General features: G+C 42.3%; 2 protein-coding genes across 2 annotated transcripts; both read left to right on the forward strand.

Moving 5' to 3' along the window:
- The first annotated feature begins 315 nt into the window (after positions 1-315).
- On the forward strand, positions 316-79,445 carry LOC132831243 (protein phosphatase 1 regulatory subunit 12C-like). The gene is made up of 22 exons (XM_060849255.1): positions 316-637; positions 7,676-7,806; positions 15,224-15,342; positions 16,599-16,758; positions 19,604-19,748; positions 22,072-22,146; positions 24,247-24,332; positions 35,468-35,637; positions 36,276-36,379; positions 41,755-41,937; positions 49,580-49,677; positions 52,056-52,139; positions 54,039-54,129; positions 55,698-55,838; positions 57,912-58,017; positions 64,946-65,073; positions 72,412-72,458; positions 73,004-73,103; positions 75,341-75,445; positions 76,882-76,932; positions 77,933-77,983; positions 78,723-79,445. The coding sequence occupies exons 1-22, from the start codon at positions 338-340 to the stop codon at positions 78,807-78,809; spliced, it is 2,562 nt and encodes an 853-aa protein (XP_060705238.1). The 5' UTR covers positions 316-337; the 3' UTR covers positions 78,810-79,445.
- A 16,714-nt stretch (positions 79,446-96,159) lies between these two features.
- On the forward strand, positions 96,160-119,832 carry snrnp70 (small nuclear ribonucleoprotein 70 (U1)). The gene is made up of 9 exons (XM_060849655.1): positions 96,160-96,476; positions 99,415-99,477; positions 100,501-100,555; positions 101,076-101,140; positions 101,977-102,039; positions 105,010-105,091; positions 116,048-116,149; positions 117,934-118,021; positions 118,821-119,832. Exons 1-9 carry the CDS (start codon positions 96,330-96,332, stop codon positions 119,551-119,553), a joined length of 1,398 nt encoding a protein of 465 aa, XP_060705638.1. The 5' UTR covers positions 96,160-96,329; the 3' UTR covers positions 119,554-119,832.
- The last annotated feature ends 536 nt before the right edge of the window (positions 119,833-120,368 follow it).

The following is a 120,368-nucleotide window of genomic DNA, read 5'->3' on the forward strand; positions in this document are numbered from 1 at the left end:
AGCTCTATGACTCTACACGATAACCACAACCTTCTAACTTGCTGTGTTGTTTTCAGTAAAGTATAAATCTATTTTAAGTGCAATAAATGACCAAAACTCAAAAAATTGCGCTGTTTCAATGGATGAGTGGAAAACATTTGAGGATGAACTTCAGCCTGGCCAGCTGTTCCTCTTCTGATAGCTGTACGCATGCTCCAAGATTACAGCGCCCACAATCCTTCGCATCGATCGCCCTCGAACTACATTTCCCAGAGGTCCACGTCAACGTACGTCAGACGCTGGAATGTCGTCATGACGCAGAACCCAGCCAGCAGAAAGAGGGCGGCTGCAGTTCAAGATGTCGGAGCGGGCGGGAAGCGGCGCTGCCGCTGCAGCCGCCGTTGCCGCTAAGGAGAAGCGCAGGCAGCAACTGAAGCGCTGGAAGGGTTCTTGCACCGATCTAGAACCGGGCGAGCCGCGGTGGCTGGCGGTGGCGGGAGCGGTCAGCGGTTCGAGCCCGAGGCGGGTGAGGTTCGAAGCGGCTGCGGAGTTCCTGGCGGCCTGCGCCAGTGGGGACGCGAAAGACGCTGAGGAAATGCTGAAGGGAAGCGCCGACGTGAACTGCGCCAACACGGACGGAATCAGTGCCCTCCACCAGGTGGGAGAACAACAGCGCCTGCGCCGGCACGGCAGCCGCGGTGCGCATGCCTAGTAGTGTGGGCGACGCATGTGTGTTGTTGAGCTTTTGTCGTGGGGGACTCTGGGAGATGTAGTTCAGTCTCGATCTTCCTTCACCTGGAAACGGCATTCTAGTCGTGATCAGAACTACATCCCCCACCGTGCACTCGGGTTTCCGCGTCCAGCGACCTGTTGAAGTATTTATAGTGTACATGTTCCCAACTTTGAAAATATTAAAAGTACTACTTCTTTCGCCAGTATATAAAAGGATGGAACATTGTTTTGATTTACAACTTGAAACTTAAGATATTAACAGGCGTTTAAATAGCCATCACAATAGTGCATTAATTCTGATAACAAAATAATCAGATGTCTTGGGTGGGGTGAAGCCAGTGTTGTCCTGAGCCAGGAGCTTGGGTTCAAGTCCCACCTGATGCAGCGGTGTGCAATAAAACCTCAAAACAGGTTCATAAGAAAATATCTCTTTTAAAAACTGAATGGGTCCCCTTCTGATGATGGCGATTTGTAATTTGTTCTGTTTCACTCATGTAGTCTCAAAATTGAAAGAATGCCCCTACAGTTTTTTAATAGCTCACTGATTAATTGTAATGGTTTATGGAAAGGTGAATTAAACAACTTGCTGTTCGTTTGCGAAATATTCTGCAGAGTAGTCAGTATCTGTGAAGATAAAACAAACTCTGCTAAGCTTGGTCCTGTAATTGAGTCGAATGGGCGTGGGTATAGCCTTCACGTAAAAGGCTTTGGTGATGCATAGATTGGTGATGTTGCAACTATCCTCCTTGAAAGACAGAAGATTGAGAAGGTTTGATAGAGATCTTTAAACTCATGGTGAGGAACCTGTCTCAAAGAGAAAGTATTGATGTTGGTAGGGTGTAGAGGCACAGGTTTGAGGTCACTGGCAGTAGAAAGAACAAAGATATGTGTGTGAATTTAATACAGTGAGTGATTTGGAATGTATTCCATACCTTAGTGTTGTGGATTCAGGTTCATTTGAGGTTGGAATTGGATTATCTGTTGTAAAAAAAAAAATACAAGAGTACAAGGAGGAGGAGGGGAATGACATTAAGTGATTTGCTCATTTCTAGAGTTGGGCAAACATAATGGACTGATTGATCCCCATTGTGATATAACAGTTAGGGTTTTGTGAAGCTTCAGCCCTCTTATTCACTCAAGTCTCGATATATTTCAACCTTGTGTTTAACTCCATATTTCTGTAAGCCAACCTCAGTCCTGTGTTTTGAAAACTCTGTTCTGTTCTCGTTCTTGGTCCTAGAGTAACCCAGCACTGACTTCACTCTATTCCAACCAGCTATTCCTTCAGATTTCTAATTTAAGGTTTGGAGTTTCCTTCTTTAAATCACTGTCTTTCTGCTCCCGCTTAAAATTTCTTTACTTCACTAGGGTTTTTGGTTATTTGTCCAAATACCCACTTCCTAAGCTTGGAGTCAGCTTTTATCTCATAGTGTCTGTGGAACATCTTGCTAGCTTAACATTAGATATAAGTGCAAGTTGTTACACGCAAGCAGTTCCACATCAAAAGTACTAAATTGGCTGTGAGGCACTGTGGATAAGATAAGGTGCTAGATTAATACAAGTACTATCTGCCTGTCACTAAATATCGATCAATCTGCATATTTTCAGTAAATTCCATCGACTGTATTCCTTAGTGCTCATTGCTTTTCCTTTTTGGCAGATTTTTTTTCCCACAACTAATCCAGATGAATTAAGACTAATGAAAATGTGTTGTTTGTTTGCTTGATCCAATGCATTGACAACCCACCTCCTCCCCATCTTTGTATTTGGCAATGATCCTTCTCTGCTTTCAACTCTGCAATCTGTTCCAATTCTTGCATTCAAGCAACAATCTTCACTGAAAATCTGCTTCAAGATTTCCTTGACTGCGCATCGAGAAGGCTTTGGTGAGGGTGAGGAGTGTTTTCTCTTGCACCATCCCATTCAAACTCCCTAGTGTAGGTCAACGTGCACAATTGACTTCCAGACCAGCTACAATATCAGAGTCAAGTGTGTGGTGCTGGAAATGCACAGCAGGTCAGGCAGAATCCAAGGAGCAGGAGAATTGGCGTTTCAGGCATGAGCCCTTCTGCTCCTTGGATGCTGTCTGACCTGCTGTGCTTTTCAGCACCACACTCTCTACTCTGATCTGCAGTCTTCACTTTCTCCCAGCTGCATTATTAACTTAATTTCAAAATTTGTGTCCTTGTTTTCAAATTCCTCCATGGCCCTCCCCTGTCTTTTTAATCTCAATCTCTGGCACCTTGATGTTAATTTCTCCATTATCTGTAGCTCTTTAGGAAGGAGAATTTCAAAGATACACAAACCTCATGAATGCAGAAATTTCTCTTCATTTCAGATCCAAATGATTGACCCTTTTACTTTGCGACCATAATTTTAAATGTAGAGCAGTATGTGAAGTAATAATTTTAGGGTAAAGTGTGTCAGTTTTAAAATATAGATTTAAGATTTACTTCTCCTTTTAGAGTTGTGAATCTTTGGAACTCACTACTGCAGACATCGGTGTTTGTAAGAATTATGGTGGACCCTGGGATGTTTAATAAATTTTAGAGATGGTAGATTTTTATTAATAGGTTAAGCGATTTTATATGAATTGGCAGGAAAATGGAGTTGAGGCCAAGATGAGATCAGCTAGAATTGTATTAAGGAGCAAGTAACCTAGAAGATTGAGGGCAGAGTGGTAGACATTGTTTACTTGGACTTTAGTAAAGCCTTTTGAAGGCATTCTATGTGGTAGACTAATTAGTAAAGTTAGATCACATGGGATTCAGTGTAAGCTCGATAATTGAATACAAAATTAGTTTAACAGCAGGAGACAGAGAAAGATGGTGGAGGTTTGTTTTTCACTGGTAACAGACATCCAGTCCAGTATTCCACAGGGTATGGTGCTGGATTCACTTCTGTGTTCTCATGTATATAAATGATTTAGATAAGAATACCGAAAACATGGTGAATAAATTTGCAAATGCCACCAGGTTTGGAGGTATAGTGGATAGTGAAGAATAAGATTATCTGAGATTACAAAGAGATCTTGATAAATTGAGTCAATGGGCTGAGGTGTGGCAGATGGTGTTTAATTTTTATAAATGTGAGGTATTGCATTTTGGTAAAGCAAGCAAGCACAGGAATTGTACAATTAAAAGTAGTTATAGAACAGAGGTCTAGAAGTCAGGTACATAATTCTTTGAAGTTTGCGTCACATATAGACAGGGTGGTTAAGAAGGCGTTTAGTACGTTCGCCTTCAGTGCTGAGACCTTTCTTGAGTTGGGAAGTTATGTTGAGGTTGTAAAAGATGTTGGTGAGGCCTCTTGAGTACATTTCTGGTTGCCCTGTTATAGGAAGGAAATTATTAAGTTGGAGAGAGTTCAGCCAAGATTTACTAGGATGTTGCTAGGAATGGAGGTTTTGAATTATAAGGAGAGGCTGGATAGGCTGGGAGCCTTGTCATCACTGGAGCATAGGAGGTTGAGGGTGACCTTGTAGAGGCTTATAAAATCATGAGGGATGGATAAGGTGAATGGCAAGTATCTTTTCCCTTGGGATGGGGATTTCAAGATCTGGGAGTATTTTTTTAAGATGAGAGGGAAATTGTTTTACATTAGTTTGCATGTGGAATGTGCTTCCAGAGCAACTGGTGGCTGTGGGTACATTTACAAAATTTAACAAACATTTGGATAAGTACATTAATAAGAAATGTTTTAAGGGATATGGGCCAAGCGCAGGCAGGTAGCACTAGTTTAGTTTGGATTATGGTTGGCATGGACTGGTTGGACCTTAGGGTCTGTTTCTGTGCTGTATAGTTTTTGACTCTGTAAATGTGCAGCAGAATCAGAAGTTGAACTTATCTTCTCAATTCTAGACTCCCCAGATGGGGAAATATATCTTCTCAGCACACTTAATCTTATACGATCACTGCTCATTCTGTCAGCTCCTGAGTTTACTGACCCATTCTTCTCAGTCTCTCTTTCATCTAGCCAAAAGAATCAATCTCATGAACCTTTTTTTTGTACCCCTGCTTTAGCAAATATGTCCTTCATTTAGAAACTGTCTTGTAGTCACACCATCACTGTGCCACATCTGGGCCAAAAGTTGATGTCTCACCAGTTCCAAAGGTTATTTAAATTGTCTAAACTGGTTCATTTAAAAGTCTGTGTTCTTCTTTGGATGCCAAAATGGCAGCAATGTTTCCTTACTCTTGTACTCCAGCCTCTGTGCAATTTAAAAATTACCATGCAATTTGACATGCAAATTTGCTGTACCTGCATATTAATTTTAGTATTCATGTGATTGTTCCATTGGAACATCCGAATACCTACAGCTAACTAGTGTCTCACCAATTTTTTAAAGAAAAAACTTCACTTTAGGTGCTTACTCCTTGTAACACTTAACTCCTTAAATTGTACCTCTTTGACCAGTCCTTTTGTTCTTCTCCCTCAATATCAGATTATGTGACTCAACATCAACATTTACTTGATAACGCACATGAAGATTTGAGGCGTTTTACTATGTGAAATGAGTTACATAAATGCAAGTTGTTGTTGGTACTGAGCTTGCCTGTGTCCCAACTGTAGACCGGTTGTTGGCAAAGCATTGCAACATTTCTGCACATTCTGTATGAATGTACTGCAGCAGCCATTGTCAGTTGCTTGCAACATCAGTTTGACTTGCACACTCCAGTCAGCGGAAGTCTTGCAAGAAGAGGAGGGAGTGCATGCAGGAGTGTATTTATGGTTGTGTCACTTTCAATTTAAACAAACATGATTTATGTTCTTCTGTGTGACTGCACTTGATGTTTTCAGTTTGCATTAGACGGAAGAGTTTTGTTTTTTTTTTGCCTTTTGCAATCTTGCTGTTCTTTGACACTGATTAGGGTTTGATTCCTTCTAGCTTACCACATGGCCTTAGTAGGTGGCAAACACTACCCAGTATTAAACTAAGACATTCAGACCATTTAGTTCCACGTGCAATTCCATGATTTCTGCTGAATTGGGGCTGCAATCACTTTTAGAACCTTGGTTAGACTGCATTGAGAACAGTTCTGATCACTGTTTACAAAAAGAATGCTAAGGCATTTGAAAGAGTCTTGAGGTACGGTGGTAGTGTCCCTATCTCCTAGTCTGGAAGGTCTGGGTTCAAATTTCACCTGCCCTGGTGGTGGCTTTAATCTATTCAAACAAATTAATACAAAAATAATGGCAAGTGTTGGAGAAAAGGTAGAAGAAAGAGATTTTATGGAACAATATTGGGAGTTTGCACTTTTTTTTCAGGAAAATGAAACCTGCCTAGGCTTGTTCTTCAGAAAAGTTGGGGCTCAGAGGAAACCTGACAGATATTTCTCAGTTACAAACTGGTTTTGTTGAGAGGGTTCAAGTGAAATCACTGATTCTTTGCAGTGCAGCGGTGTGTTGTTGAACTTTCATGTCTAAGCTGACCTTTTTTGAACAATTAATGCTACCTTCTCCCCTGAAACTGCATGTTCTTAGTTTTTAAATAATTTTGCAGTTCTTTTCTACTACCACTTAATTAAGGCTTTCAGAACAACTGATCAACTGACTAGAGGAGAGAGCTCCACAAGTATCTCCAACTTCAATAATGGGGGTGCCAGAATGTTAGTGAAAAAGATAAGACTGAAGCATTTTCAAGCATCTACAGCTTGAAGTGTTAAGTACGTGATCTGTCTCGGCTTCTTCTGGTGCTCCCAGCCTGACTGACAATCCTTTGTCCATTCTGTCCTTCACTTCATGTGGAGTGAAACAGACCTGGATGCTGCAAAGGCTGTGGACCTTGACAACATTCCAGCAGTAGTACTGAGTATGTTCTAGAATATGCTGCACCCTGAGCCAAGCTGTTCCAGTATAGTTATGACATTTAGCATTTACCCAAGACCGAGAAAACCAGGACAAGCCCAACAAGACTAACTACACCCCATCTGTGGTGTACACATTCACATTGGTAAAGTGATTGAAGGAGACCTCAGTGGTGCTATCAAGCAGCACTGAATTAGCAATAAACTGTTCATTGCCACTCAGTTTGGGTTACGCCGGGGCCACTCAGTGCCTGACTTCATTAGTCTTTAATACAGAAGCAACATACATTTGTACGTGGCAAGACCTGGATAATACTCAGGCCTGGGTGAGAAAGTACCAAGTATTATTTTTGACACACAAATGCCAGGTAATGACCATTTCTAAGAAAAGTGATTGTAGCCATCTCCCCTTGACCTTCAATGGTGCTACTATTGCTGGGTCTCTCACAATTAACATCCTTGAGGTTACCATTGACCAGAAATCGAACCAGCTACACACATACTGTGGATACAAGAGCAGCTCAGGCTGGAAATTCTGATTGTAACTTCCTTGCTGATATTTCAAAGCTTATCCACCATTTGATATTGACATTGAACAGGATTAGAGTGGTGCTGGAAAAGCACGTTGAACAATCAAACTTGTGTTGGAATACCCTTCAATGGCATGGAAATGTCCTGCTCTGGCAATATTTAAGCTCTACATTCCAGGAAAAAGAAACCTACTTGATTAAAGCCCTATCCATCAACTGAAAGATTTGTACACTTCAGTTGTAGCAATAAATGCTATACAAGGTGCATTTAATGGCATCTTACAGGCTCGTGACCATTACCACCCAGAAGAACAAGGGCAGTAGCTACAAGCACGCCTCACTACCTGCTCACTCCCATTCAAGCCTCACACCGTCTTCACTTAAAACAATATCATTATTCCCTTACTGTCACTAGATCAAAATTCTGGATCATACTTTCTAATGGGACTGCAGCAATTAAGTGACCATCTTCTGAAAGGTATTTGGGGATAGATCAACAAATGCTGGCCTTTGCAATTTAAGTTTTGTTTTTATTCTAGCCTGAATTAATACCAACAGGAGAAAATGTTAGGGGAATGAATTAAGTTCCTTGCTTTTAACTAGTTTTATTTTATTCTTTCTTTTCAGGCCTGCATAGATGAAAATTTGGAAATGGTGGAGTTTTTGCTGGCACGTAATGCCAATGTTGACCTGCCGGATAACGAGGGATGGACACCACTGCATGTGGCGGCATCGTGTGGTTATTCTGAAATTGTTGAGTAAGTTTTAACAAACTTTCTTCAGATTTTAAGTTTATCCAAGTGATTTTTTTTTCTCTCTATTTTCTTCAAGTTAACAATTGTGAATGTGTGAAATTTAGTAGGGCTGCTGAGGAGCCTAGTAAATCTCTTGGCCACAAGTGATCCTTTGGAGTTTTGGGACAAAGCCTTGCAATGCACCTGAGCTTTGTGTGGGTAGCTAATGATTCATTGGTAAACTCAAGCTCCCTTTTTGCTCTTTGGTGATGCATTGATGTGGGTGTGAGGAATATGAAATAACTGTGTGGTCTCTCTCTTTTTTTTTTAAGTAGGACGTCAGTTTCATACTAGGTGTGAAAGGTTTCTTTTTCTATATTTGCTCCAAGTGCAAAAATGCTAGTTGGCACAATTTATCAATGCTGCAAACATGGGGCTGTTTGCAGCATCTGCAGTACTGATGGTTGCAGACTGGTAAAAGGTAAAGTCATCCTAATCCTCCCAAACAGAAGGCTGGTCTCTCATTAGAGGGAGAGAGAGTGAGAGATGACTGGTGATGGTTTAACTTGAGGGTCACCACATCTGCGGTGTTGGGAGAAGTTGAGAAGGAGAGTAACCTCAGCTGGTGTGAGAATTGAACCCATGCTACTGGCATCATTGTATCGCGAACTGACTGTGGTGCAAAAAGAACTGATTTTTTTTTATTATCCATATTATTTACATTAAAAAAAATAAGATGTCTGCACCTTTTTTTTTAAACTGGTTGCTGTAATGTTCAGTAATCATATTCAACAATTGACCTGTTTGGCTTTGAAAATATTAATGGGGATGTTAATAATTCATAATTGCAACTATTGACAGAGGAAATGTCACTTTTTCTTTCTTTTTTAAAAACATATTCATGGGATGTTGGTGTGACTAGCAAAGTTATCTTTTTTTTTTGCCCATCCCTAATTGTCCTGGGCTTGCTAGGAAGTGAGTCATGGGGGCTATTGCAGATAAAGGTGGCAGATTTCAATTCTGGTTGTTACATTTGCAGGAAGGATATAATTTTTCTGGATATTGTACAGTGGGAACCTACAAGATCTTACCAGGATTTGAAAATTTTAGCTATTAGGAAAGACAAGGTCTGTGAGAGTGGCTTTCCTTAGAACAGAGTAGGTTGACGGATAACTTGGAAGGGGCTTGGATAGAGTGGGTAGGGAAGACTTGCTTCTCTTTAGTAGAGAGGCAATTTACCAAGAGGCATAATTTTAAGGTAACTGGATGGACTAGAGGGGCATGAGAAAATACTTTTTTTTATTCAAGTGTGGTGGGTATTTGGAAGATGCTACTCAGTTTGATGGTTGATGCAAGAACCCTCCATTAATGAAAAAGAAACCTTACTCAAAACCTTACTCCATGCCTGAAGTGCTGTAATCTGCAATGCTGTGGACGAGGTGCTGGAAAGTGGACTCTGAATGGACAGCTAGTTTATTCAGTCAGCGCAGGCATGAGGGACAGTATGGCTTCTGGCTTCTTGCAATGCCATAACCTATAATCCAATACTCACTTTGCCTTGAAGGCAAATTGCCTGATGTTATGAAACTAGCTTCCATTTGTCTGCATTAGATTTCTTTCATTCATAACGTTTTAAATCTAGCTCAAAAGATTTAAGTTTAGAAAATTGAAATATCATGGTGCATCAGGGAGCATTGAACTTTGTGGATTGGGCCAGTGTGGAAGTGTTTGATGCTGTTAGTGTGTGGAAAGAAGTGGGCAGATATCATGGAAGTGTTTGTCATTTCTTCACTTCGATAGTTGTATCTGTATTTGAGCAAAAATTAGCCAGTTTGCCTTGATTGTAGGTGACCTTATTTTGAAAATGGTCATTTTGTGCACTGTAGGTACGGTTCAACAATCTTGAAGAACCAGCTGAGATTTTATTAGGAAGGGTTTAGAGGGATATAGACCAGCATTTGGCCCACGTGACTAAATCAGTTTAGGATATCTGGTTGAAGGGTCTGTGTCCATGCTGTATTGCTCTGACTGTATTTCCTTTAAATACGGTAATAAACCAGCTGGGTTTTCACAGCAACCTATGGCTGTTTCATGGTCACCGTAACTTAGACTATTTTATAATCAAGATTTGTCATTGAATGCAAATTTCACCAGTCGTGTTACCACTGTGCCACCATCTTTCTTATTATGGCACTGGAAATAAGGATTATGATGCTGCTTAAAACCAATCTCCTTATCCAAGATTTTGGTTAACCTGTCATCTTTGTGGTACCACCGTCACTTTTTTTTTGTTTGATAATGCACCTTAGAATATCTTAAGACGTCAAAACAGAAGTAGGCCATTCAATCTGACTTTTATTTTATTTGATCATGAAATAAGGGCATCACTGGCTGGACCAGCATTTATTGTCCATCCCTAATTACTCAGGCAGTTAAGAGTCAACCACGTTGTGTATCTAAATTGCATGTAGGCCAGACCAGGAAAGGATAGCAGATTTTTTTTCTCTCTAAAGGGTAGTAGTAAATCAGATTAGGTTTTTTCCAAGAATCAACATGATCATAATTAGGCTTTTTAATTCCAGAATTTTTGAGTTCAGATTTCTGCATGTGCCATGGTGATATTTGAAGCCAGGTTTTCAGTGCTCTAGATTAATAGCCCAGTGAATTAATGCTACGAGGCTATTGCCTCTCCCAAAATTGAATCTGCTTCAGCCTTCGATGAGATACAGCTGATCCGATAATCCTCCGCTCCTCTTTCCCGCTTTTTCCCCATAAACCTTGATTCTCTCATTGATTTTTTATTTAATATAGTTACCGGTCTTGAATATAATTAATGGCTCAGCCTTGATAGTTCTCTTTGATAAAGAATCCCAGAGTCACTACCCTCAACGCATTCTTCCACATCTCAGTCTTAAGTGGGCAGCTGCTCTGGTCGAAGACTCTCCCGCAAGGTGAAACAACTTCTCTGCATCTAGCTGGTCAAGCCCCAAAGAGTCTTGAATATTTCAATAAGGCCACCCATCATTTTCTAAACTCCCAATGAGTACAGGCTCAACCGAGTCAACCTCCCTGAATAAGAGTCCCACCATACCATTACCAGTGTAGTGAACTCTCTGAGCTGCCTCCAATGCCTGTGTTTTTTTTCCTAGGTAAGGAGTCCACAACTGTTAAGTTCCAGTCATTTTTTACTGCAGCTTTATGCAATCTGTCATTCATTTGAATAGCTCCTGCTTTCTTCCAGCTGTGATGATACTATGTCTTTAAGAAGTGTATTTTGAGAAAGATATTGAATGAGAGGTGGCAAGGAGTCCATTTTGTTTTTAAAAAAAAAAGTAAACAGCTTGTGAAGCTTAGGATTTTTTTTGAAAAAAAAGTTGGAACATTAGAAGCAGCCTGAATGGGTGGGGTCAACAGGACCAGGAATTTTATTTTGTGCTACTGAGGTTGTGAAAAGCTGACCAATCTCTGGCTACAACTGAAAGCTGGAGTTCTCTGTCTGAGTTGTCTTTTGATGTTCTTTCCTCCTGGATTGGAGTACTACATTTTCTTGCTTTCTCCCTGTAACCTTTCATCCCCTTGGCAATCAAGAGCTTAAGTATGCTCAATGATCTGGCCTCCTTAGCCTTCTGTGGCAGTGATTGTGACTGCAGCACTGGTTCCAGTGGCACTTCACTAATTTACAGGTGATCATCCTGAAAATGTACCCCCTGCTCCTTCCCCCACACCCCAACTCTGTTTTCTATTAATTAGCATATTAGCGTGGATAAAGGATTAGCTATCTCTAACACTAAAGTCTCTTATCACACATCAGGCTGTTTAATAAGGTACCTTATCAGACTTTTTCAGATAATCCAAATATATTGTATCAATTGCTTTTTCTTTATCCATTCTACTTGTTAACCGCCTCTGGAATTCTAATAGCTTTAGAGTCATTGAGATGTACAGCATGGAAACAGACCCTTCAGTCCACCTCGTCCATGCTAACCGGATATCCTATCCTAACCTTGTTCCATGTGCCATCACTTGGTCCATATCGCTGTAAACCCTTCCTATTCATATACCCATTCAGGTGCCTTTTGTCAGATAATACTTCCCCTTTGTGAAGCCATGCTGACTCTTAATATGGTTGAGCAATTATGGGGATGCCCTTATGTGTACATGTATTCTAGAAACACAACGTACCCCTCCAAGACCAAGATTAGTGTTGAGAGTTGCCCACAAGATGGGTCGTTAAAGAAGTTTCAAACTAGATATATCTGAAACATTGGCTGAACAGGCTGTGACCAACTTGCAGAGTTTAATGGACCTTGCACCTCTGACTGTTTGGAATGTGATTCTTGAGGATGTCGTTGAGATACCAGAGCAGGCTGTGACCCCTACAGCTTATAATTGTGGGAAGTGCAGTAGACCCTGTTTATTAGTGGTTTTTGGGTCTATATCTGGTACTAATAATGAGGCTTCAAATGGTAGGACAAAGATGACGCCAACTTCACCCTTCAGAATATCTGCAAGGGTATAATTGAGGGCTGATTAGAACACTACACTAAAGAAACTTCTAAAGAATTATTAAGAACTCGAAGTTAAATTTGGAATTTTTTCCCCAATTCATTATATAAGGAAACTAGCTCACTAACTGAGTCCTCTAATTAAAGTTTCGAAGTCTTTTCTTTAAAAAGAAGTATAAAGAAGTCTCAGTCTGACTTTTCAATTGAATGAGAATTTGATCTGAGCAGTTACTATTTACTTGGCTTTGAAGGTAGAGCAGCAGACTATTACTCACTCAGAAATATCCTGTTCTTTTCAACTTGCTGTGAACATACCATGAGAGACTTTGTATTTTATGTATATTTGTCTTATCAACCACTGAATTCCTAGAGGTAAGTTGGAGAGTACAGGTAAAAGAGTATAGCACACCTCTTAATAGCAGCAGTTTAAAATACTAATTGCTATCTTGCATCTCCACTCCCTCTGTTAAAGGGGGGGAATTCCCATTTTTTCCTTTTTAAAAAAAAATAGAATGTTCCCATCATAAATGTTGGGATAGGCATTGACAATCAAATGCTTTCAGAGGAAGTGATTTTCAGTTTAATGGAGAATAAGGGTGTGTCAGTTTTGAACTCTGCTATCATAACTGAAAAATACCCAGCAGTACAATTATTGATTTAAGGTCCTTCCAAAGTATTTTTTTATATATTTGTACGGAGAGGTTTAAACCACCCTGATGAAACACTGGTTGACATTAGTGGCCTGGTACTAGTGCCTGTAGCAATTTTAATTTGAGTTGAGTAGGAAATAGTGGTACCATTAATTAACTAGTTTCCAGGAACAAGATTTAAATATTGAGTTGTAATTTTCTTTTAAACTTCGCTGGTTACCAGAAACTAAAGCTGTGTGTTCGTGTGTACTTGCTCAGGCCCTTTCCTCCAAACGTTGGCCAAAGGCCAAAGAGCTTGCACCTTGCTTATCTCTCCTAGTTCCCCAGCTATACACTCATTCTGGTTACTACATAACTGACCAGTTTAGATTTGTTACTAGGTGCACCATGAGGAGTGCTGGATATCTTTTTTAATCAAGTAATGGTGTGTCTTTCCCAAACCTAGTTTCCATCAATGTACAAAAGTTTGTGCAATTAACACTGGGTATGTTTGTCTTTGTCATGGTGTTCTTTGTTTATGTTGCTTTTTGTCAACTTTTCTAACTTGATGAGAGCTCCCTAAATAGTAGTTGACATAGCATAACTAAAGGCTTTAGAACTTCTAAAGGAAGAAGGACACCATGTCCTTTGTTAATAGATTCGAGCAACACTGGTCAAACAGAAACTGAAGCATAGATTTTCCTTATTCAGAGAGCTTGTTGGCTATACCATTCTAGAATACTCCTCTTTCCACCCCATCCCACTTGTTTCCCCTCTTATTATATTTATTGATGGTTAACTAATTAACTGAAGTGTTTTCCCTTCTAACCATAATTACTTAAGTTCATATCCATGAAGATGTTCCATAGGTGCGGACAAAATTGGGAACCCTTTGCAGTATAGCAATGACAGCAATGTATGTATAGTGGGTCTTGCATCATAAAACTTCCCAAGGCTTTGTGAAGTAAATTGTCTTCTGTAGTATGGAAGTCTAATGTTAAGGCAGATGGTGAAAAGCTTTGAGCATTTGGACTGTCAAAACAAAAATCACATTTGAAATACTGGCAGAAACATGACAAATACCTGTTGCAATGAACTGGAAGGTAATTAGGAACCCAGATGCTCAGTGTCTGTGCATGTTCCTCTTTCCAAATGCATTGAATTGAAATTCCAGTTCAAATCTCGTCTCCGTTTCTCTCCTTTTGTACCTATTCTACCTCTGCCACTTCCTCCAATCTTGTATTTAGAACATTACAGCGCAGTGACCATATGCTTTTGAATTCCTCCCTGTATCTTCCCACTACTTTGTTCCTCCTGTTTTATTTGAGAACCCTTCTGAAAATAGGGTTTTTTTTTTCATCAAATCTATGATTACCATTCCTGCCCTTCCTCCATGGTTTTATGTCCATCCTTTTATCTGTCTCACTCCCTCTCTACACTTTGGAACCTTTTGTCTTTCTCTATTTTAAACTGCCATATGAATGACGAAATGATGCTTGATGTAGATTAACTCCATGTCACAGGAGATAACTGTGATCCAGGCTTGAACATTTTTGAGCGACTTCGTGTCTCCATCAGTTATTTAGGAATGTCTGCCACCAGAGTGCCAGTATAGGGATAGGGGTGGGACCTTTGATCCTTGAATCCGTTCCACCATTCAATGAAATCTTCGCTGATTTGTGACCTGACTCCATGTACCTGTTGTTAGTTCACATTGCTTCATACATTTTGACTAAAAAATCTCTCCAGTGCCGATTTGCTATTGACACTTGAGCTAGCTTTAACTGCTGTCTGCAGAAGTCGAGGTCTAACCTTTACTATCCTAGTGTTAATTAATTGGTCTACGTAAACCTATGCAGCCTCATGTAAAATTTTATGAATAGACTGTACCCCATCGTCTCGTAATTTCTGTGTCAAAATAGAGTATGTGATGGTGCGTAAAGGCTTTTCCAGGCTTCAAAATTAGACAAGATGATCAGCAAGGAAAGAATAGAAAGATGCTGATTGAGTCAGATGCTGAAGTGTAGGAAAAGGCTCATATGGAGCACGTTTGAAATAACTGGTTGGGCTGAATGGCCTGTTATTGTACTGCAGCATTGAGAAACACCCTGTATCTTTTAACTATGCCTTCTGTGTATACCCTCCTGTAATATTTAAATTGCAATCTTATTGTTGAATTGCTACTTGCTTATCATTTTTCTCCTGTGTTAAATCCTAGTGGGTGTCCTGCACTTGCCTCCCCCTCCAGCTGGGTTTCCTTTTTTTTAAGACTTGAAACCAAACCTGTTCAATTTTTATTTATTACAGGTGTTTAATCAACCATGGTGCCAATATTGCTGCTGTGAATAGTGATGGGCAGTTGCCAATTGACCTTGCAGAGGAGGACTACATGGAGACCCTGCTGCAAGATCACATTAACAAGCAGGGTATGTTCAAGCCTCCTGAAACAATGGGTGTTACAATGGTGTCTTGATGACGAAATCAATTCATGTCAGCTATGGCTTGGTGTATCACTCCACTCACGAGTTAGGAAGCTGTGGATTCAAGTCTTTCTTTTTGTAACTTATCACAAATTTCAAATCAACATTTACAAAGATATTATTACACAGTTGCGGGGTAGGTGGGTCTTGAACCCTGGTGCCTCAGTCCCGGAAGGTAGGGGTGTCACCGCTGCACCAGAACAGAGATTCCAGACATTTGAGCACAGTACAGTACTGAGCGCACTGTTGGAGACACCATCTAACAACTAAAACCTCAAACCAAAATACGATCTTCCTTCTTGGGTGGGTCATAAACGATTCAATACCACAATTTGGAAGAGCAGGAGAGTTCTCCCTGTGTCCTGACCGATGTTTATCCCTCCTCCGATATCTTGACTGAAATAAATTTTCCAGTCATTTTCCATTACTTTTATGGCATCCTACCATGTACAAGCTGATTGTTGCAATTCTATAGCTGTGACTATATTTGGTATAAAATATCCATTAAAATAAAAATATTACAAGTCTGTGCAAAGCAAAAAAGGGCAGATGAATGGATCTAGTAGATAGTTTCTTTCTGTCCTAATCAATTGAATGATTTCAAAAGTAATGGGCAGCAACATACTTTAGGATGCTGTGCAAGGCAGTATATACAAATCTTTCTCTCCTATTCAACTCTCAACATCTCTTGGCGTACTTTGTGCAAGAATCTAGAGTTGCCACTAGTTGTAAATCCTCATTGGAGGTAGCCATCCTTCAAAACTTGCAACATATTGAAATAGTGGAGTTCAGGTCAGTGTTGAGACTGAAAGCAGTGGGAGCTGCTCCCTTCTATTGACCTGGCAATATTGTTGGTCCCTGCTTAGTTTCATGAATACTGTTGCCTATTTTTAACATTTGAAAATGGGATATTTAAAGTGTTGTGAAAAAGTGTAGTTTTACTTGTCAGAACAACATTGTAATAAAAATATCCATTACGTTCACTGATTTACAAGGGCTCCTAGTCCAGCAACATCGGGATTCCTACACCGTTGGGGCTGAGTTGTGAATTGTTTAAAACAAAAGGCAATTTAATTGCGTATGTTGGTTTAATGTGCTTCTCTCAGTTCTTATCAGAGAGTTTCAAAATGTCACTGTGTTGCTGTGCTATATTCAACCTTATTTATGTTTGCAGCCTTAGGTTCCTGTTTTTGTTTCTGTAGGGATTGATGTGGAATCTGCAAGACGTGAAGAGGAGGAATTGATGCTACAACATGCCAGACAGTGGTTAAACAGTGGGAAGATTGAAGAGGTATCTAATCCGAAGTCTGGTGCCAATGCTCTCCATGTTGCTGCTGCCAAAGGCTACATTGAAGTGATGAGGCAAGTATATATCAGTTTTGTCCTGTGTATATAATATGCTCCTACCAGGAAAACAAAAGTTTGAATTATGGTCTTTGCAAGGCAAGCTATTTTCGCAAGGAAGTCTGATAAAAACACTAGCATCCGAGAGATGTACAGCACATAAACAGAACCTTTGGTCCAACTTGTCCATGCTGACCAGATATCCTAACCTAATTTAATCCCATTTGCCAGCACTTGGTGCATAAAGCCTTTCTATTCATATACCCATCCAGATATCTTTTAAATGTTGTAATTATACTAGCCTCCACCACTTCCTCTGGCAGTTTATTCCATCCATGCACCACCCTCTGTGAAAACTTTGCCCTTTAGGTCTCTTTTATATCTTTCCCCTCTCACCCTAAACTTATGCCCTCTAGTTCTGGACTCACCCACCCCAGGGAAAAAGCTTTGTCTATTTATCCTATCCATGCCCCTCATGATTTTACAAACCTCTGTGAGGTCACCCTAGCCTCTGATGCTCCAGAGAAAACAGCCCCAGCCTATTCCGCTCTCCCTATAGCTCAAACATTCCAACCCTGGCAATGCACTTGTAAATGTTTTCTGAACCCTTTTCGGTTTCACAACATCCTTCCAATAGGAAGGAGACCAGAATTGCACGCAATGTTAAGTGGCCTAACCAACGTCCTGTATAGCCACAACATCACCTCCCAATTCCGATGCGCAATGCTCTGACCAATAAAGGAAAGCATACCAAATGCCACCTTCACTATCCTATCAACCTGCGACTCCACTTTCAAGGAGCTATGAATCTGCACTCCAAGGTCTCTGTTCAGCAACACTCCCCAGGACCTTACCATTAAGTGACTAAGTCCTGCTCTGATTTGCTGGACCAAAATGCAGCATCCTGCATTTATCTAAATCAAACTCCATCTGCCGCTCCTCAGCCCATTGGCCTGTTGTACTGCCTCATTATACTTGCCTCATCACTTCACTGTCACTATACCTCCAATTTTGGTGTTATTTGTGACCTTACTAACTCTACCTCCTTTTGTTCACATCCAAATCATTTATATAATTTTGATTGGAGTGACACGGTGGCACAGTGGTTAGCACTGCTGCCTCACAGCGCCAGAGACCTGGGTTCAATTCCCACCTCGGGCAACTGTCTGTGTGGAGTTTGCACATTCTCCCTGTGTCTGCGTGGGTTTCCGCCAGGTGCTCCGGTTTCCTCCCACACTCCAAAGATGTGCAGGTCAGGTGAATTGACCATGCTAAATTGCCCATAGTGTTAGGTGAAGGGGTAAATATAGGGGAATGGGTCTGGGTGGGTTGCTCTTTGGAGGGTTGGTGTGGATTTGTTGGGCCGAAGGGCCTGTTTCCACACTGTAAGTAATCTAATCTAATCTAATCACTGATGCCTCTCAGCACCAGGGTCCCAGGTTCGATTCCAGCCTTGAGTGACTGTCTGTATGTGTGGCGTTTGTACATTTTCCTCTGCGTGGGTTTCTTCTGGATGCTCTGGTTTCCTCCCACAGTCCAAAGATGTGCAGGTCAGGTGAATCGGCCATGTTAAAATTGCCCATAGTGTTCGGTGCATTAGTCAGAGGGAAATGGGTCTGGGTGGGTTACTCTTCAGAGAGTCGGTGTGGACTTGTTGGGCCAAAGGGCCTGTTTCCACACTGTAGGGAATCTAATCATAAATGATTTTGTCCTCTGAGCCTTTCAGCTCCAAAAGAGGAATTGCATATATTCCTATAACATGTCATTAATATGGAAAGTGACCTTGTGAGGAGAGGGCCAAGTTCTGATATGACGTCTGTTGAGTGAGTTGCCATAGCACTGTGTCAGAGGGTTGCGAGTTCATGCCCTGCTCTTGGACTGAGCACAATATGTAAGCTGACCATGTTGCATCCCTAGTAGTATAATCACTGTCCAACATGCAGGGCTTTGAGGTGCAAAGGCATGAAAGGTCATGTGCGCAAAAGGATTTTTGTGGTCACCTACCTAATGGTCATTGCAGTATAAAGTTATTGTGGACTACTTTTGCGGTGATCTGAAAGATGGACACTGATTTGATAAATACAGCTTTTGTATTATTCTACTACTAAGGTAAGATGTATTTTACTTTAGCCAGGGCTGTCAACTTCAACTGACCTGACTGTGTTTCAAATCTATATGGAAGGAAAATCTGATACATCGTTGTATCGTTGCTGTCTTTATTTTAAAATGTGTCTAGCAAGAGAAATTGGGGTTGCCTAATGGTATTATTGCTAGACTAGTAATCTGGAGCTCCAGGTAATGTTCTGGGGACCTGGGTTTGAATCCTGCTTTGGCAAATGGTAGAATTTTGAATTCAATAACGATCTTGAATTTGAGTCTAATGATGACCATAAAGCTGCTGTTGTCAGGAAAAAACCCGCCTCATTCACTAATCCAATTGAAGGGAGGAAACTTCTATCCATACCTGGTCTACCCAACATGTGACTCCAGACCAACAGCAATGGTGTTGACTCTTAACTGCCCTTTGGGCGATTAGGGCTAAGCAATTAATGCTGGCCTAGCCAGTAATGCCCACGTCCTTTTGAATTTAATAAAAACGCTATCTGTAATTCTACATTGTTTGCGACAATTATCCTTCAAAAACCTGGCATGACCAGAGGTCAATGGCTTCCTTCTGCACTTCATTCTATTTCTGAAGAGCTCTTGCTAAACGATCTTTCATCACTTGTTTTCCCTGCTCAGAGTGTTAATCACTTTTTTTTTCTTCTTTACAAGACGTTCTCCGAATGAGTACTTACCATCTATGATGACTCACTTTAACTATGAAATTACCTTCATTTTGACCAGTGCCATTTAATTGCAGGCTGCTCCTTCAGGCAGGGTTCAGTGTCCACGCACAAGACAAAGATGGCTGGACACCATTGCATGCTGCTGCACACTGGGGAATGGAAGAATCCTGCAGGCTTCTTGTGGAACATTTCTGTGACATGGAAGCATTAAATAATGCAGTAAGTTTATGATTTAATGGAAAAAAAAGTTTGATTTTGTAACTTCTGGCACATTGGGACATCTAACCAGAGCCTGTAAGATATTTGAATGCCTTTTCTGTGGAGAACGTTTTTTACACCTCTACTGTTGCAACATGATTTGTGTTTAGTTCAGCTGCTAGCCATTCACCATGGTTATATCAAGAAAGGTTGGATGTGGAATGCTTGCATGCCATGTACTTAACCCATTCAATCTGTTGAAGCTACACTACCTATCTCGCCTCCTGGGAATTGAGAACTCTGACTTTAATGGCTTGGAACTGCATGTGTGAAACCTAAGTGACTAATAAAAAAAGGAAAAAAACCTTGGCCAGTTGAATGTTTTAAAGCTAATGGATATAGAACATAGAAAAATACAGCGCAGTACAGGCCCTTTGGCCCTCGATGTTGCGCCAATCCAAACCCACCTAACCTACACTAGCCCACTATCCTCCATATGCCTATCCAATGCCTGTTTAAATGCCCATAAAGAGGGAGAGTCCACTAGCAGGGACTAGCTACTGGCAGGGCATTCCATGAGTTCACGACTCGCTGAGTAAAGAATCTACCCCTAACATCTGTCCTATACCTACCACCCCTTAATTTAAAGCTATGCCCTCTCGTAATAGCTGACTCCATACGTGGAAAAAGGTTCTCATGGTCAACCCTATCTAAACCCCTAATCATCTTATACACCTCTATCATGTCACCCCTAAACCTTCTTTTCTCCAATGAAAACAGCCCCAAGTGCCTCAGCCTTTCCTTATATGATCTTCCTACCATACCAGGCAACATCCTGGTAAGCCTCCTCTGCACCCATTCCAGTGCCTCCACATCCTTCCTATAGTATGGCGACCAAAACTGCACACAATACTCCAGATGCGGCCGCACCAGAGTCTTATACAACTGCAACATGACCTCAGGACTCCGGAACTCAATTCCTCTACCAATAAAAGCCAGTACGCCATATGCCTTATTCACAGCACTATTTACCTGGGTGGCAACTTTCAGAGATCTGTGTACATGGACATAAAGATCCCTCTGCTCATCCACACTACAAAGTATTCGACCATTAGCCCAGTACCCCATCTTCTTGTTACTCTTACCAAAGTGAATCACTTCACACTTACCTACATTGAACTCCATTTGCCACCTTTCTGCCCAGCTCTGCAGCTTATCTATGTCCCGCTGTAACCTGCTACATCCTTCCTCACTGTCAACAACTCCACCAACTTTGGTATCATCCGCAAACTTGCTATCCCAACCTTCTAGCCCCTCCTCCAGATCATTTATAAAAATGACAAACCGCAATGGTCCCAAAACATATCCTTGTGGAACACTGCTAGTAACTGCAGTCCAAGGTGAGCCTTTACCATCAACTACTACCCTCTGTCTTCTTCCAGCCAGCCAATTCCTAATCCAAACCTCCAACTCGCCCTCAATGCCATACCTCCATATTTTTTTGCAGTAGCCTACCATGGGGAACCTTATCAAACGCCTTACTAAAATCCATATACACTACATCTACATCTACCGCTTTACCCTCGTCCACTTCCTGAGTCACCTTCTCAAAGAATTCAATAAGGTTTGTGAGGCACGACCTGCCTTTCACAAAACCATGCTGACTATCCTTGATCACATTATTCCTATCCAGATGTTCATAAATCCTATCCCTTACAATTCTCTCTAAGACTTTGCCCACAACAGAAGTGAGACTCACCGGCCTATAGTTACTAGGGTTATCCCTACTCCCCTTCTTGAACAAGGGAACCACATTTGCTTTCCTCCAGTCTTAGTCTTCTGGCACTATTCCTGTAGACAACGACGACATAAAAATCAAGGCCAATGGCTCTGCAATCTCCTCCCTTGCTTCCCAGAGAATCCTAGGATAAATGCCATCAGGCCCAGGGGACTTATCTATTTTCACCCTTTCCAGAATTTCCAACACCTCTTTCCGACATACCTCAAAGCCATCCATTCTAATTAATTGTGACTTTCATTCCATGGAAGTTTGTTTGAGGATAGGGTGGATAAAATGTAGAGTTTATTCAAAGGTTACTGTTAAACTAATCACTTTTTCACCTGGCTACATGAGGAGTAAAATTGTTGCCTGTGCGCACAATCAGTTCAGGGTGGCTGATGTTTGTACCAACTCCCGTAGTGTTAGGTGAAGAGAGAAATGTAGGGGAATGGGTCTGGGTGGGTTGCTCTTCGGAGGGTCGGTGTGGACCTGTTGGGCCGAAGGGCCTTCCACACTGTAAGCAATCTAATCTAATCACGAATTGAAGTTTGTTTTTCTTGGTAGGGCCAGACACCATTTGATGTTGCAGATGAGGACATTTTAGGATTACTTGAGGACCTTCAGAAGAAACAAGATGATGTGAGTGTTAAGTTTCAATTTATATATTTTACTAATATCTATATATACTTAAGTTCTGTCTGTTGCACTTCCTTCTATTGAATTTTGCTCTTGAGAGAATTTCTCTTTCCATATCTTTAATTACTTTTGTGTCTCTACGATATGCACAACCTGATCTCCAGGTGCCCTGCTTTGGAAGATCTGTATTCAGTTTTTTGGTGACTGATGTTTCTAATGGCCAAAATAAATAAGGGCTTAAACCAAACTTGTCAAAAATAAAACATTTTTCAAATTACATGTTAAATAATAACACCATTTAGATTTATACATTCTACTGTTCTTACAGTAATAAACATTTTAGGGTTACATCAATTGCTCTCAAAAAAAATCTTTTGGGCTTGAACTTCATGATTTTTTTTGACAAAACTGAGCTGAATTTACATTATATACTTGAGCATGGGTTATTTATGTTGCCATTTAACAGGTTTTGAAAATTGGATGCAAAACTCTCATTTCATACTTTTACATTTAACTTAGAGTGCATCTTGGTGTCAGAAAATGGCAACAGTACAGGGAGTCCCCAACTTATGAACACTTTGTTCTTAAAAAATGCAATCACGTACAGTAATTTCAAAGGTCCAATATACAAACATTTCCTGTACTTTCAAATGTCTCCTTTTTATATAGTCCTGCGTTGTGTTCCAACCTGTGAACGGATTCCAGAACGGAACCTGTTTACGACCCAGCGATTGCCCATATAATGACTTCATACCTGTTACAGCTCTTGTACGTTGGAAATATGATACATAGGACATAAGCAGTTTCCATTATAGATTCTCTTAATCATCCTGTTCAGGTGTGTTGTGACCCTTTGGCAGCAGGTTGGACTTGAATACAGGTCTTATGGCTCGGAGGGATCTACTATTACACCACAAGAACCCCAACATCCCCATTATAATGAGGCCACTAGAATTTATAATAGAATGCATTACCTTAAAATGGAAATTCAAATTCATCTGCATCTTGTCCCCTGCTGCATTTGAAGATTACACTTATTTATGATTTCCGATGGTATGATAGATTGATCAGTGTTTAAAACTAACTTATTTCTGTAAGAATATCAGTACACACTTCCCTAGTGCCATCTCGTTAAGACAATGATTGGTTGAAAATCTTTTTCAATTTGTTAATGGGATGTGAGCATTGCTGGCAATGCCGACATTCATTGTCCATTCCTAAATGACCTTTACAAGGTGATGGTAAGCTGTCTTCATGAACTGCTACAGTTTGTAAGATGCTACATGTTCATTGCTGGTTGGGAGGGAGTTTTAAGAATTAATTTGTGACCGTAAAGGTGATACAGTTGTAAGTCAGGATGGTGTGTGGTTTGTAGAGTAATTGGCAGGAGATTGGTCTGGATGGCAGGCCTCATGGGTATGGAAGCTGATATGAAAGAAGCTTGGCAAATTACTGCATGGTGCATACAGCTGCCACTGTGTATTGATGAAGGTGGAAATAGTTATGTTGGTGGATGTGATGTCTTCACCACACTTCTGACTTCTGCATTTAGCTGGTGGGTCTTTGGGGAATCTGAACATTAGTTACTCTGACTAGCCCTTGTAGCCACATTTTATATGGCTCACTTAGTTCCTGGTTAATGGTGATTCCAAACATGGATTCTGATGGGTAGTTCAGCAATAGTAATACTGCTGACTAGACTAAGTGAGGAATCTCTGGCTTGGGGAGAACATTAGTTCGTAATCCCCCTCCTAATTGCTGCCCGGTTATGGTGGAAGCATGTGCTTCGAGACATGGAACAAAGATAAGGCCTGGATAATGAATCTTGTGCTTCCTGTCTGACTGTCAATGATAGTTCTGAGCAAGTTAGCGGAGACTATCCAGACAATAATGATCAGGAACTGGTGACTTCAGGAGAGTGACAGAAGAGGGGTTTTGAAAGTTAATCACAGATGAAGAAAGAAAACTGTTCACTTTTATTTCCCATCTCGTGTGTTACACTTTCTAATTAACACACATTAAAATTACCAGTGCAGTAAATTGAGAAGTTAGAACATTTATGGCACAATTGAGTATTTGGTATGCATTCTTCTATTAACACAGCTGAAGACCGAAAAAGAAGAAAAGATGAAACGAGCCATTATTGAAACCTCTATACAGCAACAACAGCAGCCGGCTAAACCCAGGAAGTAAGGAATCTCTGCACTAAATACAGTTTAATCTTGTAATTACAAACCCATAGGCAGCAATGTTTACATTTCTGAAGCTATTGTTTTATTGACCTTTTGTGCTCATACTTTAATCTATGAAATTCATGAGGATACAGAATTTCTTTTTCTTTGTCCAGCAGATTATTGACTTGAATACATTACAAAGTCATTGGGCATTGTTGAAATGCAGAGTTTTGACCAACATTGAGACAGGTGCAGTGTTCAATCCAAATAAGATTCACCCTATTAACATGGCAGACTTGAGACAATGAATACTAAATTTGCCATAGGCTGCTGGAGGAAGTGCTGATCTTTTTTCATCAGTTACTCACCGATTTTAATTACGCATATTTACTGCTCGTGTTGAGCTGGATGAGAGCAAAGACTTCACAACAACTAATAATGGTTGACTATAAGGTAGATGATCAGAAGTTGGGCTGAATGATGTACTAGTTTGCTCTGCCATTCAATGAATTGAGAATCCTCGTGTCCACTTGTTTCCTCCCACCCCATGACCCTTGATTCCTTGACTGATTAGGTATATTTAAGGCAGATTTTTAATAACCCAGCCTCAGCAGCCCTCTATAGTAAAGAATTTCACAAATTCATTACCTTCCGGGAAAAAAGTTCCTCCTTTCTGTCTTCACTGAACAAGATTACGCCCTCTGATCTTAGACTCTTTCTCAAGGAGAAACAGCATCTTCACATCTACCCTGTCAAGGCCCTGAATAATCTATCTTCAATAAGGACTTCTTTCTTTCATCTAAACTTCAGTGAGTACAGGCACAGCCAACTCCGTCTCCTTGTAAGGAAATCCTCCCATATCTGGGATAAGCCTCATTAACCATCTCTGGGCTTCATCCAATGCCAGGACCTTTTTTTTTTAAGGCAAGAGGACCAAAACCGTGTTCCATGTGTGGTCTGACTTCAGCCTTGTTTTAGTAAGACCTCCCAATTTTTATTTTCTGGTCTTTTAAGATTACTACCCCTGCATCTGTTATCTCTGTAGCTACTTCCTTTTAATATCCTACAGTACAATCCATCAGGTCCAGAAGATCTGTCAGCCTTTAGCCCAATTAGTTTCTTTATTAAATTTTTCTCTGGTAATAGCTTTTGTTTGTTTCTTCCCCACCTTCTACCCCTCTATTTTTTGGGGGGGAATGCTAGAATCCTCTACAGTGAGGATTGTTGTGAAATATTTATTCAACTCCTTTGTCATTTCTTGGTTCTATGGGGATATTTTCTCAGCCACATTCTCAGTGGGGCTTCTGTTCATTTGAGTCCCTGTGTCTTTCTTTTCTATATGTTTAAAGAAGCTATTACAGTCTTTTTTTTTGTTTTACATGCTAGTTTACCCTCCTTTTCTCCTTTTTGGTCTTGGTCGTCATTTGTTGGCTTTTAAAACTTTTCTAATTTATCAGTAATGTTTGCCACATTGTATTTTTGGTTTTTCTTTTATTTGATACAATTCTTAATTTGATTTATCCGTGGTTGGTTTATCCCCTTCGAATCCTCCTTCACACTGGAATATGCCTTTGCTGTAATTCATGAATGACTGACTGGAGGTGGGTGGGTTGGTGTTCTTTCAGGTCAGCTATACTAACATTGCTTAACTTGTCTGGTGAGTCAGATGGTAAAGGCAGGCTAGAGCTGATGTAGAAAGATCAGATGATTATTATTCACAGATGCCAAGTTGAACTTTTGCTTGGTAGCATAGCATTTGAATATTGCTGACAAAAGAGGTGTGTTGTTGAAGTACTTCATCTTCTACCACTTCTTTATATATCTTTATTGCTCATTATGCTCTCTCCATAACAACAGTTCAACCTGTCAAAGTTGATTTGTCAACCAATTAGCCCCTTTTTCCTTTGCAAAAATCATTGCAATGCTTTGAAATTTGGCATTCCTGCATTTGTCCTGATCAGTGCAAAACAAAATACTTGGGCAATATCTTTCTCCCTGCAGCCAAATAATTGATGTCTATAGGGGCAGGGTTGGTGGATGGGTGGGGGTCCTATGGTGCATTTGTCTCTTCCTGAGCCCAAACTGATTATCTCCCCTCCTATTTCTTGGCTAGAAAAGTATATGTGAACTTTAGTTCCAGAAAGGGATTGAGGACAATAGAAACTAGGATATGAAAGCAAAATTTCATGTTTTTAAAAAGGTGATTGCAAGCGTAAGTGAGTTATTGTTCCCAATGTTTAAAACAAGCAGTCACATTAGATTTTTTTTTTTAATCAGCCTGTTCAGGCATGTATAGCATATATCTGGGAAAAGTGGAACTTGAATCTGGACCTTCTAGCCCAGAGGTAGGAACACTGCCACTGCTCCACAAAAAGAATCCTAAGCAGTCAGTTTATACTGTCCATAAATTCATTCATATTTGCATCATTGGCATGGACTCATTTGGCTGAGTGGATTCCTTCTGTGCTATAATGACAGAGTCATTAACTGGCAACATTTGGTGACGTTATAGTCCTCCTAAGTGCTCAGTTTGATTTTTAGATGGAACCGTCCGTCATTAATCACTAGCTGTTGCTTTGGATGCATTGAATGGGAAAACAATCATGAGTAATTAACGCTTTGTTAATGTTCGTTTATCTTTTGTGTACTTAACTCCTGTGAATTCCTCTAAATGGCATGGGATTACACTTTAATTGAAGTTAGTTGCAGCATACTGTTTTAGTTTATTCAATGCTGGTTCACAACATAAAGCACTTTTTTTTAAACCAATTACTGCAGTAGTGCAACCAATGTTTAGCATCCATTGTGCCGAATAGTGAGAACTCTTTTCATGTGAACCTGTCCACTATAAGAAATGGAAGTTGAACTCGCAAGTATTACGAACAGGAAATCAAAGCGGCTAAAATGAAATGCTAGTGGCCGAGTGAAGTGCAAAGCTGTTAATTCCAGGATCACAGTAAGAAAATCTGTTGGGAGGTTGATGGCTGTTTAAACCAGAAGCTGAACATATTATTGATGTGGATAAGTATCTAGAACAATTCCAGTAGTACATTATGCTTTTTTTTAAAAAGAAAAACTGATTTCAGTTAGTTGAACTGATTAATTTGCTTTGAAATGAACAGAAAAAAAAAGAGTACCGCAACGTACAAGTACAATATTGTTTGCTGGTGAACCTGTTTAAATGTAGTTTGTTCTTTCGCAGGGTTCCCAACTTTTGGGTTAGTTAGGAAGTGAAATTGGCTAACTGGGTTTGTTTTCCTTAGAGCAGAGGGGAAACAGGATTTAATTTGTGTAAAATTATGTGGAGCATATGTTGGGTCGGCAGAAAGGAACTTTGCAATTTTGGAGAAGATTTGTAGCTTAGGTTGCAAGCTTGCTCGCTGAGCTGGTGGATTTGTTCACAGATCATTTTGTCACCATGCTAGGTAACATCATCAGTGAGCCTCTGGTGAAGCACTGATGTTCTGTCCCACGATTTATCTATCTTGGCCTGTTGTGTGACACCACTTCCGAATCTTTCTTTTTTTCTGAATGGGGTAAATGGGGTTCAATTTGATATGTTTGGTAATGGAGTTCTTGTTTGAATGCTGGGCCTCTAAGAGTGTGTGTGTGTGTGTGTGTGTGTGTGTGTGTGTGTGTGTGTGTGTGTGTGTGTGTGTGTGTGTGTGTGTGTGTGTGTGTGTGTGTGTGTGTGTGTGTGTGTGTGTGTGTGTCTTTATTTAGCCTGACCTAGGATGGATGTATTGACCATGTTGAAGTGGTGTCCCTCTTTGTCTGTGTGTATGGATACTAGTGTTAGTTGGTCATGTCTTTTGGTGGCTGGTTGGTGCTCATGTATCCTGATGGATAGTTTCCTGCCCATCTGTCCAATGTAATGTTTGTTGCAGTCCTTAGTGTATTTTTGTACAGGGTGACCCCATCTCCACAGGTCCCGTTTCCGTGGCTTCAGTTACCCACGTTTTACCGCAGCCCAAACATATAACGGAACCTTCCAGAACCAGGGGCCAGTAGGCTGCCAGGAAGGCAAGTTTCCCATTTTAATTGGATGGGTTCACACCTGTGGTTTCAGGCTTCTGCAGTAGATATTGGAACATGTCCCCTGCGGTTATGGGACGACTAATGTATATATGATGTTTGGTCTGCTGGTGGTTGGTATGGGGTCCTTTTAAATTCACCAGGCGATGTTTCAGCATGTTGGTAGGTTTATGGGCTACCATGATGCCTCAGGGTCAGAGTAGTCTAGTCGTCATCTCCAAGATGTCTTTAATGTATCGCAGGGTGGCTAGAGCTTCTGGAAGTGCTCAGTTCCTGCCTCGGGCAGACTGTCCTCGTGTCTGCGTGGGATTTCTCCCCTACAATGAATTGGCCGTGCTAAATTGCCCAAGGTGTTCAGGGATGTGCAGATAAAGTGCATTAGTCAGAGGAAATGCAGAGTAATAGGATAGGGGAATGTGTCTGGGTGGGTTATTCTTCAGAGGGTTGGTGTGGACTTGTTGGGCTGAAGGGCCTGGTTCCATACTGTAGGGAATCTAATAGCAGACCCAAAGCTTGAGCTGGATTGTAGGAAGAGCTGTTCCTCTGCATAAATGCTTTTGCTTAGAGTCCTGATATTGGTGATCCCGTAGACATCCCATTGATTTGTTTGTAAAGCTTGTTGTTGAAGGTGAAGGGGGTTGTGAAGCGTGGTTCTATGAGTTTGAGGATGCTGTCTGTGCTGATGGAGTTGGTGCTGTCAGGTGTTTGTGTCCTTGCTTCATCTAGCAGGGAGGCCAGTGTTTCCTTGGTTAGGCTAATGTTTATTGATGTGAGTAGGGCTGTCATGTCAAAGGGCACAATGACCTCATCGTCCTCTACCTTGGTGTCTCTGTTAAGGAATTCCTGGGTGGAGTGGATGGAGTGGTTTGAGTCTTCTAGGTGTTTCAGTTTGCGTTGCTAGATGTTACGGTAGAACACAAAGCCAAAGTGAATGCAAATCTAAAGTGACAGACAATTATTTACGCACACTGACCAGATACTCAACTACAGGAGCAACCATCCCAACACCCACAAACGGAACTGCATCCGGGCATTATTTAAATGAGCCACAACACCCTGCACCACCCAGGAACTAAGAAGCTGAGGAAATACACCTGTACAACGTGTTCAGGGACAACAGGAACCTGATTAAGCGTAGTCTGCCAATTCCTACACAACAGACCTAAACAAGACGACACATGGCCAGAGACTCTAGCCACCCTGCTATAGAACATAGAACAGTGCAGCACAGAACAGGCCCTTCAGCCCACGATGTTGTGCTGACCACTGATCCTTAAGAATGCACCCTCAAATTTCTGTGACCATATGCATGTCCAGTAGTCTCTTAAATGTCCCCAATGACCTTGCTTCCATAACTGCTGCTAGCAACGCATTCCATGCTCTCTTAACTCTGTGTAAGGAACCCACCTCTGACATCCCCTCTATACTTTCCTCCAACCAGCTTAAAATGTGACCCTTCGTGTTAGCCATTTCTGCTCTGGGAAATAGTCTCTGGCTATCGACTCTACTTATGCCTCTCATTATCTTGTATACCTCAATTAGATCTCCTCTCCTCCTTTTCTCCAATGAAAAATGTCCAAGCTCTGTCAACCTCTCTTCATAAGATGAGCCCTCCAGTCCAGGCAGTATCCTAGTAAACCTCCTCTGTACCCTCTCAAGCATCCACATCTGTCCTATAATAGGGTGACCAGAACTGGACGCAGTATTCCAAGTGCAGTCTAACCAAAGATCTCACTACTCTTTAACAGGGGGATTGAGTTTATGAAAGCCAAAAAACCATTTTCTTAACAACCCTGTCCACTTGGGTGGCCATTTTAAGGGATCTGTGTACCTGCACACCAAAATCCCTCTGTTTCTCCACACTGCCAAGAATTCTATCCTTAATCGTGTACTCAGCTTTCAAATTCGACCTTCCAAAATGCATCACCTCGCATTTATCCAGGTTGAACTCCATCTGCCACCTCTCAGCCCATCTCTGCATCCTGTCAATGTCCCACTGCAGCCTACAACAGCCCTCTATACTGTCGATGACACCTCCAACCTTTGTGTCATCTGCAAACCTGCTGACCCATCCTTCAATCCCCTCGTCCAAGTCATTAATAAAAATTACAAACAGTAGAGGCCCAAGGACAGAGCTCTGTGGAACACCACTCACCACTGACTTCCAGTCAGAATGTTTTCCTTCTACTTCCACTCACTGTCTTCTGTTGGCCAGCTAATTCTGTATCCAGACAGCTGCATTCCCCTGTATCCCATTCCTCCTGACCTTCTGAATGAGCCTACCATGGGGAACCTTTTCAAACTGATCCATGCTCTAAGTTCATCATTTTTATTCCTGATACTCCTTGCGTTAAAGCAAACACACTTTAACTGATCCCTTGGTTCCTTCCCAGGAAAATTCTTCCCACTAGCTGGTCTACCTCTTGCTATTGCCTCATCTGCATCAAATCTCACCTCCGGTATACAGCTCAGGTTCCCACCCCTCTGTCATACTCGTTTAAAACCCCTCGAACTACTCGAGCAAACCTTCCACCCAGGGCATTGGTCCCCTTCCAGTTCACATGCAACCCGTCCTTCTTGTACAGGTCCCACCTTCCCCAGAAGGCATCCCAATTATCTACATATCTGAAGCCCTCCCTCCTATACCAGCTGCGCAGCCATGTGTTAAGCTGCGCACGCTCCCTGTTCCTCGCCTCGCTATCTCTTTACACCGGTAGTAAACTAGAGAACACTACTCTGTTCGTCCTGCTTTGCAGCTTCCATCCTACCTCCCTGAAATCACTTTTTATATCGTCGATCCTTTTCCTGGCTATATCATTAAACATAGAACAATACAGCACAGAACAGGCCCTTCAGCCCACGATATTGTGCCGAACATTTGTCCTAGCTTAAGCACCTATCCATGTACCTATCCAATTGCCACTTAAAGGTCACCAATGATTCTGACTCTGCCACTCCCAAAGGCAGCGCATTCCATTCCCCCACCACTCTCTGGGTAAAGAATCTATCCTTGACACACACACACACACACACACGTCTCTGACTGTCTACTCTATCTATTCCCCTGATCATCGTATAAACCTCTATCAAGTCACTCCTCATCTTTCGCCGTTCCAATGAGAAAAGGCCTAGCACTCTCAACCTATCCTTGTACAAACTATTCTCCATTCCAGGCAACATCCTAGTAAATCTCCTCTGCACCCTCGCCAAAGCTTCCACATCTTTCCTAAAGTGAGGCGACCAGAACTGCACACAGTACTCCAAATGTGGCCTGACCAAGGTCCTACACAGCTGCAACATCACCTCACGACTCTTGATTTAAATCTCTCTGCTAATGAACGCTAATACACCGTAGGTCTTGTTACAACCTCTATCCACCTGAGTGACAACTTTCAAAGATCTATGAACATAGACCCCAAGATCCCTCTGCTCCTCCACCTTACTAAGAACCCTACCGTTAACCCTGTATTCCGCATTCTTATTTGTCCTTCCAAAATGGACAACCTCACACTTGACAGGGTTGAACTCCATCTGCCACTCCTCAGCCCAGCTCTGCATCATATCTAAGTCCCTTTGCAGCTGACAACAGCCCTCCTCACTATCCACAACTCCACCAATCTTTGAGCCGTTTGCAAATTTACTGACCCACCCTTTGACTCTCTCTTCCAAGTCATTAATAAAAATTACAAACAGCAGAGGATCCAGAACTGATCCCTGCGGAACTCCACTTGTAACTGGGCTCCAGGCTGAATATTTACCATCTACCACCACTCTCTGACTTCGACCGGTTAGCCAGTTCTCTATCCAACTGGCCAAACTTCCCACTATCCCACGCCTCCTGACTTTCCACATAAGCCTACCATGGGGAACCTTATCAAATGCCTTACTAAAATCCATGTACACTACATCCACTGCTCTACCCTCATCCACATGCTTGGTCACCTCCTCAAAGAATTCAATAAGACTTGTAAGGCAAGACCTACCCCTCTCAAATCCGTGCTGGCTGTCCCTAATCAAGCAGTGTCTTTCCAGATACTCATAGATTCTATCCCTCAGTACCCTTCCCATTGTCTACCACCGAAGTAAGACTAACTGGCCTGTAATTCCCGGGGTTATCCCTATTCCATTTTTTGAACAGGGGCACAACATTCACCACTCTCCAGTACCCTGGCACCACCCCCATTGACAGTGAAGACGAGAAGATCATTGCCAACGGTTCTGCAATTTCCTCTTGCTTCCCACATAATCCTAGGATATATCCCGTCAGGCCTGGGGGACTTGTCTATCCTCAAGTTTTCAAAATGCCCAACACATCTTCCTTCCTAACAAGTATCTCCTCTAGCTTACCAGTCTGTTTCATACTCTCCTCTTCAATAATACGGTCCTTCTCATTTGTAAATACTGAAGAAAAGTACTCATTCAACACTGCACAAACACCGCTCTTGATCTAAAGAGCTTCCAATCAATATTTGGGAAGTTGAAATCGCCCATGACTACTACCCTCTGGCTTCTGCACCTTTCCAAAATCTGTTTCCCAATCTGTTTCTCCACATCTCTGCTGCTATTGGGGCCCTATAGTAAACACCCAACAAGGTAACTACTCTGTTCTTATTTCTGACTTCAGCCCATACTACCTCCAAAGGCAGATCCCCCTCGAACTGCCTTTTGGCAGCCATTATACCATTTCTAATTAGCAACGGCGCCACCGCTCCCCCCACCCCCAATCTCACTGAAACATCTGTAACCAGGAACTTCCAACAACCATTCCTGTCCCTCTTCTATCCATGTTTCCGTTATGACCACAACATTGTAGTCCCATGTACAGATCCACACCTTAAGATCACCCACCTTATTTCTGATGCTCCTTGCGTTGAAGTATACACACTTGAGCCCATCTGTGTCCGCAAGTATTCCCTGTCAGTGCTACCTTCTCCACAGCCTCCCTACATTCTTGGACATCCTGAAAAACAGCTAACCTACTTGCTGGACTACAAGTCTGGATCTCATCCCCCTGCCAAATTAGTTTAAACCCCCCTGAAGAGTGCTAGCAAACCTACCTCCTGGGATATTGGTGCCCTTCTGGTCCAGGTGCAACCCGTCCTGCTTGTACAGGTCCCACCTTCCCCAGAATGCAGTCCAGTTGTCCAAATACCTGAAGCCTTCCATCCTACACCATTAGTGCCAATATGTAACACGATTTCTGGCTGTTTGCCCTCCCCTTTTAGAACCTTATACATCCGATCGGAGACGTCCTGGACACTGGCACCAGGGAGGCAACATGCCTTCCGGGAATCCTGATCCTGACCACAAAAATCTCCTGTCGATTCCCCTAACTATCGAGTCTCCTACCACGAGTCTCCTATTCTGCCCCATTCCCTTCTTTGCTGCAGAATCAGGCTCCGTGCCAGAGAACTGACTGCAATGGCTTTCCTCTGGTAGGTCATTCTCCCCCCCCCCCCCCCCCCCCCCCCCCAGCAGTGTCCAAAACAGTATACTTATTACTGAGGGGAATGTCCACAGCGGATCTCTGCTCTGTCTGTCCCCTTTCCTCCCCCTGACTGCAACCCATCTATCCTTGTCCTGAGCCTGAGGAGTGACCAACTCCCGGTTACTCCTCTCAACTACCCCCTTAGCCTCCCAAATGATCTGTAGTTCATCCAGCTCCGGCTCCAATTCCCTAACACGGTTTTCAAGGAGCTGGAGCTGGGTGCACTTCCCGCAGATGTAGCCAGTGGAGACTTGTGCCATGTCTCCCACCTGCCACATTCTGCAGGAGGAGCAAGCAACTGCCCTAGCATCCATACCTGACTTATCTGAACACCCACTCAATACTAAAGTAGGAAGCTTAGTTCAAATTGCTATAAAGTTAATAACAAACTTTTATATTCAATAGAGGAAGTTTAGAATGAACCTTACCTTATTAACTAGGTTAGAGGAGGAGGGCGGGTGGGAGACACTACAGTTGGAGAGTCTCGGGTTTAGCCGCCTTGCTGATAGATATGGTCACTGCTTTCCCTCCCGGCTGCCCCTCTGGTTCTCGTCACTTCCCCCGCTGCTCCCACTCCTTCTGTGAAAGGGAAAACACCACTCTCCGCTACCGGTAAGTAACTTTAAAAAACTGCTTTACCTTAGCTGCAGTCTTTCGGGTTTGTCTTACCTCCGCTGCAGCTTGCACTCAAAATACATTAAAGATATCTTGGAGATAACAACCAGCCTACTGTCTTCCATAGGCATCATGGTAATCCACAAACTTATCACCACACTGAAACATCTCCTGATGAATTTATAGGACCCCATACCAACAACCAGCAGAACGTCATATACAGAATACCCTGCAAGGACTGCAACAAACATTACATTGAGGAGATGGGCAGGAAACTAGCACAGGATACGTGAGCACCAACTAGCCACCAAAACACATGACCAACTATCACTAGTTTCCATACACACCAACGAAAAGGGACACCAGTTCAACTGGGACAATACATCCAAACAAAGACACACAGGAATTCCTAGAGGCCTGGCATTCAAACCAGAACTCAATTAACAAACATGTCGGTTTGGACCCCCATTTACCAACTTGTCAGAAAAAAGAACCAGAAGTGATATCACCCACTACAACAGACCAAGACACACAAAAAAGCAAGTGGGGCAGAACGCCAGCAGTTTGTCGATAATGATGTCACACCTAGCATGGTGACAAAACATCGGAGAAAAAAGTCTACCAGCTCAGTGAGCAAACTTACAACCAGAAAAGCACTTTCCCTTGATGAGGGATCAGTGACCAGGCGGCATAGGTTTAAGGTGTAGGAGGTTTCGAGGAGGAGGCAAACATTTATTTTCACCCAAAGGGTATTAGGAATCTGGAACCTGCTGCATCTTATGGGTGCTAGAACAGAAACCCTTATCACTTTGAAGTATTTAGGTGTGCACTTGTATTCCTTGATATTACAGGGCAGTGGGCAAAGTGATGGCAAATGAGATTAGAAGTTAGATGGTTGTTTCTTGACCAGCACAGACTTGATAGGCCGAAGTCTGTTTTTTGTAGTCAAACATTTACAGCACAAAGGTTTTTGGTTTCCATCCTTTCTCTAATTCCACTTCTGTTGTACCAGGAGCTCTGTCTGTAGGATGAGCAGCAAGGAGAAGATCTCTGTGCAAGATCTGTCAAAGGAGCGTAAGACGTTGGAAACCTTGTCTTTAGATGAAAGCAAGAAAGAGGAATCCAGCAGTTCGAGTTCAGAAACTGAGGAGGCATCGGAGTCTGATTCAGAATGTGAAACTGGTAATGACAACTTAACTTTTGGGGGGAGAAACAGTAAAATATTTGCCTATTTCCTAGACATCTTTTTAAAGGTTAGAATGATGTGATTACACATTTTATTTTTAATCTCAAAGTAAAATATACTCTGATTTAAGCTATTTTTTATAATTGGACAAATGCTTGTCTCTGTAACAACTAAATAAGAATGGAAAATAGGAGTTTGCCTAATTAAAACCATTTCAGTACATGGCACAAACATAAAGCATAATGGGTTTTTTTTTGTTGTAGAAAATGTCCTGCCACGTTGTTTTCAAATTAGGCAGTGCTGTTTTAAAATTTGATGTTGCTGTTTGAGGATGGAGATGAAGAATTGGTTTATATTCTGAGGGTTGTGCAACTTTGGAAGCCTGTGCCTCTGGTGTGAAAGCTGTTATCATAACACTTTTTTTTTAAGATGGAGATAGGTGGATTCTTGTTAGATAAGGAAATCTAAAATTACCAAGAATAGACAAGAGTGTGGAATTTGAAGTGCAAACAAATCAGTCTTGATCTTTATTGAATGGCAGAACTGACTGGATGGGCCAAATGGTCTACTTCTATCCATTTTGTATGCATCAGTTCTTAGTTGCTGAGCAGAATTTCCTTTAACTTTTGCACAGAAAAGAACAAGAAACCAGTCGTCAGTAACGATACCAATAACTTAAATGGCACTGAAGTTATTCCTCTAGCGCCTACTGTCACCCTTGCACCATCAAGCCTGCAGGTAAGAGCATTGAATGATAGCTTTGTTGTAATGCTGAACTAAAATTTTCTGTTGTGCACAGATACCAAAGTGAAGCAACTGATGAATTAGGAGACTGTCTTCTTTGCTGTTCCTCAACATCAATGTCACATTAGAGACTTGTGGGCTCGGGTTCCCAGAAGCTGAGAGAGGAGTTGGAATAGGAGAGACTGGCACTAATGAAAGCATGAGTTGGGGTTTCAGCAACAGATGAACTGATGGTTGGAATTATGAAGATGGGAGGAGATAACATTTACGCTGGTGGACTTGAGCTGACCTCTGAATCAAACCGGCCCTAATCCAGCTAGCTCAGCCTGAGGTAGTGATCAGGAAGCAATCGTTGCGGATAGAACAGTGTTTGTGGCAAGAGTCAAAGACTAGCTTTGGCTGGTCCATAGGCCAACGACACGAGTTGGTGAGGCAGAGCTGGCAGATTTCCGTGTACGTGTGAAACCTGGTGAAGGAAAATGATCAGGATTATGTTGTAAGTGTTGCTCACTGAGCTGGTAGATTTGTTCTCCGATGTTTTGTCATCAGCCTCTGATGAAGCGCTAGTGTTCTGTCCCACTTGCTATTTGTGTCTTGGTCTGTGGTGGGTGATATCACTTCTGGTTTTTTTTTGAGGTTGGTAAATGGGATCCAAATTGATGTGTTTGTTAATGAAGTTCCGGTTTGAGTGTCAGGCCTCTAGGAATTCCTGTGCGTGTCTTTGTTTAGCCTGTCCTAGGACGGATGTAGTGTCCCAGTCTAACTGGTGTCCCTTTTCATCTGCGTGTGTATGGAAACTAGTGATAGTTGTTCATGTCTTTTGGTGGCTAGTTAATGCTTGTCTGTCCAGTGTAATATTTATTGCAGTCCTTGCAGGGTATTCAGGGTTATGTTTGTGTTGAAGAACGACCTGGAGTGTGAGTGAATATTTGACAAGGTCCAATAGTGTTTGGCATGGCGTGCTAGATTTGGCCAGTGATTGCTAAACCATTTGTGTCCCATATATATTTAAATCTGCATTTCTTGAATTTAAAGGCGACCTACCGGAGGTTGAACAGGTTAGGAGAGAGTAAGGATTTTACTGGCGAGACATGGATGCCTACAGCCCAGATAAGGGGAAGGGTGTTAGAGTTACGAAGACTTGTGTACAGCAGATCTTGTTAGTGCAATCGGAATACAGTGTGAAGCTAGATTTAATAACTAAGTCGGAGGTAAAATAAAATAACAGCTAAGCCACGGATTGAGTTTTGAGAAGACTTGTAGCTCAGGTTGAGGTTCTACTCACTCTGCTGGAAGGTTTGTTTCATCACCATACTAGGTAACATAAACAGTGAGCCTCCCATGAAGCTTCACTAGAGGCTCACTGATGAAGCGTCTGAAAACTAACCTTCTAGCTCAGCGAGCAGACTTGCATCCAAGTCATGGATCATTGTTTGCAATAAAGGCAAAATAAGTAGAGTAGCATGTGTTTTGAAGAGGCAACAGAAAGCTAAACGAACGACTGTGATCAGGTTTGGACATGTTAACCCCATGAGTCTATTTCCTGTGTCTCCTGTGCAAAGAGGGTAGGATGCAATTAATGAAGACATCTCGAGCACTAAGTGCTGTTGAAATTACGTAGGCAGGAAAGTCAATTTGAAGGAGCAAGAAATATTGCAGGAAGTATCAGTGTTTATTAAGCAGTTTGGAGCTCCAAATAATGCCCCATTAGCATCGCAATTGTGTGCAGATCATGAAGGATGAGATGTTGGTGGAAATGAGCAAGATAAAGCACTAATGTTTTTGCAACCTGAGGTAGCACGTGACTGACCTAAATGTGAAAAACTTTGCAGACTAAAGCCATTTCAGTTATTTTTAGCTGTATAATTTGTTTTGCAACTGTGAATGCTCAGCTCGATCAGAACAGGATTGCATTCAGAGCACTTTGCTCCATTTTCAGTTATGACTTTGTTTTGCACTGTTTGCTTGTTAACATAGAGGAGTCACATTCACTTGTTTCACTTTGGTGAATTGCTTCTGGAAGATGGTGGAGAGGCTAGTATTTGGCTGCAGCTATGGGAACACAGATTATGGCCTTCTATTTCATTTTGATTTTTAACCCAACCTTCCATGTTACTTGGTATTCTGTAATGCAAAGCACAATTTGTCTTTGTGGGCACTTTTATTCCCTTAATTTGCACAAACTCCTGTTTCAATTAGGTGATGCAGTTATGTAGTAACCTTGCTTTCTATATTGGTGCTATGTTGCTGTAATGGATGTTTTGATCTGCTTAATAGAATTAGAATAATTCATTATTGCCTTCGATAATTATCAGTCACAAATCTAAAGCCACAACAAACAATGAAAACATTAATCTCCTAAATACAGTAATTATTAAATTGGTACAATACAACAGGTAGATGTTAGCAACAGAATTTATTTCAAAATAACATACTCAAGTTTTAATAAACAACAATCACTCTAAATAGAGCATTTCCACTGTATATTCATGAAGCTAGAATATTCTAACTAAGCATTTACTACCCCTGTTTTTAAACTGCATCATGTCTCCCACTCAGATTTAAATTTGACAACTGACATGGAATTCATTGCAATACCATCCAGTACAGTATTCCTATGTAGTAACTCCCGGACAAGTCCCAATTGCTTGTCGTCTTTTGTGGTTGGCACGGTGGCTCAGTGGTTAGCACTATTGGCTCACAGCATCAGGGACCCGGGTTCGATTCTAGCCTCTGGCAACTGTCTGTGTGGAGTTTGCACATTCTGCCAGTGTCTGTGTGGATTTCCTCCAGGTACTATGGTTTCCTACAGCAGTCCAAAGATGTGTAGATTAGTTGGATTAGCCAAGTTAAATTGCCCATAGTGACCAGCATGTATAGGCTAGGTGAATTAGCCATGGGAAATGCAGAATTGCAGGGAGGGGGTGGATCTGGGTGGGATGCTTTTCAGAGAGTGTGTGTGGACTTGATGATGGGCTGAATGGCCTGCTTCTACACTGTAGGGATCCTACGATTCTGTGAATATATGCAACACTTCACGATGTTTTGCAGGTATTTCATTACCTCTGATTGAAAGCTTCTGAATCTCTTACTCAGCTGAATGTTTTTTGTTTTGTTCACGTTTGTTTTTGTTTATTTGTTTATTTTAAAGGGTTTGAAACTGTTCCTTCTCCCTTTTGCTGCCTGTCTCCCTATACCACTCCAGTTGCCTTTCCTCATCATCTCGACCTTTTGCAGCTTACCCCCTCTTCCCCACAGTTCTCCAGGCCTCTCGCACACGCCCCATAATCTAACTCTCCCCCAATCCAGATTGACTTGCTATATCTCCCTGCTGCCTCCATCTCTATTTTATTAGCCCCTTCATCCACACTGCCCTCTATGCCTCTTGGTACAACTGAGGGAAGATTAGAGCTTAAGAAAAAAATTCAGGGCAATACTGGTTTAGTGAAGCTAGCCAGCTGTCTGAAATGTTGGAGCTGTGTCTGTGTAAATGATCAAATCCAGCTTCCCAAACCTGGGAAAGGCAAGTGTACTACTGGAGCGAGCAATTGAGGCCAGGTCTGGCGGGGTGATTTTGAGAGGATCCCAAAGGATTCTCAAAAGACAACAACTGGACTAACTTTACAAAGTGTTACTGAGACTCTGACTCATTGCATCACTAATGTCTGGGGTTGTTGAGAAATCTCTGGGATCTGACTTGATTTGCTTTTTGATGTGACCTGTGGGATATTTGACTGCATTTTTGTATGTTGTGCATATTTACCTCCAATTAATTCTGGACGCTAGAACATGAGTTGTGTGTATTTGTATGTCTGTTCTAACTTTTTGTACAGAAGAGGTTATTGTATGTTCAACCAATGGCACTTTGTAGTTTTATTCTCTTAGTAAGTAACTGATCTCACCGGCTACTTTTTCAAACGTTCCTGAGCTTTAGTTATTAAATGACAAATTTTGTGGTCTAGTCTGGATAGTACCAAAGGTTCCATGTTTAACAGTAGTTGAATCTCTGGAATCCCACATTCAATGCCAAAGAAGTAGCTTTGTCTAATACTTGGCTTTTCACTATTTGCTACTCTGGCTTCCTTTTCAAACCAAAACCAACAGTTCAGTTCTTTTACAATGAAACAGTTGAACAATAGAAACTACCTCTGCCGCCTTGAGTATGTAGGGATTGATAATAAGTACATCCTAAGAGAAAGTGAGAGGTGAGCATTAGTACGTAAAGATTTCCTGATTTTAAGCAGCAGGGGTTATGTCAGCTCAAGCCAGTAATTTGTGGATATAGACTTCCAGACATTTACAGCACAGAAGACTGCCATTTTGCCCATCATATCTGTCAAGGTTAACAAAGATCAGATTACACTCATTCTAGTTATCAAATTTTTGATCTATAGCTTCTATGGGAGCTTTGGCTATGTGAATATGTAAATACTGCGAAAGTGTTACAAACGTTTCTGACTCAGCCTCTCTTTCAGGCTGTGTTTCAAGCTTCCATGTGCCTTCGTGAGAAATAATTTTTCCTTGATTCTGTACAAATGAAAAAAAGTGCTTGTTGTGGTTCTGTTTGCCGAGCTGGGAATTTGTGTTGCAGACGTTTCGTCCCCTGTCTAGGTGACATCCTCAGTGCTTGGGAGCCTCCTGTGAAGCGCTTCTGTGATCTTTCCTCTGGCATTTGTAGTGATTTGAATCCTAGAGGCATGGCACTCATCCACAGATTCAATCAATAAGCACATCGACCTGGACCCAATATACCGACCACTCCAGCGGACAGCTGGAACTGACAACCGGAAGCGGCAGATTCAAACCACTACAAATGCCTGGTTGAAAGATCACAGAAGCGCTTCACAGGAGGCTCCCAAGCACTGAGGATGTCACCTAGACAGGGGACAAAATGTCTGCAACACAAATTCGGTGAACAGAACCACAACAACCGAGCTACAAATCTTCTCCCAAACTTGGAAAAAGTGCTTCCCTGTCTATCCTGTCAATGTTCATAAGATTGTAGCTGGATCTTGACCTTTTTAATGCATTTTTCCTCCTCTATCCCCCAGTGTTCTGTTTAAACCTTTATCATTCAAAAATCTGTTACTCATCAATATGACTGTGCATCCACATGAGGATGGAGAATTGACAGCCTCTGCTTGAAGTTTCTCCTCCACTCAAGCCTTATCCTGAGGCTATGATTCCTGACTATCCAGTCAGGGGGAAATGCATTTAACGAGAGAGAACTCAGTCCTGTGCGTGTCCTTCTTTCTCGTTTCTTACTATTTGCAGACGTCCATCTTCCAATCAAGTATCCAAATCCATGCAAGCGGGAATATCCATCAAAGGTATCGTTGCATTTATTTTCTCTCCTACTTTCTCTGCAGGACACTGACTCATTTACAAAGCTAACTGTCAAGCAAGAAGCTCCTCCTGCAGCTTGGCGTACTGGACTTCGGAAAGCTGGCAGCTATGTCACGCTACCTGATGCACAGCACTCTCCTGAGAAGATCCCACTAGGTGGTATCAAACGCTCTGCTTCTTCACCACGATTGAGCTCTGATGGGAAGGTCAGTAGAGTTCATTATTTGGCTTGCTGTTTTTGAAATGTAGGTTCTCCATTTGCTGAACATGTTGCACCTTTCTGTTGTGCTTTTTTTTTAATTCATCTGTGGGACTTTGGCGTCACTGGCTGGCCAGCAATGATAGCCCATCCCTATTTGCCCTTGAGAAGGTGGGGGTGAGCTGACTTCTTGAATCGCTGCCGTCCACTTGCTGTGGGTTGACCTGCAATGCTGGAAGGGAGGGAATTGCAGGATTTTGACCCAACAATTGTGAAGGAATCGCAGTACATTTCCAAGTCAGGGTGGTGACTGGTGTTATGGATTAGGCCAGACCACTCCTAACATAAGCAGGCAGCTCCAGACCATAACATTGCAACTTGTTTTATAAGTGTACAGTGAAAATTACCTGGAGTAGGTTAGCTAGGTTGACAACTAAATTTTAAAACCGACAAAAATTTATTCACACAATTACACAATGAAACACAGAACAGAATAAAGAACCCCTACACAACTCCATCTGTCCAAACTAGACTTAATTTATGCTGTTCTGAATATACACAACAGTTCCAATAAGCAAACTCCCTTTTAAAACCCAATATAAATGGAATACATGCTTACAAGTTGAAGTTGAAGGGCAGAAAGAGAGAGAGAGAGTGTTTCTATACCGGTCACTGTTGACCTCCTTACCAGTTCAAGACTGAACTAAACTGCTCAGTTAGAGAGCTGACCACTCCCTTTTCATTTTACAGGTCACTTGTAAAATATAACCACTTTGGCCTGAAGTCTCATCTGTTTACATATAAACAAAAGGTCTCTCAAAATCCTTTTCATCTGTGGTTTGGTACAGACTGCTCAGAGCCCGGCCCGGTTTATTACCCCACTGAAAAACATCAAGGAAGAGCTTTTAGAAAGGGACAACCTTTGTGACACTGGCTTGCAGGGGAACTTGCAGGTATTCCCAAGTACCTGCTGCCCTTGTCCTTGTAGATGGAAGTGGTTGTGGGTTTTGAAGGTGCAGTCTGAGGATCTTTGAATTTCTGCAAGTGCATCTTGTGAATAGTACACGCTGCAGCTACTGAGCATTGGTGGTAGAGGGATTGAATGTTTGTAGATGTACCACTTAAGTGGGTTGCTTTGTCCTGGATGGTGTCAAGCTGCTTGAGTGTTGAAGCTGCACCCATCCAGACAAGTGGGGAGTGTTCCGTCACACTCCTGACTTGTGCCTTGTGGTGGATAGACTTTGGGTGTCAGGAGTTGAATTACACACCACATTGTACCTAGTCTCTGACTTGCTCTTGTAGTTGCTGTTTATGTGGTGAGTCCAGTTAAGTTTCTTGTCAATGGTAACACCAAAGATGTTGACAGTGGGGTATTCAGTGATGGTAATACCGTTGAATGTCAAGGGATGGTGGTTAGTGTCTCTTATTGGTGATGGTCATTGTCTGGCATTTGTATGGCATGAATGTTACTCACTACTTGTCAGCCCAAGCCTGGATATTGTCCAGGTGTTGTCTATTTGAGCACGGAATGCTTCAGTATCTGAGGAATCGCGAATGGTGCTGAACATTATGCAGTCATCAGCAAACATCCCCACTTCTGACTTTATGATAGAGGGAGAGTCATTGATGAAGCAGCTGAAGATTGTTGGGCCTACGACACTACCCTCAGGGTCTCCTCCAGAGATGTCCTGGAGCTGAGATGACTGACCCTCCATAACCACAACCATCTTTCTTTCTGCCAGGTTTGACTCTAACCAGCAGAGTATTTGCCCCTTGATATCCATTGATTCCAGGTGTCTGGGAAGTTATCAACTTGAGAGAATGCCTGTTCAGTTTCACAGACAGTAATTACAGACTTTAATGTTCTTCAAAATATTAACATGACTCAGTTGTCCCAATTGTGGAGTCACCTAATTGACATTATCAGCTAGTTTGTGGTGAAACAGTGCGTTGCAGTCAAGATACATATTTTTTTTAAGTTATCTTCAAACATAACGGATTTAAATTGCTGTAATAGGAAGTGAATTGTTCAAAGTACAGAATTCTGTGTCAAACTTTAATAATTTGATATCCTTCAATGCAATCACTTCTTATTGATTCAGATTCTAGCAAATTGAAGGCTAGTCTCCTCCAACTCTTCCAGGGGCAATTGGTTTATTCTAGGAATTGGTTTGGTGAACTGTTGTAACACTGCCTCCAAAGTATATAATTCCTCCTTTAGACAGGGAGACTAAATCTATATACCATACTCTCGATGTGCTGTCACCAAGGCCCTACTGAGTTGCACTAAGACTGCTTTCCTCCTTTTGTATTCTAGGAATTTTGTAATCAAGATTAACCTACAATTTGCTTTCCTGTTTCCTGTATCTGCATGTTAAAATTTCTGTAATTTTGTTTGTGGATCACGGATTCCTCTGAATTCCAAAATTTCCCAACTGTCAGACCATGTGAAGAAAACTTTGTTTCTCCAACCAAAATATTGACTTCATTTTTCTGCACATTGTTAATCGCTCATTTAACCTATTATAAACCCTTCTGCAAGCATTGAGGTGTTAGGTACAACTTCACAGTTTTCTTATCAAGAAAGACTGTATCAGCTAAAACTATACAGCCTTCAGGATGACATTTAATAGCAGCCTTAAAGTTATGAAAGTTTTTTATATATAGGGGAATCACATGGGAAGAACAAATCCAGAGATCATCACTGCAATACAGTCACTTAAATCAAATCCGAGAATTCAAAGGAAACATCTTTACCTGATAGAAGTGAGAAGGTGGAGCTTACTTGGAATGATTGAGACAAACATCTTTAATATCAATTAAATGTCTAGTTGGATGGTGAAAGGATTAGAAGATCAGAGGTACTATGAGTGGAACAAATGCTCCAACATACACTATTTAGGCTAGATTGCTTATTTCTGTGCAAGTATTCCTCCCTGATATGTTTTGGCAACAGCACCCACTCACCTTGATGCATTCAGTTGAATTAAATGGCTTAACCTTTTCTTGAGAAACCCCTGTTCAAACTATTTTGATCAACCTGAGAGTGCAGGCCTCTGAAGGCTGTGTTGCTGAATAGAATGCCTTTAAATGTATATCCAACAGGCAGTTCCCTCCTACAAACCATCTTCAAGTGCACTTTGACACTGATGGTGAATAAGACTGGGATGTGTATGGTTTCTGCAGCCTGCACAAATATTTTAACAGTACAACAGCCATCTGACAGGACAGACTGGGTTTAACATCCTCATTTTGGAAGGCAGAACCTCCAACAATGCAGCTCTCCCTCAGTACTACACTGGGGTGTCAACCGAGGTTGCCCGGAATTGTAGCAATGGACCCACAACTATCTGACCCAGTATATACTGGAAGAACAATGGGAGCGATATAGAGAAGACAATGAGCCAAGAGGAAAGAATATCCACATCAGCTGGGCTCAGTTTATGATATCGTGAGAATAAGGAAGCTGATAAAGTAGAAACCTGAACACGCGAAAAGCTGCTTATAATAGTAAGAATCGGAATATTTTCAGGTAATGTTTTACTTCAGAAGAAACTGCCTTTCTTTCACCATTGTAATTGAATGTTGCATAGCAATTATTGTAATCCAATTGTGGTGATCTTTGGTATTGGTAATGTTAAAGAGAATGTGGTTTTGGGGGAAAGGTGGATATGAGCAGATGGAATATTGCTGTCAGTGGAGCACTGAGAAAGGAGAAACATCAATCATCGAAAGTGACGTGAACAAATTTAATGAAATCTATTCTTCCAAGTCATTTAAATAAAGAAAACTGAATATCAAAAGTTATGGTTCTGAACAAAATGTAGTTTGTATTTCACTACAGATAATAACTTTCTTGAAATTGAACAGCAGAGTTTGGGGTGTTTTATCCATTCCAATCTGTTTGATCACCAACCTAAATGCTGCTTTTTGAGCTTTGTGGTCTTGTGCCACAAATTAGCTTTCAAAAGCTAATAAACTAAATAAGGAAGTTGGGAGCAACTTCTTTATACTAAGGATACTTAGAAAGTGGAACTTGAGCTTTCTGAAATTTTATTTAGACACTATGCTTCCATACTTTTCAGATTCCTTGGTCTCATGTTCTGGAATTCCCTATACAAGCCTCTCTGCCTTCCATCTGCCTCCTCTTTAAAATTCTCCTTGGAACCTACTACTTAGACCAAACATTTGGACCTTTTGTCCTGACCTCTTGTATGATTCAGGATCAGAATTTTTATTTTTATTGGCTATTTTAAGGACCTGGGTCATTTTGCTGTTAAAGACGCTTTGTGGTTGGTAGGGAGGGTTTTAGGTTTTTGGATAATTGGAGCTCTTTCTGGGGGAGGTGGGACCTCTACAAGCAGGTTGGTCTTCATCTAAACCAGAGGGGTACCGATATCTTAGGTGGGAAATTTGCTAAAGCTATTAAGGTGGATTTAAACTAATACAGCAGGGGGATGGGAACCAAAATTGTAGGACAGGTACAGAAGAGGATGACAGTAGGGAGTCCCAAATCAGGTATCTGACACTGGCAAGTGAGAACCTGGTTTGAAGTGTGTGTACTTCAATGCGAGGAGCATCTGAAATAAAGTGGGTGAACTGGCAGCATGGGTTGGTACCGGAGACTTCGATGGTGTGGCCATTACGGAGACATGGATAGAGCAGGGGCAGGAATGGCTGTTGCAGGTTCCAGGATTCAGATATTTAAGTAAAAACAGAGAAGATGGTAAAAGAGGTGTGGCATTGTTGATCAGGGACAATATTACAGCTGTAGAAAGAATGTTTGGGGACTCGTTAGCTGAGGTTAGAAACAGGAAAGGAGAAGTCACCGTGCTGGGAGTTTTCTATAGGCATCCGAATAGTCCCAGAGATGTAGAGGAAAGGATAGGAGTGAGAGAGGCAGGATAGTTGTCATGGGGGACTTCAACTATCCAAATATTGACTGGGATCACTACAGCTGAAAATGTGTTGCTGGAAAAGCGCAGCAGGTCAGGCAGCATCCAAGGAACAGGAAATTCGACGTTTCGGGCATAAGCCCTTCTTCAGGGATCACTACAGTACGAGTACTATAGATGGGTCGGGTTTTTGTCCAGTGTGTGCAGAAGGGCTTCCTGACGGTATGTAGACAGGCCTAGAAGGGGCAAAGCCACTTTAGATTTAGTACTGGGTAACAAGCCTGGCCAGGTGTTAGATTTGGAAGTAAGTGAGCACTTTGGAGACAGCGATCACAATTCTGTGAGGTTTACTTTAGTGATGGAAAGGGATAGGTGTACTCTACCAAGCAAGAGTTACAGTTGGGGGAAGGGAAATTACAATGCAATTAGGAAAGATTTAGGAAGTGTAGAATGGGGAAGGAAACTGCAGGGGATGAGCACATTAAAAATATGGAGCTCATTCAAGGAAAAGCTCCTGTGTGTCCTAGATCAGTATGTACCTGTAAGGCAGGGAGGAAGATATAGAACGTGTGAGCCATGGCTTACTAAGGAAGTGGAATCCCTCATCAAGAAGAAGAAGGCGGCTTATGTTAGAACAAAATGTGAAAACTCAGGGCGCTTGGGGGTTACAAGGAAGTCAGGAAAGACCTAAAGAGAGCTCAGATGAGCCAGGGGGGGCATGAGAAGTTTTTGGTGGATAGGATCTGAGTTAACCCTTAGGCTTTCCATAGGTCTGTCAGGAATAAAAGAATGATAAGAGTTAAATTAGGGCCAATCAAGGATAATAGTGGGAAGTTGTGTATGGAGTCAGAGGAGATAGGGGAAGCAATAAATAAATATTTTTCGACAGTGTTCACTATAGAAAATGAAAATGTTGGTGAGGAAGATACAGAGATACTTACTTTCTTCTGGACTAGAAGAGATTGAGGTTCACGAGGAAGAGGTATTAGAAATATGGCAGAGTGTGAAAATAGACAAGTCCCCTGGGCTGGATGGGACCTATCCTAGGATCCTCTGGGAAGCAAGGGAGGAGATTGCCGAGCCTTTGGCATTGATCTTCAAATCATCATTGTCTACAGGAATAGTGCCTGAGGACTGGAGGATAGAAAATGTGGTTCTCTTGTTCAAAAAGGGTAGTAGAGACAACCCTGGTAATTACAGACCAGTGAGTCTCACTTCAGTTGTTGGTAAAGTGCTGGAAAAGGTTATAAGAGAGAGGATTTATAATCATCTAGAAAAGAATAATCTGATCAGGGACCGTGAGCACGGTTTTGTGAAGGGTAGGTCGTGCCTAACGAATCTTATTGACTTTTTTGACAAAGTGACCAAACAGGTAGATGAGAGTAAACTGGTTGTGGTGTATATGGATTTCAGCAAGGTGTTCGATAAGGTTCCCCACAGTAGACTATTATACAAAATGCGGAGGAATGGGATTGTGGGAGACATAGCAGTTTGGGTCAGTAATTGGCTTGCTGAAAGAAAAGAGGGTTGTAGTTGATGGAACATGTTCATCTTGGTGTCCAGTTACTAGAGGCAAACCACAAGGGTCGGTCCACTGCTGTTCGTCATTTTTATAAATGACCTGGATAAGGGTTTAGAAGGGTGGGTTAGTAAATTTGCGGACGACACTATGGTCGGTGGAGTTGTGGATAGTGACGAAAGATGTAGTAGGTTGCAGAGAGACATAGGATGCAGAGCTGGACTGAGAGGTGGCAAATAGTTTAATATGGACAAGTGTGAGGTGATACACTTTGGCCAGAGTAATTGGAATGCAAAATACTGGGCAAATGGTAGGATTCTTGGGAGTACAGATGAGCAGAGAGATCTCTGTGTCCATGTACACAGATCCTTGAAAGTTGTCACCCAGATTGACGGGTTGTTAAGAAGGCAAACAGTGTGTTGGTTTATTAATAGAGGGATTGAGTTCCAGAACCAGGAAGTTATGCTGCAGCTGTACAAAGCTCTGGTGCGGCCACACTTGGAGTATTGTGTACAGTTCCAGTCACCACATTATAAGAAGGATGTGGAAGCTTTGGAAAGGGTGCAGAGGAGATTTACTAGAATGTTCTCGTTAGAGAGAAGAAGGTTGAGAGGTGATTTAATAGAGACATACAAGATAATCAGAGGGTTAGATAGGGTGGACAGGGAGAGCCTTTTTCCCAAGTATGGGGACAGCAAACACGAGGGGACACAACTTTAAAGTGAGGGGAGATAGGTATAAGACAGATGTCAGAGGTAGTTTCTTTACTCGGAGAATAGTAAGGGTATGGAATGCTTTGCCTGCATCGGTAGTAGATTCGCCAAGTCTAAGTGTATTTAAGTCGTCATTGGACAGGCAAATGGACGTACATGGAATAGTGTAGGTGGGATGGGCTTCAGATTAGTATGACAGGGCGGCGCAACATCGAGGGCCGAAGGGACTCTACTGCACTGTAATGTTCTATGTTCAACTATGGTTCCCCTGGCATTGCTTGTATCTAGAGTTCCGCTGTGATTCCACTGGTAATCTTTTTCCATCATTTTAAAGTCAGTGCTCTGATGCGCCATCTAAGGAAATGCCATCTGTGACCCACCCAGGTTGTTGTGACTTGCTTCTGGATCCTTGAGAAACTACATTTGTAAAAAAAGACTGGCTCCTTCTTAACTTAGAATAGATTGCATTGGAGAAAGTTTGTGTGACTACTGAAATGCAACATTCTTCTTCCAATCTTGCAGGACAAAGGAATACAGGAGACCCGCCTGGCCAGAGTGCCTCCCACTCCAATTGGAAGGATGCTCAGCGTGCCTGAGACTTCAGCTGAGCATGCAATAAGGTTAGAATTGGGCAAATAATCTTTACGTTGGATCAGTTACCTGGAGAAAAGTCCCTCTTATGTAGTTCTGAGCATGCAGTAATGAAAGGTCGTCATGTTGATGTAAAATTAATTTAATTTAAAATTGGCAAAAGAAATGTGTGATAGAAGTAGTTCTTTTTTTTTTGTTTCATGTTGTAATTGATGAAAATCTGGAATCCATTGCCTGAATAAGTGTGGAAGACGGTTCAATTGAAGCATTCTGAAAGTAATTTTTCAAATAAAAATCTATGCAGGATTATAAGGAGAAGATAGGATGGTGATGGCATAAAGTGAATTGCTTGTGCAGCGAGCCAGTGGGCACATCATAAGCTAAATAACCTCATCCTGCATTGTAACACTTGGGTGATTCAGTAAATTCTTCTGTTGTATAGTCCTTGCCAAATACTGGAGAAGAAGTGACCTAATGGGGTAGTAATCCAAAGCATCAAGCTAATGTCCTCGTGATTGTGTGGGTTTGAATCCTGCCATGACAAGTGGTGAAATTTGTATCTAACAAGAATCTGGAATTTGAAAAGCTGGCCTAATGGTCACTGTGTCGCCACTGTTGATTTGAACCAGAAAACTTTTAACTACACTGATGTCTTTTGGGAGAGAAAATCTACCTCCTGTTCTGACCTTTCCCAGACTCTATATCAATAGCAATGTGATTGTACAAAGGGCAGTTAAGAGTCAGTTAGGGAGGGGCTGGCCTAGCCAGTGATACCAACATCCCATAAATAAATTTCTTTTGCTAAAATGGGATTCTAATCCATGCCCCAGAGTATTACCCCAAGTTTCTGGATTATTAATCGAATGATGTTACCACAATGCCACTATATTCCCAGTTTAATACTGTGAGCAGTTTTTGGAGCCACACTTTTTTTTAGGAAGGATGTGAATACATTTTGAGGAAGTACAGAAGAGGTTTTAGAGAATGGGTCCAGAGATAAGCCTTCCTTTATTTATGAGGAAGGATTGGAGGAGTTAGGACTGTTCCTTGGAAAGAAGAAAGTTAAGATGTTTGGTAGAAGTTTCCAAAGTTATGTAAGGGTGTGGACATAGTGAATGGGGGAAACTGTTCCCACTCATCAGTGGATCAAGGTCCAGAGTTTGAAAGTGTTTAGTATAAGAAAAAAATTATTCTCACTCACCATTAGGATCTAGAATGCATTGCCTGGAAGTATGGTGGAGGCAGGTTTGATTTGAAGCCTTCAAGAGGTATTAGATGTTTCACTAATCAGTGTGGAGGGCTGGTGTGGTGGAGGGGGAGGCAGGAGAAGAAGATTGGCCCTCAGTTGAAATGCTTAGAGAGATTGTTCTGACTCGATGGGCTGAATGCAGAAGGAGGCAGCCATAACAATTCTGTGAATTATGTTTGAAAGACAGTAGCATTTCCCTGTAAGTCACAATTAATTAAAAGCAAATTTCAGTTGGATCCCAAAATGAGTTGGAATATGTTTATGAAGTTCTTTCCATTTTTGATCTGAAAAGGAAATGGCACAAACCTCTTGAAATGATCTTGTCATTTAGTGTTAACATACAAAACCTAATGGTAACTTTTTTAATGCTAGCTATTCCCTCTAACATAAGGTTATGGAAATTTTGAGTATGCTTGTGCTAGTTTACTACAATCTTTAGAAACCACTGCAATGAATGAATCAGTGTGTGCATACGTTGTAAATTAGATCAGTGCTCCTGTACCATTCCACTCTTTAAGCAAATGGTGTTTTGGGATTTAAGCAAATTTTCCCTACCTTGCATGTGTACTAGTAGATTTCCTTCAAATTGAATTTAGCTTCACAACCAACCGTTTATAATGTGATTTGTACTTTTAGATCTTTAAGTTGAATCCTGTATTGTTTACACTGCCATATCCATGTCTCTCCCTCAGTAAGTCAGGGAGAGCTAAAAGGAGGAAGATGTTTTCCAGAGTTCTGGTGAAGCTGAGAGTAACTGAATTTTCCTTAAGGCTATTGTATAAAATTAGTATCTGTGTGCATCCTGAGAAAGAAATGGGAAATAGGCAGCAGAGGCTTCACAGCATGTCTTTGTTTGTAACTGAAAGTTGAAAAGATCTGTTCTGTGACCATGATTTGGAGATGCCGGTGTTGGACTGGGGTATACAAAGTTAAGAATCTCACAACACCAGGTTATAGTCCAACAGGTTTAATTGGAAGCACTTTAGCTTTCGGAGCAACGCTCCTTCATCACTATCACCTGATGAAGGAGCGTTACTCCAAAAGCTAGTGTACTTCCAATTAAATGTTGGACTATAACTTGGTGTTGTGTGATTCTTAACTTTGTTCTGTGACCGCTTTTATTTATTTTTTAAACTGAATTGTTTTGTTTATTTCAAGCGCTGCCTACCAGCAGGTTAGAGATACCAGCTCCCAAATGCCAAAGGATGTTCCGGGCACCACTGATTTTAAAGAGAGGCGTCGGTAAGTTAGCTTTTGACATTTGAATTACCAGGGGCAAAAACAGTAGATGTATGATGGAAATCTGAAAGATTAAAAATAAAGTGATCAGTTTTTCTTTGCCGGATACAAGCAGGTAAAGTCTCAAGGTTTTGGGATTAGGTGAGGGTCAGAACTGATGTAAAGAATACATACAATTGTGGTTTAAGGCAAAAGGAGGTGATAATAGGGGTATACAAATGTTTTATTCCAAGCAAGATCAGTTTTTCACCGTGCAGGAAGAGGACATTCTGCGCATGTCCATGCCAATCATTGAGCACTCATCTGCTGTATTGCCATTTTCCAGCACTTAGCCTATAGCCTTGTATGCTAGGCATTTCAAATGTTCATCCAAAAAGTTCTTAAATGTTATACTCGTTCCTATGCCTCTACCACCCTTTCAAATACCCACCCATCCTCCTACCTCTTGCCTTAAAACACTGACCTCAGTAATGAGGGGACAAGTTTCTTGATATCTACTTCATCTATGCCCCTCATTACTTTGCATTTCTCAATAAGGTCTCCCTCAGCCTTGTCTGCTTTAAGACAAATAAACCTAGCCTACCTAGAATGTCTTCATAGCTGAAACACTCCAGCTCAGACAACACCTTGGTGAATCTCCTCTGAACAGTTTCTAGGGCAGTCACATCCTTCGAGGAGAAAGTGAGGTCTGCAGATGCTGGAGATCAGAGCTGAAAATGTGTTGCTGGAAAAGCTGGAAGAAGGGCTTATGCCCGAAACGTCGAATCTCCTGTTCCTTGGATGCTGCCTGACCTGCTGCACTTTTCCAGCAACACGCATTTTCGGCTCATTCACACCCTTCCTCTAGTGTAGGGGCCAGAATTGTACATGGTACTCCAACTGTAGTCTAACTAACACTGTATATGGGCCTGTCATATCCTCCTTTCGAATTCAGTACCTCGAGTAATAAAGTGCTTTCCGAACAGTCTTATCCATGTATCCAGTTGCTTTGAAGCATCTGTGGGTATGCGCACACAGGTCCTTTTGATCCCCTGCACATCTTAGAATCCGAGGAAGATGCTGAGGAGTGGTCCAATTAAGATGTACAAAATAGTGAGGGGCTTTCATGGAGTAACAGGGAAGACCAATAGTTTATGTACTCCAAACAATGCGCTTAGTGTTGTAAAGACCATGATTCTGGATAAACTCCATTCAACCATGGAACGATCTGTGCGGAATTGGCATGACAAAATGTTTTATGAAATGTATTACAGCTACAAATTCAGGTACACCTGCACCCTGAATCACCCATGTTTGATCGATTTTTAAAAATGTGGATTAATTAACGTATCCTGAGAAGCTAGATGATCATGTTATTACTAAATAATGTGGGCGGCATGGTGGCACAGTGGTTAGCACTGCTGCCTCACAGCGCATGAGACCCGGGTTCAATTCCCGACTCAGGCGACTGACTGTATGGAGTTCGCACGTTCTCCCCGTGTCTGCATGGGTTTCCTCCGGGTGCTCCGGTTTCCTCCCACAGTCCAAAGATGTGCGGGTCAGGTGAATTGGCCATGCTAAATTGCCCGTAGTGTTAGGTAAGGGGTAAATGTATGGGTGGGTTGCACTTCGGCGGGTCGGTGTGGACTTGTTGGGCCGAAGGGCCTGTTTCCACACTAAGTAATCTAATCTAATCTAAATTTTCTGTGTGCAAGCTATCTGTAATGAAGGTCCATTCCTAAACTGATGGCAGTTTAATACATTGTCCATTTTCCCAAAGCTAGAAAGGTTACTGTCAGAACACGTTTGCAAGTTATGCAGTTCTGCTTGCATACCAATTGGTGTGAAAAGCTATCTGATTGGATTGTGTGGCCGTTTTCGAAATATAGCAATTCATTTTAAACTTGCTTCCCATTTCTACAGGTTATATCTTACCCCAGTGCGTGATGAGGAGTCAGAATCCCAAAGAAAGGCACGGTCACGGCATGCTCGACAGTCCAGACGATCAACACAGGTCAGTGCTAACTTGTAACCAAAACTAACACTACCTGCTTTAATATGACTTCAAATGTGACTTTGTTTACCTTAGCAATATGCTAACTACCATATTTAGTATAAGGGTAGTAATATCTGCCAATAGCTAACTTTTTTTGGACTGCTCAAAAGTCAATACTTTTATTCCAAACCAATTCTCGTCTGAATGCAGGATTAATTAGTCTATAGTTTTTATTTTTAAAAAAGAAATCAATTGGAAATCTGAAATCATACAGGGACCACACAGGGGTTCACACAACATCTGGAAAACAGTTGGTTTTGGTACAAACCTATTCCAGACCAAATTAATGACAAGTTGAGGAAATTGATTATAGATTGTTCGATGTGCTTTTACAATTTAGCCACTTGTTTGTTCCATTTTTGAGTTTTAAATCATATTCATACAGCACAGAAACAGACCTTTCGGTCCAACCAGTCCATGCCGACCATAATCCTAAAATAAACTAGTCCCACCTGCCTGTGCTTGGCTCATAACCCTGCAAACATTTTTTATTCACGTGCTTATGTAAGTGTATTTTAAACGTAACTATACTTGTACCCACCACTTCCTCTGGCTGTTCATTCCATGTGTGAACCATTGTGTATGGAAAAAAGAATTGACCTCATGACTTAAATCTTTCTCCCCTCCCCTTTAAAAAAAAATATATATATGCCCCTGGTCTTGAAGTTCCCCACCCCAGGGAAAATACACCTGCCATTCACCTTATCTATATCCCTCATGATTTTATAAACCTCTACAAGATCACCCCTCGGCCTCCTACGCTCCAGTGAAAAAGGTCGCGGCCTCTCCTTATAACTCAAACCCTCCATTCCCAGCAACATCCTGATAAATCTCTTCTGAATCTTTTCCAGCTTAATAATATCCTGTAACATGACAACTAGAACTAGACACAATACTCCAGAACAGGCCCCACCAAAATCTTGTACAACCTCAACATAACTTCCCAACTCTTGTACTCAGTGGTCTGGGCAGTGAAGGCAATCATGCTAAATACCTTAACCACACTTGTGACACAAACTTCAACGAATTATGTACCTGAACCCCCAAGGTCTCTCTGTTCTACATCACTGTCCAAGGTCCTACGTTTTAATAGTATTACTCCTGCCCTTGTATTGTATTGTATTGTATTTTGATAAAACAAACCCTGCCATATATCCAAATTCAACTCTATTTTCCACTCTTCAGCCTGTTGACCTAATTCATCAGCTCTCTTTTGTAGTCTTGGGTAACCACCTTCCCTATCCATATTCCAACAACCTTTGGTGTCATGTATGAACTTACTAACCATGTTCTCATATTAAACATTTTATATAAATGTTAGAGAAGTGAACCCAGTACCAATCGTGCTGTGATTGAGAGTTCCCCTGATTAATTGACACTGTGTTTAAGTACTCTGGTATTAATGTTTCGTTTGACATTGGTGGAATTCACTTGGTACCTTTTTATTAATTTTGTTTCCTACCAGAATGTACTTCAAGAAAGAAATGGTTTTATTTTTTTTAATTGTACTTTTTATTTGTTCATAGGGTGTAACACTCACAGATCTAAAAGAAGCAGAAAAGACCATAGGGGGTGCCACAGAGACAAAAAGCCAGGATCAGCTGGAGAAGAGAGAGGAAAAAGAGAGTGACAGCAGAAAAGGAAGGAGTTTAGTTGCTGAGGACAAGGTGAGTGCGCACAGATAACCAACATTATTGGAGTTTTAGAGACAATAATTTTCAAATTGACAGATATATTAGGTACTACCATGGAAAGCATTACATTGGTGTTTTTAAAAGTGGGTTGCTGCTTCCTTTTGTTCATCACATGTATTCGAAAAATTTTGTCAGCAGCCTTACTTTAAGTGTGTCCTTTGCCTCTCATTAGTCTTCTTACCTGTTTCTATTCCCCTTTTTTATAATGGATACCTGCTTGTTATATCTTTCTGGGTTGACGAGTTGGCCAGGACTAAAGACAAGGTGAAAGTGATTGCGATGGCATTACCTCCCATTGCAGGAGCATTGAATGGCAACTCACTGCCAGATGTGAAGGTGCTGCTCTTCTAACAAGGTTATGTTGTCCTTGTTTTTTTTCAGGTGGGTGTGTAAACAGAGACTGTGGGAATCTAGGTTAGAAGGGTTTTAGGACCTATTTGATTATAGCTAACAGATATTGCCTCAGAAAAAGGCTTTCAAGTTTTAAAAAGAAACTTGTACAATGAAAGGGGAATGGCTAGTTCTCCAGCTTAGCATTTCTCTGGTTTGGTTTTTTAGCAGCCTGGCTCTTCACTGAAAGCAGTCAGTCGTGAAGCTGCTGGACCCAAAGAAGCAGGTCCTTGCTGATCTTTTCTCTCTCTGATATCCTATAAGAGCCTGCTTTTTGCCAAGAGATGTTTATAGGATTTGTTGCAAGCATTTGGAACAGCATTAAGTTGGGATAATCTATTGGGTTTTTGGATAGGCTAAGTTATTCTGTTCTTTTTTTTGTTTTGTTTCATTCGGTAATTTGCAAATAAGTTGTTTTGTTTAAAACTGAGTGGTTGGGCATCTCTCCTGGAATCAAGTAGGTAAAAGTGAGGACTGCAGATGCTGGAAACCAGAGTCTCTAGATTAGTGTTGCTGGAAAATCACAGCAAGTCGGGCAGCATCTGAGGAGCAGGAAAATCGATGTTTCAGGCAAAAGCCTACCTTGAAGAGTGTGTGTGCGCGCGCGCACACATGCTCTCTCGCTCTCTCTGCCATACAGATACTTGTTGATTTTATTGGCATGGTAATTTTTGCCTGACCTCTCACTTTGAGTGTGCTATGAGTGATCCAGCCCGTTTTCCATCTGATCTCACTTCCAGCTCTTTCTGCATGGCAATTAAGTACAAATGTAAGGGTTGTAAATTTTCCACTTTTGGTTAAAATTTTGTTTGTTCTTTGAGTTCATTATACTGAAGATGCTTCACTTCTTCTGTGCTTTTGTTAGTTTCAAATGTCAATAAGATTTTGGTTTTGTCTTTTGGTGCAGTTGCATCATTTGGAGATCTCCATTGTTAGTTAAGTGTGGGGAAATGTTGAACAGATGCAACAGGAAACTGAAGTTGATCAGGCTCTCATGGTTCCTGGCTGATGTCATAGTGTCCCTGAATTCAAGTTGCTCTAGTTCCACTTTGAATGATGTATCTTCTTGACACTACATTCCTCCCAAAAGCTGTGGGAAACTATCCGTAGGATCATAGAAAAATTATGATGTGGAAAGAGGCCCTTCAGCTCATTGTGTCTGCACTAGCTGAATATTCTATTCACACATTCTCATCGTCTGGCCGGCATGGTGGCTCAGTGGTTAGCACTACTGTCTCTCAGCGCCAGGGACTCGCCTCTGTCAACTGTCTGTCTGTGTGGAGTTTGCACGCTTTCCCAGTGTCTGCGTGGGTTTCCTCCCACCGTCCATGTTGGGAGAATTGGCCATGCTAAATTGCCCGTAGTGTTAGGTACATTAGTCAGGGGTGAATATAGGAGAATGGGTCTGGGTGGGTTGCTCTTCGGAGGGTCGGTGTGGACTTGTTGGACCGAAGGGCCTGTTTCCACACTGTAGGGAATCTAATCTAATCCCAACTTGCCTGCTTCTGGCCCATTGAATGTACGGCTTCAACCTCCTCCATATCAATGGTGTGCTAACCTTGCCTCACTCAATGACATGCTCAGCCCCAGAGAGGGTATTTATTTTATTTTCCATCCCCTCGAATCAAACCAGCAATCATTTCTCTGCTTCTACAGGAAGTGGGTAGTCGACTGAGACCCTCCACCACTGAAGGTGTATCGCTTACATCCACATTCTCCAGATATTCTGTCGCTTCAGCTTCGGTTATAGATTCATACAAAGGTAACATAAAATTATTATATTAGCAAAAAAATCTTTAAAGCTTAATTTCGCTAAATGCATCTTTACATTGGTCATAGCTTTTGTACCTGAAGGTGATTATTGGCTTGATAATTTATATAACACTATAAGAACATCTACCCCTGGGTTTGTTCACAGTTCAAGTAAAAGTGTAAAAAATACTTTGGGGAGGTAGCACATGAAACTGACTGACCGATTTGGTTATTGTGATGAATCTCTCGAGATTCCACTCTCTCTCACTCCTTCCTTCTCAACTCTTTACCTTTCTTTGGCTGGAGAACTTAGGATCAATCTTATGTCCAGCAGTGCTTTGTAATTAATAAATCTATGTTCTTGATTGACTTGCAATGTTTAAAAACTCAAGGTGGTCAGATAGGTCTTAACAACAGGTTTAGTGTCCTCTTCAGCCATGTCAGAATTCTCTCCGTATTAGACTTGGAGTCTCTGCCTAAATGTCTGTAGTGAAGGGCTGTTTTGGCACAGTGGTGGTGTCCTGACCTCTGGTCCTGGAGGCCCAGGTTCAAGTCCCACCTCCTGCAGAGGTGGGTAATAACCTCTCTGACCAGGTTGATTTCGAAAATATCTAAAAGTCTGTAGTTGGGCTTTAACCTACAACTGCCTGAAATATCCAAGTGTACTACCAGCACGAGCCATACATGAGGGAAGTGTTTGCATGCAGACTTCACCGAGGTAATCTTAATGATACTGCTTTAATGAGGAGGTTAAAAATCGCAACACCAGGTTATAACCTAACACGTTTATTGGGAAGTACAAGCTTTTGGAGCATTGCTCCTTTGTCAGGTAGTTAGTGAGGCAGGATTATAGGACATAGAATTAATAGTAAAATAGTAATCAAAGTGTCAAACAACTGATGTATCAGTTGCGTCTTTTACTATAAATTGTGTCCCACTAGCTATCTGGTGAAGGACAGCGCTCTGAAAGCTTGTACTTCCAAATAAACCTGTTGGACTGTAACCTGGTGTTGTGATTTTTAACTTTGTCTACCCCAGTCCAACACCGTCAGCTTCATATATCTTAATTAGAAGAAAAAGCATAGACAAATAAATAACATCAGAGCTAATTGAGACAAGCCTCTTGTTCAAGAGAATTCCTTACATAAGAACGAGAAACCCTTTAACACACAAAGCACCTCAAGAGTCCTTGATAGCAAATATTTTAATTCCAGAAATAGAAAAGGTCTAACATAAGGTGTATATTTGAGAGCATATGTTTGTTAAATAGTCCATTCAACCCCTTGAGCCTATTACTAATTCTTACAGCTCTGCTGCTCAAACCCATGATTGGTTCCTAGACCTGTGTGTTGGGAGCTTGCCACAAGATCATTTAATCCATGATTGACTAGTTAATTGGGGAACTCTGGAGCAAACATTTGTAAATGTGTAATATGTTAGACATCACACTTGAGAGCATGCTTAATTTGATTTTTCAAGCAAAGATGTTAAATACCAACTCATTGAGAAATCCGAACTCTGGACCAGGCGTATAATACCATGCAAGACTGCATTTGACCATCAAGGTGGGGGTGGTAGTGGGAAAACCGATGTGGGGAAGTGTATTTCGGGTAAATCCTCTTTACTGCTTTTCTGGGGTGCTTAACCTGATGTAGCTGCCACTGTAGCACATCGTAAAATAAATTAATTTGAAAAACAAATTATTTTTGTGTTGGACAAAAGTATAAACCACTTGAGCCTATGTACAAATGCCACCAATGTTGTATATTTGTGGATATTTCCTTTCCAATTTAAATTCTCATTTTGGGCTTGAAATTCCTCCATAGCTTTGCACCTCCCTATCTTTCTAAACTCCAGCCAGTAGTCCTCCAAGCTCTCAGCACTCCTCCAATTCTAGCCTTTTGCATTTCATTCACTCTATATTTGAGGCTCTAAATTCTTGAATTTCATCTCTCAATTTTTTGACCCCTCTATTGTTCTGCTGCTTAAAAGCTACCTTTTTATTGATCCACAGGATGTTGATTCACTGGCCAAGCAGGCCAGCATTTATTGCCCAGAGGGCAGTTAAACATCAACAGTTTTCCTTTAATTCATTTGTGGAATGTGGGCGTCACTGGCCAGCATTTATTGCGCATCCCTAGTTCTCTTTGAGAAGGTGATTGTGATCTGCCTCCTTGAACTGCTGCAGCCCATCTGATGTGAGTTGATCCACAATGCTATTAGGGAAGGAATCCCAGGATTTTGACCCAGCAACAGTGAAGGAGCAGAGAGATATTTCCAAGTCAGGGTGGTGTGTCTTGGAGAGGAACTTGCAGGTAGTGGTGATTGCATGTATCTGCTGCTCTTGTCCGTCGAGATGGTGTAGTTGTGGGTTCGGAAGGTGCTGTCGGAGGTTTGGTGAATTTCAGCAGTGCATCCTGTAGACAATGCACACTGCTGCTATTGAGCATAGTGATGAATGGAGTGGATGCTTGTGAACAGCCAATCAAGCGGGCTGTTTTGTCTTGGATGGTATTGAGCTGCTTGAATGGAGCTACACTTGTCCAGGCAAGTGAGGAATATTCCATCACACTCCTGACTTGTGCCTTGGATGTGGTGGGCAGGCTTTGGGGAGTCAGAAAATGAGGTGTTCGCTATGGATTTCCTAGCCCCTGACCTGCTTTTGTAGCCACTTTATTAATGTGGTGAGTCCAGTTCAGTAACCCCTAGGATGTTGATTAGTGGGGGATTTAGTGATGGTGACATCATTGAATGCCAAGGGGCTGGTGGTTAGATTGTCTCACATTGGTGATGGTGACAGCCTGGCATTTGTTTGGCATGAATGTTACTTGCTACTTTGACGGCCCAAGCCTGGATATTGTCCAGATTTTGTTGCATTTGAACATAGACTGCTTCAGCATTTGGGAGTCATGAATGTTGCTGAACCTTGCACAATCGTCAGTGAACATTCCCCCTTCTGATAGAGAGAAGGTAATTGATGAAGCAGCTTAAGTTGGTTGGGCCAAGGACTCTATCCTGAGAAACTCCTGCAGAGGTGTCCTGGAGCTAAGATGACTGACCTCCAACAACCATGACCGTTTTCCTATGTGCCAGGTATGACTCCTACCGTCAGAATTTATCCCTAATACCTACTGATTCCAATTTTCCTAGGGCTCCTTGATGCCATACTCAGTTGAATGCAGCCTTGATGTTAAGGGCTGTCACACTCCCCTCCCCTCTGGAATAAGTTGTTTTGTCAATGTTTGAACCAAAGCTGTAATGAGGTCAGGAGGTGAGTGGCCCTGGTGGAACCCAAACTGAGCGTTACTGGACAGGTGCTGCTTGATAGCACTGTTGATTACCCTTTCCATCACTTTACTGATGATTGAGAGTAGACTGGGGCATGAGTTGGATTTGTCCTGTTTTCAATGTACAGGACATACCTGGTAATTGTTGGGTAGATGCCATTGTTGTAACTGTACTGGAAGACCTTGGTTAGAGAGCGGCAAGTTCTGGAGCCCAAGTCTTAAGTACCATTGCTGGAATGTTGTCAGGGCCCGTAACCTTTGCAGTATTCAGTATCTCCAACCGTTTCACATGGAATGAATATAATTGGCTGATGACTGGTATCTGTGATGCTAGAGACCACTGGAGAAGGCTGAGATGGATCACCCACTTGGCATTTCTGGTGGAAGATTGCTGCAAAAGCTTCAGCTTCACCTTTTGTGCTAGGCTCTTTGATCCATGTGGAGCCACTTCCTCCAGTGAGTTGTTTAATTGTCCACGACCATTCACAACAGGATATGGCAGGGCTGCAGAGTGTAGATCTGTTCTGTTGGTTATGGCTCTTTTATCACTTGATGCTTATGCTGTTGGGAATGCAAATAGTCCCGGTTTGGTGGCTTCACCAGTTAAACACTTCATTTTCTGGTACATTTGGTGCTGGTTCATCCTCCTACACACTCAATTGAACCAGGGCTGATCCCCTGGTTGGCTGGTAATGATTGAATGGGGGGGTATACTCAGCTGAGAGGTTGCAGTTTGTGCTGGAGTACATTCCTGCCGTGGCTTTGGAGTCTCATGTTAGCCAGATCGGTAAGGACATTAGTGAACTGGAAAGGTTTTTCTGACAATCGACAGTAGTTTCACAACCATGACTAGTCCTAGATTTTGTTTTTTTCCGAATTCTTTTTATCGTGGTGGCATTCAAAACCTGGTCTCTCGATTAATAGTCCAGTGACAACACAACTAGGCCACCACCTCCTTAATTCCTCTCCTTTTACTTTCCTTAACAAATTCACAGTTTTAATTTGGTACAACAAAGAAAAGATGTCTACCATCAAAATCATTTCGGGGTGGGCGATCGAGAAATATTAAGTAGGAAAGGTTGCTGCTGAAAAAGCCACTTGCAGTTTTTTTTCTTTTAACAGCAACTGGTGCTTTCTTATTTTCCCTCTGAACCTTTTCTGTGGAAGAACAACCCAAATAATGAAATGCTAGATGTTATTTACATTTCATTTGAATACTAAATTCCCATTTTTGAGTTTTAAATCCCTCCCATAACTGTCTCTTGATCTTTCCAACCAGCAGCCCTCCAAGACCTCAGCATCTCCCCCGATTCTAGCCTCTTGCGTATCCCTGATCTCATTGACTTCACATTGCTGAGGTTTGAAGTGCTGAGAATTTCATCCCTAAACCACCTCTCCACTGCACTAATTGTCTCCAACTTGGTTACCCTGTACTTTTATATGGCTTAGTATTAAATTTCTTTTTGAGTACTTGCTGTAAAATTCCTTAACATTCTACCGTATTGTGGTATAAATTAGGTCAGTTAGCTGAACAGCTGGTTTGAAATAGTGGAGCCAACAACATGACTTCAATTTCTGCACTGGCTGAGGTTACCTTAAAGAACTTTCCTTCTCCATGTCTCTCTTTTCCAGAGTTGTGGTGAACCTCAGGCCATCACCAGTCATTTCTCTGAGAGTGCAGCCCTGTGTTCCAATAAGTCAATGTGATTTTACTTGTGTTTGAATAACCTTTCAAGCGTTTTGTTGCTGATTTTATGCTTTCAGAATTGGAGCTTTTTTATGACCTGAAGAACTCCACCTTAAACCGGAAGATTATCCTGGGGTTTCTTTAGAGTTTTGCAACAACCTGTAGTTTTGAGTTTTATAATGCTGCCAGCAGTGTGCTGCGATTCCCACAACTTTCTAGTTGAACATAATTCAGGTTATTGCTATGATAGTAAAGCTTGCTGAATTACCGATATGGGGAAAGCTCAGTGTCACAAAACTGCTATCCCATGGCCTAGATAAAGAACCCAATACGTTAGATCATCGGAGGTCTTTTGGGGGTTGTACACATTCTGTAGGGAGTCTAATCAAATGTACCTTGGATTTGAATCCCCAGCATTATCTCTGGTCATTTGTCCTAAACAATAATTGTTCTTTGTGTGCAAACCTTTTACACTGGCTTTCCTTTTTGTTTTGATCTTCAAATGCTGATTCATAGAGTGCAATTCTTGTCAGCATGTTGTATCCTGGCCATATCACTGAAATGATCGTTCAGTTTACAGGTTCTACAAAAGTGTAGACATATTAACAACAGTAAACCAAGCTCCTCCCCAATGGCCTTCAATAAATTTGTAACACTTCAGAGCAAAACTTTCGGTTCCATCCACCTCTTGTCCTCCTGGATAAATGTCCAATGATTAGGGTTTGGTAGTTTAATTTTACTGTGGTAGAGATATCTGTAACTCTCACTAGGAATAAATTATTATGCAGGTCCTTTCATTAGGTTTCCACTTTATGTAAGACTGCATATTTTGAATGGGTACAGTAAGGCTTGCTTTAAGTTGTCAGCTTCACTTCATTTTGACTTGATGTTTTACTTTTAAGGCCTTTTTCCTCCCATTAGTTGGCTTTTTTTTCCGCAATATTATTGGCATTCCTAGGCCTTGCCTCCTAGGGTTGCCCCCATGTATGCTTATTTCCTGCCTTTTGTTTTGACTTCCCTCTGGTACTACCAGTCAGGTTTCCTCCCCACTTCCCACTCTGTTCTCGCCTTGGTCCACTGCCTTCCTAATTTGAAGCAGCTCCCTTCTTTTGGCTGCTGGTCTGAGCTCATACTGAAGGGCTCCATCTTACGGCTGATGTTCGTTAGTTCAGGGACTCTGTCGCTTCCTGGACTGTGTACTTCTGCCACTAGATGGTGCCATGTTAATCTAAAAATACACGCATTATAAAACAGTTTAAGAAATATTTTACTGAGTGTATATTGCATTATCCAATATTGCTTTTATGTTTGTTCTATTTTGCAAGTTATTTCAGCTAGGAGAGTACAGTACTTCAACTTGTGCATTACTTGTACAACCATAGGAAGGTAATTTCTGACTTAGAATCCCATAGGGATCAAGGACTCCCTTCCAACTGTTTCACTTGTGATTTTTCAGGAGCACAACAATCACTTTTAAATGAGGACTTGCTGTGTGTGCTTTTTTAAATGTAATGTAGTATTTTTATTCTTTTTCTTGAGATTTGGAAACTTGAGACTTCACCTGATGAAGGAGCAATGAAATTCCAAATTAATCTATTGGACTATAACTTGGTGTCGTGTGACTTCTGATTTTGTCCACCCTAGTCCATCACAGGCACTTCCACATCATTCTTGAGATAAGCTGTAAAAACTCTTGTGTTGAATAGAAAAGGACCTTAGCTGTTAGTCCAAAAAGATTTCTGACAGGTAACCTCTAGTTGACCTCCAGACCTTCAGCCAATTCTTTGTGGAATCTTTGTAGTCCAAGTTGGCAGTTGAGCTGTCCAGCTGCTTTTCATATCCTCTGTATCTAGAGCAATTATACACAAGGTTAGCCAGAAATAGAAATATATCCTCCAAGCATTAATGTGTTTGAAGAGTTTCAGAGCATACAGTAGCTTGTGTCATTCTCTTTTTATCTCCAGAAACCGAAGACAGCAAAAAGGAGGAAGGAGATTCGGATTATAGCAACCAGAATCGGTTATCTATACGAGATCGACGGAAAGCTAGGAAAGAACGTAGGTTTACTGGCAAATCCGAATTCACAGAAGAGGTATGTACCGTACTGATATCGCAATTAATTGTAATTTAAGGGTGCTCTTCACCAAGATGTATGAGAGGATCCTTTGTTTGTGTGTGACTGTAAGCATCTTTCCACGTTTTGTTTATTTTCCTTTTCTTTTAATTCTGTCCCTATGAAGTGTCCTGAACAAACGTTTTACAGCCTTTCCTTTAGCAAATGAGTCATATAGACCAGTTAATCCTGTTTCTTGTACTTTGCTAATTTGATCAATTATAAACCAATCTGCTAGATACATGCTGAAAAGACCAAATCCTATTTCAATCTTGTTTTTTTTAATTGACTTGGTAACCTTGTGTGCCAGGTACTTAGGGTAATTCAAACATTCCATTTAGTTGTCTTTCCTTTGATGATTTATGGTAGAATGTTTTCTCTTCCCCATGCAGTGAGAGAAACCTATTGAGTGGATTGCTCAACATCATGGAGTTGTCTGCATGGGTGGTTAAAACTTCATTGACTCTGCATGAGCTTTAATCATGGAATCATTGAATCCCTACAGTGTGAAAACAGGCCCTTCGGCTCAAGTCCACACCAACCCTCAGAGTATTCCACTCAAACCCATTCCCCATTACTCTACATTTACCCCAGACTAATGCACCTAATTTACATATCCCTGAATGTTATGGGTTATTCAGCATGGCCAAATCGCCTAACCAGCATATCTTTGGAGTGTGCGAGGAAACCAGAGCACCCGGAGGAAACCCACGCAGACACTGGGAGAATGTGCAAACTCCACACAGATGGTCGCCTGAGGCTGGAATTGAACCCTGATCCCTGGTGCTGTGCGGCAGCAGTGCTAACCACTGAGCCACCATGTTGCCCCCAAACAGTTATCTGTTCCTACAACCTAACAATTCTGAATCCGTTGTTGCATTGCTCTGCAATTTATCAATAGTAACCCTGCTTGTCCCACTGAGGAATGCCTTTACAGCAATTTTCAAACTAAAACTTCCCTAAAGTTTCCCTATCAGCTTAACATGGACTCCTACCAGAGGGCATAGCCTCCGAGTAAAGGGAAGACCTTTCAGATGGAGATAAGGAGAAATGCCTTCAGCCAGAGAGTGGTGAATCTACAGAATTCATTGCCACAGAAGGCAAGAGAGGCCAGGTCATTTGAGCTTTTTAAGACTGACATAGGTAGGTTCTTGAGTATCAAGGGGATCAAAGGTTGTGGAGAGAGAGAGGTAGTGGGAGAATGGGTTTAACAAACTAATCAGACATGATTGAATGGTGGAGTAGACTCGATGGGCTGAATGGCCTAATTTCTGCTCCTATGTCTTATGGTCTTGTATCCATAGATCTGAAGAAAGATCTGGAGGTCACGCATGAAGATCTTGTATAATCACCAAAACAAAATGTTCCTGACAAACATATATGTTCCAGTTTCCACTATCCTCATTACTACTGTCAGCCACCCATATGGTCAACTGGCATCACTACCTATTTTATTATCTTATAGGTCAAAGGCACCACTTAAGGCCATCTTGCTATTTTGTGCAGTTCGGCACTAGCACGCGGCTGTTTAAAGGAGCTTAAAGTCTATTTCTGGGGTTGGCACTTAGTGATTTTTGGGAGACACTCAGAAAATAGCAACTTAGAGCCGTTTGCATTTATTACTGACATTATTTCTTACTAGACTTATTGTGGTTTTACAATGCATGATGTATCGCAGCCATTCTGTTCGCATGAGCAGACTTGTTTGTTTGCTGTGGGAATTTTGCATACGGTTAGAATGGATGTTACAAAAGTACTCCATCCTACAGCAGTTAATTTTAGTTTTTGTTTGTCAGTGTCTTTAAAATGTGTGGAAATAGTTTAATGGCATTTCACAGGAATCCCAATGTGTTTGCTGAGTGCCACTTTGGGAAGATGGTGCTGCTTTTCTAAAAGTACTTCCTGGGCCAATACTTTCTGAAATTCAGATTTTATTTTTTTTGAAACTTGTGTATGAACAATTTGAACCTATGATTTCTGATTAGCTTTAATTAAAAAATTAATGTGCTGTCCAGCAGTGCTCAGACTTGGTGACCTCTGTGGTTTTGTGGAGGATCTGCCTGACACTGTTAGATCTGAAATTGCATCTAAGGATGTTGCATGTTTAAAAAAAAACACAAATCCTATGTTCCATTGTATTTAGCTGAAGTCGGTCACCAAGCTATACTTTCGTATAAAGAGGTAAATTCTTTTCCTACCCATTATTTTAGCTGTTACTTAGCATCATTTGTTTAGATACTCTTTATTTTATCCTGTGCATTGCAGCCCGTGACCATTCTGCTGAACCAGTAGCAATGTCACAGACTAACCTGTGAAAAGTACTTGTAAGGAAACAATCCGAAGTGAATTACATTCAAAAAACATTAAAGCTTTGCCATCTTCTGATAGCTCAAACCAGCTCAGTGTTTGAATGGTGGTAATACTAAATTGCCACCTCACTTCCTGTGAAATTTTGTTTCTGCTAATGTTTTGTTTGCTAGCAAATGATGAAAGAGAATTTATAGTGGTTAATGTTTAACTGTCATTCATTATATTGTAGAATGGTAACTTGCCTCCCATATCTGTGCTGGCTAACTACAAGAGTAACTTGGCTTGTTCCATTTCCCTTCCTCTTCCCTGTGGCCTTTTTATTTCCACATCATTTGTTGAATTTCCCCATTGAAAGCAACAATCTAATTTATCTCCTCCACAGCTATTCTATCTAGACCCATTGTAATTTTTAAAAATAGCTTTTCTTTGTCTCATTTACTTTGTTTTGCAAATCATCTGAAATCTGCATCTCCTGGTTCTGGATCCTCCCACAATGATCTACTCTGTTTAGGTCCCTCATGATTTTTAATGTTTTTCATCAGTTCTCCAATTTCTGTCTTCAAGAAAGAAGGTCTCGGTTTTGTCAATCAATCCAAGTAATTGAAGTCTCTGGTCCCTGTAATCATTCTTGCAAATCATTTCTGCACCCTCTGAAATGTTTTCACATTGTTCCTAAAATACGGCACACTGAATGATACACCAGTCTAGTTGAGATCCCACTGCTGTACAAAAGTTCACCAAAATTTCCTTGCTTTAGAAACAGAGGCACTCCACTAACATCCAGGATTCTCTATGCTTTATTAACCATTTACTCAACCTGCCCTGGCCACTACCAGTGATCTTTTTTCCATTATTTGTGCACCCATGCCCTCTCTCTCTCCCTCTCTCTCTCCCTCTCTCTCCCCCTCTCTCCCCCCCCTCTCTCCCCCCCCCCTCTCTCCCCCCCCCTCTCCCCCCCCTCTCCCCCCCCCTCTCTCCCCCCCCCTCTCTCCCCCCCCTCTCTCCCCCCCCTCTCTGCCCCCCCTCTCTGCCCCCCCTCTCTGCCCCCCCTCTCTGCCCCCCCTCTCTCTCCCCCCCCTCTCTCCCCCCCCTCTCTCCCCCCCCTCTCTCCCCCCCCTCTCTCCCCCCCCTCCCCCCCCTCTCTCCCCCCCCTCTCTGCCCCCCCTCTCTGCCCCCCCTCTCTGCCCCCCCTCTCTGCCCCCCCTCTCTGCCCCCCCTCTCTGCCCCCCCTCTCTGCCCCCCCTCTCTGCCCCCCCTCTCTGCCCCCCTCTCTGCCCCCCCTCTCTGCCCCCCCTCTCTGCCCCCCCCTCTCTCTGCCCCCCCCTCTCTGCCCCCCCTCTCTGCCCCCCCCTCTCTGCCCCCCCCTCTCTGCCCCCCCCTCTCTGCCCCCCCCTCTCTGCCCCCCCCTCTCTGCCCCCCCCTCTCTGCCCCCCCCTCTCTGCCCCCCCCCCCTCTCTGCCCCCCCCTCTCTTCCCCCCCCTCTCTTTCCCCCCCTCTCTTTCCCCCCCTCTCTTTCCCCCCCTCTCTTTCCCCCCCTCTCTTTCCCCCCCTCTCTTTCCCCCCCTCTCTTTCCCCCCCCTCTTTCCCCCCCTCTCTTTCCCCCCCCCCTCTTTCCCCCCCTCTCTTTCCCCCCCTCTCTTTCCCCCCCTCTCTTTCCCCCCCTCTCTTTCCCCCCCTCTCTTTACCCCCCTCTCTTTCCCCCCCTCTCTTTCCCCCCCTCTCTTTCCCCCCCTCTCTTTCCCCCCCTCTCTTTCCCCCCCTCTCTTTCCCCCCCTCTCTTTCCCCCCCTCTCTTTCCCCCCCCTCTTTCCCCCCCTCTCTTTCCCCCCCTCTCTTTCCCCCCCTCTCTTTCCCCCCCTCTCTTTCCCCCCCTCTCTTTCCCCCCCTCTCTTTCCCCCCCTCTCTTTCCCCCCCTCTCTTTCCCCCCCTCTCTTTCCCCCCCTCTCTTTCCCCCCCTCTCTTTCCCCCCCTCTCTTTCCCCCCCTCTCTTTCCCCCCCTCTCTTTCCCCCCCTCTCTTTCCCCCCCTCTCTTTCCCCCCCTCTCTTTCCCCCCCTCTCTTTCCCCCCCTCTCTTTCCCCCCCTCTCTTTCCCCCCCCTCTCTTTCCCCCCCTCTCTTTCCCCCCCTCTCTTTCCCCCCCTCTCTTTCCCCCCCCCTCTTTCCCCCCCTCTCTTTCCCCCCCTCTCTTTCCCCCCCTCTCTTTCCCCCCCTCTCTTTCCCCCCCTCTCGTTCCCCCCCTCTCTTTGCCCCCCTCTCTTTCCCCCCCCCCTCTCGTTCCCCCCCTCTCGTTCCCCTCCTCTCTTTCCCCCCCTCTCTTTCCCCCCCTCTCTTTCCCCCCCTCTCTTTCCCCCCCTCTCTTTCCCCCCCTCTCTTTCCCCCCCTCTCTTTCCCCCCCTCTCTTTCCCCCCCTCTCTTTCCCCCCCTCTCTTTCCCCCCCTCTCTTTCCCCCCCTCTCTTTCCCCCCCTCTCTTTCCCCCCCTCTCTTTCCCCCCCTCTCTTTCCCCCCCTCTCTTTCCCCCCCTCTCTTTCCCCCCCTCTCTTTCCCCCCCTCTCTTTCCCCCCCTCTCTTTCCCCCCCTCTCTTTCCCCCCCTCTCTTTCCCCCCCTCTCTTTCCCCCCCTCTCTTTCCCCCCTCTCTTCCCCCCCTCTCTTTCCCCCCCTCTCTTTCCCCCCCTCTCTTTCCCCCCCTCTCTTTCCCCCCCTCTCTTTCCCCCCCTCTCTTTCCCCCCCTCTCTTTCCCCCCCTCTCTTTCCCCCCCTCTCTTTCCCCCCCTCTCTTTCCCCCCCCTCTTTCCCCCCTCTCTTTCCCCCCCCTCTCTTTCCCCCCCTCTCTTTCCCCCCCCTCTTTCCCCCCCTCTCTTTCCCCCCCTCTCTTTCCCCCCCTCTCTTTCCCCCCCTCTCTTTCCCCCCCTCTCTTTCCCCCCCTCTCTTTCCCCCCCTCTCTTTCCCCCCCTCTCTTTCCCCCCCTCTCTTTCCCCCCCTCTCTTTCCCCCCCTCTCTTTCCCCCCCTCTCTTTCCCCCCCTCTCTTTCCCCCCCTCTCTTTCCCCCCCTCTCTTTTCCCCCCTCTCTTTCCCCCCCTCTCTTTCCCCCCCTCTCTTTCCCCCCCTCTCTTTCCCCCCCTCTCTCCCCCCCTCTCTTTCCCCCCCTCTCTTTCCCCCCCTCTCTTTCCCCCCCTCTCTTTCCCCCCCTCTCTTTCCCCCCCTCTCTTTCCCCCCCTCTCTTTCCCCCCCTCTCTTTCCCCCCCTCTCTTTCCCCCCCTCTCTTTCCCCCCCTCTCTTTCCCCCCCTCTCTTTCCCCCCCTCTCTTTCCCCCCCTCTCTTTCCCCCCCTCTCTTTCCCCCCCTCTCTTTCCCCCCCTCTCTTTCCCCCCCTCTCTTTCCCCCCCTCTCTTTCCCCCCCCTCTCTTTCCCCCTCTCTCTTTCCCCCCCTCTCTTTCCCCCCCTCTCTTTCCCCCCCTCTCTTTCCCCCCCTCTCTTTCCCCCCCTCTCTTTCCCCCCCTCTCTTTCCCCCCCTCTCTTTCCCCCCCTCTCTTTCCCCCCCTCTCTTTCCCCCCCTCTCTTTCCCCCCCTCTCTTTCCCCCCCTCTCTTTCCCCCCCTCTCTTTCCCCCCTCTCTTTCCCCCCCTCTCTTTCCCCCCCTCTCTTTCCCCCCCCTCTCTTTCCCCCCCTCTCTTTCCCCCCCTCTCTTTCCCCCCCTCTCTTTCCCCCCCTCTCTTTCCCCCCCTCTCTTTCCCCCCCTCTCTTTCCCCCCCTCTCTTTCCCCCCCTCTCTTTCCCCCCCTCTCTTTCCCCCCCTCTCTTTCCCCCCCTCTCTTTCCCCCCCTCTCTTTCCCCCCCTCTCTTTCCCCCCCTCTCTTTCCCCCCCTCTCTTTCCCCCCCTCTCTTTCCCCCCCTCTCTTTCCCCCCCTCTCTTTCCCCCCCTCTCTTTCCCCCCCTCTCTTTCCCCCCCTCTCTTTCCCCCCCTCTCTTTCCCCCCCTCTCTTTCCCCCCCTCTCTTTCCCCCCCTCTCTTTCCCCCCCTCTCTTTCCCCCCCTCTCTTTCCCCCCCTCTCTTTCCCCCCCTCTCTTTCCCCCCCTCTCTTTCCCCCCCTCTCTTTCCCCCCCTCTCTTTCCCCCCCCTCTTTCCCCCCCTCTCTTTCCCCCCCTCTCTTTCCCCCCCTCTCTTTCCCCCCCCCCCTCTCTTTCCCCCCCTCTCTTTCCCCCCCTCTCTTTCCCCCCCTCTCTTTCCCCCCCTCTCTTTCCCCCCCTCTCTTTCCCCCCCTCTCTTTCCCCCCCTCTCTTTCCCCCCCTCTCTTTCCCCCCCTCTCTTTCCCCCCCTCTCTTTCCCCCCCTCTCTTTCCCCCCCTCTCTTTCCCCCCCTCTCTTTCCCCCCCTCTCTTTCCCCCCCTCTCTTTCCCCCCCTCTCTTTCCCCCCCTCTCTTTCCCCCCCTCTCTTTCCCCCCCTCTCTTTCCCCCCCTCTCTTTCCCCCCCTCTCTTTCCCCCCCTCTCTTTCCCCCCCTCTCTTTCCCCCCCTCTCTTTCCCCCCCTCTCTTTCCCCCCCTCTCTTTCCCCCATATTACCTTCCATCATTCTTCTGAGCAAAATGTGAAGTTCCATCTGCCATGTACCATCCATTCCAAAAACCTTCCTCCTCTAGGAGTTTATCATCATGGTTCACAAGACATCTGATTTGTCATCTGCAAATTTTGAAATTATCTTGCGCACCCATCTGTCATTTATACGAATGCATAAAAAATTAGTCCTACTACTGACCAGTGGGGAACTATACAACTTGTTCTTTAAGCCTTGTTCATGTTGCTTACCTCTCCCCAAATTTTGAGCGTGTAAGTTGCAGCTGCATTTTTTTTTTGTGTGGCTGTTCACTTTCAAACGCTATGCAAAGTTACTCCTGGACTCGGTAAGCCAACTGCCTAATATTGTTTCTCACCAAGTCCAACTGCATATCTGTGCAATACTAAGATGACAGGCTGTTTGGTTTGTTTGTTTAATATGTTTTGATGTTACTGTGTTTCAGGAAGACAGCACAGAACAGATGAACAGTGTGGACACTTTAACGCACAGGCAAGAGCATTTTACCTGGCACTCATCGTGGAAGCAGACTTTAATGGTTCTCAGAGCTCGATGGAAAGGAAATCTTGCATCTCTTGTAGCTCCTCTGTTCTGGTCATTGTCAAGCACTCTAAAGCAATTGAACAAATTTGTACCTCAATCTGGTGACGTACCTTCATCCAAATTGGCCCTGCCCTTCGAGACTACTTAGTATTTCTTCTGTCCATCCTCAAATGCTGTTGACCCTATGGCTTCCCATACACTGAAATCCATTCCAAAACTATATTGTCAGTTAAAACTAACGCAGACTGTAAATGGTGCTGTAGACACTGAAGTTGTTGATTTGTTCTGAAGTTCTGCAGTGTTGACTGTAAAGTTACAGCTGATTAAATTTTCATTGCAGTGATGTCAATGTAGTCTAAACTAGATTTAAGATGGATATCTATTCCTGCTCTTGGATTGTCCATATTTTGTTTGCGGTCAGTTGTATGTTTCCTTTATCCATTCACCATCACAGCACTGACAGCAAACAAATCTCTCTTTCTGTCTGGTGACAGGTATGGCCTAAGTCAGAGTGATCGGATTCCAAGCAGAATTGGAACACCCTTCCACTCCAGTGCAGGACGAATGGAGGATGGGAATAATGACTTCCGGAAGGTAATAAAATGGAGAATGAATGGATCATTGTTGTAATTATCTATGTGCATGCTTGAAATGATTATGAAATGTCGTAAGTAATTCAGCCCAAAGTTATATGATGTGCTTGTAATTAGACAGTTGATAAACTTGTGACAGAGTGCTAGATATCAAGAGCAAATGGAACAGTCTTGAATGAACTGTTTAACCTTTTTTTTTGTATATACAATCACTTCACTACAATACTTTTCTCTCTTTTACACTGTTGAAACAGTACCTATCCCCTCAAAGCTACTGTTGTAATAGTGTTAAAGCCTATGCAGTCCTATACTCCCATCCTTCACAAGGCATATAGAGTCATCGAGATGTACAGCATGGAAACGGACCGTTCGGTCCAACCTGTCCATGCCGACCAGATATCCTAACCCAAACTAGTCCCACCTGCCAGCACCCGGCCCATATCCCTCCAAACCCTGCCTATTCATATACCCATCCATTTGCCTCTTAAATGTTGCAATTGTACCAGCCTCCACCACTCCCTCTGGCAGCTCATTCCATATATGTACCACCCTCTGCGTGAAAAAGTTGCCTCTTTGGTCTCTTTTATATCTTTCCCCTCTCACCTTAAACCTATGCCCTCTAGTTCTAGACTCTCTGACCCCAGGGAAAAGACTTTGCCTATTTATCCTATCCATGCTCTGTGTTGTTTCCATTGACTCTTGTCCTTTTCTCTTTCAATTTAAAAAGAATCCAACTTCCATTTTTGTCACAGGTTTTTGAGCTTCCCAATGTTATGATGAGATCTGCATGATTGATCTAATAGTGTGCTTTAGTAGTCCACTTGGGCTTGTGCAGAAGAAGCCATACTATCATGTCCCTCCACTTTGTGCAGCTTCTGTCACCTATCACTACGCTTTAGGCTGTAGCTTTAAGGACCGATGACTCACTCTAAACAACAGTGAGTAACAAGAATTTAAACTCTTACAGTTGTAAGATAATGCAACTACTCTTGTGCCAGCAACCTTCCTTAGCCATGGATGGTGCATTCTCCCTTTTCTTTTCTTCCTTAATGGAATATATCTTTGCTGAAAATTATGAAAAATAGTTTTAAGTGTCTGCCAATACTTTTAAACTGTTTTCTAATTCACTCTAGCCACCTCTGTCTTCATGCTCTGTCCTTGCCTTTATTTCAGTTTAAGATGCTGCTCTTTGACCCACACTCCTCGCCTTCAAACTGAAAGTAAAATTCTATCATGATCACATTTGCCTAGAGGCTCCTCTATGCACATTTCCAGGTCTACATTTCCAGCCTCTTCTCTGACTGACGTGGGAAAATACTGCTCTCAGAAATTATCTTAAAACCCACAATGAACTCTAGCAGACTTCAGATGTTGTCATGGGATCTGTAAAGATCTGCAAGGAATCCTATTGGTGCCTTCAAACGAAAGTGATTATTTGACATATTACTGTTTGAGTGATACCATTACAAGTGCTTCTGTAACAGCATGTAAACAGACCCTTCGGTCCAACCCGTCCATGCTGACCAGATATCCCAACCCAATCTAGTCCCACCTGCCAGCACTTGGCCCATATCCCTCCAAACCCTTTCTATTCATATACCCATCCAGATGCCTTTTAAATGTTGTAATTGTACCAGCTTTCACCACTTGCTCTGGCAGCTCATTCCATACACATACCACTGTCTGAGTGAAAACATTGCCCCTTAGATCTCTCTTATATCTCTCCCTTCTCGCCCTAAAACTTCTCGCCCTATTTCTGGACTCCCCCACCCCAGGGAAAAGACTTTTGTCTATTTATCCTATCCATGCCCCTTATGATTTTATAAACCTCCAAAAAGTCACCCCTCAGGGTAGTGAAGAAGGCGTTTGGTATGCTTTCCTTTATTGGTCAGAGTATTGAGTACAGGAGTTGGGAGGTCATGTTGCGGCTGTACAGGATATTGGTTAGGCCACTGTTGGAATATTGCATGCAATTCTGGTCTCCTTCCTATCGGGAAGATGTTGTGAAACTTGAAAGGGTTCAGAAAAGATTTACAAGTATGTTGCCAGGGTTGGAGGGTTTGAGCTACAGAGAGGGTGAACAGGCTAGAAAAAGCAGCTCATTCTCTAAGAACTTTTGTGAGAATTCACTGATGTGATAATAGATTTATGTAAATGCAGGTCTTTGTGTTAACTCTGCGCAGTCAAGAAATATCTTTCACACAATGAAATAAAATATTCTTCTATTTCCCAATGCAGATGTATGAAGTTGTCTTGTCAGAGAATGTGAGACTTAAGAGCGAGTTACGAGAAGCACAATCTTACCTCACACAAGCTAATCAGGAATTGGAGAGGGTGTTGCAGGTAAGAGATTACAGTTGTACAAAGCTGTTGGTTCGTACCCCAGTTTGTGGTTTCCTGGGTCTGTTATCATTTTTTTTTAAATTTCTGTGCTCGCAATTAGTTGCCTTCCTTGTATATTGATCAGGACCATATTGACATTGTTAGTGGGCAGTGTTAAAAATGGAACACGCGCTCATCAAATTGTGATAAGTGCTCATTCTGGAAACATATTTTTTCTTTTTGCCCATAGTGTCCAGGGATGGTGTGGAGATTCTGTGCGCAGGCTAGGTAGATTAACCACAGTAAATGTAGGGATATAGGGATATGGTAACTAGCGAGTCTGGGTGGGTGTTCTTCATAGGATCGGTGTGGACTCAATGGGCTGAATGTCCTACTTCCACACTGTAGGGATTCTATGATTCTGATTCTTATTATGTCTTCCTCAGTCTGTGTACCTTTTAGAGGTAACCCCTGACAGTCTAATCTGCCCTTTGTCTAAAAGATCATCCCTTCCCATAATCTTAGTCGGTGACTGAGATATTTATTTATCACATGCATGACCTTGAAGGCTTTATCTAGTTCTCTCTTTCTTTAAAAAAGACAGATGTTCAGCACAGACAGACCCTTCGGCCTAACTCGTCCATGCCGACCAGATATCCCAACCGAATCTTGGTCCCATTTGCCAGCACCTGGCCCATATCCCTCCAAACCCTTCCTATTAAGAGTCAGAGTGTTGCGGCATTTAAATGAGTGCCAGAGGCAAGAATTTATCCATTTGATAGCCTTAGGTGATGCAATAAGCAAGGTTATTCATAATGTCTCCGTGTTCTGGGAACTTTCTTGGTATGAGTATTCTCACCTCTGAGCCAGGAGGTTTTGGGTTCAAGCCCAGTCCAGGATTAGGACACTAATCTAAAGCTGATGCTTCAGTGTGGTGCTGACAGAATTCTGCATTATTGGGGCTGCCATCCTCTGGGCAGGGTTTTAAGCTGCGGTTAACTCTACCCATTCTGGTGGTTCAAAAGAATGTTAAAGATCCTGTTATATTTTTAGAAGCTGAGCAACATTTCCTGCAATCAGCATTGCAGATGGATTCACTGGGGTCAGTTATAGATTGTTGCAAAAGGATTTGCTGTTAGCGCAAATAGATTGCTAGGTCAGAATTGTTATTGGGGATCAATGGGACTATGGAGGTGAGCTTACAATCAGATCAGCCATGATCTTATTGTATGGCAGAGCAGGCAGGAGGGGGGTCCTCCTAATTTAGTGTCTCCATACGCTTGTAGGACCTTGTGAGGAAAAATCTATTAGAAAAGCAACTCCATCAAGAGATTCATCAGATGTGTAACGCATGAACACCTGAAGGTGTGATGAGGTGTTGCTAGACAAATGTTGTTTTTCTTTCTGACATTTCATGGCTCATCATTTCATCTTGTTTACTGTGTGTCCATTTTTAGAGACAAGGAAGGCATGAAAATAGGCCGGCACAATTGGAGTTGGAAAGATTTGTAAGTCTTCAGATTATACTTTGTGTAAATTCCTGCGCAACAACTCGATTAAACTATTTCCAACAAAACTGTCAGACTTCTACCACACAGTTCCTGATCGTGCAGTTTTCAAAAATATAGAACAGAAGAATGTGTGAAACCAGTTATCTCTAAGGTTAATGGTTAATGGGAAAACAGTTACTTGTTAATTTAGAATGTAACTGTTGCATAAATGGAGAGTAGTGGTTTTGCCACCTGACGTTTTGACAAGAGAATAGTTTCTTGCAGCTTCCCCTACAGTAAGTGGCCACCTACCCAGCATTATCTACTTCCCAAATAACACTTAGCAAATTGAAGTGCTATAATCTGGTACTCATCTTGTCAGTGGAAGAGGTGGGGGATGAAAGCTGATTCAATAGCAACTTTTCAAGGACAATTTCTGCAATTCCTTCAAGTATTCATCCAATTGTGGAGAAAATGCAAGTGGGAGGGAGACAAATTGGAGAGCTCCTTCAAAGACCCAGCGTAAACATGATGGAGCCAAATGGCTTCCTGCTCTGTCAGGTACTTCTGTTAAAAATCGCACAATACCAGGTTATTGTCCAACAGGTTTATTTGGAAGTAGCAGCTTTTGGAGCGCTGTTCCTTCATCGTGTACATCTGTGACTGGTCTTCCAAAGATCGGAATTAGTAGTGGGAAATTTTGAATTGTGGCCATCTTTCTTATTTGGGTGCTATTATTTTACTGAAAATGTGTTGCTGGAAAAGCGCAGCAGGTCAGGCAGCATCCAAGGAACAGGAGATTCGATGTTTCGGGCATAAGCCCTTCTTCAGGAATGCCCGAAATGTCAAATCTCCTGTTCCTTGGATGCTGCCTGACCTGCTGCGCTTTTCCAGCAACACATTTTCAGCTCTGATCTCCAGTATCTGCAGACCTCACTTTCTCCTACTATTATTTTACAGTGAGAGGTGAAAAAAAAACAATTTAAGGTGTTTTATCAGTCATTTCTTTATGAAACAGGAACGAAGGGCATTTGAAAGAAGGACGGCCGAACTGGAGGAGCAGCTGAAGGTAAATAAAACTTTTTTTTATTCTTCTAAAAAAATGAAGATTGAATCAACAGAAGTATCAGGTACATTTTGTGGTTATTTTGCCATGATGCATTGTTTTAGCGCCCATTTGGGGACATCTGGAGATGGCAATAAAAGCCAGTTTTGTTCGTAAAGTCCACGTCACGAATGATTATTTTTATTATTAATTAACTGAATTGGAGACCAAGAGCTGGCCTATAATATGCTACTCCTGTTTTTTTTTCGGGCAAAGTGCAGACAAGTCTGTGTGTTACTGGAGTGGAATGAATACTGGCCAAGTAGTAGACCTTGTATCCAAATTTAATCCTCAGATGTTCTTTACATGTTTTGTTTTCATTTTAAAATATTTGTGTTTCCTCCAATGTTGCTTAAGTTTAGATTTCTTTTGTACTTTTTTCAAAAAAAGTTTCGCTTTTGTATTGAATAGACCCATCATAGAGGCTGCAACTTTTATTTTGTCTATTTTTATGTTGTAGCCCATGAATTTGAGGCTTGAAACAGAGCTTATTCCTCTCCCCCTCTCCCCCTTTTGCTCGCTCTCTCCCCCTCTCCCCCTCTCCCTTTTTTTGCTCGCTCTCTCCCCCTCTCTCCCTCTCCCTTTTTTTTTTGCTCGCTCTCTCTCTCTTGCAGTTTTACAGTAACTAAAATTCCATTAATATCACCTCCCTCGCTTGAGATGGAATGTACTACATTAACTTCTCTCTCTTCTGCCCCTTCAGGTTTTAACAGACTTAAAAACAAACAATCAGAGACTAAAGGATGAGAATGCGGCCTTGATCCGTGTCATCAGCAAGCTGTCAAAATAGTTGAGGTGCCATCCTCCAGCTGCACCATTCTAAAACCTGGGAGAAACAGTTGCCAACTCTGATACTGTACAGCTGACTCTGGGTCAGGGTCAAAGGAGAATCTCTTCCATGTCAAGTATTTTTTTTCACAGCCAATATGGTTAACTATTGTGGGGGGGTAGGGCAGATAAAAGACAGGAGGGGCAACCTTATGATAGTCCAGGCAACCAACCAACCAGCCTAAGTTCCAATGGCCAAAGCTGATGCAAGTTGTCAGATGTGTCTGGTCGAGTAAAATTGCCAATAGTGACTCTGTGTTGTTCTGAGATTTTTTTTGTTTTTTTTGTATCTAACCAGTTGTGAAGGTTATCTTTTGTGACCTCCTGGATGTGTGTGTTTGTATAAAATACGTATTTATGTTCTGGTGAATGGATAGCTCAGTTTGTTAATTCACATTCCTGTGTCCTGGTCAGTTGGATAAACATACTTTCACAATTAGTAGTACTCTGGTCAATTACCATTGCCCCTTTCTACCACACTCTCTGCCCTGACATGAAACATTTTTTACAGCTATTGAATGTATTTCAATCTTGCAACTTGTTATTTCTTTTCCTGTAAATGCTTTTAAATAGCCCTTCTCATGGTAATCAGTATGTGATGGAGCAAAAGATTTTGAATGTTATTATGCAGTATTTTTTTTTAAATAGTGTCAAGTATTAAACTTCCATGCTTGCTTAAATTTTTTTCCAATTTAAGCATGAAAGTATTTATTGGGGTTTGAAATGTAATACAGCTTATTAAAATTCCCTGGCCCATTTTGAGGTTTAAATCCTTGTCCAGGGTTTTAACACATTGTCCCCATAGCATTCAGAGGAAGTTTGTTATGCAAATTGTTCTGACCTTTTGGGATGCTGGAGAAGGTATTTGGTATTCAAAGTTCCCCTTGTGTGCCCTTTTTTTTTGTATAATTTTAATCAGCAGTGAACTCTCAACCCTAGAACAATTCGATAACTCCGTTGATTTCAGGTGAAATAGTCAGCATCATGTTGCAGCACTGTTTGAGGGCCTGCACGCCAGTGACATCTGGTGGCAGAATAACGTAGTACGCTGTTTAGCAAAACCTGAGATTTTTTTTAACTTTTGCTGCAAGTGCAAATAGTTCCTGAGCCAACATGTCCTAAAATAGAAGCCAGTTTCAGTGTTTTGAGAGTAATAGCTCAGGGTTACCTTTTTTATTTGCCTAAAGTCATGAGTCACCATGCACCTTATTCCAACAGTCAGCTTACTTTTAAGTGAAAGGGTGAAGAGGATGGTCAGTGTTTTTTTTGGAGTGGCAACATTACAGTTTTTGTTTAACTGACAGTCCCTATTCTGAGTTCAATACTTCCAAATGCTTAGGTTGTACACTTTAGCACATAGCAGCAGCACATTGTAATTTTCCAGCTGCTTTTCATGGTTGAGATAAAAGCTTTGGGAGTCAGCTAACGTGCCAAATGGTGGTTGCTTATGCAGCAGCTCGCAAAAGACCCATAACCAAATTTATACCCGGCATGTGTGGTTTAATGGGCAAAAAAGCAGGGTTTGGGCACTAATATGATGGACTGTTGTGCAGGGGAAATAAAACAAGTGAAAGCAAAGTGCTCCCTAATGATGTGACTAGGATTGTGTGCTATCGAGCTAAGGAGTTCAGAGAAATCCAAGATCTAATGTGGTAGGATGGTTAATATAGTGCAAAAGCAACAACAGAACTTTTTTTTTCAAGTGAGGATCGTCATGCTGGAGGAATATTAAAATCAGCCAAAGCTCCTGTTCTTTGTCAAGTTCTGGAAACATCACTCTTGTCTACAGCTCCCAGTCAAGGTTTAGATTGTGAATATTCACTGCATCTACATATATTTTCTGATTTAGTTTCCCTAATTCAGGAAAATAAATTCAAAAGTGGAATTATTGTCCAGCAAAGATGTGCTTTCATGGGGTGTAATTTGAACCAAACCATTTTTCTGCTGAAGTCTTGTTTTACTCTGTCCTAGAGTCCCTGATTATTCAGGGGCAACCATCGAAACTGGTCTGAATTATTTGCTATGTTAAAAATGTTTTTTCTTTTCCCACAGCTTGGCTTCCTGTGACTTCATTTCCCCCTTTTTTTTTAAACGGACTGATTTGTTGTCTGGTATTTGCTGAGAAAAGTTGTGTGGTGGTGCAACTTGGCTGTACTGTTTTTCTGCTGCCTCATGAGGCCCAATACTTCAGCAAGCCTGCTTAAATACAGTAGAAACTCTGTTATCCAAATGAGATGAGCGTGGCACTATTTCATTTGGATAATCGATTATTCGGAAAATCAATTTTATTTGCCTTTCCTCTGGGGCTCAGTTTTAAAGTCTGCGCTCTGTTCAGGAGACTAGCAGGAGCACAGTGCGTGAGCCCCTGTCTGCCCCCAGAAGCCCGTCCAGGCCCCGTCCTTAGCCCCCAATCTGGTCCAACTCCACCTCTTCCCCCACTCCCCCACAAACCCTGCCCCCAGAACCCTGTCACCAGCTCCCGCCCCCCCCCACTCTCTCTCTCTCTTCCCCCCCCCCCCCCCCCCCCCCACTCCCCCCACTCCAACACTGTCCCCACTCCCAGCACAAAGCACACCAGTGACGGAAACCCAACACAGCCCCCTGTCTCCCTACCCGTCCACCCCTCAGCCCCTCCCCAGGGCATCTGGACTGGACACCAGCACCAAGGCTGCTACTGCTGCAGCTGCCTTTATGGGGTAAGTCTCCAAATATCACACAGATGCAGCCCCACACACAACTTTTTGACAGGTTCCACATTTGTCCTGCATGGGACAATGTTGGAGAGATTATTCCTGGGAAGCCGGAGTGGGGGGTGGAATTGTTAGGGTACACCCCTCTGTAGAACTCCAGGAAAGTGTGGGGAGAGAGAGAGGGCGAGAGGTCAGTCATTTGGAGACTGTTTATCTGAGCACCGTAAACACAAGATGTGATCAGTGTTGGAAACACGTCTTTGTAATGTTTCTATCGAGACCTTGAGATCTCCTCCTTCTGGATATCAAGGTTCCCCTGTACTTAGATTTATTTAGGCTGTGTTTAGCAGGGGTAAAATATTTTCATAAATCTAGGTTTTCTAAAAGGGCGCAATCCATTGAATTTTCACACTTTAACAACACTTATTGACAGCAACTGGGATCACTATCCCCTGCCTTGATGATGCTCCCCTGTCTTCTCAATTGATACTGTCCATTTATAATGAACTTGCTGAGTATAAACCAGGCAATGGGACATATCAGTTTGTGTGCCTTAATATCCAGTCAGATGTACTCTTACCCATTTTGCCTTCCAGGAATGTTATTGCTCAGGCAAATTTATATATTTACATTTTATATTGAATATTCAACCACCTTTTTAAAATCATAATTATAGTTTGCCAACTTACCACAAACTGTTCCTGCCATGTTTAATGGTCATTGAAACATATGCAGATGAAACTTTCTTATGCTAATGCTATGTTACAAGTAGAATATATTACAGACGTGATCAATCACTGTGGTGGGTACACTCCAAGATCATCAGTGTGCATGTTGTCTTATTTTCTGATGTGTGACTGCTGATGATTCGCCTGCAATGTAAACATTTTACTCTCTCCCTTTAATACATGCACCTTCCAGAATATCCTTTAGGAATTTAATTTTGATTGATCAGTGCAGTGTTAGATACTGTCACTGAAAAATGAATACACCATAGGCACCCTGCATCAAGATTGCAACTTACGTACAGTGCAGTGCAAACCCCTGTCTAATCTGTCCTGTTCCAATTTCTGACGGTTATCCCCAAGCGTACTATTGTGCCATTTATTTTGCATGTTAACTGGGTTGGTGTGCTGCAAGTCTACACCATTTAAGAACTAGATTGAAAATGCCAAATTTACTTTTTTTCAGGACGTGGCCTTGCATTCAGCAGACAAAGAATACTTTCATCGTAGATCTGTCAGTGAAAAGCTGGTATCTAACCCACTGTGCCACCTAGTGAGGAAATTGTCGATTAAAAATTGATCTATAGTGGTTAAAGTCATGTTTACAAAACCGCTATTATCTAGTTTTCTCTTAGGAAACCGGTTACCAGTCAATGCCCCATCTGAAAGGTGTGCTACCATATTGATTTATACTCACTTGCCTGTTGATATAAATAGCATTCAATATGAACCTTGATGACACCCCTATCAAATCATCTCTCTTTCAGTTTTTTTGCCACTCCTCTATTGGCACTTGCTTCTACAATTGCAAGAACTAATTGTTACCTTCCATCTGACCACTATTCACGCGTGAACCTTGGCAACCACGCCGAGAGGGTTTTGTGCAGTTGCAGCCACAGCCAGTCTTGTTGCCCATTCTCCACACACTGGATTCAGGTTTGCCGTCGGTCTGGAAGTTAAATGTTTGCCACTAGCCAACCATCTGTTTCTCTCTTTCCCCCGCACCTTGTCCCATTTAACAGAGCTTTTGCAATACCTTTTTTCTTTTAGGCACCGGCAAGCCTGGTATTTCTAGAATTTCTTGTCTTTTATTTTAGTTATGGCATATATACACAATCTTACTAAATATTCGTGAATCCACAAAGCTGTAGACAGTGAAGTAATTGAAGCAGCAATTTTTTTGATTTTAATTAAATGCTTCCCTTTTGCATTGTTTGACCAGTTTCATTTGGCATCGATTTCCTTGTGTTGTCTGAGGAATGCTGTATTCTAGATGACTCAGTCGTTAAGTGTCAGCATGGTTACGTTGGTGGCTATAAATGTGCATCCTTGACCCAGAGTGTTCCCAAGCACAACGAAGGAGTATTCAATGTCCAGGCTCCCTCTGGAACTAAATAAAAGCTTTGGCAAAGGGTCAGTTAAACTTGAAACATCAGCTCTTTTCTCTCCATACAGATGCTGCCAGATCTGCTGAGATTTTCCAGCATTTTCTCTTTTGGCTCCCTCTGGAACTGCTGAGCTGAATCATTCCTGATGATACTTGCTGACTCTGAATCAACAAATAGTGAGTTTAAGTCCACTCCCGACAACTTTGCAACAAATATATATAAGCTGACACTTCAGTGCAGCATTGAGAGAGTGTTGCACTGTTGAAGGTGCCACTTTTTGTATTAATAGTTAAACTGAGATCCCTGCCTAATTTCTTAGGTGGACATAGAAGATTCTAAGTCACTGGAAGAACCTGTACAGTTCTCCCCTGTCCAATATTTATTCTTCTACCAAAAAAAAAGGACTGGTCATTATCTCCTTGCAGTTTTGTTGGGTGCAAATTGTTGTTGATATTCCTATGATTTTAAAGAAGCTGCATGTTGAAAGATAGGTAGTTGAGCTGTTCAGCATTTTGAGCATCCTGAAGTTGAAAGGCAATATGTAAATGTACTTTTTTAAAAATTTTCATCAGAGCTTTATAACATTCGTGGGCACTTTTGAAATACCTTGTGTTCTGTGAAGTTAATACACTCGGCCCCTTTCTTAATGTTTTGGGGGGGAAGAAAAGTAGGTATTCCCACCTGCATTTGCAACATTTTTAGTTATGATAAAAGAGGCCAGGAACAGTACTCTGGACGTTTGTGCTCAAAACTCCCTTCTAATAAGTGGTGTGCAGCCAGGACTTTGGAACCTGTTCTGCTGCTTCTGGTCTCAACCTTGAACACTTCAGTTGTTGTGATCGCACAATCGTAAATGTATTGTAAAGCATAACGACTGTTCATTTAGAGCAGCTTTTTTCCAACTGACCAGCCACAACTGTTTCGGAATACTTAATTTCTAATTACATGCAGTGTCAAAGGCTTTAACATATCATGGAGGTTTTTGTCCTCTGCCTACGGATTAAATTGATACCCACATATTGTAAGTAGCTTGTTAGAATTTGAGCAAGATTATTCGATCTGCTTCTCGGCAGCTTCCCCCCCCTCCCCCCCCACCCTGGCCACCAACCTCCCCCAACTTGGAATATTTCAGAACGCAGCTACTAATCTTTGCATGGCAAAGACCAAATCTGTTCAATGATTTATTGACTCTTTTGGGCAACCAGGATTTTTGCCTGAAACTCTTGAATGGAATGTGTTGTGAACACTTATAGATATCTATATTTTTAAATATCGTGTCAAATTGTAGAACTTTCTTAAACGTTAATCCCATTGAATGTTTGCAGTAAGCCTCCGAGGAACTGTAAGCTTCCAAGGGAATTTGACTGTATATAGGACTGGTGTGTCAAATATTTAAGATGGCAAAGAAAGTCCTTTTTAGGACTCAGATTTGTTACATCTCCTGCAGCAATTTTATTTTCACTGAGACTGTAGGAAGTTGGCACACTTGATTGTAAACGTGCCATTATGTGGAGCCAGAGTGTTCCCGATCGATGTCCGGGACCCCTCTGGGACTGTCGCTGAGCTGTAATCATTCCAGGTTATTGGTTTGGCTTTTCTGCTCTGCACCTGAATGGCTGTTTTCTTGGTTGAGGATGTTTATTTGTTTCAAGGTGATGGTGTGGAACAATTCCGACTTGGTTCTGCACCCAGTGATTCCACTGCCAAACTCAGCTGAGGACCAAGACTTGTACTGGGAGGGGTGGGGAAAGAGATGATGATCACCTGATGCCACAAAAACAATCACGGTTTCATCAGATTTGAAGGAGTGCCTTGGCGTTATGCCGCAACTAGGCTAATTTTGAAGTACTCGTGTTAGAATTCTTTTATTTTTCAATATAAAATGTGAAGTGTATAGTGAATGGCCGCATGCGTGTCAGCAGGAGTCTTAATTATGTATCAATGGCTCGGTTTGTCACTAAAATGATTTGCTGTTCCCTCTTCGAGCCCAGTTTGGACCTATCTTCTGGCCAGACTCTCAATGGCCATGGTTGTTGTGTGCTGTTTGAAAACTGTGCCATGAGTGGTGACCTGAATATATGTATATGGATTTTTTAAAAAAAACTGAAATCTGCATTGTTGCAGTGTGCAATACACATGGGACTTTGCACAAAAAATGTACTTTATTTGTTACAGCAGCTAGGCTGCATTGCTTTAAGCACAGAAAACCATACTGTTGATGCCTCCTTGTATAACTTATATATATGTAATTAAAAGGCAACAGACAATGTTTATTAAAGTGTAAATTGCATTTTAAAATTGGATAATGTTGCATGGCCTCTTTTATTAAAAATCCTGTTTAAAATGAATAGTGATTTTGTTGCATACACTCTAAATGTTTCAGATGACATGGAAATAACTTCTATTTTTCACACTGCTAGTTTGCCCATGGTCCTGGTTTTATTTTTAATTAACAGTAGCATCCTGCATTTATTTAATGCTGTTTTAATGTATTAAAACATCCAGGAATTTGAGTGCACAATCTAAAGTCCCACCTGCTGCCTTGGGTGGGTGTAAGAAATACACAGGCACCAATTCAGAAATTATCATGGGACCTCTAACTGGTTTTCTAGTTGATAGAACTTGTCCAATACAGTAGACACAGATATCTGCTAACTACCTTACTGTTTGTAGGAGCTGTTTATGTCTAAATTGAATGCTGCATCTCCTAGTTTACAGCATTCAGAAATACCGAATTAGCTGTAAATGAGTTTTTGATGGGCTGGAGTTATGGAATGTGCTATGAAAATGATATTTTCTGCTTTATTTGAGGTGCTTGACTTCCATAAGCTTATCCTTGCAAAATCTGGGCAGGATAGAGAGCCTGCCCAATCGTCACACATAAATCCCTTCCAATCCACGTTTTTCCCTTCCTCCAAAAGATGCATTTCCATTAGTGTTCAGTCCAGTAACTGGAATGAGCTACTTGAGCAGAAAAGATGATCAGTCAGTTGCCTGGTAGCACGTTATCTTGTGTTAAAGTGACCTGTTGCTCAGAAACTGGCGTTTTCATCATCAAAAGGCTTTTTTATAGAGAAATGGCAATTACACTCCAGTGTTGGAGCTCTAAGGATAGATCACAAAAATTACTTGTCCCTGATATTTCTTGTTGCCCTTTAAGATAATCTTAACTAATCTTAAATGTGCAGATCAAGTATTGAAAATGCTAAAATGCTTTGACTTGTGCAGTAGCTGACTGTCATCACTTTGAAAGCTTAACAAACTGAATTGTTTTGGTTCAAAGGATTGTCTTATATATGGAAAATAATATTTTCTCTATAGCAAGCTGCGATTTGGATCGTGAAGTAATGAAGCACAAAAGGGAAGCCATTCTGCCCATTGTGCTTTTGCTGGCCCTTTTGACACAGCTATCATATTGATTTCATATATTACCCATTTACATTACAGACCTCCCCTCTTCCAAAACGTTTTCCAAATCACTTTTGATGGTTATTATTGTATCTGGTTCAAATGCCTTTTTCAGGCTGAAACTTGCTGTGTAAATGTTTTATTTTTCCATATTGTCTCTGACTATTTAAATACAAAAGATAGGAGCAGGGTAAGGCCATTTTGCTTTAACAGCTTGATCCACTATTCAATATGATTCTGGTGGATCATCTAATTCTGTCCCTGTTCTCACTTTCTCCCCATACCCTTTGGTCCCTCTTAGCCCTGAGAGTTGTTTCTAATCCCTTGAAAACATTCAATGTTTTGGCCTCAGCCATCTTCTGTGTTAGAGAATTCCACAGACTTGCCATCTTCTAGGTGAAGACATTTCTCTTCTCTTAATCTATAACCTTTAAAATGTGATCCCTGCTTTCGGAAGTTGGTACGTGATCCCCAGTCGCTAGGAAAATACTGTGCTTCCCCTATCTAGACCATTTAGAATTTTCTCCGTTTTAATGCGATTCCTCCTCCACTCTTCTGGACTTCAGTGAATACAGTCCTAACTGATCTAGTGTCTTAATACACCAGTTCTGCCATTCCAGGAATCCATATGGAAAACCTATATTGTGTACCTTCCATAGCCAGAACATCCACCCTCTGGTAAGGAGACCAAAACTGTACTGGACTGTTGCAAGTCATTCTCTTATCACATCCTGAACCTTATGATCACCTAAACATGTGCTCATTGACATTTGGTCCACTTGGCGCACCTTATTCCCATGGACCAACAATGCATCTTGTTGGTTTGTACAGAAAATATTGAAAGAAACTCTCCTGAACACAATCTAAGTCCACACTTGCCTGTCCTTTTTTATACTACCAGTGTCCCAGTCTATATCATTGGAATTCCCCCATCCTTCCATTATTACTTCTCTAATTTTCTTTGAACTTGTTTTTCAAAATAGTTTTACAAAATATTCCACATGTGGTATTAACAGTGCCCTGTACAATTGCAGCAAGACATCCCTAATCTTGTACTTGCATCCTTTCACTATGAAAGCCAACACACACTTTGCAGCCTCCACCACCTTCTGCACGTGCATGCTTTAGGACTGGTCTACAAAGGACACCTAGATCTCTTTCCATCACTCTTTTACCCAATACGTTACCATTCAAATAATCTGCCTTCCTGTTTTTGCTACCACAGTGGATAATCTCATGTTTATTCACATTATATTTCATCTGCCATTCATTTTTCCATTTTATGAACTTGTTCAAATAACACTGAAGCCCCTCTGCATCCTCCTAATTAGTCTCCCCTCCCACCTTGCGATGTGTCATTTAAAAACTTGGAGATATTATATTTAGTTCTTTCATCTAACTCCTTAAATAGCTTGTGTCTGAGACCGGATTCTTGCACTACTGAAACTATCAAAGGTAGCCCATCGTCTCGTTACTGATTTCTCCCTCCTCCCCATAAACTACTTGTTCCAGTAAATCCTGCTTCGCTTTATTCTTGCTCCCTTGATGTCAGCTCTTCAATTAATTTTTCTGATGCTGGATTGTTGCAAGTCATTCTCCACACGTCCAGAATCCTACGATCTCCTAAATATTCCCTCACTAATATGTGATCCACTTGGTCCACCTCCTTTCCATTGACCAGGTCTTGTTGGACTGTCCAGATAACTATGTAAGAAGACCATGAACACAATCTAGGTACACTTGCCTGTCGCAGTGGGCGGCACGGTGGCACAGTGGTTAGCTCTGCTGCCTCACAGCGCCGGAGACCTGGGTTCAATTCCCGCCTCAGGCGACTGACTGTGTTGGAGTTTCTGCGTGGAAACCCACCCGTGTCTGCTTGGGTTTCCTCCGGGTGCTCCGGTTTCCTCCCACAGTCCAAAGATGTGCGGGCCAGGTGAATTGGTCATGCTAAATTGCCCGTAGTGTTAGGTAAGGGGTAAATGTAGGAGTATGGGTGGGCTGTGCTTCGGTGGGTTGGTGTGGACTTGTTGGGCCGAAGGGCCTGTTTCCACACTAAGTAATCTAATCTAATCCCTTGCACTACCAGTCTATATTGATGTTAGCTTTGTAAACACCGTCTTCTGGGAGTCAGGGACTGAATTATTCATTGCAGGATTCTCAATCTCTGACCTGCTTTTGTGACGAAAGAACTACATGGCTTGTCCAGTTCAGTTTCTGATCAATAGAAGTTCACAAGATAGTAGTGTATTCAGCGATAGCGTTGCTGTTGAGGGGCAATGGTTAGATTTAAGTTCCCCCTCTGTCCCATTATAACTACTTTTTTTATTGTTGGCATTTCTCTAATTTCTGTGAATTTGTTTATAGCAAAAATTTTTCAAAAAAAGCTATTTTTATTTACTTCTACAGCCTCCCCTAGTGACTAGAAGCTCCATGGATCATTGAAGGTGCAGTTTTTGGTTTTACTTTCTTCCTCTAGTTTTTTTTGCAAACCAACTTTTCTAAGCATAGTTTAGCAAACCAATTGTTCTAGGCTAGTGCATAGTCTGTATAGACCAAACATAGACTTTCAGGTGAAAAACTGGGACATAGCACCTTTTTAAATATAGTGACCTGGCTTGAGGCATTGTGTAGGAACATGAATAAGCAAAGTTGGCACTGGATCATCTAAAGTAGAATTGGCTTTACTGTCATGTACTCACATGAGTACAGTGAAAAGTTTACAAGTCACCATTTAACAGTGCTATGTACAGATTCCAAGTACAAATTCTTTCTTTTTTTAATTTTTAAAAAAATTTTTTCTTTAAAGAAACAAAAAGGTTAGAATAATAATCCTTACAACTAGTCCATTCTGGGCATCACCATGGGTGAGACCATTCTGGAACCATCTCAAGGTTCGAAGTCCATGCTGAGGTCATACCAAACCAAAAAAATTTGCCATGGCTGAATCCATACTGAGGGCAGAAGGCCAAGTCCATGCTGAGGCCAGGGCTTCTGGACATTGCCAAGAAGAAAGAAGGAAAATAGACAAAAAAGAGAAAAATAAGAGAAAGAAAAGAAATGGGTGGGGGTGGATGAGCTTCATCTTGACCTTTTTTATAGTGTTATGGACCAGGCCAGACCTCAACATTTCAAGAAGGTAGCCAAAACCCAGCTTTTCTAGTTGTTTTAAGCGGGTATAAGGCGGATATTCCCGGAGTGATGCAGCTGGCCCAACCACTGTTTTAAACAAAACTGTATTTATTTACACGTGGGGGAAAAAACCTAATTTGGAATAATTAAAAACCCAAATGACTCTGTCGCTGTTACGAATACTTGCAACATCCCCATAACCACCCTCTGGCAAAAAAGGAAAATCAAGCACAGGCTCTTACAGGAGAGATGTCAGAGAGTGGGAGGATCAGCATGGACCTGCTTCGAACAACAGCCTAAAAAAAATGCTTGCTAAAACCAAACCAGAGAAAAGCTGAGCTGCGAGAACTAGCTGCTCCCCTTTCATTGTACAAGTTTTTTTTTAAAACTTGAAAGCTTTTTGTCTAAGGCAGTAGCAGTATCTGTTAGTTATAATAAAATTGGCACTAAAACCCATACAAAACCAGACACATTGGAATCTATTTGTTTGCAACCCCTCTGAAAAATAAACAAGGACAGTCTAGGAGAAAGTGAGGACTGCAGATGAGACCATAAGACATAGGAGTGGAAGTAAGGCCATTCGGCCCATCGAGTCCACTCCGCCATTCAATCATGGCTGATGGGCATTTCAACTCCACTTACCAGCGTTCTGCCCGTAGCCCTTAATTCCTCGAGACAACAAGAATCTATCAATCTCTGCCTTGAAGACATTTAGCGTCCCAGCCTCCATGGCAATGAATTCCACAGACCCACCATCCTCTGGCTGAAGAAATGTCTCCGCATTTCTGTTCTGAATTGACCCCCTCTAATCCTAAGGCTGTGTCCACCGGTTCTAGTCTCCTCGCCTAATGGAAACCGTTTCCTAGCGTCCACCCTTTCCAAGCCATGTATCATCTTGTACGTCTCTATTAAGTCTCCCCTTAATCTTCTAAACTCCAATGAATCCAATCCCAGGATCCTCAGCCGTTCCTCATATGCTAGACCTACCATTCCAGGGATCATCCGTGTGAATCTCTGCTGGACACGTTCCAGTGCCAGTATGTCCTTCCTGAGGTGTGGGGACCAAAACTGGACACAGTACTCCAACTGGGGCCTAACCAGAGCTTTATAAAGTCTCAGTAGCACATCTCTGCTTTTATATTCCAACCCTCTTGAGATAAGTGACAACATTGCATTCGCTTTCTTAATCACGGACTCAACCTACATGTTTACCTTTACAGAATCCTCGACTAGCACTCCCAGGTCCCTTTGTACTTTGGCTTTACTAATTTTCTCACCATTTAGAAAGTAGTCTATGCTTTTATTCTTTTTGCCAAAGTGCAAGACCTCGCTGGAGATCAGTTGAAGAGTGTGGTGCTGGGAAAGCACAGCTGGTCAAGCAGCATCTGAGGAGCAGGAGAATCAACTTTTCAGACACAAGCCCTTCATCAAGAAAGGCTAATGCCTGAATCATCGATTCTGAAGCTCCTCGGCTACTACCTGACCAGCTGTGCTTTTCCAGCACCACACTCAAGGACAACCTAACCTGGTTAAAGGAGCAGCATTATTACAATAATAGCAATAAAGACAGGAGGGGAGGTTTTAAGCAGTAAAGGAGGACAGAAGTAGTGTGGTGGAGAGCTTTAGGAAGGGAGTTCTAGAGATAAGTAGATGAAGGCATAATGCTAATAATGGATTAAAATTGTGGATGTGATAAAGGGGTTCATCATTGCAGGAGTTCAGAGACTTTGGAGCATTGTCAGGCTAGAGGGGGAATTGAAAGTTTTTTTAATAATGAAGTTAGAGGTCTTGGGGTGCAGTGGTAGTGTCCTTTTTAACCAAGTATAACATAACCTATCTATATGGGGTTGATTAAAATATCTATAGTTACAGGCTAGGGAATAATTAGATAGGTATCCCAGAGATTGCATTTTTAAGTTACAAATGCTGTCTATATTTTAGTGTGTAATATAGTATTTTGGTTTTATAATTATAATTAAATAGCAAAGAGCATCAAAATTTGAGAAGTGGAGTTAATTGGAGTACAGGAACTTCTCAATCAACAAATCTGAACAGAGGTGTAAAAGTGAAGCTGGAGAGCACCAACGCCAGAGGAAGAAGGAAATTACAGTGTAGGAAGAGCTCTGATGAACAGTCATCTAGACTCCACGTTGGTGTTGGTTTGCTCTCCCACAGTGGATGCTGGCTGATCCACTGTGATTTCCAGCATTGTTGTTTTCAGGAACTTGGTGTGACTTGTTTACATAGGATGTTTCCATTACAAATGAGGACATGGAGATTATTAATGAAAATCATGATAATTCTGACAACAAAGTGACATGTAATAAGCAAAATGTGTGGGCATGTAAGATTGCAATTGATTATTCATATTCCTTATCTCCACATCTTCCATGCACTATAATTAATGAATTCAATGGAAACTTTGCAGAACAGCCACGATAAAGGTTATTGTGACATTGGAGACAGACGTTAGTACATGTGGATTCCAACTGACACGTGTTAGAAAGCCTGAGGAAATGTGCAGTTGTTCCAGTTAGTTTTTTTTTAAAAGTCAAGCTGGGGGTTTCTTAACTGGAACAGGATCAATATTTGGGACAGCATAAGTCTAACTTTATTAATACAAAGTCCACAAAAGTATTAGATTTCTTTTTTAAAAAATTAATATATTGCTAATGCATATAGACTAGGTTGATCCTGAGTATGAAAGCCAAGAGTGTGGTGCTGGAAATGCACAGCAGGTCATGCAGCATCTGAGGAGCAGGAAAATCAACATTCCTGAGTATGTAAGGTATGTGAGGACAGATTGAGTAGGTTAGGCCTGTACTTATTGGAGTTTAGAAAAATGAGAAATGACCTGATTGAAATACAAGGTTCTTAGAAGACTTGATCTGATAGATGCAGGAAGGTGTGATTTCCCCTTGTGGGAGAGACCAGGACTTGATAGTTGAGTCTGTGGAATGTATCACAGAAGGCTATAGAGGATAGGTTGTTCAGTACCTTCAAGACTGAGGTGGACACATTGTTAAGCGGTAAGGGAATAAAGATTCATGGAGAAAAGGCGGGAAAGGGGAGTTGGTTTTATCACATCACGTGATCTTATTCAATTGGCTGAATAGCCTTGGAGCATCTGTAAGGCTTTGACAAAGGGTCAGTTAGACTCAACGTCAGCTGTTTTCTCTCCTTAACAGATGCTGCCAGACCTGCTAGGATTTTCCAGCATTTTCTCTTTTGGTTTCAGATTCCATAATTTGCTTTTTTTATATATGCTGAAGAGCCTTTTTCTGCTCCTATGCTAATTGGAAAAGGAAGCTTGAAATGTGTGGTATGGTTGAAAATTAAATGTCTAAATGGGGCAGGAGAACAAAGGGATTGGGGATTACAGTTAATATTGAAAAAAATGCAGATTAAGAAGGTCAATAATAGGATAAGATGAAGGTGACTTGACTGACAGGGATCAGTTGGATCGAATGGCCTTGTAGTTCAATGTAATGTGAGACATTAAATTAGGAGTGCGTGCCTGCTGTTTTAAGAACACTCGTTTATCTATGGTATCGAAGTGGCTGGAGATTTGGAGCAGCAGAGGGCAGTGTCTATGCCTCTGAGCGAGTAACCCTTGAAAATTGTGTTCAGAACCAAGCCAAACAGGCTGTAAATCCTTCCAAAGCATGCAGGAGAGATTCCTGATTCTGGATCAGTGGTGCTGGAAGAGCTCAGCAGTTCAGGCAGCATCCAACGATCTGAAATCAACGTTTCGAGCAAAAGCCCTGGTAGAGATTCCTGGTCAGCTGTGTGATAGCGAGAACTTTAAAGCCTTTGCCATCGCCATGCATGGCCCAGGCTTCAACACGCGATTAGAAACTAAAAGTTGTCACCGCAACTCGGAGTGAACTGTAACACTCCAGCATTTTTAACTTCAGAATTTTGCGATATCTTGGCTTCAGACCAGGAATGGAAGTAGAGAATTAAAATATTCCATGTGACCAGGTGCTCAGGGTCATGCTCAAGGAATGAACGGCTACACACAACAAAGTGACCCAGTCTGACGTTGATGTTCCCAATGCAGAGTCGAGATAGGAGTAGTGCTGGAAAAGTACAGCAGAAATGAGCTTTTGCCCGAAACGTCGATTTTCCTGCTCCTCGGATGCTGCCTGGCCTGCTGTGTTTTTCCAGCACTACTCCTATCTGGAGTCTAATCTCCAGCATCTGCAGGACCCACTTCCCAATGCAGAGGCAGCCACACGGTTAGCAGACAGTTATTAGTAAACATGATCGTTTAGTTCAGCACCAACACATGCGTATGTTGTACTAGGAATTCTGGCTGCTCCTCGCTAATTAAACAGAAACAGGGAAAACACAAGTACTGTAGGGCTTTGCAGAGTCCTGCTCTCGCTGTGTGAGTGTTAGAAACATACAGAGAAGTGTGTGGACTCGGCCAACTAGCATTCGAACAGTAGAATTCAAGGAATTTTTTTCTCACTGGGCATAAAGTGAAGGGCATAGATAGGGGAAACAGGAAGAACTTTCTCCCCTCAATGACCAGCAGGCTTGCGTTTAAGATAAAGGGCTGGAGGTTTAGAGGGGGTGTGAGGAAATACTTTTTCACTCAGAGGATGATGGAAATCTGGAATTCACTTGCCTATAAGGGAGGTACGGGCAGAAGCCATCGTAAACTTTAAGGAAGATGTGCACTTGCAATACCAAGGCGTACAAGGCTGTAGTCAAAGAGGAATACTCTACATTCCTGATGAAAAGCTTACGCTCGAAACTTCGACTCTCCTACCCCTCCGATGCTACCCAACCGGCTGTGCTATTTCAGCACCACATTTTAAAGCTCCAATCTCCAGTCCTTACTTCCTCCTGGGACAAAGCTATAGGCTAAGTACTGGAAAATGGGATGAGAATAGTTTTATGGGTAAAAAATGAGGTCTGCAGATGCTGGAGATCACAGTTGAAAATGTGTTGCTGGTTAAAGCACAGCAGGTCAGGCAGCACCCAAGGAATAGGAAATTCGACGTTTCGGGCATAAGCCCTTCATCAGGAATCCAAGGAATAGGAAACGTCGAATTTCCTATTCCTTGGATGCTGCCTGACCTGCTGTGCTTTAACCAGCAACACATTTTCAACTGAGAATAGTTTTATGGTTGTTTTTGATTGGTGCAGATGCAGTGGGCCAAATGGGTCTGTGCTGTCAATTGCTTTGACGAAATGATTCAAGCTTTTTTTCTCTCTCCTTTACTAGAATACCTAACCTCTACGTGCAATAAAGATTTTATGAGTAAGCCCAAGCCTGAATGAAGACAATTTGCCTTCCCAGTCTGTCATAAGGCAAACTACATGTTTGTGAGTTTAAAACCACACAGCACAACTCTCCTAATATAAAAACTGAAATGTTGCAGACATTGAACCGATCATGCAGGAGAGAGTAACAACAGCAAACATTCTGGAACCTTGATGGCCCTTCACCAGCACTGACACTGAGGGGACACTGTCCCTTTAATTGCAGGATCCCAGGCAAAGGGTGAGGAAATAGTCTGTCACTTAATGCAGCCAGCCAATCAACAGGGGGCTGGTTAGAGTGACAGGCTCATTGGCCAATAGAACTGCAGAATAAGGCACGGAAACCTGTCCATCCAGATGTCAACCAATCTTTGTGCGGGGGTGAGTGTAACTGACATTCCAGCAACCAATCTAGAAAGGGTAGAGTTTGGAGGCGGGCCCCCGTCAGGGCGGCAGCCCCGCCCACCACCCGGGTGTGATCGTTATTTTGAAATAAAGGGTGGGTAGTGTCCTACCGCAATGTAAATAGTTCCTAAAGGAAAATGGAGAAAAACATAGGAAGGGAAGGTCCGATCGAGAGAGAAAGGGGGGAACATATAAAATCACACCAGGCGCAATTATTATGAATGGTTAGAGTTGTAATTTTCAAAGTGTTTTCCAAGGCGGGGACGCCCAAAGATACAGGGGGAATGTGAAGAGGCACAGCAGCCATTTTGTTTTTTCCTCGCTCTCTCGGCGCGCGCGAGGCCTGGTGGCGTTAGTTAAACTAGTTAGAGTGATAAGTTAACGAGATAACCCCCTCCAGTCACTCTCACAGGCCGAGTAACCCGGAGGGGACAGCGGGGTTTTGATCCCGGCTCCCACCATGACCCAGTTCCTGCCGCCGAACCTGCTGGCGCTGTTCGCGCCGCGGGACCCGGTGCCGTACCTGCCGCCGCTCGAGAAGCTGCCGCATGAGAAACACCACAACCAGCCGTACTCCGGCATCGCCGGCTTCGTCCGCGAGTTCGAGGTCAGCGCCGGGGGGGGGTGTGTGCTAGTGTTGGGGGGGGGGGAACCGGAAGGCAGGAGGTGATGGGGGAGGGATCCTGACTGGGATGGGGGGAGGGGGGCTTCCTGACTGGGGAGGGGGGAGTGAGGGGAGTCCTGACGGGGAGGGGGGAGGAGAGAGGAGAGTCCTGACTGGGGGGGCGGGAGGAAAGGGGAGAGAGAGGGGAGTCCTGACGGGGGGGGGGGGAGGAGAGAGGAGAGAGAGGAGGGTCCTGACTGGGGAGGGGGGAGTCCTGACTGGGGTTGGGGCGGGGGGGGGGGTCCTGACTGGGGCGGGGGGGGGTCCTGACTGGGGAGGGGGGAGTCCTGACTGGGGTTGGGGCGGGGGGGGGGGGGTCCTGACTGGGGAGGGGGGAGTCCTGACTGGGGTTGGGGCGGGGGGGGGGGGGTCCTGACTGGGGAGGGGGGAGTCCTGACTGGGGTTGGGGCGGGGGGGGGGGGTTCTGACTGGGGAGGGGGGAGTCCTGACTGGGGTTGGGGCGGGGGGGGGGGTTCTGACTGGGGAGGGGGGAGTCCTGACTGGGGTTGGGGCGGGGGGGGGTCCTGACTGGGGAGGGGGGAGTCCTGACTGGGGTTGGGGCGGAGGGGAGAGTCCTGACTGGGGTTGGGGCGGAGGGGGGAGTCCTGACTGGGGCGGGGGGGGGGGTCCTGACTGGGGTTGGGGCGGGGGGGGGTCCTGACTGGGGAGGGGGGAGTCCTGACTGGGGTTGGGGCGGGGGGGGGGTCCTGACTGGGGAGGGGGGAGTCCTGACTGGGGTTGGGGCGGGGGGGGGGGTCCTGACTGGGGAGGGGGGAGTCCTGACTGGGGTTGGGGCGGGGGGGGGGGGTCCTGACTGGGGAGGGGGGAGTCCTGACTGGGGTTGGGGCGGGGGGGGGTCCTGACTGGGGAGGGGGGAGTCCTGACTGGGGTTGGGGCGGTGGGGTTTCCTGACTGGGGAGGGGGGAGTCCTGACTGGGGAGGGGGGAGTCCTGACTGGGGAGGGGGGGAGTCCTGACTGGGGAGGGGGGGAGTCCTGACTGGGGAGGGGCGAATCCTGACTGGGGTTGGGGCGAGGGGGGAGTCCTGACTGGGGTTGGGGTGGTGGGGTTTCCTGACTGGGGAGGGGGGAGTCCTGACTGGGGAGGGGGGGAGTCCTGACTGGGGAGGGGCGAATCCTGACTGGGGTTGGGGCGAGGGGGGAGTCCTGACTGGGGTTGGGGTGGTGGGGTTTCCTGACTGGGGAGGGGGGAGTTCTGACTGGGGAGGGGGGAGGGGGGTATCCTGAATGGGGAGAGGGGAGTCCTGACTGGGGAGGGGGGTCCTGTCTGGGGAGGGAGGTGTCCAGACTAGGGAGGGGGGTCCTGTCTCGAGAGGGGGGAGGGGGGTCTGTTTGGGGTATAGAGGCAAGGAGTGGTGGGCAAAAGAGGGGAAGAAGGGTAAATAGAAGGGAGTGGAGTTAAACATGTTGGTTGACATGATGATGGAGGTGAGGACATGGGGTGGAGAGGGTAATAAGCAGAAAAATAAAGTTTGTATGAGGGGTTGTGGGAAGTGCATTGAGAAGCAAAGGGGAAAGGAAGGGAAATGGGGTATTTGGGCTAAATTGGTAAGAGTGTTCATGAAAGGTAAACAAGGAAGACAAGTGGGGGGAGAGGAAATGAGACAGTTTGGAGGGAGGGGAGGATAGGGTAACCAACTGCAGGAATAGTGGGGTGGGGGAGGGCGAGATGGGGATGGAGGAAAGGAAGAAGTGATCAAGATGGCGGGAGTGAAGATTGGTGAGACTTGTTGAAGGGGGTGGGGAATGTGGGATGCATGACAGGGAAGTGGTGCGGACTGAGGAAGGTGGAAAGGAATTGGGGGAACGGATGATTCGTGATGGAGAATAAGCACTGTTGGGGAGGGAAATGAGAGTGTAGAAGTAGTGAGCGAGAGCCATGTAGATATGGAAGGTGTTAGGTAGGAGCGAACAGTTGTGGGGAAGGCAGCCAGGTATTTGAGAGGGGTCTTGTGGTAGTGTGGGGTGGCAAGATTTTGAGGGTCAGTTTGAGCAAGTGGATAGGGATTTTAAGGACAGATGGGGTGGATTTGAGATATTGGAGTCTTTTGGAGTAAGGGGAGATGTGGGAGAGTAAGGGGTTTGGTTTGAGTCCACTTGGGAAGAGGATCGAGAGTTTGTTTTGAAGGTGACATGGTTTTCGGGTATGAGTTAAGACCTGATGTGTGGGGTGGAGGATGAAGTGGGCCATTGTACAGTGTTGTGGCAGTCTTGTAGGGGGGCATAGCAGTGTATTTGTGGGGTTTGTGTGTTTATTTTTTCCAGAGAAAATTGAAACACACACGCGCGCGCACACACACTTAATCCATATATACTCTATTTCTTCCTCTTCACCGTATGTTCTTATTTTCTGGAACCAGTCTTAAGAATTTGGTTTTCTGAATTCTTGGTTTCTATCCTGCCTTGTTCTTCCACTTTGAGATTTAAGGTTTAGGACAGTCCTGTTCCTGCCTCATTATTACAGTTGCATGTGTTCGCTCATTATATTCTGAAACTTAAATCCCTTGTTACCTACAAACTGGATTTGACATATTGAGCAAAAAGCAAAATTCTGCAAGTGCTTGGAATCCCATAAGAGATCTGTCACCATCTCTTATGGAAAGAATCTTTCACACTGTTGATATATTTAATATTATTAGAACACTTTAATGCCATAATTCAATTCCACATGAAGGTTGCAGCTGAAAGAAGCTAATGCTTATATTCTGATAGTCACTATTCAGTGCATTCACACCACAGTTTCAAACATAACTGTCCTCTGTCCAGGAAAAGTGATGAGCAAGGAGCCACTTGGCATTATTGAAATAGAATGTAGCAAGCATAGCTTCTGAAACTTTTTAATACTTTTTTTTGCTTGTATAGGATCCCAGAGATGCCCCGCCACCAACAAGAGCTGAGACACGAGAGGAGCGCATGGAAAGAAAGGTAAGAAACTTAGGCCAGACATGCATTCCAGTGTTAAGTGTATTAGGAGAGGGTAGACATTAGAAAATACTTGCTGGAGTTATTTGAAGGTCTCCATTATTATATTCTATAGGAATGTGGGTCCACAAACCTTTCAGCCTTTTGTTGAACTGGCCATTACCTTTGTAGGTGCATATATGACCTGTAAGACTGTTTAATCCCTTTGACTTTGTTGCAGGGTCTTCACCAAGCCTGGTCATTTTCCCCCAAGAACTATCTACATGTTCACTTATCAATAGTAGGTTCTGCAGTAGATTTCTGCCTCCCTCTCTTGTTGCTACTAATGAAGCCACCTAAATCATTAGACAGAAAGTAAGCCATTCAGTTCCTCGTGCCTCCTCCTCCCATTATTTCCCTCAATGCCACCTTTTTGCCTGCCTAAGTATCCTATGACTCCCTTTGTAAGCAAGAATCTTTTTTTTAAAAATACTCAATGACTCCCCCTCTACTATTCTGAGGAAGTGTTCCTTGGTCTTGTGACCCTCCAGAAGAAAAAAATTTCACATTTGTCTGAAGTGGGAGACCACCTACCTTTTGAATTGCCCTTTAATCCCTCTGTCACAGGTATTCAACCTTTTAGAACCCATTTTGTCACAGTCTTTGGAATCTGTCTTTCAATAGGGTGACTGCTCAATTTTCTAAAATGTCAGAAGATACAGGGCCAATTTTTTTTTTGTCTTTCCTATTAAGATGAATCTAGCCCCCAAAATCTCAGGAATCAGTTAAGTCAGTCTTCACAGTTGTTCTACACCAGTGTTAATTCACAATACAATTCAGAAAATTCACCCATCTGTGCATATTAATGGTACATTTAGTTGTTTCTTCACTGGCTATATTTGAGGAGCTATTGACTGACCTTACAAATTTTACTAAGCCTGGTTGCAGATCAAATTATATTCTGCTTCTAGAATGCATATAGATTACCCAGTGATGCTGCTGATTTTCTCCTGTGTAGTAGCAGACATTGTGATTTTCCTTTTACAGAGACGTGAGAAGATTGAGAGAAGACAGCAGGAAGTTGAAAATGAGCTTAAAATGTGTAAGTGTACTGGAGGGTGTGTTGGAAGTAACTGACTGACTGAGTTGTGATTTGATAATAGGTACTAAACTCATAAGAGTTTGATCCTGTCCAATCCTGTCATCTACCTTCAAGCTTCTTTTGAAGTGGGTCTCTTAATTAGACATTAAAAACAGTTGTCTTTGCACCCTGGAAATGAATACTTTTTAAACCTGATCCACCCACCCCTGCAAAAAGCAAATTAAATATTACAATAGCTGATTTGTCGCAGTTACTTTGGCTAAGTACTAGTGGCTATGACATAATAAACATTTGTGTTTTCATACATTATGTATGGTCTTAAGACAGATCGCAGGAGCGTGACCAAAAAAGAATTAGTCACGGTACTTGGACAGGTGACCAATAGCTTGGTTAATAGGGTGCATTTGACAGGAGGATAAAGGTATAATGGTTGTGGAGGGAATTCCAGAATATAGTTAGCAATAGTTGTGAATTGTAACACGACAGCTTTGAGAAGTTACTCTTTGTTTCCGGTCCACAGGGGATCCTCATAATGATCCAAATGCGCAGGGTGATGCATTCAAGACACTGTTTGTTGCCAGGGTGGTAAGTTTGAGATTTTTAACTTTCTAATAAGTAAAAAAAAATTGGAAAATGGGCTGCTAGTGCTAACACTTTTTACCCAGTATGATGATACATAACTGAAATGGCCCGTGTTGTGATTGGCATGGTGGCTCAGTGATTAGCACTGCTGGCTCACAGCCAGGGACACAGGTTCAATTTTTGCCTTGGGTGACTCTGGAGTTTGCACATTCTCCCCATGTCTGTGTGGTTTCCTCCAAGTGCTCTGGTTTCTTCCCACAATCCAAAGATGTGCAGGTCAGGTGAATTGGCCATGCTAAATTGCCCATAGTGTTAGGTGCATTAGTCAGGAGTGAATATAGGGTAAAGGAAAGGGGCTGGTTGGGTTACTCTTCGGAGGGTCAGTGTGGACTTGTTGGCCCAAATGGCCTATTTCCATACTGGAGGGAATCCAGTCTTGTGCAGCTTGTGATCGTTACTATTCCTTGAATGCTGTGTAGGGTTGTCATGAAAGGAAGAACAGAAATATTTCATGGGAGCAAGGAGGGTGAATCCACTTGCATGTATTGTGAAGTAACTGAGGAATCTTGTGTTTTATATGTTAGAGGGCCGTCCAACTAACTATTAGGAAATAAACTGCAGAATTGGAACTGAACTTTCTATTCTGCTAATTCATTATGCTATGTGTAACAGTACCAGTAAATAAGGTGACTGTGTCTCAGATTTTGTTTAACTTTGGTGTTAAACATCCTCTGTCAGGTTTTTAATGTTTTTCAATGATTTTAATGGTTACATTTCTGATCAATATTGTTTATTTTTGCATTTATTAATGATTGGCTCCTGCTTCCTCTGCACTACAGAACTATGATACAACAGAGTCCAAACTGAGACGTGAATTTGAGGTCTATGGCCCCATTAAAAGGGTAAGTATCACATAATAGGAGTTGGTTTCAAATTATTATAGCAGTGCTGAATACAATAAACACTAATCCTGTGATCTTTTTAAATCTGCATGTTGCACATATTCTGACAGCCATGCATTGGACGAGACCCCAGAACAGGATAGCAGCACAGCAAATAAGTAAATAAATTCTTCTTGCTGGTGACAAAACTTAATCCTGCTTTAGGATAGGCTTTCAAAAAAGTTCATCACTTAATGTTAGTGAGCTGAAAACTTAAGGACTCTAGTAAGAATGGAAATGCACAGCTCGGTCAGCACCTGTAAAGAGAACAGTTGAAGCACCAGTATGTTCTAGAAATAGTCACCAACCAAAAAGCATCTGTGGAGGAAGAAACTGAATTCACTTTTCATATTGATGACCTTTTTTTTTTGGAACTAAGGCAAGTTGAATATGACAGGCTTTGAGGAACATTGGGAAGGAAGAACAAAAGGGAAGTTCTGGAGTGGGGGGGGGGGGGGGGAGGATAAAAGCAGAAACAAAATGGAGTTACATTTGTGTTCTGTATTTAGCCTTCCTGATGTAGAGGAGACTGCATTTTAAACAATGAATATGATAAATTTTATTGAATGAAGTACAAGTAATTCGCTTTTTTTAATCTTCAAGTTCCCTGTGGGAGACTGGGTAGCAAGGGTAGATCTCATGGAATACAGGGAGACTTAGCCATTTGGGTACAGAACTGACTCGAAGATAGAAGGCAGAGGGTGGTGGTGGAGGGTTGTTTTTCAGATTGGAAGCCTGTGGCCAGTGGAGTGTCACAAGGATCAGTGCTGGGTCCAGTACTTTTCAACATTTATATAGATGATTTGGATGTGAGCATAAGCGATATAGTTAGTAAGTTTGCAGGTGACATCAAAATTGGAGGTGTAGTGGACAGCGAAGAAGGTTATCTCGGATTACAATGGGATCTTGATCAGATGGGCCAATGGGCTGAGAAATGGCAGATGGAGTTTAATTTAGATAAATGTGAGATGCTGCTTTTTGGGAAAGCAAATCTTAGCAGACTTTATACACTTAATGGTAAGGTTCTGGGGAGTGTTGCTGAACAAAGAGACCTTGGAGTGCAGGTTCATAGCTCCTTGAAATTAGAGTTGCAGTAGATAGGATAGTGAAGAAGGCATTTTAGTTTGCTTTCCTTTATTGGTCAGAGTATTGAGTACAGAAGTTGGGAGGTCATGTTGCGGCTGTACAGGACATTGGTTAGGCCACTGTTGGAATATTGCGTGCAATTCTGGTCTCCTTCCTATCGGAAAGATGTCGTGAAACTTGAAAGGGTTCAGAAAAGACTTACAAGGTTGTTGCCAGGGTTTGAGCTATAGGGAGAGGTTGAATAGGCTGGGGCTGTTTTCTCTGGAACATTCGAAGGCTGAGAGGTGATCTTATAGAGGTTTATAAAATCATTAGGGGCATGGATAGGATAAATAGACAAAGTCTTTTCCCTGGGGTGCTGAAGTCCAGAACTAGAGGGCATAGGTTTAGGGTGAGGTGGGAAATATATAAAAGAGACCTAAGGGCAAGTTCTTTCACACAGAGGGTGGTAAGTGTATGGAATGAGCTGCCAGAGGAAGTGGTGGAGGCTGGTACAATTGCAGCATTTAGAAAGCATCTGAATAGGTATATGAATAGGAAGGATTCGGAGGGATATGGGCCAAGTGCTGGCAGGTGGGACTAGATTGGGTTGGGATATCTGGTTGGCATGGACGAGTTGGGCAGAAGTGTCTTGTTTCCGTGCTGTACATCTCTGTGACTTCCCCAGGCAGCTCAAGAAAGAAGTGATGGAGGCTCGTACAACTGCAACATTTAAAAGGCATCTGGATGGGTATATGATTAGGAAAAGTTTGGAGGGTTATGGGCTGGGTGCTGGCACGTGGAACTAGATTGAGTTGGGATATCTGGTTGGCATGGACAAGTTGGACTGAAGGGTCTTTTTCCATGTTGTACATCTCTATGATTCGAAGTGTTTAGAGCTGTGGGTGGTGGAGAGAAGGAAGTTAAAGGATAGGTTTTCCATTTCCCTTGTTTTCAGTGCATGGGGCGTGGTTGTTGGGTGTGCATGAAGAGTGGGCTTGAATTTTGTGGAGAGAGAATAGTCACTTGAGCAGACAGGAGAATGTGCTATATTTAGCATTATGCTAGAAGTTGTGAAAGTGACGGGTAATCAATCATCCACTAGTTATTGTGTTTTAGGAAATGGGAAACCTTATGGTACTGGGTGGGAGTGGAAGAGGTGAAAACAGAAGTACGGGAATTCAAGTGCATGCCTAAGTGTGGTGTGGGAGAGAAAAGATGGCTTAACATCTGTATTGCAAAAATCAGAATCAGCGCTGATCTTTACAATTGCTAATTGACTTATTGTGCATTTTCATATGCTGCTTTTTAATTTCTAGCTGAATTTTTTGGGCTTTGTGTGTGTACATGTATTAGAAAAGGTTATTATTTTAGTTATAAATTTTTAACAAATGATCTGAATGACAGTACTACTGGACCTTTATCAGCACTTTGATATAGATGGCTCAGATTATCATTTCTGAAAGTTTCATTGTTTCTTCCATTTTGGTCTGGAACTGTTTTAAGGAAAGTCTCTTGTGAGGTTAGCCAATAGTTAAACAGTGATAGTAACACCATCTATTTCAGCTGTATATTTGAGCTGAACTCCTGAACACAGTGAATTACGTACTTAAACCAGCTTCCACACGGTGCACCTTGAGCATTTTCAGTTGATTTATGGACAGCATTGCATTCTGCATTAATACATAATCAAAATATCTGAAATGGGAATTGAAATGATTAATTTGGCAGGGAACTGAGGGATGAGTTGTGGTATTGATTATAATCTGGATGACTTTTGTTGATTATAAGCAATGTTTTGTATTATAAGACTCCTGTTCAGTCCTTCAGTTGTTGTTTTGTGTCTTTTCTCTCTGTTTTCTCAAGATCTACATGGTATATAATAAAAGGACTGGAAAGCCCCGTGGTTACGCTTTTATCGAATATGAGCATGAGCGAGACATGCATTGTAAGTTATTTGTGCGTTCGTGGGTTGGGATGGGTTTTGATTGGCTAACTACGGGAGTTCAGGACATCCCGTATGTACTACATGCTATTGTGCAACTTGCTGGGGGAAGACTTGAACCTCCAATTTCATTCATGCAACAGATGTTTTCTCTAGATCAAAATTTGTAAATACTTGGATCCATTACAGATTGGGCTTTTGTTCTACAATGATTCAGCATTGCTTATTTCTTTAAGATGGTCCCAATTAGATGCAGAGCAACTTTTCATTTTTAATGTGTCAACCTGTATGTACTAGATATGTCTTCAAGACAGTATTTAGAAATTTTCTGGAACCATTTGGGAGAAAATATGGACAGCTTGCAATTTTAACCCAATTCAGTAAGTCCAGATGAGTAGCTATCTTGATTGAAAACACTTTTTTGGTTTCTTAATGTAGCTTCTGTTTTGTAATTCTGTGCCTGGTCCTTTCTTTTAAACTTTTGGAAAAGATTACTGTGATAGACAAGTCTCAAATATGATTGCACTCAACTGACTGATACCTTTTTTGGGAGTGATAGGAAATGAGTTCTAAAGTTGAGGTGAATCTGCTAGGCTGTCTGAAGGAGGGGGTTGAATTCATAACAAAGGAGTGTAAGCAACAGGAATTCCTAGTGTTCTCCATTTTCATGTGTGGTTTGAATGTACTAATTGTAAAAAGAACTATCTTGAATGTTGAAATCAACATTAATTTCCCATTGTTTGAAGCATTAATTTCATAAGAACTTTCAGTCTCCAAACTCACCTGTATGTGAGCTGTTCTGCAGTAAGCAATCGCTAACTAATGAGTAAACTGCAGCATCTGCTGTCAAATCAGCCCTGTCAAAATATTTTGTACCATTAGTGATGGAAATTGTCTTTGTATTTAATGGGACCATCAGAACCTATACTAAGCCTGAAATGTATCATAAATTTTAGTTAGTGCAGACTACAGAATTCACCATTAAAACTTCAGGTGAATCAGGGAATGTTGAGCAAATTTTTTGTTGGGATTATAACAAAAGAGATTTTTGGCATACTAGAATATTTAAACCCGAACCATTTGATTTCCATATCCTAATTAATTATTGTTATGGGACTCATCTGTAAATGATTTGGAAGTTCTGTCATAGGGAGTGAAATCTGGTTGGGATATCCATGATTTCCTTCTCCCTGAATACTTGACATTTATCCCCAGAACAAAAGATAGGAGTGAGCACTTCATTTCATTTTGTGACAGCAGTTCACAATCACTCGCATCACCTGGTGGAATGTCCATGATGTGAAACAATTTCTGCTGCTGAAGCATTGCAAAGTCTTCTTTAGAAGGTTAGAATGAGAATTCTATAGTGGATGGATAAGCCATTTCTTGATAACATGTGACTTGAGTAGATACAGGGTGCATGTCTTAGCACTACTACGTGCTTGTGACTGAAATCTGGGTTTGTGGTTCATTTAGCACTTGTATTAGGGATAACAATTATTTTAGCCATGCTTGGACCTGTTTATCAAGTCTCAATGTATTTGCTCCAAGCTCCTTTGTAAAAGCAACATTTAGAACTAGTGTTACAGATGGTATGTGGGGGAACTATGTGTTATTAGTGTATAATGATGGATGCAAGGAGTGGTAAGTATGCTGCAACTTCCTTTGTGTTGGAAGTGCTGAGGAGAGTCTATTAAAGTGTTAATTATTTATATTTGACTATCACTATCATAGTGAGGACTTGCTTCACAGTTTCTGCTTAATGGCTGAAGGTTAATTTTGTTCAGAGTAGCTGGAATCAGGTCCTCACTTTTATTAATGCATTTTTTCCCCATTGCATTCAGGATTGTTGCAGACACTGCTCGATGGCAATGCAGGCTGCTGAATATAAATATTGAAGGCAAGGGTCACTACAGCACTGGGCTAGCTATTCTAACCCTGTGGTTTCCCATTTTTGAAGTGATTCTGGGAATCTTGTAACCGGCTGCCCCAACATGCAATGTAAAATTGCATGGAATTGACATTTATTGGGAAAGTTTTGTGAGGATATTTCCTTCGATTTTTGTGCTCACAGTGCACTGTTGCTGCTTTCCTTCACAGGTGGAATGGGCTTAAGCCTGTTACCCTTCTCATGAAAAAAATGCTTTGGAAATAATTTCTTGTTATTTGATTGAGGGTGTACTTTTCCTCCTGAGTTTATCCAGGAGTTAAGTCTTCTCCACGTTAATTTACTGTTAGAAATGATCCAAGTGGAGAGCAAAGACTGATGAGGACAGATCTGTGCTATTAGTTAACACTTATGACAAGTTTTTAGCACCGCGGGGCATGAGTCTTTTTCTTTTTTACAAAAAAAAGACTTTTTGCATCATTGGGCCCTTTTCACGACTGAAAAAGTTTTGCGATACCTCACCCATCTAGCATTTTGTTTTCAGACTGCAATTTTGCAATGGGTGACACTTGTATTGAAAACTATTGGCTTGTCTTTCTTGATTAAATGTTAGGTTTTTAAAACAAATCAAAAGCTGCTTTTGAATTCCATTCAGGAAAAACTTGGGTTAAGCAGCAACCTGCTCTTTCAAGTTGCAATATCAGATCATTCTCCTTCAGATTGATTTTAACTATCTTCAGCCAGCATTTCAAACTTGAGTTCTGACCATGTGATGTTTTCACTTCCTTGCAATTATGCCAAGTCTGCCTATGCTAAGAAAAAAATTGTGTAGAACTTTGGTTCCTTTAGGGTTGACTGCATAGCACAGGTTTTACTGCACTGGAGAGTTTATGCCACCCTGAAGTTCATAAAAATAAATTCTGATCTGTTTGGTTCTTATAAGGGTGAAACCATCTTGTGAAAAGGGCCTCAGTGTTTGTGTGGTTTTTTTAAAAAGAAAATAGATTGTTTGTGAATTGTATACTACGTTTGCAAGCTGGGGTATATTAATTCTATGTTATTTCTATTGTCACTGCAGCCACCATTCTGATGGCAAATGCCACTGCTGGCTTGCAGCTGATGCTAATGCTCCCCTTACATCTCATTGTATGGTTGGTATATGGGTTTGTATGATGGGTAAGAACTCACAATACATCACCACAGTGAGAGGAGCGTGATTAAAATACAGTATGTAGATCCAATGGATTTGCTAAGTGCAGTTAAGAGAAAGGTGAGGCTACACAAAACACACAGGTGATATAGACTAAACTTGAGTGCTTGGAGGAAGGAAAGATCTTTGCTACAAGATTGTTAGGATCTAAAGCCTGGGGTAAAGAAGCTCAGTGTCCACGTCTCTCATTCCTGTCTTTGGGATCTGCACCAACAAAGATTGTCACTATTAAAAGTTGATGCTTTGCATTGAGTTTTTTTTTTAAAAAAGCACAGCAGTATGACAAATCAAATTTTAGAATTCTTAGTTCAAGTTTTCTGTTGCTTGGATTTGAAGTATAGCTTGAGGACTGAAAAAGAAACAATCTTAGAGAATGTTTCAGAGAACTTGTTGGAGAGCCAAGCAGTCATTAATGTTTGCAGTTGTTTTCACTGCAGTGAGCTTTGAATTGCTTTAGAGTTAATTTGTAGCTACAGATTCCTTGATTTGATGCTTTTAATGGGATTAGGTTACATCTAGTGGGAAGAGAGATGAAATTAGAAGATTTTGACCTTTGAGGCAATGCTGCTGGGCAGTATATGGCTGTAACCTGGGGAGATGTTATTTAGCAATATATGGCAATAACCATACTTCTGGCTAAAAGATGGCATGGGAATGCTCCTGCAACTCAGAAGTTAGCTTAGTGTTGTGTGGAGTCTCCATTCTTTTTCAGCAAAAGTGCTCTCCATGCAAATGGCTTTTTCTCTGTGATTTAACATCCCATTTAATTGATACATGAAATGCATGCTATTGGGCACTAAAAAGGAATCTATTAGGTCTCGTTAGAGTTTATTGCTCAAATATTCTGTAATTGTTGAGTAATGATGTTTATTGAACAGGTGCATTTACATTTTAGTCTTTGGCCTAATAAAGAAAGTTGCAAGGTGGTGTCGGTGGCATCAGATTTGATTTCCTGTGTGCACTGTTGGAATCCTTGGAAATTACTAGACTTGGACATGGAAATCTAAAAAGGACATTATGGTTACTAAATGTGAATTAAAAAGAAATATTTACATTCTCAGACGTAGGTCATGGGATATTTGAAGTCAGGTTTGGGCTTGGTTGCATTTGCCGTTAGTAGTTTTAACGACTTTTATGAGAAGCTCATAATTATGGTTGCTTGTGAGTGAGCAAAGCAAAATATGCAGACCCTAGAGGCAGACATGATCAGGTCACTGCACTTCTGCACCCCTAGAGCTACTGAAGTAGCATAACATTTGTTTAAAAATGTTACCTACTTAATGTAGACTTCTCTGCTTTTCTTTGGAAGGCACTTCCACTATGCAATTGGGTGATAGTTGTTTGATATTGGGCTAGACTAAGAAATAGGGTTAATGAAACTGGGTTTGTTTTTAATTTGCATTCATAGCTTGCATTTAGAAAGCCCATTTTAATCACTAAGCACAAGAACTTAACTGCATACTTAAATCTGTATGCAAGTTTAACTTACTCAATGTTCTCCTTTCCCTACTGGTTTTGTTCCTAAGGTGAGAGAGAGGCGTTGGAGCAGGTCTTGAGTACCTGAGAGGTGGGAGTAGAGAACTATTGATAAGTCATTGGAAAATCAAATATACAAAAAGGAATTGTGTAGTTCACCATCATATTTTAAATTGCAAAGGATTGTAAGATTTAATGAGCCCCTCTAATTTCCTAAGCTGAAAGTCTAGAGACTTTGCAATGCGGGAGGAACTTAAAAGTTTGAACAATAACCCTAGCAATAATTACAGTTTGCTTGCAGTTCTGCAGTGGCCTGTTTAACTAAAACTAGTTATTTTTTTTACTAGTCTCTGTAAATTGGTTATCACATTTGTCTCCCTTGGATGTCCAACCAGCTTATCTTCAATCCAAACTTTAGATATTGTAAACCTTCACTCCTCTAAATTGAGCTGATTGCAATAAAATCTGTATGTCTATGCTGCACCCAATTCTGGCCACAAGCAAAACATTTATTAAGTCAATATATCAAAAATAGTACCAAATTGGTTCTCTGTAGCATTTGTATCCAGCAACATAACATCACCAATATAAGACGTTTGGCCTTTAATACTTAATTTCATTCCTCCATGGACACATTGTGAAAGAATAACGCTGAAAAGGAATAGATTGTAATTTCAGGGCAGATCAAAATATAGTGAAAATGGCATAATCTAACAAAGAGATTTTATACACCAGTACTGAGGGCTGTGACAAGTGTGATTGCACTCTTTCTTTGTCCTATCTGATGTTGGATTGTTGGCCTGCGTTGTTTTTTTTTTCAATAATTCAGTTCGGATATGCTTAAACAGTTCTGAAGGGAATACCCACTTTTCCACACTTTTTTTTCTCTTCTGATTTTTGTCTCGTTGCAACTCTGTTTTCAAAAGCAATCTGTCCAAGTATTGGTACGTGTATGATAAAAATGGCTGCATCTTTCCCAGATTCAAAGTAGATTAAACTAGTTGGTGTTTAGAGCAAAGCTAATGTAGATCTATTAAGTCTGATGGCTGGTATCTGTGCCGTAAAGTTACGCCTTTCCCTACTTTATTTGAACGAAAGATGTGCAGTGCAATGCAGTTTTACCTTGGGGTGTATGATGCAAGTCAAAAGTGTGGCTTTGGTTTGGCAATTGTTGTCAGAAGATTAACAAACATGTTAGCCTCGTGAGACTGAGCATTTCTTGGCAGATCAGTGGTATGGTAAAGATTAAAGCTAGGTTTCAATTTAATTGAAATGCCACCTGTCCAAGAAAAAAAACCTGCCCGCATCAATTTTAATAAATTAGACAAATTGCTGACAAATTCAGCTTGAGTGAACTCTACACTTTCCTTAGGAACTTAAAGGGGCTTTCATCAGCTTGCTGGAAGAAAAATAGTTGGGGCTAAATTTACAACTAATAGTCAAAAGAGGGGAATGTACACAATTGGGGGGTTGAAATTATTAGGCATTTAGAAAAATGAATCTAGTAATTTACAGCTCGAATGTAGAAGCTAGTTTAACTCAGTAGTCATTGCCAGATTTATTCCCTTAAGACTAAAATTACAACTTCTTATTTAAAAACCTACTTATTGGCTAAAGTCACTAAAACATCTTTACATTTTCTCAAATTTTATAAATTGTGCATAAACACAATTTGGTCACTCAAATCATGTACATGAACATTTTTGAATTCATGATTATCAGGAATGTTGATTTGGGTAAATATCTTCATCAAATATGTGGACCTCAACACTTTAACCCACTTTGCGCATAACCTGCCGTTAGTGCTGAGAAAATACATGTCTGCAATTTAAATACTGATGACTTAGTTACAAGTGGTCCGCAAAGTGACATCACGTCCGTAAAATATAACACACAGTTTTGCATCTCATATTGAAGCTGCGATGTCACCTTTGCCTGGCCGTTTTTTTTAAAATTACCAGACTTTATAAACCACCTGCTTCCAAGAGATGTTCCAAAGGTATTACCTGATGAAACCCTGCACTCTGGATGCTACCTTGATTTCTATCTAGGTTAAAAATGCTTTTTTTTGTGCTCTGTCTTCTCCCCTCTTCCCTTCAACTTCCGGGCATTCACTTTGATGCCAGAGATCATGTTTGAGGAATGCGCAATGGACCACACTTCTGGGAAACTAATCAATAAATTGTGCTTTCATTCACATTATAGACTGTATGAGTAGCTTTTGGGGATTCAGTAGAACCTTTCTTTGTTAAAGAAAGCACTACCAAATCCTGAATTCCTTTTTAACTCTTTCACCCTGATGTCATGCATTCACATTTTAATAAGCTCAGTGCTTCCTCATATGTTGTAGGCTTTCAAAAAAAAGGATTCTGCAGCTCAATGCCCATTGATAACTACTAAAAACATTTCCTAAAAAAAGTTAACATGCACAGAGCCTTTTTTAAAATAACAGCTACTCAAAACAAAAAAAAAATTGCTCATCAAGTAAATTTGAGCCAGGTAAGCTGTTGTGAAGGGATTCCCAGTCTACATCGTGGAGCCTTTGATACTCCAAGCAAATGGAAGCTTGCGAGAACAGAGAAGCAATGCTGGATTGGTAAAACAGGGTATTTTAACGTCAGTGGTAAAACATGGTAAAAGTATTTTTTTATTTCTTAAAAAAAATACACAAGGGATTGTCTGGCTTGTGTTGAATTTTTCACTTAACTCGAATGTTCAAAGAATACCTGGTTTTAAAGAGGGATTCTCACCATCTCACTCCTTGATTCGGGAGGAAGCTCAACATTTGGGAAAACTTGTTTTATTCTGCAATCACTGAGATAAGTAGGAGTATCTGACTGCAGTAAAGGTGAATTAGCCTGTAAGGTGGAGATGCTGCACAAATAATGGATTACCTGCTGGAGGTTGCCATCTGACTCTTAAATCATCCGAGTCTTGCTCCAAATAAGTTAATTATTTTGTCATTGAAACTGTATCTTCATTTGGAAAATTGCCTTTTCATTCGGATGAGAAACCATGTGGGAGAATGCAAGAAGGATGTTTATGTTACCTTTTGACTCTAGAAGGTGTCTTGATAGTGAGATCCTCTCTTTAAAGAAATATTTATTATCTGAGCTGTGATATCTTTTGGCAGCATGTTTTCTGCTAATGGTTGCAGCTTAAGATGCAATGTGCATTTCCCCCTCTAATCAGATGAGATCACTAGGAATTGTGTATTTGTCCACTTTGTGCATTTAGCCTGCTTCAGTTTCCACCTGAGCACTTCTGGCTTAACAGTACTGTTGAAGATAGGTGTGTCATTAACACGACAATCTTGAGCCCTGACAAATTCAGGCTGGACTTTTGTGGGTCTTAGTTTAATTAGATGACTCGTCAACCAGTCCTCTGCTTTTGGGCAAGTGTGCAGACTCCATACTTCAAATAAGAAAGCAACACAATGTGTGATTTTTAAAAATGAAAGAACATACCTGGAAAAAGAAATATATTTATACAATGTATTTAATTGCACCAAATAGCTCCACGCAGAATGTCTGTCTCTAAAGACTTCTGGCCTTGTGCAGGTTTATATTGGAAATATTCACTGGCTTTGATTGGAAGAGATGATGGTCCCAACGGGCTGCCTGGAAAATCCTTCATAGGATAGTCTCCATATGAGCTGTTTCCCAGGCCCCAACTGATATAATGCAAAAACTTATTTAGTCTCTTTCAGTTTGTACTTCCAGTGATTTTGAGAATCTTGGGAGAGTTTGTTCCCTGTAATGAATGAAATTATATTGTGACTTGATGGAAAGTTACAAGGTTAAGAATCCTAGAATTAAGTAATTAGCCAGATATTTTCTACATCATCCTAGATATGTCACTCACTACTCATCCTGAACTTGGTTATATTGTTTCTGTTGTGTGTCAGCTCTACTATTATCGAGACTTTAAAGTTTAAACAGTTTCCTTGAGTGGAGTCCTTGTGTGTCATGCAAATGTAATATTTCTGCAAGCTTAAACAGTTCTTCCTACTGACCATCTCTGTGAATATGGTGATCTAAAATTTTGAAAATCCAGCAGATCCTAAAGTTCAGCTACTTCTGTTTCCATATTTGTAATCTCCTGGCTGGTGTGTTCCTCGTATTTGAGAGTCTTCCTTTTGTTAAAACTGTCGCTACCACAAAAAGATGTGCATGTTCTGGATTGCACTTGGCCTGGTTGGTGCAGCTGATGCTTGAGCCATATTTTTATTCAAACACAAAGGTTTTGTCTTTTGAGAGAGTAAAGTCACAAGAACAGAAAAGTACAACTAGGGTGTGTTTAAAAAATGGTTAAAAGATTGGCTAAAAAGATTCTGTGTTAAGAGTAAGCCAAAACTTCATTTTTAATTTTCCCTGTGCATGGATTCAACTCTGTAGAAATTAGTGTTCTTTGGACATTTGAATTGCAGTGATTTCAGAGTAACTTTGAAACCAGAAAAAGCCACAAGTCAGACATTTTTCTCTGATACCGTTTTTAAACCTAATTAAATATATTATCTTTTGAATATGCTTGTTAAAGTAATCAAACGCCCGATGTAGAAAATTTTTAAAAATCAAATCGCTGCTGAAAGCAGGTAAGGTGCAGTAAGTAAAGGGTAAATCCTCAGCAGCAGAAAGTTACAAACAGTGGAAGTCGAAACACTGAACATTGTACCATCTGTTGGCAAGATAGCGCGTCCCGCTTTTCATGAGTGCAGGGGGCTAAAGTGCAGTTTTTGTAAGTAAACTTACAGGTAAAATCTCTTTTCTTTTGTTAGTGGTGCTGTGTAGTGCTTATATCAATTTTATTTTTCTTCTTCGTCCCTCCTCCTCTAGTTCCTGTTTTTAATCCTTTTTTTTCTTTCTCCCTGGTGGTGTATAGCGGATGGAAAACAAAATTTTTAAAAAGTTTAACACAGGATCTTGAAACCCTGGTCAAGATGGCCCTGTTTTAGTGTGACTGAAACATCTAAAGAAACGTTAAGCTATGAGTGATGCAATGAATGAAAATGCTGACCCAAGCCACAAAAATACAAAACTGATGTTTTTACCTTTATCCTGAATTTGTGCTAATTATGTAGAGGGCAGAGATTATATAATCTTTTTGAGACGGGTCTTGGCCTTGAAACAGGATACAGATACGTAGCCCTTGGAGACAGAAGACTGGTTAGTTTTGAAAGTGAAACATAGCAAGCTCAAGCTTAAAAGTTGGACAGGCTGGTTGAAGATGTTGAATGTGTCAAGTGTTTTGAGATTGAGTTAATCGCTCTAGGCAAGAACTATTTGAGTTAGGGAAGTGCAGTGCATAGCATTTAGCAGCCTTCTAGTTCAGCAGAGTGATTGAACATTGTGTCCCAGTGTTCCTCCCTCATTCCTTTAAAAAAGTGTTATTACTTTGAAAAACGTGGAAAAATGGTTATCAGATCAACTTGCTCCTTTGCTATTCCATCACTTAGCTTTCCACAATGGTCAGTTCCTGTTTGAAAGCAAAAGTGCACCTGAGCTGTACTTGCTACCCTCCATTGGATAATTGTCTAGCTTAAATTGTCAGAGTTGCTGAATTTATTCTGGGAACTAAAACTGTCCCTATTTAATTCTTGGTCTGGTCTTTAGCTTGTACTTTCAGTTATGGGTAGATGTATTCTGGTTTATGTCACACCCTTCAGTCAGTTAGTCCTGAATTAAAGGCATTATCTTTCTCAATGATTTCTTCAGTTGAGTGCTTTGACACTTCTGTGATTTGACAGGGGTTTTTGGCCATTCCATGGGCACCCTGATTTTGGTTGCTATTAGAATTGGCTTGGTTACCATTTTCTGTTGCAGGACAAACAGTGACAGTTTTTATTCTGTTTTTTGGGGCCTAAATTCCCCCGATCCAGCAGAAGTTGGTTAATGTGTGTGTGAGATGAATGTCTGAGAAATGAATTCAAATAACAACTGTTCTAATAGAATTTTTTTCCCTTTCCAGGATTAGAACTCAATGGTTCAGTGTTGTATACTAACTGGGGTTGGCTCTTCCCTTTTCCAATGAAACTAATTCTTTCAAAACAGCACAACTTTGACTCTCTTAATTTTGAAGAATAGAAGCAGATTGTTCTAAGAAGAGCCAGAAAGCAGTTTTCTAGAATGCAGTGTTGTATTGGGAAAATGAGGAGCTAGCCCTGGTTCTTGCATTTCATTTAACAGCCTGCTTCCAAATGTTGAAGGAGGATGGGGGAGTGGTGGGGAGGGTAAACAGAACTTTTTTTTTCCTCAAGGTTTTGTTTCTGCATGAAAATTTAATTGTATATTTTTCCTGTTTGGAAAAAAAGGGAGGGGCTGGGTGGGATTTACAGAATTCAAACCCACTGACTTTTATTTGCTGTTCTGGACACACTTTATTGCAGCTGCATACAAACACGCGGATGGTAAGAAGATTGACGGGAGGAGAGTTCTGGTAGATGTGGAAAGAGGCCGCACTGTGAAAGGATGGCGCCCAAGGAGGCTCGGTAAGATTGTTTTGTTTTATTCAGAGGATGTGGCTTTGCTGGAAGAGCTAGTAAAAATTGCTATCCTGAATCTCCTCTGTAAAGGTGTCAGTGTACTGTAAAGGTGTGGTGTAAGTTCTCCTACAGTACTGTTGAGTAGAATGTTGTAGGTGTTTTGAATTCAGAATGGTTTCGCTAGGAAATTTCCGAAAATGTTTCTATGCATCTGCGGCCCTATTGCTATTCTGTATAGGCACTGAGTTTGTAAGTTGATACGAGAGTAACAATTGAATTCCTGCTATTCATCTCAAAGGTGGTGCACTCTATATCCATAGTGATTCAGTGGTGGAGGGAGAGTTTTAAGGTTGTAGTGCCAGTGGATAATGAAAAAACATTAGGGAGTTAGGAGACAGGTTACATTTTGTTGAATATCTAACCTTTGACTTGTTCTTGTAGCCACGATTTATCTGGCGAATTCAATTCAGCTTTTAGTCGGTCATGGCAAATGGTGATATTGATGAAGTGATAATGTAAAATATTAAAATGCTGCATTAGACTCTCTTGGAGATGATTGCCTAGCATTAGTACAACAATGTGACAAATTAAAGATGTTCAGATCTATCTGCGCCTGAATAGAGATTTTTAGGGATCTATAATTTTGTCGAAAGACTGCTAATTTGGTGTGTGACAGCAGTTGCCAACTGATGACAGACATGATGGCAACTCGCACAGAGGGAGGTACATTATACAACAACTGTGTAGTGAGGGTAGTTTGAATCCCCGGCTTAGGTTTGGAAGCCGACTTGGGACCATTTGGTGCTTTTGGTGTCTGGTCAATAATCTTTTCTCGTGTAAAGGGAGGGACATGGTTGATTTATGCAGACCACAGTAATTTGTCACTGCCCTTTTTTATTTTATTGCTGAAACATTTCAGGTGTGAGTTAGTGCTGTGCTAACATGTTCCTCCTGCCTAATTGGAACTTTTTAACTGATCTCTGAACAGTGGACTAAAGTTGTAAGTAATTTGACAAGTTTTAAATAAGCAGGCCTTCAGCCCATTGCCTCACATTCTCACTGTGTAGTGTAAATTAGTTTATTAGTAATGTAGCGTATTTTGACTGGAGACACTCCTGATTAACGACTAATGCAAATCATAGCCATACAGCACAGAAACAGGCCCTTTGATCCAACCATTCCACGACTAACGTAATGCCAAATTCATTCAACTAGTTCCACTTGCCAGTGCTTGGCCCATATCCTTTCAAACATTGCTTTTTCATGTGTCTATCCAAATGTCTTCTAAATGTTGTAACTGTACCTGCATCACCAGTTCCTCTGGAAATTCATTCCACTCGATCCACCCTCTATGTGGGGTGGAAAAAAGAAGTGACCCCTAGTCTTGAGATCCCCCACCTAAGTGATTAAAGACCTGATACTGGATGGCCAATCTTACCTGGTCTCTGCTGAACTTCCTATGGCAAAGAAACCGAAGACGACAATGATTTAGTGTTTGCATATAGCCCATTCTGGAATAATTTCTCCCAGCTCACTACACTGCAGTATTTTTAAGACAAAGTTGTGCAGAATGGAGCCTCCACGTTTGCGACACTTCTCTCTCTTTGTGTTGTGTCTCCCTCCCTTGACACCACTTTGTGTTCAAAACAAATATTTTAGTTTATAGTCTGGAACCCTGAAGTTTTCCTCAGATCTGGTAAATGTGATGGAAAGTACCAATAATATCCAAGATCTGAGTTCATTGAGTCCTGTGCTGCTAACGTGCGGAGATCTATTGTTTCCTTTTGCAGGTGGTGGACTTGGGGGCACTCGTAGAGGTGGTGCAGATGTTAATATCAAGCATTCGGGTCGTGATGATGCACCACGATATGATGAGAGGTGAGAAGCAGAGTGATGCAGTAAGTGACATACACATTGAACAGAATGCCTTAAATTAATGTGCCAACTTGGAGGCATTGTACTGGATTACATTTGTGACATCCATTGGCTATCACTTGCATCCGGTGAATTTGACATCCAATTCGTACATGTGAACAGTCTGTTGCATGGGATTTAAGTGTTAGGAAATTTTGATTTCTAGTTTTGTTTTATTGGGCACTCTGTATTTACGGCTTTTTTTAAAATTCAATACAGCTGACTTTTTGTTCTAGTCCCTCATAACTCAGGTGTTTTACTTGGGCACAAGATGTTTAATTTTTTTTATTCATTTGTGAAATCTGGTGTCACTGTCTTGCCATTTGTCACCCATCCCTGGTTGCCTTTGAGAAGGTGATGGTCAGCTGCCTTTTTTGAACTGCTTTAATCCATTTGTTGTATGTAGACCCACAATGCCATCAGAGAGGGAGTTCCAGAATTTTGACCTACCCACACTGAAAGATCATTGATATGTTTCCAAGTCTGGGTAGTATGTGGCTTGGAGGGGAATTTACAGGTGTTGGTGTTCCTATGTATCTGCTGCGAGATGGGCAAATTTAGATCTTAACATGGTGTTGCTCTTTTAATGCAAAAAAATTGCATTTCACAGAGGTGTCCTATTACAAGAAATGTTCAGTGACAAAAAATCTGATCTTGTAAAAGATTCAAATGGAGAGTGGGTTGAAGGTGACAATTGAGTCAGATATGTTCTCATTCTCTGGCTGATTTTACTCCCAATCCTTAAATTTAATTATCTCCCCAGGGACCGGGATCGTGAGCGAGACAGAGATCGCCGTGAATGCAGTGAGCGTAGTCGAGAAAGAGACAAGGAACGTGAGCGACGTAGAAGCCGTTCCAGGGAGCGACGTCGGCCTCGATCACGTAGCCGCGACAAGGAAGAAAGGAAGGCGCGTGGCAGCCGTGAGCGAAGTAGGGAGAAAGATAAGGACAAGGATCGAGATCGCAAGCGGCGCAGCCGCAGTCGTGATCGTAAAAGAGAGCGTGACCGTGACAGGGATAAGGATAAGAAAGAAGAACGTACAGATGTAGACCAGCCTGAGGCAGGTGATGGGCCTCACAATGATGCACAGGCAGTTGATATAGCCATTGAACCCATCGAGGCTAAACCTGAAGCAGAGGAGAAGAATAGAGAACGGGGAGATAGGGATAGAGAAAGGGAGCGAGACAAAGACAGAGATAGAGACCGGGATCGGGACCGTAGACGAAGCCATCGAGACCGGGACAAGGATAGAGACCGGGACAGAAGGAGAGATAGGGAACGGGACCGTGATAGGGATCACAAGCGTGACAGAGACAGGGATAGAGATAGGGATAGAAATAAGGAATCTGACAAACTACAGGATAATGGGATCCCTGAGCAACTTGAAGAAACCAGTCAGGACATGTATATGGATCAGGAGTCGATGCAGTCTGGTGATGGATTCATGTTGGCTGAAAATGGTTATCAAATGGAACCACCCACGGAGGGTTACTAAAAAGACCTGCATTCAAAGTGAACTTTTCCAATTGGACCAATACTTTCATTTTCCTGTTTTCTTGACAGAAATCGCAACCTTATTTTGTTTGTTGGTTTTAAGCTGTAGTGAAGGAGGTTTTCAGCACGAAGTACTCGTTGCTTTTTCTTGAGGGTAAGTTTTAGTGACTGTATCATTGCAGGTGGTTCGGAATCATCTTGAGCCTTGTGAAACTCGGTTGGTAAATGTTATTAATCTGTTTTTATGGTCTAATACACAATAAACCTTGTTTTAAAGCCATCCGATTCAACTGTGTACTCTTATGTACAGGTGTTCCATCAGTGAAGTGTTGGCTTGGGTGAACATTTGCCGCATTGTGCACCTGTGATTACATCAGGTACTCTGTTGCTTCTAGTGAGTATAAGACCCCTAATGAAGTGAAGGGCTCTCGTTGCTGTGTGATGTAATAATTCTACACTGCAGTCTTTGAAGGTAATGGGTCAGAGGGCAAAATTGGCAATTTTGTTGGAAAGCTGTCTACATCAGCCTTTACAGTCTGATTCAAATTTAAAACAATAAAACTTTACGTGTCACTAGTGCTTGATGTTTCTTTTTCTGTTTTTGTCTATAATCTGTTGTATTTTAAAATTAATGCCATTTCAGTGTTTGTCTAGCTGAAAAACCTGTAGTGCCAATGGATCTTTTTGCCGTTTCATGGCTCTTCCTGGTCTAATTAAAGTAGGTTGAGCTACTTTTGAACAGAGCACTGTTGATATATCTCTGAGTCCTGACTGATTCTCTTGGATCATGTTGGGGATCATCCTAAGTGAAATGTC

This window comes from Hemiscyllium ocellatum, chromosome 33 (assembly GCF_020745735.1).
Source record: "Hemiscyllium ocellatum isolate sHemOce1 chromosome 33, sHemOce1.pat.X.cur, whole genome shotgun sequence".
In the NCBI taxonomy this organism is placed as follows: Eukaryota; Metazoa; Chordata; class Chondrichthyes; order Orectolobiformes; family Hemiscylliidae; genus Hemiscyllium; species Hemiscyllium ocellatum.

Excerpts from the sequence above, each read along its gene's own strand:
- LOC132831243 (XM_060849255.1), top strand. The coding sequence starts at position 338 with ATGTCGGAGCGGGCGGGAAGCGGCGCTGCCGCTGCAGCCGCCGTTGCC. Across the intron at positions 638-7,675 it reads GAATCAGTGCCCTCCACCAG|GCCTGCATAGATGAAAATTT; the intron begins GTGGGAGAACAA and ends CTTTCTTTTCAG. Across the intron at positions 55,839-57,911 it reads GTTTAGTTGCTGAGGACAAG|GAAGTGGGTAGTCGACTGAG; the intron begins GTGAGTGCGCAC and ends CTGCTTCTACAG.
- snrnp70 (XM_060849655.1), top strand. The coding sequence starts at position 96,330 with ATGACCCAGTTCCTGCCGCCGAACCTGCTGGCGCTGTTCGCGCCGCGG. Across the intron at positions 101,141-101,976 it reads CACTGTTTGTTGCCAGGGTG|AACTATGATACAACAGAGTC; the intron begins GTAAGTTTGAGA and ends TCTGCACTACAG. Across the intron at positions 105,092-116,047 it reads GCATGAGCGAGACATGCATT|CTGCATACAAACACGCGGAT; the intron begins GTAAGTTATTTG and ends ACTTTATTGCAG.